The sequence below is a fragment of the Diadema setosum genome, chromosome 14 (assembly GCF_964275005.1).
Source record: "Diadema setosum chromosome 14, eeDiaSeto1, whole genome shotgun sequence".
NCBI classification, from domain to species: domain Eukaryota; kingdom Metazoa; phylum Echinodermata; class Echinoidea; order Diadematoida; family Diadematidae; genus Diadema; species Diadema setosum.
Genome location: NC_092698.1, coordinates 15,448,732 through 15,592,910, shown reverse-complemented (window position 1 = coordinate 15,592,910; position 144,179 = coordinate 15,448,732). Strand labels below are relative to the sequence as shown.

Genomic DNA, 144,179 nt, shown 5'->3' with positions numbered 1-144,179 from the left:
TTATGTTTATGCAAAGTCACGTATAATCAGTGTGAATCGTAAGAGTACTGTCTTTACGTGCATTACACTAATATGAGTAATATTTAGGTGATACGCTATCAGCGTATCACCTATTGTGATTGTCAAAATCTCTCTTTATTTCTTTTTATTCTTCTTTCTTTCTGGACAATTTTGTGTCATCAATATCTCAAGAATGACATTACGGAATAACATAACATTTTCAGGGAACATGTCTCATGACAAAATCTAGCCACAATAAGGTTTTCATGACAGTAACATGTCTATGACGTCATCTAGGCGCCATTTTGTGATTTTCGGACCATGTTACATGATCGATCATAACTTCATAAATAAAGGTAATTTCTGTATCATTTTCGGTGGACATTAAGTTCAGGTCACGCTCTATCTTACATTTTAATGCTAATTACCTAGGACATTATTACGGGCGCGTACGCGCGCGTCAAACTTTTAAAAGGCTCAAAACAACTTACCAATGGGAAATCTCGAAGTTTCAGACAATTTTAAGCGTTTCGCGCGTTCGCGTCCGTCCGCACATTTTCGCGCGTAGTGCGCGTAAGCAACATGAAAATGCACATTTTTTGACAGATTTGGATTCCTGATACATTAAGCAACAATATCCATTGGTTTCCGATCAATTTTGACCTATAACAAAGGAATGCGTTGGCGGCAAAGTTGAAATTTCGTGTGCGCGTCTATGTGCAAATATAGCGAAAAACATGTCTTTGTTTATTTCGCCATAGCTCTTTAAAACGTCTGGTTACCCTATGTTTTTATTGCATATTACAAAAACATATGAATTGGAAATAACGTTTCAAGCATCAATATCTCCATGAATACATTATGACGTCATCATATCATCATCTGAAATAAAAAAAGTGGAATTAAATTTTGTAAGGTACTGTTTCTGACATTCATTTGCTCGTATCTCTGTTGTTTAAGCTCAATATTATCCCAAATTCAGATATGTTGTACTTTGAACATTTGCCTTTCAAGTCCATGTCATAGTTTTGAAATTTGATGACGTCATCATGCTTTAAATTGTGTTTAAAGGTAAAGACGCAAAATCGGACAAGTTTACGTGTTATGTCTATGGGAGGTGATTTTTTTAGAAACCATGCATTGACTTGACAACGTTTAAGCACCTTTATCTCAGCTGATTTTGCTTCATTTCCTCTGAAACTTAAGTATGTTGTAGCTGTGACAATAATCTGCAGTAATCATGCATTTTATTCTTTGAAATATCCTCATGAGGTTGACAATTTTGCAATTTAAAACTGAAAATGAGAATGGAATGCGGACGAAACGATTCCTGATTCATCTTTCACGTACATAAGTTTACGTTCCTCTAATTTTCTCGTCGAGACGAATGGCCGAGCGGTTAGAGGCGTCGTCTCAGAAACCATGAGGTTGCACACGTACGGGTTCGATCCTTACCAGAGCACGAAAGAAAATAATTATTTTTTTTTTACTTTTTTTTTTTCTTCATTCGAGTACTACACCTTCGTCCACGTAGAAAACACGTTTGCATGTAAACACACCTATACGCACACACTCACACAGTATACCTTTGTTTTGCGTTGGAGACTGCATTACTTCGACTGCTGCAAAATTTTGCAGGCTGGGCTTTTTAAACTGATATAGTATATTGTAACAAAATGAAATTTGTTCATATCAATTCAGTAACACAATGTAGTCGTGGTTACTTTGTGCTGATTTACACATGTAACAAGCTATACTTTGTAAAAAAGGTATTTGCATTGTTCCTTTAAGTCAGTCTTCTGTATTGATGATTATTTGTCAATTAGTGGTTTTTGTGGAGTTTCAGATGGTGATAAAAAGTATGAATGATAAGTGCAGCGATAATTCCTACAGTAAGTTCAAAGTTGTGTTACAGATGTTTGATACATACATTTAGCATTGTGTGTGTGTGTGTATACGTGTGTATACAGGTTGGCCATATGACACATTCTAGACAATTAATCCTAATTAATTAGCAAACGTGATCAGCTATGGAACTGAATATGGTACTAATGTATGATGTTAATGATTCTAATTAAACTGTGACGAGTTTAAAGGGATAGCATAACTGTGTGTAAAAATAAGGCAATTATAAGGAAATTTTAGGGGAATTTGATAACCATGCCTATAATAATTTCATACAGGTTATAATACCTGCCTCATATTCATGTGACATATCGTCATGTCAATAGCAAACTGACAACGTGCGTTGAATGTGTTATATATTGAACAACTGTCTTTCAAGTCCATAATGTTCCCCATATTTTCTTGTCGAGACGTATGGCCGAGTGGTTAAAGGCGACGTCTCAGAGACGTGAGGTTGCGGGTTCGAACCCCCACAAGATCACGAAACAAAATACTTAGCTATTTACTGTTTTTTTCCTCAACTTTGTATTACATATTCGTCCATGTAGAAATCACGTTCGTATATAAACGCACCTATACACACACACAGACACACACACACGCCATATCCCTCTTCTTTGTGTGTTGGAGACCACATTGCTTCGACTGCAGCAAACTTTTGCAGGTTGACTTTGTCAAACCGATCATAGTATGTAATGACGACGACTGAGGTGTTGTACTTTGAACAATTGTCTTTCAAGACGATGTCATTGTTTATTAATTTGATGACGTCATTACACTGAAAATTATGATTAAAGGCAAGGTATCAAAACCAGCCGATTATAGGTTTTATGTCTGCGGGACGTATTTTTTCCAAGTTGCCAGAAATGGCATAGCGACCTCAGTCGTTACAAGGCCGCTTTTCCGTCTAGCAATGCAATAGATGTTCACACGGCCACGTTAGTTGAGTGGGCATTGACTTTCCCCCTGTTATATCTATACATTGGTTTTGTTTTGTTTTTTTGTCTTACCATTTCCGTGGATGACCCGTGGCCGAGTGGTTACAAAAACGGTTTCGCAAGCACGCTCAATATAACTTTAAGGTGCCTATATCACATTCTTTTCTTTGTCGATCACAGATGACTGTCATCTGATGACCACAAGCGTATCACCTAACTCGTCCTCAATGTGACGAGTTTTCATGTCTCGTTTTATTTTGGATTTACTTTTCTTTTCTTTCTTTCTTTTTTGACTGGGTAATTAGGTGATACGCTATCAGCGTATCACCTATTGTGATTGTCAAAATTTCTCTTTTTAGGTGATACGCTATCAGCGTATCACCTATTGTGATTGTCAAAATCTCTCTTTATTTTTTTTAGGTGATACGCTATCAGCGTATCACCTATTGTGATTGTCAAAATCTCTCTTTATTTTTAGGTGATACGCTTTTAGCGTATCACCTATTGTGATTGTCAAAATCTGTCTTTTTAGGTGATACGCTATCAGCGTATCACCTATTGTGATTGTCAAAATCTCTCTTTATTTCTTTTTATTCTTCTTTCTTTCTGGACAATTTTGTGTCATCAATATCTCAAGAATGACATTACGGAATAACATGACATTTTCAGGGAACATGTCTCATGACAATATCTAGCCACAATAAGGTTTTCATGACAGTAACATATCTATGACGTCATCTAGGCGCCATTTTGTGATTTTCGGACCATGTTACATGATCGATCATAACTTCATAACTAAAGGTTATTTCTGTATCATTTTCGGTGGACATTAAGTTCAGGTCACGCTCTATCTTACATTTTAATGCTAATTACCTAGGACATTATTACGCGCGCGTACGCGCGCGTCAAACTTTTAAAAGGCTCAAAACAACTTACCAATGGGAAATCTCGAAGTTTCAGACAATTTTAAGCGTTTCGCGCGTTCGCGTCCGTCCGCACATTTTCGCGCGTAGTGCGCGTAAGCAACATGAAAATGCACATTTTTTGACATATTTGGATTCCTGATACATTAAGCAACAATATCCATTGATTTTCGATCAATTTTGACCTATAACAAAGGAATGCGTTGGCGTCAAAGTTGAAATTTCGTGTGCGCGTCTATGTGCAAATATAGCGAAAAACATGTCTTTGTTTATTTCGCCATAGCTCTTTAAAACGTCTGGTTACCCTATGTTTTTATTGCATAGTAAAAAAACATATGAATTGGAAATAACGTTTCAAGTATCAATATCTCCATGAATACATTATGACGTCATCATATCATCATCTGAAATCAAAAAAGTGGAATTAAATTTTTTAAGGTACTGTTTCTGACATTCCTTTGCTCGTATCTCTGTTGTTTAAGCTCAATATTATCCCAAATTCAGATATGTTGTACTTTGAACATTTGCCTTTTAAGTCCATGTCATAGTTTTGAAATTTGATGACGTCATCATGATTTAAATTGTGTTTAAAGGTAAAGATGCAAAATCGGACAAGTTTACGTGTTATGTCTATGGGAGGTGATTTTTTTAGAAACCATGCATTGACTTGACAACGTTTAAGCACCTTTATCTCAGCTGATTTTGCTTCATTTCCTCTAAAACTTAAGTATGTTGTAGCTGTGACAATAAGCTGCAGTAATCATGCATTTTATTCTTTGAAATCTCCTCATGAGGTTGACAATTTTGCAATTTAAAACTGAAAATGAGAATGGAATGCGGACGAAACGATTCCTGATTCATCTTTCACGTACATAAATTTACGTTCCTCCAATTTTCTCGTCGAGACGTATGGCCGAGTGGTTAGAGGCGTCGTCTCAGAAACGTGAGGTTGCACACGTACGGGTTCGATCCTCACAAGAGCACGAAAGAAACAATTATTTTTTTCTTTTTTTTCTTCAATGGAGTACTAAACCTTCGTCAATGTAGAAATTACGTTTCCATGTAAACACACCTATACGCACATACTCCCACAGCATACCTTTGTTTTGCGTTGGAGACTGCATTACTTCGACTGCTGCAAAATTTTGCAGGCTGTGCTTTTCAAACTGATATAGTATATTGTTACAAAATGAAATTTGTTCATATCAATTCAGTAACACAATGTAGTCGTGGTTACTTTGTGCTGATTTATACATGTAACAAGCTATACATTGTAAAAAAAGGTATTTTCATTGTTCCTTTAAGTCAGTCTTCTGTATTGATGATTATTTGTCAATTAGTGGTTTTTGTGGAGTTTCAGATAGTGATAAAAAGTATGGATGATAAGTGCAGCGATAATTCCTACAGTTAGTTCAAAGTTGTGTTACAGATGTTTGATACATACATTTAGCATTGTGTGTGTGTATATACGTATGTATACAGGTTGGTCATATGACACATTCTAGACAATTAATCTTAATTAATTAGCAAACATGATCAGCTATGGAACTGAATATGGTACTAATGTATGATGTTAATGATTCTAATTAAACTGTGACGAGTTTAAAGGGATAGCATAACTGTGTGTAAAAATAAGGCAATTATAAGGAAATTTTAGGGGAATTTGATAACCATGCCTATAATAATTTCATACAGGTACTAATACCTGCCTCATATTCATGTGATATATCGTCATGTCAATAGCAAACTGACAACGTACGATGAATGTGTTATATATGGAACAACTGTCTTTCAAGTCCATAACGTTTCCCATATTTTCTCGTCGAGACGTATGGCCGAGTGGTTAAAGGCGACGTCTCAGAGACGTGAGGTTGCGGGTTCGAACCCCACAAGATCACGAAACAAAATACTTAGCTATTTTACTTTTTTTCTGCAATTTTGTATTACATACTCGTCCATGTAGAAATCGCGTTCGTATATAAACGCACCTATACACACACAGACACACAGACACACACCATATCCCTCTTTTTTGTGTTGGAGACCACATTGCTTCGACTGCTGCAAAATTTTGCAGGCTGACTTTGTCAAACTGATCATAGTATGTAATGACGACGACGGAGGTGTTGTACTTTGAACAATTGTCTTTCAAGACCATGTCATTGTTTTGTACTTTGATGAGAGACGTCATCACACTGAAAATTGTGATTAAAGGCAAGGTATCAAAACCAGCCGATTATAGGCTTTATGTCTACGGCGCGTATTTTTCCCAAGTTGCCAGAAATGGCATAGCGACATCAGTCGTTACAAGCCCGCATTTCCGTCTAGCAATGCAATACATGTTCACGCGGCCACGATTGTTGAGTGCATGGGCATTGACTTTTTCCCCCTGTAATATCCATACATTTCTTTTTGGCCTTACCATTTCCGGGGATGTCCCGTGGCCGAGTGGTTAGAGAAACGGTTTTGCATGCACGCTCAATATAACTTCAAGGTGCCTATATCACATTCTTTTCTTTGTCGATCACAGATGACCGACACCTGATGACCCCAAGCGTATCACCTAACTCGTCAGCGTGACGAGTTTCATATCTCGTTCTTATTCTTCTTTCTTTCTGGCCTATTTTGTGTCGTCAATATCTCAAGAATGACATTACGGAGTAACATGACATTTTCAGTCAACATGTCTCATGACAATATCTAGCCACAATAAGGTTTTCATGACAGTAACGTATCTATGACGTCATCTAGGCGCCATTTTGTGATTTTCGGACCATGTATCAGTTTTTGTGGACATAAAGTTCAGATCACGCTCTATCTTTCTTTCTCTGATGCTAATTACCTAGGACATCATCTAGGACGCGTAAGCGCGCGTCAAACATTTAAAAGGCTCAAAACAACTTTCCAATGGGAAATCTCGAAGTTTCAGACAATTTTAAGCGTTTCAAACAATTTTGCGCGTGCGCGTCCGTCCGCGCATTTTCGCGCGCACAGCGCGTCAGTAACATGAAAATGCACATTTTTTGACTGATCTGGATTCCTGATATTTTGAGTAACAATATCCATTGATTTCCGATCAATTTCGACCTATAACAAAGGAATGCGCTGGCGTCAAAGTTGAAATTTCGTGTGCGCGTCTATGTGCAAATATAGTGAAAAAACATGTCTTTGTTTATTTCGCCATAGCTCTTTAAAACGTCAGGTGACCCTATGTTTTTATTGCATATTACTAAAGCATATGAATTGAAAATAACGTTTCAAGTATCATTATTTCCATAATTACAATATGACGTCATCATATCGTCATCTGAAATCAAAAAAGTGGAATTAATTTTTTTAAGGTACTGTTTCTGACATTCATTTGCTCGTATTTCTGTTGTTTAAGCTCAATATTATCCCAAATTCAGATATGTTGTACTTTGAACATTTGCCTTTTAAGTCCATGTCATCCTTCTGATATTTGATGACGTCATCATACCTTAAATTGTGATTAAAGGTAAAGACGCAAAATCGGACAAGTTTACGTGTATTGTCTATGGGAGGTGATTTTTTTTAAAAGCATCAATTGACTTAACAACGTTTAAGCACCTTTATCTCAGCTGATTTTGCTTCATTTCCTCTGAAACTTTAGTATGTTGTAGCTGAGACAATAAGCTGCAGTAATCATGCATTTTATTCTCTGAAATCTCCTCATCAGATTGACAATTTTGCAGTTTAAAACTGAAAATGAAAATGGAATGTGGACTAAACGATTCCCCATGTATCTTTCACATACATAAGTTTACGTTCCCCATATTTTCTCGTCGAGACGTATGGCCGAGTGGTTAAAGGCGCCGTCTCAGAGACGTGAGATTGCGGGTTCGAACCCCACAAGAACACGAAACATTTTTTTTTATTTTACTTTTTTTTTCTTCAATTTTGTATTACATATTCGTCCATGTAGAAATCACGTTCGTATATAAACGCACCTATACACACACACAGACACACACACACGCCATATCCCTCTTTTTTGTGTGTTGGAGACCACATTGCTTCGACTGCGGCAACATTTTGCAGGTTGACTTTGTCAAACCGATCATAGTATGTAATGACGACGACTGAGGTGTTGTACTTTGAACAATTGTCTTTCAAGACGATGTCATTGTTTTGTAATTTGATGACGTCATTACACTGAAAATTGTGATTAAAGGCAAGGTATCAAAACCAGCCGATTATAGGTTTTATATCTGCGGGACGTATTTTTCCCAAGTTGCCAGAAATGGCATAGCGACCTCAGTCGTTACAAGGCCGCTTTTCCGTCTAGCAATGCAATAGATGTTCACATGGCCACGTTAGTTGAGTGGGCATTGACTTTCCCCCTGTTATATCTATACATTGTTTTTTTTTTTTGTCTTACCATTTCCGTGGATGACCCGTGGCCGAGTGGTTACAGAAACGGTTTCGCATGCACGCTCAATATAACTTCAAGGTGCCTATATCACATTCTTTTCTTTGTCGATCACAGATGACTGTCATCTGATGTCCACAAGCGTATCACCGAACTCGTCCTCAATGTGACGAGTTTTCATGTCTCGTTTCTTATTCTTCTTTCTTTCTGGCCTATTTTGTGTCGTCAATATCTCAAGAATGACATTACGGAGTAACATGACATTTTCAGTCAACATGTCTCATGACAATATCTAGCCACAATAAGGTTTTCATGACAGTAGCGTATCTATGACGTCATCTAGGCGCCATTTTGTGATTTTCGGACCATGTTACATGATCGATCATAACTTCATAACTAAAGGTCCTTTCTGTATCAGTTTTTGTGGACATAAAGTTCAGGTCACGCTCTATCTTTCTTTCTCTGATGCTAATTACCTAGGACGTCATCTAGGACGCGTAAGCGCGCGTCAAACATTTAAAAGGCTCAAAACAACTTTCCAATGGGAAATCTCGAAGTTTCAGACAATTTTAAGCGTTTCAAACAATTTTGCGCGTGCGCGTCCGTCCGCGCATTTTCGCGCGCACAGCGCGTCAGTAACATGAAAATGCACATTTTTTGACTGATTTGGATTCCTGATACTTTGAGTAACAATATCCATTGATTTCTGATCGATTTTGACAAATAACAAAGCAATGCACTGGCGTCAAAGTTGAAATTTCGCGTGCGCATCTATGTGCAAATATAGTGAAAAAACATGTCTTTGTTTATTTCGCCATAGCTCTTTAAAACGTCAGGTGACCCTATGTTTTTATTGCATATTACAAAAGCATATGAATTGAAAATAACGTTTCAAGTATCATTATTTCCATAATTACAATATGACGTCATCATATCGTCATCTGAAATCAAAAAAGTGGAATTAATTTTTTTAAGGTACTGTTTCTGACATTCATTTGCTCGTATCTCTGTTGTTTAAGCTCAATATTATCCCAAATTCAGATATGTTGTACTTTGAACATTTGCCTTTTAAGTCCATGTCATGCTTTTGATATTTGATGACGTCATCATACCTTAAATTGTGATTAAAGGTAAAGACGCAAAATCGGACAAGTTTACGTGTATTGTCTATGGGAGGTGATTTTTTTTAAAAGCATCAATTGACTTAACAACGTTTAAGCACCTTTATCTCAGCTGATTTTGCTTCATTTCCTCTGAAACTTTAATATGTTGTAGCTGAGACAATAAGCTGCAGTAATCATGCATTTTATTCTTTGAAATCTCCTCATCAGATTGACAATTTTGCAGTTTAAAACTGAAAATGAAAATGGAATGTGGACAAAACGATTCCCCATGTATCTTTCACATACATAAGTTTACGTTCCCCATATTTTCTCGTCGAGACGTATGGCCGAGTGGTTAAAGGCGCCGTCTCAGAGACGTGAGATTGCGGGTTCGAACCCCACAAGATCACGAAACATTTCTTTTTTATTTTACTTTTTTTTCTTCAATTTTGTATTACATATTCGTCCATGTAGAAATCACGTTCGTATATAAACGCACCTATACACACACAGAGACACACACACACGCCATATCCCTCTTTTTTTGTGTGTTGGAGACCACATTGCTTCGACTGCAGCAACATTTTGCAGGTTGACTTTGTCAAACCGATCATAGTATGTAATGACGACGACTGAAGTGTTGTACTTTGAACAATTGTCTTTCAAGACGATGTCATTGTTTTGTAATTTGATGACGTCATTACACTGAAAATTGTGATTAAAGGCAAGGTATCAAAACCAGCCGATTATAGGTTTTATGTCTGCGGGACGTATTTTTCCCAAGTTGCCAGAAATGGCATAGTGACCTCAGTCGTTACAGGGCCGCTTCTCCGTCTAGCAATGCAATAGATGTTCACCAGGCCACGTTAGTTGAGTGGGCATTGACTTTCCCCCTGTTATATCTATACATTGTTTTTTTTTTTTGTCTTACCATTTCCGTGGATGACCCGTGGCCGAGTGGTTACAGAAACGGTTTCGCATGCACGTTCAATATAACTTCAAGGTGCCTTTATCACATTCTTTTCTTTGTCGATCACAGATGACCGTCATCTGATGACCACAAGCGTATCACCTAACTCGTCCTCAATGTGACGAGTTTTCATGTCTCGTTTTTTATTCTTCTTTCTTTCTGGACAATTTTGTGTCGTCAATATCTCAAGAATGACATTACGAAATAACATGACACTTTCAGTCAACATGTCTCATGACAAAATCTAGCCACAATAAGGTTTTCATGACAGTAACATATCTATGACGTCATCTAGGCGCCATTTTGTGATTTTCGGACCTTGTCACATGATCGATCATAACTTCATAACTAGATGTCATTTCTGTATCATTTTCGGTGGACATGAAGTTCAGGTCACGCTCTATCTTACTTTTTAACGCTAGTTACACAGGTCATCATTACGCGCGCGTAAGCGCGCGTCAAAATTTTAAAAGGCTCAAAACGACTTCCCAATGGGAAATCTCGAAGTTTCAGACAATTTTAAGCGTTTCAAACATTTTCTCGCGTGCGCGTCCGTCCGCGCAATTTCGCGCGCAGAGCCCGTAAGCAACATGAAAATGCACTTTTTTTGACTGATTTGGATTCCTGATACTTTGAGTAACAATATCCATTGATTTCCGATCGATTTCGACCTATAACAAAGGAATGCACTGGCGTCAAAGTTGAAATTCCGCGTGCGCGTCTTTCTGCAAATATAGTGAAAAAACATGTCTTTGTTTATTTCGCCATAGCTCTTTAAATCGTCCGTCGACCCTATATTTCTATTGCATATTACAAAAGTATATGAATTGTAAATAACATTCCAAGTATCAATATTGCCAGGAAAACGCGATGACGTCATCATATCGTCATTTTAAATAAAAAAAGTGGAATTGATTTTTTTGAGGTACTGTTTCTGACATTCATTTGCTCGTATCTCTGTTGTTTAAGCTCAATATTATCCCAAATTCAGATATGTTGTACTTTGAACATTTGCCTCTCAAGTCCATGTGATGGTTTTGAAAGATGATGACGTCATCATACTAGAAATTGTGATTAAAGGTAAAGACTCAAAATTGGACAGGTTTACGTGTTATGTCTATGGGAGGTGATTTTTTTTAGAACCATGCATTCACTTGACAACGTTTAAGCACCTTTACCTCAGCTGATTTTGCTTCATTTCCTCTGAAACTTAAGTATGTTGTAGCTCAGACAATAAGCTGCAGTCATCATGCATTTTATATTTATCAAATCTCCTCATCTGGTCGACAATTTTGTAGTTAAAGACTGAAAATGAGAACGCAATCTGTACGGAACGATTCCCGATTGTTCTTTGCAACTGTATATTGGTCGAATCCACGCGGCCACTTGTGGGAAGTTGAATAGCGCCATCTCAATCAGCAGTGTCACAATAGTATTATCATATATTTAAGTTTATCATGGGCTCTTCAGGATAGCCGTGTGGCGTAATCGCTTAGCGCGCTGGGTGTTAATAACTCCATACCCGGACGGCGAGAAGTTCGATTCCCGCAGGAGTTTTCTCTTTTTTTCTTTTTCTTTTTTTTTCGGCAGTTCAGCTTTACTCCGATGTCATTTATCGTATTATTTTATCAAGTATACGTAACCCGTGAACACGGCTGCTCTATTTCCCTTGTTTTGTATTGGAGATTTGGAGATTGGGTTTCATTAATTTCATTAATTCATTAATTTTGTCACACTTAATGTTGTAAATTGCTCCTTGTTACAGTGTCCCGCTTGCCACCTTTCGTTTGCTCGTTCCTTTTCTCTTCATTGGTTCTGATTATATTGTAACAGGATAGGTAGGAACATGTACGTTTAGATAACTGGCAGGAATGGGAGCTGATATGATTAGCTCTAGTCCAGGTGTATGGCGTCTCGCTCATCTCTTTGAAATTCCAGGTTGTTATTGTTTGACCCAATATCGGAGTTGTATACAGGTTTTATGTTGCTATAGAGGTATCTTGTGCCACATGAATGGAAGGCATCACTGTTTAGTAGTAGTAATGAACTTTTTCATGTTGTAAATGATATAAAGATATGAATTTCACATCCAATCTTCGGGACAGCCGTGTGGCTTTATAGTTGCTTAGCGCGCTGCATGGTCATTATGCACTACCTTAGGACGAGATGTTCGGGACCCGCAGGACGCTATTTTTTTTTTCTCTCTCTTTCTTTGTTTTTCTTTTGGCAGTTCAGCTTCATTCCGATGTCATTACCCCACGACACACAGTCACTCAAGTTCCTTTTTTTTTTGTCGGAGGCTGGAGGTTGGATTTGCTTCATTTATCATACGTAATGTTGTAAATTGCCCTTGGTATACAGTGCCCCGCTTGCCACCTTTCGTTTTCTCTTTCCTTTTCTCTACGTTTGTTCCTGTTATACACTGCACAAGACAGGTCGGAAAATAATTTACATAACTCAACTGGAGCAGGAATGGCGACTGAATAAATTAACTCTAGGCCAGGTGTATGGCGTCTCGCTCTTCTCTTTGAAATTCCAGGTTGTTATTGTTTGACCCAATAACGGAATTGTAGACAGGTTTTATGTTGCTATAGAGGTATCTTGTGCCACATGAGTAGAAGGCATTACTGTTTAGTAGTAGTAATAAACTTTTTCACGTCCCTCCATGTCAATTATAGTGTGTTCAAAGGGGTTGTGTGTCTATCTGCCAAAGAATGGAAAACCTTATTTTCGTCATGGCTATTTCTCTATACGTAACCGTAGGTGATGAGTGTTGTTGGTATCTGAGCAGTGAATAACACAGCATCAGGCTAAAATCCCCCTTAGTTATACGCGCTAAGCGTTCAATTTGATATATCTTTATTTATGTAGTCAATCACTGCTAATGGAGTTACAGAATTATGTTATGACACCTTTCACTGAAAGTTTGTAAAGCAAAGTTTATGGACAAGGCAAGCAATTGTACATGAATAATACCAATGATTTCAGAGGGAAATTATGGTATACCTAAATGTAAGGGTATCATTGCTTTGGAATTGCTGAGACAATATCTTGGCACGAGGGCTTCCACTTCTGATAACTGATCCCTTTGAAGATGTGTCGGTCACGGGTGATCATCGTGATTCATCTTTCACGTAGAAGCTTCCGTTCCACACTCGAGAAGACTTACCATCATACTTCAAATTATGATTAAAGGTAAAGACTCAAAATCAGACCAGTTGACGTGTTATGTCTATGGGAGGTGATTTTTTTTTTAAACCATGCATTGACTTGACAACGTTTAAGCACCTTTATTTCAGCTGATTATGCTCCATTTCCTCTGAAACTTAAGTATGTGGTAGCTCAGACAATAAGCTGCAGTAATCATGCATTTTATTTTTTTCAAATCTCCTCATCAGGTTGATAATTTTGCAGCTAAAAACTGGAAATGAGAATGGAATGTGGACCAAACGATTCCTGAATCATCTTTCACAAATAAGCTTACGTTCCTCATATTTTCTCGTCAAGACGTACATGGCCGAGAGGATAAAGGCGACGTCACAAGAGACGTGAGGTTGCATACGTACGGGTTCGAACCCCATAAGAGCACGAAACAAAATGCTTACATCTTTTGCTTTTTTTCTTTTATGGAGTATTCACCTTCGTCCATGTAGAAATCACGTTTTCATGTAAACGTACACACACACACAGGTACACACACACACACACACACACACACACACACATACAATATCCCTTTGTTTTGTGTTGGAGACCACATTGCTTTGACTGTCAACTTGGACTTGAAATTACAAATGTTAAAGTGAAGATGACTCTTAAAAGACCGCATGGCCATGTTTGATTTTCTTTTACAATTAAAGACCTATTGGTAAATACTCATTCACATATCCTTTCCAATCAACTTACTTGGACACGCCGACACCACACGAAATTTTCAATTGGTTGCATGACAGAAACAATTTCATCTGAATTATGTAGGACTGTATAAAGAATTGGACTTCACGAATATTTCTCAATATTACTTCAAGTCGCTACTTAACATTATTTTCGTTGTCGATCACTGAAAATGAGAATGGAATCTGGTCGAAACGATTCCCGGTTTATCTTTGCAACTGTATATTGATCGAATCTACGCGGCCACTCGTGGGAAGTTGAATAGCGCTATCAGTCACTTGACGTATATCGCCAAAAAACTGAATATCAATGTAAATTTGTGTTGTGTATAGCATACATAGATAGAAAGTTTCGCAGAAGATCTTCGGATCTTCCGTGAGGCAGAATCGCTTAGCACGCTGCGTGTTTATAATGCCCGACCGGAAGGAGAGAAGTTAATCGAGTCCCGCAGGACTTTTTCCTTTTATTTCTTTTTTCTCTTTTTTTTTTTTCTGCAGTTCAGCTTCACTCTGATGTCATGAACACAGCTACTCTATTTCCCTTGTTTTGTATTGGAGTTTGGAGGTTGGGTTTGCTTCTTTAATTTTGTCACACGTTATGCTGTAAATTGCCCCTTGAAACAGTACCCCGCTTGCCACCATTCGTTTTCTCTTTCCTTTTCTCTTCATTTGTTCTTGTTATACTGTAGCAGGATATTTAGGAACGTGTATGTTTACAAAGCTAACAGGAATGGGAACTGAATAAATTAACTCTAGTCCAGGTGCATGGCGTCTCGCTTATCTCTTTGGAATTCCAGGTTGTTATTGTTTGACCAAATAACGGAGTTAAAGACAGGCAGGGAAGGAAGTGACTTGATATTGCTTCATAATGAGGAATTTCGGGCAACACCTTTCCAAGTGTAGTGATTATGACGGGGTTCTCTGTCGTTTATTTTCGTCATGGCTGTTTCACTAGTTTAGCCATAGGTGATATTATGCTGTTGGCATCTGGGAGAATAGAACAGATCAGTACCAAACTGGAATAGCCCTATAAGCAATGTGGTAAGCGTTCAATTTTTTGCATTATCTTCTTCTTTAAAGTCAATCACTACTGATCGAAATACACAATATAATATGACACGTTCCATTGGTAGTTTAGGAAAAGGGAGTTAATGCACGATGCAATGATAAATGTGCTACCATTGATTTTAGAGACGTCATTTTGGTGTGGTACTGGTGATGGTAAGGGAACCATAGATTGCTTTTAAAGTAATGAGACAATCATTGGACCTTTGCATCAAGACCGTATTCCCATCTAGAACATAATGCATGTTCGTGCGGCGTTTTTTTTTTTAAATCCTGACGTGGACATTTTCTTTTTCTTGTTTTTAATTTAAGAATGTTATATCTAAATTTGTTTCTTTCCCCTAACATGTTTTTTGGTTGAATATAAAGTTGGACGTTCCGTGACCGAGCAGCGATTTAGTTACAGTTTCAATGCATCTTGTTTACCATCTTCTCTGACATTAAATTGATGGTTTTTATATTTGACATTATCTGTCTATTTGCCTGTTTATGCTCATAAAACACTGCTATAACAACTAATACATTTGCTTCACTTGTCACACGCAATGATATGGATTGCAGTTGTGCATGCAGCTTTACTTCCGCCACCTTTGGTTTTTCTCTCCCCTTTTCCCTCACTTTGGTTTTGTTATACTGCAGATGGGAATGATTACAATAACATAACCCAACTTGAAGTAGGAATGAGAACTGAATAGATTAACTCTAGGCCAGGTGTACATGGCGTCTCGCTCATCTCTTTGAAATTTCAGGTTGTCATTGTTCGATCAACGGAGTTGAAGACAGGCTTTATGTTGCTATAGAGGTATCTCGCGCCACATAAATGGAATGCATACGCTGTTTAGTATTAGTAATGAATTTTTTCATGTCCATCCCTGCCAATAAAAGTGAAGTGTGTTTGACGGGGTTCTGTGTCATTTTGCCTATGAGAAAGCAAAGTTTTATTTTCGCCATGGCTGTTTCTCTATGCGTGGCCGTGGGTGATGGGTGTAGTTGGCATCTGGGCAGAAAAGAAACGAGTATCATGCTATAATACCCCCCCCCCCCCGTTAGGTTCTAAGCGTTCAATACGGTGATATATCTCTCTTCTTTATTATGTCAATCACTGCTGATGGAATTACAGAATTATGTTATGACACGTTTCACTCAAAGCTTAAAAAACAAAGTTTATGCACGATACAAGTAATGGTGCATGAGTCCTATAGGCCATTGATTTTAGATGAGAAATTATGATATGCCTATAGTAGGGGTGTCATTGATTAGGAATTAATGACATGATTAAGCACTCCTTCCACTTCTAACTGTCCCCTTTGAATGTGTGTCGATCACGTGAGATCGTCATAAATTATCATTCACGTATAAGCTTACGTTCAAAGTGTACTCTTAGTTGGAGGAGACCTATAGTTACATGGTTAAAGGCGATGTCTCTTTCGCTGGAGCCGTACGTTTGGCCCGTTTTTCTTTTGCCCTTTTCTCTTTAATATTGAGGCACCACTTTCGTCCAGGATAAATCACATTCTCATGTAAACAGACTCACTTGCTCGATATCCCTTGTTTTGTATCGGAGGCTTCATTGGTTTTACTGCTGGTAAATCTCACAGGCTTGTATATAGCTGTAAGAGCTCTCTGAACTGATCATTATGATAGCAAGATTAGAGGGAGTCATATTGGTTATGTAAATAATGGTCAAAGGTCATGTTTTAAAAGGCCACTGTTAAAGCCAAGATGGTTATAAACAGTTAATTGTCATGTTTTATTTGTATGTGTCGAGGATCACTTGGACCCCGTTTACAGTGCGAGGCTCGACCGCGGCTCGGCCGCGCCGAGCCCACCTTCATTTCGGTGTAAACGCGCAAAAGGCCCAATGCGGGGCCAAAATTGGCCTCGCATTAGGCCACGCTCTGGAGGTGGTCTCGGCCGCGGCCGAGCCGCGGTCGCGCCCGGCCTTTTTCTCAGTGTAAACGCAAACTGGGCTAAATGCGCGGCCAATTTTAGTCTGGTTTCCAAACCCTAGCCTGTACTATTTCGCTATTCAGGATATTAACCACTTCAACGTCGAAAACTAGTATAGTTTAAGGTGGTTTTGTCCTGCAAAGGATTTTCTCCTTCGGCAAAGGCCTTTGCCCGAACGGCGACTTTGTCGCCACGGAATTCAGTTGGCAAAGGATCTGAAAACCAGACAATACCAAATTGCGTTTGTTTACAAGTAGAGCGCCACTACGACAAAATATTGAAAGGTTTGAATCAAAAGCGCGGCCGAGCCCGGCAGTGTAAACGGACTAACTTGCGGGGCTCGGCCTCGCAATTGAGGTTGGCCTTGGCCGCGGCAAATGTGATCTGAATAATGTAGGCCCAAAAAAGTTCAACTAAGTATCTCACTATAACTTCAAGGTGCTATATTACATTCTTTTCTTTGTCGATCACGGATGACCGACATCTGATGACCCCCAGCGTATCACCTAACTCGTCTTCAGTGTGACGAGTTTCATATCTCGTTTTTTATTCTTCTTTCTTTCTGCCACATTTTGTGTCGTCAATATCTCAACAATGACATTCCGGAATGACATGACATTTTCAGTCAACATGTCTCATAACAAAATCTAGCCACAATAAGGTTTTCATGACAGTAACATAACTATGACGTCATCTAGGCGCCATTTTGTGATTTTCGGACCTTGTCACATGATCGATCATAACTTCATAACTAAAGGTCATTTCTGTATCATTTTCGGTGGACATAAAGTTCAGGTCACGCTCTATCTTACATTTTGACGCCAGTTACCAAGGTCATCATTAAGCGCGCGAAAAAGCGCGTCAAAATTTTAAAAGGCTCAAAATGACTTCCCAATGGGAAATCTCGAAGTTTCAGACAATTTTAAGCGTTTCAAACATTTTCTCGCGTGCGCGTCCGTCCGCGCAATTTCGCGCGCAGAGCGCGTCAGCAACATGGAAATGCAATTTTTCTGACTGATTTGGATTCCTGATACTTTGAGTAACAGTATCCATTGATTTCCGATCGATTTCGACCTATAACAAAGGAATGCACAGGTGTCAAAGTTGAAATTCCGCACGCGCGTCTTTCTGCAAATATTGTGAAAAAACATGTCTTTGTTTATTTCGCCATAGCTCTTTAAATCGTCCGGTTACCCTATATTTCTATTGCATATTACAAAAGCATATGAATTGGAAATAACGTTTCAAGTACTAATATTGCCAGCAAAACTCATGACGTCATCATATCATCATCTGAAATCAAAAAAGTGGAATTAATTTTTTTGAGGTACTGTTTCTGACATTCATTTACTCGTATCTCTATTGTTTAAGCTTGATATCACCCCAAATTCAGATATGTTTTACTTTGAACATTTGTCTTTCAAGTCCATGTCATGATTTTGAAATTTGATGACGTCATCATACTTCAAATTGTGATTAAAAGTAAAGGCACAAAATCGGACAAGTTTACGTGTTATGTCTATGGGAGGTGATTTTTTTAGAAACCATGCATTGACTTGACAACGTTTAAGCACCTTTATCTCAGCTGATTTTGCTCCATTTCCTCTGAAACTTAAGTATGTGGTAGCTCAGACAATAAGCTGCAGTCATCATGTATTTTATATTTTCAAATCTCATTAGGTCGACAATTTTGTAGTTAAAAACTGAAAATGAGAATGGAATCTGTACGGAACGATTCCTGATTGTTCTTTGCAACTGGATATTAGTCGAATCCACGCGGCAACTTATGGGAAGTTGAATAGCGCCATCACAAGTCAACGTTCTCACAACAGCATAATTATACATTTAAGTTTCTCATTCGATCTTCAGGACAGCCGTATGGCGTAATCGCTTAGCGCGCTGGGTGTTCATAACGCCATACCGGAAGGAGAGAAGTTCGACTCCCGCAGGACTTTTCCCGTTCTTTCTTTTTCTTTTTTTTTTCGGCAGTTCAGCTTTACTCCGATGTCATTTATCATATTATTTTATCAAATGTACGTAACCCGTGAACACGGTTGCTCTATTTCCCTTGTTTTGTATTGGAGTTTGGAGATTGGGTTTGCTTCATTAATTTTGTCACATTTAATGTTGTAATTTGCCCCTTGTTACAGTGTCCCGCTTGCCACCTTTCGTTTGCTCTTTCCTTTTCTCTTCATTGGTTATTGTTATACTGTAACAGGATAGGTAGGAACATGTACGTTTAAATAACTTGCAGGAATGGGAGCTGAATTGATTAACTCTAGTCCAGGTGTATGGCGTCTCGCTCATCTCTTTGAAATTCCAGGCTGTTATTGTTTGACCTAATAACGGAGTTGTAGACAGGTTTTATGTTGCTATAGAGGTATCTTGTGCCACATGAGTGGAAGGCATCACTGTTTAGTGGTAGTAATGAACTTTTTCATGTTGTATATGGTATAAAGATATAAATTTCACATCCAATCTTCGGGACAGCCGTGTGGCTTTAGAGTCACTTGACGCGCTGTATGGTCATTACGCACCACCTTAGGACGAGATGTTTGAGACCCGCAGCGGCAGGACGCTATTATTTTTTTCTCTCTCTCTTTCTTTGTTTTTCTTTTGGCAGTTCAGCTTCATTCCGATGTCATTACCCCACAACACACAGTCACTCAAGTTCCCCCCCCCCCCTTTTTTTTTGTCGGAGGCTGGAGGTTGGATTTGCTTCATTTATCATACGTAATGTTGTAAATTGCCCTTGGTATACAATGCCCCGCTTGCCACCTTTCGTTTTCTCTTTCCTTTTCTCTACGTTTGTTCCTGTTACACTGCACAAGACAGGTCGGAAAATAATTTACATAACACAACTGGAGCAGGAATGGCAACTGAATAAATTAACTCTAGGCCAGGTGTATGGCGTCTCGCTCGTCTCTTTGAAATTCCAGGTTGTTATTGTTTGACCCAATAACGGAATTGTAGACAGGTTTTATGTTGCTACAGAGGTATCTTGTGCCACATGAGTAGAAGGCATCACTGTTTAGTAGTAGTAATGAACTTTTTCATGTCCCTCCTTGTCAATTATAGTGTGTTGAAAGGGGTTGTGTGTCTATCTGCCAACGAAAAGGAAAACCTCATTTTCGTCATGGCTATTTCTCTATACGTAACCGTAGGTGATAAGTATTGTTGGTATCTGAGTAGTGAATAACACAGCATCAGGCTAAAATCCCCCTTAGTTATACGCGCTAAGCGTTCAATTTGATATACATTGTATCTTTATTTATGTAGTCAATCAATTATGTTATGACACCTTTCAGTGAAAGTTTGTGAAGCAAAGTTTATGGACAGGGCAAGCAATTGTACATGAATAATACCAATGATTTCAGAGGGAAAATATGGTATACCTAAATGTAAGGGTATCATTGCTTTGGAATTGCTGAGACAATATCTTGGCATGAGGGCTTCCACCTCTAATAACTGATCCCTTTGAAGATGTGTCGGTCACGGGTGATTGTCATGATTCATCTTTCACGTAGAAGCTTCCGTTACACACTCTTAGACCGAGCATCATACTTCACATTGTGATTAAAGGTAAAGACTCAAAATCAGACAAGTTGACGTGTTATGTCTATGGGAGCTGATTTTTTTTTTTGAAACCCTGCATTGACTTGACAACGTTTAAGCACCTTTATTTCAGCTGATTTTGCTCCATTTCCTCTCAAACTTAAGTATGTGTTAGCTCAGACAATAAGCTGCAGTAATCATGCATTTTATTTTTTCAAATATCCTCATCAGGTTGATAATTTTGCAGCTAAAGACTGAAAACGAGAATGGAATGTGGACCAAACGATTCCTGAATCATCTTTCACATTATAAGCTTACGTTCCTCATATTTTCTCGTCAAGACGTACATGGCCGAGAGGATAAAGGCGACGTCACAAGAGACGTGAGGTTGCAAACGTACGGGTTCGAACCCCATAAGAGCACGAAACAAAATGCTTATATCTTTTGCTTTTTTTCTTTTATGGAGTATTCACCTTCGTCCATGTGGAAATCACGTTTTCATGTAAACGTACACACACAGGCACACACACACACACACACACACACAATATCCCTTTGTTTTGTGTTGGAGACCACATTGCTTTGAAAGGCAACTTGGACTTGAAATTACAAATGTTAAAGTGAAGATGACTCTTAAATGACCGCATGGCCATGTTTGATTTTTTTTTACAATATAAAGACCTATTGGTAAATATTCATTCACATATTCTTTCCAATCAACTTACTTGGACACGCCGACACCACACGAAATTTCAATTAGTTGCATGACAGAAACAATTTCACCTGAATTATGTAGGACTGTATAAAGAATTGGACTTCACGAATATTTCTCAATATTACTTCAAGTCGCCACTTAACATTATTTTCGTTGTCGATCACTGAAAATGAGAGTGGAATCTGGTTGAAACGATTCCCGATTTATCTTTGTAACTGTATATTGATCGAATCCACGCGGCCACTCGTGGGAAGTTGAATAGCGCTATCAGTCACTTGACGTATATAGCCAAAAAACTGAATAGGTGATATATGTTGCTGGCATCTGGGAGAATAGAACAGATCAGTACTAAACTTGAATAGCCCTGTAAGCAATGTGGTAAGCGTTCAATTTTTTGCATTATCTTTCTTCTTTAAAGTCAATCACTACTGATCGAAATACACAATATGATATGACACGTTCCACTGGTAGTTTAGGAAAAGGGAGTTAATGCACGATGCAATGATAAATGTGCTACCATTGATTTTAGAGACGTCATTGTGGTGTGGTACTGGTGATGGTAAGGGAACCATAGATTGCTTGTAAAGTAATGAGACAATCATTGGACCTTTGCATCAAGACCGTATTCCCATCTAGAATGTAATGCATGTTCGTGCGGTGTTTTTTTTTTAATCCTGACGTGGACATTTTCTTTTTCTTGTTTTTAATTTAAGAATGTTATCTAAATTTGTTTCTTTCCCCTAACATTTTTTGTTGTTGAATATAAAGTTGGACGTTCCTTGACCGACTAGAAGAGCAGCGATTTAGTTACAGTTTCAATGCATCTTGTTTACCATCTTTTCTGACATTAAATTGATGGTTTTTATATTTGACATTGTCTGTCTATTTGCCTGTTTATGCTCATAAAACACTGCTATAACAACTAATACATTTGCTTCACTTGTCACACGCAATGATATGGATTGCAGTATGTTGTGCATGCAGTTTTCCTTTTGCCACCTCTCGTTTTTCTCTCCCCTTTTCCCTCACTTTGGTTTTGTTATACTGCAGATGGGAATGATTACAATAACATAACCCAACTTGAAGTAGGAATGAGAACTGAATAAATTAACTCTAGGCCAGGTGTATATAGCGTCTCGCTCATCTCTTTGAAATTTCAGGTTGTCATTGTTCGACCAACGGAGTTGAAGACAGGCTTTATGTTGCTATAGAGGTATCTCGCGCCACATGAATGGAATGCATACGCTGTTTAGTATTAGTAGTAAACTTTTTCATGCCCATCCCTGCCAATAAAAGTGTGTTTGACGGGGTTCTGTGTCATTCTGCCTACGAGAAAGCAAAGTTTTATTTTCCCCATGGCTGTTTCTCTATGCGTAGCTGTGGGTGATGGGTGTTGTTGGCATCTGGGCAGTAAAGAACCGAGTATCATGCTATAATACCCCCCCCCCCCCTTTAGGTTCTAGGCGTTCAATACGGTGATATATCTTTCTTCTTTATTATATCAATCACTGCTGATGGAATTACAGAATTATGTTATGACACGTTTCACTCAAAGCTTAATAAACAAAGTTTATGCACGATACAAGTAATGGTGCATGAGTCCTATAGGCCATTGATTTTAGATGAGAAATTATCTATCGTGGCATATTACAAAAGCATATGAATTGGAAATAATGTTTCAAGTACCAATATTGCCAGGAAAACTCATGACGTCATCATATCATCATCTGAAATCAAAAAAGTGGAATTAATTTTTTTTTGAGGTACTGTTTCTGACATTCATTTACTCGTATCTCTGTTGTTTAACCTCAATATTATCCCAAATTCAGATATGTTGTACTTTGAACATTTGCCTTTAAGTCCATGTCATGCTTTTGATATTTGATGACGTCATCATACCTTAAATTGTGATTAAAGGTAAAGACGCAAAATCGGACAAGTTTACGTGTATTGTCTATGGGTGGTGATTTTTTTAAAACCATGCATTGACTTAACAATGTTTAAGCACCTTTATCTCAGCTGATTTTGCTTCATTTCCTCTGAAACTTTAGTATGTTGTAGCTGAGACAATAAGCTGCAGTAATCATGCATTTTATTCTTTGAAATCTTCTGATCAGATTGACAATTTTGCAGTTTAAAACAGAAAATGAAAATGGAATGTGGAGAAAACAATTCCTCATGTATCTTTCACATACATAAGTGTACGTTCCCCATATTTTCTCGTCGAGACGTATGGTCGAGTGGATAAAGGCGACGTCTCAGAGACTTGAGGTTGCGGGTTCGAACCCCACAAGATCACGACACAAAATACTTAGCTATTTTACTTTTTTTTTCTTCAATTTTATATTACATATTCGTCCATGTAGAAATCACGTTCGTATATAAACGCACCTATACACACACACAGACACACACACACGCCATATCCCTCTTTTTTGTGTGTTGGAGACCACATTGCTTCGACTGCAGCAAAATTTTGCAGGTTGACTTTGTCAAACCGATCATAGTATATAATGACGGCGACTGAGGTGTTGTACTTTGAACAAATGTCTTTCAAGACGATGTCATTGTTTTGTAATTTGGTGACGTCATTACACTGAAAATTGTGATTAAAGGCAAGGTATCAAAACCAGCCGATTATAGGTTTTATGTCTGCGGGACGTATTTTTCCCAAGTTGCCAGAAATGGCATAGCGACCTCAGTCGTTACAAGGCCGCTTTTCCGTCTAGCAATGCAATAGATGTTCACACGGCCACGTTAGTTGAGTTGGCATTGACTTTCCCCCTGTTATATCTATACATTGGTGTTTTTTTTTGTCTTACCATTTCCGTGGATGACCCGTGGCCGAGTGGTTACAGAAACAGTTTCGCATGCACGCTCAATATAACTTCATGGTGCCTATATCACATTCTTTTCTTTGTCGATCACAGATGACTGTCATCTGATGACCACAAGCGTATCACCTAACTCGTCCTCAATGTGACGAGTTTTCATGTCTCGTTTGGCTTAGATCTTGACACCATTGGAAACTCACAGCAATATCATTGAATAACATTCTAGGCTCATAGCCATTCAAACCTACTGTGTAGTAAAACAGTTAAAAGATCTATATGTATCTTTTTATATTTAGGAAGGATGTGTCTTTATCTTTTTATTTCTATTTTGTTTATTCTTTTTTTTGGGGGGGCAGATATCTTGGCCGTGCGGACAGCCCCAAAACGTCATTTATTGTTCAAGCACTATTCTGGGAGAACGTATAAACGTCTCAAGGGCACGCCATGGACCTTGGGATATATTTATCGATACATGTATTGCTGGCAATGGCGCAATCAGTGCAGTAATACTATATCCGTGGGAAAACCCACTCCGTGTACCTAAGCTACCGACTGGTGGTAGGCGAGGCTGTAATATGAATATGCACATCAATAAGCCAGTTCGGAGTTAGCTCACGTGCACATGGACCTTTCTTTTTTTCTCATCAGTTGGTGAAGCACTTACTTGTTTTCAAAGCGAAAAGAATGCAGCTACTTGTAGCTTGTCCGACATATTAATACAGTCCATGGAATTCATCAGTCATATTCAGACATAGGATGAACTTGCGTAGACCAGGTGACCAGAAAGATCCATGATAAATCCTTGGGAAAGCATCAATTGAATTATTTTGCATTTAATGTATTCACAATCTCTTTGTATTCATATGCCAAATACCACATTAGTCAGGTCACTCCGGTGGATGTGCTGGCAAGTACCATTTAGAAGCATTACTCAACTATCATTACATCACAGATGCTATCTCAGTGAATTTCAAAACCAACTTGCCCTGTTGGTACAAAATAATCACATTTTTCTGCTCATGCGCAAAGTGGAACTCAGAACTGGCTTATTAAAGCCCAAGAATACGCAGCGAGCGCCGTGTAGTCACTTATGTTCATGGACTATAAACGATAGCATTTCTTCTCCTCATGGTGTCATATTGAGCTTCGTCGAAGTTATCCAGCATGATTATGAGTTACGAGACCGGGTTGCGAGTTTAAAAGCAGTCAGCGTGAAACGTTTCACAGCACGTCGCTACCAAAACAGCCAAAAAAAAAAAAAAAAAAAAACCCACCCACAAAAGAAACAAATTAACAAACTGGGGTTCTCTATAGTAGCGAAATCTCTTGTCAATCGTGTAGTCCTGCTGCCCGAGCAAGTTTCGACCAACCTTTGATAATTTCCAATTGTTGCACTGGAAAACCTTACTTCACAGGATTTTCAGTGGATCTGGAAACAATTAAGCGGACAGTCACGGAAGGACAGGAGTGAAGAAGATTTTACTCTTATAAAAAGATAACGTAACACGTGTTGTAAAGGGCTTCTGTGCCACACGTGGGTACGGCTTTGTCTACCGTCATTCTGTCGATCAGGTATTTGTCTACGGAGATGTCTTTTTCCGCTACTCTGCAATCGTCGACAACCATCCAAGCAGGCATAACCATATCATAGATAGAGAAGACGGGTCATCTTTGACCTGGGTATCGGACCAAAGGGGTACGCTGCCCACGGAGTGAGACTGCTGTCCAAGATGGATGATGAGGTATGGGCGACGGCCTCAGAGTTTTCCGAATGGAGCTGCAATTATGAGGAGACCTCGGAGTTAAACTCGGTAGAGACCTCTGACGTCGACGACGGCGACGACGACTACGACGAGGAAGAATATGAAACTGAAAGCAACTTTCATTCACCAACGGGAAGAAAGGACAGCAGTCATCGGTTGCACCCAAAAGGTAAGTGAGTGAATATGTTATTATTTGGAAATTTGTTTTCATAATCATTAACTCATTCGGCTTTTGGATTTCTCATCAGCTATACCACAATCAACTCGCACCATCATGTCTGGACGCGGTAAAGGAGGCAAAGGACTAGGAAAGGGAGGAGCAAAGCGGCACCGCAAAGTTCTTCGTGATAGGAGACAGCTTTTTAGCATTCCTCCCCATTTCCAACCATTTCCTATACCTACAAGTTTTCTGTAAATTTATCCTTTACTTTGTAAGATGAAATTTATGCACTGTATTCAATTTTTGTAATATATTTATATGTTTCTGTTGGAAGTGAAAAATAAATGAATGAATGAATGAATGAACTCAAGCTTCGGTACGCAGGCATGAGGTAGAGTATTTTGTGATCAAAAGAAACAATGATGATGTGGACAATGCTATCAGTGAAATATGACTAAAGAAATAAAGTTACCTCTACGCTTGTGCGTATTTGTGTGTGTGTGTGTGTGTGTGTGTGTGTGTGTATCTGTTATTTTCATTGTTATGAGATATCAATCATGAAAGCAGTTGGGCGAAATCTTTTTTTGCAAGCGAGGATATTCATTACAGCTGTAATCAGTATATCTTGTACACCTTTAACTTCCAATCTAACTTGAGACATGGTTATCATCTGATATTAATTTAACGTATGCATTAAATGGTTATAATTTAATTGTTAATAATAGATTGAACAGGACGGGTGTTGGGGTAGCGTTTAATTTGTCTCATGAATTCAACTACAAAGTTTGTGATGATTAAATTCAAAGAATGATTTCTTAGTGTCTCTGTGTGAATATCCGTTCCACAAAGTAGAACATAGTAATTGGTATTGTTCACAGAATATAGACCCCCTTGTTCTAATCCTAATGATTTCTTGAATTGTATTAAAAATTTGTTAAAAGTCCCCTTTTTCATAGAAATATTTTTGTGAAGGATGACTTTGATATTGATTTGATAAAAAAATGATAATAACATGTCACAAGAGTTTCTCGAAATATTCTTTTCAGCCTCAGTTTTGTCATTAATCTCGAAACCCACACGTTTTATTCAATCATTCCTCCACCCTCCTTGATGATATTTTTGATAATTCATTTAAATTTTTAGATTCTTCTATAATTTTATCTGATATGACTGATCATTTCCCAATTATCGCTTGTTTTAATCTTAAGCATGCGGTTAAATAAGTTTCATGTTCCTTTAACCAGACGAAGAGCCACACCAGAAAATTTAGCTAGCCTTGGTGCAAGCTTGTATAGAAAGGGTTGATTGGTCTGGTGTTTGTGACAACGATGATGTAAATGTATCATTTGATATAATCAGTACATATTTAGATGGATATATTCCCAAATTAAAAGATAAGTCAGTTATCTATAAAACATCCCCTAAGCTTCCACGGATTTCAAAATCCCTTCTTGGTTTCGCGAATATAAAAAACGGGTTATATTATAAATTCAAAATGGAAAAAAAAAAGGAGAGTCAAAAAGGACTATACATCGTATACAAATGTTTCAACCAAAATTATACGATTTGAAAAGAGGAAATATTGTGCAATTCAGTTAGAAAAATATAGATACGACATGAAGAATGCATGGAAGGCATTGAGGGAGGTCATCAAGTATTACAAAAATGCGATTTGATGATAAAATGTTTGAAGATTATAGTGACCTCATACGGCCAATATTTCTAATTCTTATTTGTCAATGATTTGAAAAAATCTGGTGAAAGAAGTACCACCGCCAAAAAAAAAAGAAAAAAAAAATTTGGGCACTTTTTTTTTTTTAGGCCAATGTAATTCTATTTTTTTTCTCCCAACCACGAAATATGAAATAATGTATATTGTTACTGGAATTAATAATAAACGCATTACAGGTTATGATGATATAAGTATTTTATTTTAAAGGGTATTATATTTTCAATTGCGGATCCACTTCTGCATATTTCCAATAAGTCAACGTTATATGGTGTTTTTCATGATCTAATGAAAATTGCCAAAGTTGTTCCTTTATTTAAAAAAGGATATGATCTTGATACAAGTACTTATAGACCCATTTCTTTACTTTCATCTTCATCTAGAATTTAAGAAAAAAACATAATATTCATACGAACAATTAATTTCCTTAATTTTTATAACGTTTTCACAAACAGAATAGTCCGGGTTACGTCAGAAACACAGCACCATTCACGCTCTTTTGAAGTTTATTCAAATTCAAATTCAAATTCAAAGGTTTTATTTTCACTTCTTCCAACAGAATGTACAAAAAGTATAAATTCGACATGCGTTTGAAGGAATGATACATAGATAACAAAAATAACATTTGTCAGTAGTCATTACAAAATAAGGCATTTTCATACAAACATGTTTATACATTCTGCGAAAAAAAGTGGAGGTACCCACTCAAAAGACTATGCTTGTACAATGTAGGCACCTAACAGGAGAAAAAAAAATAGGTAAAAACTTAACTACATGTGTGCGGGATGAAAAAAAAAAAAATTGATAATGCCGCGCATACTATAGATAATCATTCACACCTTGTTGGTATCTTCCTGGACTTCTCAAAGGCCTTCGATACAATTCAATTAATCATGAAATGTTATTTCATAATTTGTCTCATTATGGCATACGGGGGAAGGCTTTGGAGTGGTTCAGGAGTATCTGCAAAACCTAAAATAAAGTATCCCTGAACGAGAATAACTCAAATCTCAAAATTATTATATGTGGCGTCCCTCATATAGGTCCTTTACTTTTTGTTGTTTATACCAATGAATTTTGCAGATCATCTGACATACTCTCATTTATACTTTTGCTGATGATTCAAATGTTTTTTTTCCCCATCAAAACCCAGTTACTCTAGTAAGCACCGTCAACTCTGAATTGAAGAAAGTGACTCAGTGGATAAGAGTAATAAATTACCACTCAATCTTCAGAAAACTAAGTATGCTTTTTAGTAAATCCATAGCTAGAAACATTAAGCATAGATCTTATTTTTGATGACACTCAATAAGAACGTGTATCCCACATACAATTCCTTGGTATAATATCACAGTGGATGGTAAACTTTCGTGGAGGCCTGATATCATTAACATAAGTAAAATAGTTTCACGTAATATTGGTGTTATTAACAGACTTAAGTTTCACATTCCATCGTCTTCCTTGCTATCGTTGTATTCTTCTTTACTACGACCTTATCTTAATTACGAAATTTTAGCATGGGATAGCGCCCATCAAACTTTTTAGATAAATTATTGTTACTGCAAAAATACTTCGAATAATTTGTGGGGCTTTGCCACGCTCCCATTCAGATTCATTATTCACCAAGATTTCAAAAATTAAAGATTTGTTTCTTTCTCAACTGGGTCAGTTCATGTTCAACTACAACACAAATGCTCTTCCCGATATCTTTAATTCACTGTTTTCACGAAATCAATCTTTTCATGATTATCCTACTAGCCGGTCTAATGAATTTCATTTACCTCTTTTAAGTACCTTATCAGCTCAGAATACATTTATACACACCGGCCCTAAATTTTGGAATTCATTAAGTTCTGAAAAAAAAAAAAAATCTTCATTGTTATACCCTTCTAAGCGTAATTTGATATTTTTTTTTAACATTCTGGCTGAGATATTTCATTATCTATATAGGTTACGGCAAACATAAGGTTCATCATCATTGAATTCATCATTACGCAGTGAAAAACGACATCATTAGGCAATGAAATACGGCATTTTATTTGCATCATTTTTGCACAGCTGTCCAAAGTACCTCCTCAATTCCCTCTTCCGTTTTTCTTGTTCAGCGTGTAGGCAATATATCTCTCTCTCTCTTTATCTTTCCTTTCTTCCTTTAATTTTGTTTTTGCCCTATTCCTTTCAATCGTATCCTCCTCAGTTGTTGTCATGTCAAGTTGTTGTATCTCTGTTGTTTGTTCCATTTTGTCTCAATTATTTTTGCGTTATGTACTTGTAATTACAGTAAATGGGTTTGAAGAGATTCTTGAGTGGTCTACAATCTACAAGCATTGCTATTTAGTGGACCTCTGTTCTCTTTTTCCCCCTCTAAACATAATTGTGTATTTTCCGGTATGTATACATATTTCACCCCTATTAGTTTGTTCACTATCGTTTATTTTTCGTACCTTTGTAATGTATATATGCTTATGATAGAATTCCTGAATTACATTGTGTTATGTTTTGTTGGAAGAAAAATGAGAATGAAAAATAAATGAATTGAATCCACTGAACTCTTAGGTGAGTGTAATCAGTTTATCATAATCAATGTTAATGTATATCATACATATGCATCTGTTCATAGTGGTAAGGTTACAATACAAACCTGGTAATATTTCATAAGTAGCAAGACTAGGTATTGGTTCACGTTAAGCTGACAATAACATCAGAACAGATCAAGAAACAAAGTGATAAGTTTTATTTGTTATTGTTTTGTAAAGTGGACTTGAAGAGCTAATTTTTGCACTTCATGGAGGGTGTTTTGATTGCCAAAAAAAGTGACATCAATAATTGAAACTGGAAGACGTGTTATCATGCAGATATCAAGGGATGGAGGACAAACACATTGGCTGATTCTATGTTCGGTGCTAGGACTGCACGGAATTAGTGCTATCTCAACACTGGCAATAATCCCGAACTTGTAATCAGGCTGTGCTGGCAGGTTGACGTCATCGGTCATAATATTATGACGTAGTTCTGGTTGCTACTTTTGGACTCGTTGTTGAATAAAATACTCAAATATAACAGAATCAAAGCGTAGGCCTGCTATGTAATCGATGACGAAGATGGATAAAAATAATGTATTACACAGTAATGCAACTTGCGATTTGATTAACCATTACAAATTATATTTTGGAGTAACATTTTGTGGACAAACATCTGGGGCATGATTAAAAAGAAAGTGCCCTTGCTTCTGCCCATCTGAAATGTTTTCTAGAATAAGGAAGAGAAAAATATGAGACCATAAACTGTACCCTCTTCCTAGAATGGATAAGACTCTGAATTTGAAAACAGAAGGACTTGGGTTCGAATGTTGCTTAGTGTGTCCATTTTTGGACTGGATATCTTGCCCACAATGTCCTTCTTAATCACAGTGTATACAAATAGGTAGCCCTACCTGGCGCAATGCTGGGCAATAATAATAACAATCTTGATGATAACTTTCTCTGGCAAATTGTCTGGGAGAGTATAGTGCTAATACTCAAGAGACTATACCTTTGTTAAATGTCATATTGTGTGATAAATATATAATACAACCCCTTGTAAATGTATTGCTTTCATATTCTTTTCTTTCTTTCTTTTTTGTACTTAGATAAAAGCGCGGAAGCATCTGCCAGAGCAACTGCCCCTTCTGTCTTGGCATCGGTCATGTTGGCGGAGGAGAGAACTTTGAGGGACAGGCTTTTCTGGGCAGCTGATAACCAAGAGGCTGCTTCGGAAGAAAGGATGCGCTGCCTCAAGGAAGCCCTGAAACTGTACAAGGGGGCTTACCGGTTGGCTCGCACTGATGAGGACAATGTTTCGGCTGCCAAAAACGTCGCCGTGACCTCCATGAAATTGGCCACCTTTTATCGAGAACATCGCAGTCATCTAACAGGGGATGAGGTGGGATGATTGCACATGACTTTCCTTCAATTCGTCTTCATGCCACTTAAATAACATTTCCTATAACATAGCCTAACGTCTAATGTTTCCATCATTTTTATTCGACAGGATTAGGAATCAGTCATGCTGTCAAAAAAAAATTACTCGAATTAGGGACCATTTTCTTTAACATGCGAATTTCTGTCCCAAACATATTATATCACTGCAAGATTAATTAAACATTCCGTGACACCTGCTCAGATTTTTGTACAAATGGCGTTTAATGGCGTCGGCCTTACATTACTTCTTTGCCTATTTTGTATCTTGATACTCTCTCCAGGTTATTGAAGATCATTTCATGGAGGCTGCTGAATACTTCGCAAAGGCATATTCCAAGAAAAACTGCAAAATCCCGGCATGGGGCAACCATCTAGTCGAATGCTTAGAAAGCTGCGTTAGTGAATATTTGGATCTGAATCATACTCAGGTTAAAGGTACAGGAATGAGTTGAAACAAAAAGATTTAGTGAATCGTCTAAACTTTGATTGAAGATACGGTATAACCTTTCGATTGTTTTGTTAATTAACAAGCAATGTATTCTTTTACATCATTCGTGAACAAATTTGATTCCACTGATCACTGAAATTTTGGTAAGGATTGGGTAAAGATTTTTTCTTTTACGAGACCTTCGACAACCTCCAATACGCTATAAAATGTACAAATTTTCATTTTAACGTCCTGTACTACTAGTTAAAAATCCGACATCCCCTACTTGATAAATTGACCATGCAAACAACTTACTTGATAAGCCACCTCACAGTTTCACTTTGTGCATGAGAAGAAAAAGGCCATTTGCATAATCAGGCATATTGATATTGGTTTGTAAATTCACTGAGAAAAACACCTGTGATGGATTATTCATGTTATTCTTAAAATGATGCGTGTTAGCACATGTAGCCGACAGCAAGGTAGTTATTGGGCAATATCAAATAGAAAAGGGTTTATGCATTCATTGAAAAAAAAAATGAAATTAACGGGCCATTGTGGTCTACGGTATGTATAACAACGGCGTAAATCCGTACTGAGGAGTGGGGGGGGGATGATTGGCGATAGTCACCATCACCACGATTACAAGCCCATAACCGGACCTGGAGGGGGGGGGTGGAGGGGAGCTTGCCCGCCCCCCCCCCCCCACACACACACACACTTTACAGGGATCAAATGTCCCACTCTTTTCCATGCAAAGTGGGAGGGAAGTGGCAGCAAAAATATGACGAATTTTTGTTCTTGTTTTTGCTTGTTTGTTTTTTTCTTGTCAGCCGACTTTCGGCAGAAAATCAGACCTTAAAAGTATGAAGACTTTTTTGTTGTTGTTTCTCTTGTCTTTTGATGTTCTTTTTTCTTGACTGACAGGCGATTTTGCCCCCCCCCCCTTTCAAAAACGTAGCGCAGCCCTGAATAATGCCCAAATAAATTCAATAAAATGCTAATAAGGATATCCATTTCTTGAATAACGTAGTAGATATTTTCCTGTAGCTATTAATTGTATTCTTCAATTTTCTTGATTGAAGTCAGTGAAGCAATCATCACAGGGACATCGTTCCATTTTAATGATGGGGAATAGGGGAGGGGCTTTGAGTTTGAATATCTGCGAGGGAGCGGAGCGGCCTGGGGGAGGGTGTGGGAGGGGGGTATCCCCCCGAGGAAAATTTGGCATTTTCAGACCTCAAATTCAGCGATCTGGTGCACACTTTTGGTGAAATTTGGGATTTTTTTCCTATAAAAAAACAAGTAAGAAAAAGAACTATAGATAATTGAATGACTACGTCGTGGTATTTCAGCTCTTGCTCCGCCTGTGCACGTCACCTCCCTGGCCTGTGCGACATCACTGTGAAGGCCTACTAAATAGTGGGGCCTATCACCGGTGTAACCAGGATTTGATCTTAGGGGGAGCGGTTAGATGCGAGGGAGAGATGCGAGCGAGGGGGGGGGGGGTGGGAGGGGGGTTTCCCCCTCCCACAGTGAGAACTTTTTGCACATTGATGTTGTAAATGGTGCAATTTGATTCATTTTTTTTGCGTGTTCTATCGACTTGAAACAGTCCAACATGTTTAAGGTAGCAGGACATTTTATGTAGATTATTATTGAACAATATTATTTTACCTATAAAATGGTATCATTTAGGGAAACTTCTTGTCTTAATTCTTACACTGAAGATCATGAACGCGATCATGAATTTTGACATTGTACAGTCCAAAAGCGGCCATTTGTAGCTATATCTTTTTCGCTTTGAAAATTAAGGGGGGCACCGGGCGCAACTGCTGGCAATTACCCGGCAGCAACATCAGGAGAATAGCATAGCGATTAAATGCGAGCGAGCGAAGCGAGCGAGCTTGAAAATTTTGACATTTTACAGTCAAAAAACTGCCGTTTGTAGCTGTACTTTTTTCGCTTAGGAAATTAAGGGGGTGGGGGCGCAACGGGCGCAACTGCTGACAATTACTGGCAGCAACATCAGGAGAATGACATGATTAAATGCGAGCAGAGAGGTGTTTCTCTTCCCACCTCCCTGATGCGAGCGAGCTTGAAAATTTTTGACATTTTACAGTCCAAAAACTGCCGTTTGTAGCTATATTTTTTTCGCTTTGAAAAATAAAGGGGGGCGCACCGGGCGCAACTGCTGGCAATTACTGGCAGCAACAAATATCTCGTAAACACATTTATGATGTAATCCGTTGAAATTTCAATCCCAGAAGTGTATACTATTTTTTTAGGGGGGGGGGAGATCCTCTGTTAATTGAAAGTATCTAGATATCTCCTCCCACCCAAGGAACATTTGCATTTCTTTAAAATGAAGTAACAGACCTGGTGCACACTTTGGATGAAACATTTTGAAATCTGTCAATCTAATTATAAGTGTATTAAGTAGAAATGATTGAACGGGGAGGGTATGGGAGGGGTTAGGCCTATCCCCCTCTTACGCGAGGGAGATTTTGTATTTTCAGAATTGAAATTCAGTCATCTTTGGGTGAAATATTTAGACAGTCTTCTATCAAAAAAAGTAAGAACATGTCCACATCTCGGGAGTTACGAGGAGGAGCAAAATGATCTGTTTGTCCCCAATACTTTTATGGGGGAACCATCCCCCTCCCCCTCCATCGACGCCTCTGCATATGAGGGAGCTTTTGTACGTGAAAGATCTGCTGCACACTCTTTGATGAATATAAGGAAATAAAACGTCAATCTCAAAAGTGTACAAAGTCTATCGAAAGGGACCCAGTAGCTTTTGCATATTTATGATTGCAATTCAGCGATCCGGTGCATAATTCTGGCGGTAGTTGTCCAATTTTCCATAAAGAAAGTTCGAGATTTGTCCTCATCTCGGGAATTGCTTGGGGGACAAAATGATTTGTCTCCCCCAACTTCATCCACTGCACACGATTGAACTTTTAAAGCGCTCGGTTTCGAGCGCTTGCGCTTTTTTTTTTTTTTTCGGGGGGGGGGGGGATATAATGGTACTTGGCAGAATAACGAAGAACGGTTTCCACAGAAGTCGAGTTGTAGTGGCAAGGTATAGTGACAGCTCTTCATGTAACCCGGGATAACTTGTGACATGCGACAACTAACACTAGTTTTCCTCTGATCAAAACATTGAGAACAAATTGCTGGATAAAGGTGAATATATATATAGTTTTATTCACTTGAATAAATTTATTCCGCGAGATCAGTTTTGTACATTATGTGTTCAAAATCTTAACATAAAACAATAACAAAGCAAACAAGGTTAAACAAACAAGCACAATTTTTTCTCCGTATGTGTCTCTATGGCAATCTTTGTGGACTCTAATAACATAATTATGTTCCGTAATTCCAATCGTCCATATAGAATATTACCTTTTATGTCTAACCCCATTCCTTTGGAGAGTAAACAATAAGCATTATCAGAAACGCAAGGTTATATAAGGACCGTATAGGCGGAGATTGAAAACTTGAAAGTTCATCTCGTATTGAAGGAAATTTTACCTTTTAACTTCAGTTACCTCACAGGAATAGATTAAGCAAACCGTACTTTAATTGAAGACAACCCAGCGTTTACATGCATTGGCGTGCGAGAGAAGTACGCGAGCGCTGCTAGCAATGGAAGCAGGAGTATGGAAGCAGGAGCCCGCCAAAAACACGGATATACGTCGCGTAGTAATTCGAATTGCTACGCGACGTAAATAATTACGTCGTGTCGTTATTCGAATTACTACGCGTCGTAATTCGAATTACTACGCGACGTAATTATTTACGTCGCGTAGTAAATCGAATTGCTACGCGACGTAATTCCGAATTACTGCTCAACGACCTAACGTCACGACATTAAATGAATTAGTGTCGTGTTGCAATTCTTAATGCTACACAACGTAAATAATTACGTCGCGTAGTAATTCCAATTACGACGCGACGCAAATAATTACGTTGTGTTGTAAATAATTACAACGCGACGTAATTCCGAATTACTACTCAACGACTAACGCAGCGAATTAACGTAGCGACGTTAAATCAACCATTGGGATCGTTCGTTATTTGCTCAGTGATGCGTCACGGTGCACGTGCCAAAGGGCTAGACACTCATTTCCTACAGCATGTTTGTCAGTATTTGGTTAGCGGATATGGCTTGAATACATATTTTCTGATACAATGTAGGCCCTATAATTTAGGTTTTAAACATTTCATAGGATTGTACTGTAAACGAAATGCGTATGGCTCGCCGTAGGCTATAGCAGGGAGGTGGAAAGGAACTTCCACCTCCCTGCTGTATAGCCAGCTTCGGTTTTCACCGGATTGCATGCGCTTCGTACTCCTCCTGAGTTTTTCACCCGCTATTACGAACGATCGCATTGGTTGAATTAACGTCGCTACCTTAATTCGCTGCGTGAGTCGTTGAGCAGTAATTCGGAATTACGTCGTGTTGTAATTATTTACAACACAACGTAATTATTTGCGTCGCGTCGTAATTGGAATTATTACGCAACGTAATTATTTACGTTGTGTAGCATTGGGAATTGCAACACGACACTAATTCATTTAATGTCGTGACGTTAATTCGTTGAGCAGTAATTCGGAATTACGTCGTGTTGTAATTATTTACAACACAACGTAATTATTTGCGTCGCGTCGTAATTGGAATTATTACGCAACGTAATTATTTACGTTGTGTAGCATTGGGAATTGCAACACGACACTAATTCATTTAATGTCGTGACGTTAATTCGTTGAGCAGTAATTCGGAATTACGTCGTGTAGTAATTCGAATTGTTACGCGACGCAAATAATTACGTCGCGTAGTAATTCGAATTGCGACACGACGTAATTATTTACGTCGCGTAGCAATTCGAATTACTACACGACGTATATCCGTGTTTTTGACGGGCTCCTGCTTCCATACGAGGCGGGCGGGCGAACGTCATGGCTCATGCATACAGTATGTAGCCTATAACCTAGGTAGGGATGCAGCTGGTCTGATGCGACGAGACTACGAACAGTGGATGCGCGCGAATACACCGCCTATGATCCAGTTGTTTGTCGTTGTTTTCTTTCTTTTTTTTCTGAATGGGTGGCAGTCTTCTTACACGGAAAAAAAAAAAACTGCCACCGATCGTGGCGCCTAGCGGACGCGGTAGATGCGTCCACTGTTGCTAGTCTCGCCGCATCAGATGTATCGTTTGGCAAAGACAATTATCTCGCTGCATCATACGTTTAGCTTAACAGCAAATTACAAAGACAATAACTGCATTCTCCGCCTAGATTATAGGCTATGCAATAATCCATCATGCTGAAATCAATATAACCACATTTCTTTTTGTTTGTTTTTTGTTCCTACATCTTTTTCTTGGGAGAATTTCAGGGGGGGATATTTGTACAGGCCATCCCCCCCCCCTCCCTCAAAAGTGGGGGGATATAATATTATCCCCCCATCCCCCGGGATTTACGCCCATGATGTATAATCCCCAAGTTTATTCTTTGTTTGAACATGATTTCCATAAACTGCTACGGCGGACAAGCTAATGCATCTTGCCGCTTTCAAAACGAGTGAGGTGCCTAACCAACTGAGAAAAAAGAAAGGTTATCTGTACCAATGTGGAATTATTAGTTGTTATGGCTTATTGCATCAACACGTACTGAACGCTTGACAAGTTAACCCATTTGACCTCACCCTGGCATTTGACAAGGGTCATAAATGTTTGGCTGACACTATACGAGATGCGTAAGCGTGTTTAAATTTCAATGTATAAAGGCGCTCTCACGCCTTTCCGGGTAAGCTATACGGACTTGTTGCGAGTAGGGATTTTCCAGCACGCAGGAGAATTTTCTGCGGGCGGCAGCACCTCGCAGGCAACTCCCACGCAAGTATTTCGCAGCTGTAACGCAGGTACTTCACAGTCCCCATATGCGGCTAAGATCATGACATTCTGTGGGACTTCTGCCATTCCTTCAGAGGGATTCCTTCACCGAGTTGTCAGCCCTCACTCGCCACCCATGCGCCTGACACGCAGGTCACATGGAAGTAGAACGTAAGTAGCACGGGTCCAGCAGGTAAGACACATGCGAAACTTGCCCAAATCCTTGTCCGCGCGCAAAAAATTGTCCTGCGTGCTGGAAAATCCCCACACGCAACAATCCCGCGTAGCTCCGGAAAGGTGTGACAGGGCCTAAACTTGGCTGCGGGTGAATAGGGCTCGGGTAACTACGGGTGAGATACGTGCTAGGTACTGTCATGTGCGGGTCATCTGTTGAGACCTCCGGGTAGTAAAAATTGTTCTTCGCAAGTCGCACGCAAGGCTTGCCCGGAAAGGTGTGACACGGCCTTACACTTTCAATGCTGCTAAATACAGCGATCGATTTGCGGCCTGAATCCAAGTTGCCGGTTATCAGACAGCACATTAGGTCATTCCATCCCTGTTAAATTGTCGGCAGTACAGTATCTCGGATAACATTAGGCCCTACTCACACGGAATTGAGAAGGTTCACTTAACCACAACTTTGAGAATATTTAGTTCAAGTGAATTCTGACACAGCGTGAGGTTTTAAGGGAGATAATAATAATGATGAGATCGTACTCTTTCCCTGCATGTTATTTTACTTCCAGACATTACGTATCCTCATAGACTGGATGCTTTTCAAGAACGCCTGCCGAAATGTAGAGCCAAAGCAAGAGCTAAACATTTTTTGGCTTTGGGTCTCTACGAAATTGGCTTTGAAAAAGCCAAAGCCGATGGCGAGGGATGCCTACGGTATGTGGTCCTACGCTTACCTTTCATGATCATTTCCAGAGTTCGAACATTTTTGTAATACCCAGTGCATGTGACCGTATTGGTCAGCACTATTGATCATCAACTTACATTTTTTTTTTTTGGGGGGGGGGGGGGAATGGGTGCTAAAAACATCATCTCCGTTATAACTGAAATAAGTGCTCATTCTTTTACCCCTCACTGTATAGGACTGAAAAAGTTCTTTAGGGAAAATGTAGGAAATATCAAACTTCAACGACTTTAGTTTTCTTCGCGGTATTACTACTTTCTCGGTTGTCCTTTGATGGCAGTGGGAATCCATATAGAAGATAAATCCACACTAAAAATGATCATAATTATCTTTTTTTTTTCATTTTGTCATTGTTTGATCCAAATAATTTTGATATGTTCTTTCTTTCCATGTCCCTATAATTTCCCAAAGTGCTGACTCTTATAAACAAATTGGACGACAAGCTAAATTGGAGCACATATTTATCATCATATTGCCTTGAGAATCGTGATCGTTATTGGAAAAAAAATAGATATCGGAAGGTGTAGTAATTGCCAAGATTTCAGTTTTAAAGGCGTCTACCAATTTTCGTTGATGATAAATGTTAAATGTAAAAATGTAAAAAGTCCCCCTGAATAGTGGTTTTCTTGTAGTTTCTTTTTTATACTTTCAACTTAAATCTGTGATAATTTTCACAATGCATTTTAGGTACTTGGCTAAATGCTTACGTGAGCTGGACGATGCGGAGAGCTTGTACGATGGATTTGCGGAGAAAACATCTTTACCGCGCCTTCGGAAGGCCGTGATTGTCTGTAAAGAAATAGTCACGAAGCGAATGACCAAGTCAGCAGGTAATTCATGTGATACGACGCTAACCCTAACAGTGAAATGGAACCCAGACACTATTTGATCGGAGGGGTCGTTGGTAAAGCCCAAATTCAACATTATGTTATTTTCAAACAATCTTGCGGCAAGTTCAATGAATCAATATGGACGGGTCATTACATTTAGTCGTCGTGCATTGGACACTGCTTACTTTAAAGGGACTGTACAGTACTGGTTGAGGTAGGGATTCATGTTTTGAACATTCCTAAGTGAGATAATGAAAAGCCTCTTATGAAATATGAAAGAGCATGTAATTTTAAGAAGGATTCAACATTTATTTGATGAAAATTGGTTTTCAAATGGCTGAGATATCCAAAAAAGTGCTAACAATAAAAGGCGACATGCCCCAACTTTATTAGTATCTCTTTGTTTCACCTTGTTTTTGGATATCTCAGCCATTTCAAAACCGATTTTCATCGAATAAACTTTTGATACCCCTTAGAACTGCATGCTCTTTGACATCTCATAGAGTGGTTTCTGAATATCTCACAAAATGTTAAAAGCTAAATCTTCACCTCGACCAGAACTGTACACACCCTTTAAATAGGTCGGAAATACGTTAACCCTTGAATGTTTCATTTTATTTCATTTCCAACAATGGAAAACATTTACATACATAAAATAACACGATATGAATACAATGGAGTGAGAAAAATACGTGAAATTAAGAATACATGTACTACGCATCATTTTCAGCTGATACTGAATTAAAATCAAAGTTGTAGGAAATGGAGGAGACATCCTGAAAAGCCAAGCTTGTATTTTGCAGTCTCCAAATACTTAACAAGGCTAATAACACAAAGGAAGCAAGTTACTCAGATAAAAAAAAAAAAAAAACCGGAGTGAATTAAAAGAAAGGTTTATCTTTGAGGGAGAAACAGAAATAGACATGAGAACAAGAAAAGAGGAAAAAAGCTACAAGGAAGAGGAGGTGAAAGGTCTATACCAACACACGCGATGCACAAGATGGGACAGATCACTGAGATAGATTACACATTGTACAAATATCGATTAAAAATGAGTATGACGAATAAGAAAAAGAACTTTAAGTTAAGGCTAACTAAAATGTAACTCATACTGATATAATAATAATTTATAAACAACTTCTTCAATTTGAATGTGAATTTGTTTAAACTTGAAGCTTCCTTTTAGGAGAATTCCAAAATCTGTGGCCAGTACAGGAAAATATAGATTTAGCAAAAGTGTCCCAGTTAATGACAAATGAAATGAGTTGGATTGGCGGGTAGGGTATGAACAGATCTATATATATATATATATATATATATATATATATATATATATATCTATATATATATATATATATATATATATATATATATATATATTTTTTTTTTTTTTATGGACATGGACTCAAACAAAGATGGGAGAGGATTGTTGGTAAGTGTATACATAAATCGTTGTCCTAGGTGTAAAAAAAAAATACAAATCATTTCCCTTTAGAATTTCATTTTCATGAAATTCTTCTTCTTACCGTGTTAAGAAGAAAATAAAAACACGAAGAGAAAAGAAACAAGCTGATATGGCATTATTCCAACGTTACGGCTTTTAGGCGAAACCAGGAGAACATCTGCCAGAGCATCTTCCCCTCCCGTCTCAGCATCAGTGGAGAAGAGGATGTTTGGCAACGACCTTTTCAAATCAGCTGACCATCAGGTTGGTTCGCAAAAAAGGGTGCGCTGCCTCAAAGAAGCCCTGGAACTTTACAAGAAGGCCTGCCAGTTGGCTTGCACCGACGAGGAAACTGTTTTGGCAGCCAAGAACGTCGCCGTGACTTCCCTGAAACTGGCCACCCTTTACCGAGAACACGGCAACCATCCAAGCGGAGATAAGGTAGGCTAACACGGAGCTGTCTTTCCAAACACTCCACTATAATATAGGTTTTCCCGGCCAATTTCGCACTTTTTTCATTCCAATTCCTAATTGCTGCATTCAATTTAGCACAATTTAGACTAGGCGGCATGTTCGGTATTTCAATTTTATAATCTTTTCATTCAAATTCATTTTGGAGCATTCAAATTACCTTTTACATCATTCGAATCAGCACTTTTTCGGTTCAAATTCGTAAGACAAGCACCATTTCGCAAATCGTTCATTCAATTTAGCACGATATAGTCACGTGATCACGTAAACGCTGCGCTCGTTCATTCGAATTCATTCTTGGGCATCCAATTTCGCATTTGCTGCAGTCAATTTAGCAGACACGGTTATGCTTTTATTCTGATATCACCTTTGCAACAGTACTTTCAAAATAAGTGTATGTGTTTATAATGTTCGATAGCATTATTTTATTCACAGATACATTGATCTTAAGTTTGTTTTGTCAATAATTGGGAGAAGGAGGTTTCAATTTACATGATTATTTCTTTCATCTGCATGTTTCATTATTTTCATTTGGTGGGTGCTAGATTGCGTTAATTATCATTAGGAATAAATAAAAGTTCTTGGATCAGCTCTAGCCATCAATTTGTCAAGGTTATTACCCTCAAATGCTTCTATGATTCTTTCCCTGTTTTCTTGAGAGATGCGACTGTATCTATAACTCGTGCTGCCATGACTGGACATAAGAAAGTGTAGTGAACCTATGGTACTGGTGCAAGCATGGCATGTATAGTTCTGATAACATGTATGGAAGAAGAGGGGCGTTACAGAACAACAAACTTGAGTTATTTAGGGTCAAAGATACCTTTACTATATACTTAACAGTGTGTGGATGAAACAAAAATTCACATTTAAATACGTATAAATCACGGTTCTCACCTTTTCAAAATAGAAATAACATTACGCCAATTTGAATGAACATGTTTGGAATTTGACTGCCCATACGCGAAATTGAATGACTGAAATACCATTTTCCGCCAGTGCTGGCGAATTTGAATGACTGAAGAGCACGTGCCAATTTGAATGCCCGTTTTACGAATTCGAAAGGCACATGTGCGAATTTCATTGACCGAAATGCTAAATTGAACGAACAAGTTGCAATTTTGAATGACAGAATGTGCAGTGACGACGATTTTCGCTAAATTGAATGAACGTTTTATCAAATGGACTGACAAAAGTGCGAAATTGGCCGGGAAAACCTACATTATGTTCTTTCTTCGTTTCATCGTCTTGGATGAACAGAATTAAACCAGCGTAAGTGTTTTTGCATAGTTACAATATATATATATATATATATATATAATATATATATATATATATATATATATATATATATATAATGTTATATCTTTATGATATCTATGTTTTGATATTTTCATTATTCCCTTTATGCTTTTTAATGCCACGGGACAGTTGTAAGAAAATTAGTCTTCAAGTTTAGATGAATACGGGCGAGCAGATATTTGCCATTTTAAAAACAAAACAAGTAAGCCTCGGAAAACCCATCATCTAGAACCATGAAATCTGGAAAATTTTAGATAAGGAAAAGAATCTCAAAATATCCCTGGAGTTAGGCAGAATTAAACTTGAAAAGTTTTCAAATTTTGATATCTGAAAAAAAAAATCGTATTTTATTCTCCCCAATTATCATATTTGGTATTCTGTCTTTTTGTCTTTAATGGGTAACGTAGTAGAGTGCTATGTTTTACATTCATATTTTTACAAAAATGGAAGTATTGATATCTACTTACTGATATTCATTTCTTGTTTAATTGTTCCCATCTGAACACTTTCTGCAGGGTATTGAAAATCACTTCATGGATGCTGCAAAGTATTTTGCTCTGACGTTCTGGAAGCAAAAATGTCAATGTTCGGCATGGAGAAACCGCCTTGGCAAATGCATCGAGAATTGTCTTCAAGAATTTCAAACCTGGATATCTCACATGACGGTCAAGGGTGAGGGAATACTTTCAAACATCCTTACTGAATTAATCAAGTGATAATAAAGGACCCATTTTCAATATGAACATAATATTCTTAGATCATTCTACGCCTAAGAATTTGAGTTTGACACTTCGGACACATTACTGGGTTCTGTCACATAATAGGAGAATAGAAAATAAGCAATTTATCTATTCTGTTGTTTTAATTTCGAATGAGAGGCCATTATTTATCTCCATCACGTTAAAAGTACTATAAACAATGCCTTAATTGGCTCCGAAGTATGATAACTCTTTAATTTCCGTATATTTCACACCAAACAATATTCCTTTTTTGTAGGCGATGGTTGACAAGTAACACCGCCACTGTCCCCTTTGTCATCTCTGAAAACATAACGACGATTACTTAAATCAAAATCTGTTCAGTGTATACCTATAAGGCAACAATTCACCTAAAGCTACTTTAAAATCTGCGCTACATTTAACATGTCTCATCCTTCTTATCGAATATTCCAGTGAGGTGAGACCTCCCTGCTTAATCCCACTCGATATATAAATCTGATTCACGCATTTGAATAAGTCAAACAGATCACTGCTACATATTTATTGTGAATGCGTCAGTATATTATGTCTTTGTCATCGTATTTATACAGCAAAATGATCATATCTCTGTTTTCACGATGGGTAAGCGACGACAAGACATGAAACACTTGGAATACATGTGCTTATGCTTATTAGAAAAAGAACTTCTCTCGAAGCTTTTAGTTTGAACGACTTGAAGTATAGGCAGCTAGTTGCCGGTTATCAGACCGATATACTTTTTTAATGTTATACTGATGTTAAACCGGAGAGCCTATCCCTGCAGAAGCTAACATAAACGGTATACAGAGTATTGAAATGAATAATAGAAGTGTAGAGCTTGCATTAAGATTTTTTTTTTAAAAAAAAGGTAAGACGGTCATAAGACAGCTTTTCAAATGCTGGTATGCAAGCAACTGTTTAATTTATTCCCTCTTGTTAAATGAAATTGAAGAAATTACAAAGAATAAGTTGTATACATTTAACAACGATATCTTTCGACGATGGTGATATTGTTGCTTCATAAATTTTGCTTTATAAAACAACATTTTCATATGAAAACTAATTCCTGTGCTTGTTCAATCGTGACGATTAATCTGCTACATGAAAGACATGATACAAACAAATTCATTTTCACTTTCTCTGAGTATATCAGATAGTGATGAAACCTTCATTGTTTGTATTTTTCTCAGCGGAGAGACATTTGTGTTCAATCAAGTGCTGGGGCACTTCAGAATATCATCATCCTGTCATTAATTGGAACTTCTGAATTTTACTTTGAATATCTTACATTATGTTCGTCAAATCTACACGAAATCAAAGCAAAATTTACAAAATCCGTCATTTTGTGAGAGAGACATATTCTATAAGCTTCTAATAATGTCTGAGTTTATGTTGAAATTTGAAAAATCCTGAGACTATAATCTGGCAACTAAACTAAGTGTATGAAGAAACAAGGAGTGTAATTTGATACAAAATACTTCTTTTTGCTCTACCTCACCAACGAACATTAAAAAAAAAAAATCATGAAATAAGATCATGAAGAAATCATAAAAATCAAAGGAATATGTTTCCTGAGACTAAATTGGTTAAAACTTAAGCAGTATGATGTCACTTGTCATCCTAAAATTTGGGGGAGAAGATAACGATGTATCTCGGTCCCTAATACTACAATGCTGAAAAAACTTTTGATGCCAGATTAAACACAAAAAGTACGGGTTTGCTCTTGTGGTTTATGTTGATAACTGAAACCCGTTCACTCGTTGCTTTACTTTCTCTCATGTACAGTCAAGGCTGCTAAACTGGAAGAATTTCTGGAATGCCTACCAAATTGTCACTCTAAAGCGGTTGGTAAAGTGATGCTCGCCCAATATGCGTACAACATTGGCCTGGAAGCATCCCAAACCGACGACTACAAAGAGTGTCTAAGGTATGCCATGCTATACGTTTCATAATTTGTAAAACATTATTCATTAGAATTTGATTTAATCTAGTACGGTAAATGATAATTTGAAATTTTCAAATCCCCTATACTAAATATAATCCCTATTATCATATAAGTTATTTCCAATGAAAAGGGGAAAAAGAGATGTGTGGTTGAAAGTGCATGTATCACTTTATGTTTATGTATCGGCCGTATCGTTACGCAGTGTCGGTCTCGTGGCCTTTTTTTTTTTTTTTTTTTTTTTTGCCTAGTGCAGTGTCGGACTCATGGGCCACTTACTATCATACCTCATACAAGATTGCCTTAACTCAGCAGGGTTCAATTTCACCCCCTCGGGACATCATTCTGCTACATTACAAATTCATCATTCCGGGGAAACTCCCAGCAATGTTCAAGTTTATATCAAATGAAAAAGTTACGTGATTGTAATGAAAACGGAATAAATGGAGTTATGGAATTTGTCAATGTAGAATGATTTTTCGTCAAAGCGGCATCGATGACAATCAAAACGCAGTACGACGGATGATATCATCGCGATTCCATTCTTGCATTGCTATTTTGCTCTGTGAAGATACGATTCCTCTTAGAACGAAATACTTTTGGTCTATGAAACAGCATGTAGTCTCCCTTTAAAAGAGTCATTGCTTAAGTGCAAATCAAGAAAACTGTATGTATTTCCGCTTTTGGACATAATTATTATATGGACATATTTAAAAATGTGTACATTAAACGACTTATTCACAGGCAATTAGGAAATTTGAAACCTAATGACATCGTCGCTTCCTTAAGAAGAGTTTTCAGAGCTGCTTGTGAATTAAGCACAAGCCGGTCTGTTTCTCACACATTATCAAACAATGACGAACTTTGTCAGAAAAAAAAAAATGAAATGCATTTTTCTTGTAATATCTATTCAAAGATTTGATTCCTGTCACAATGTGTTTCAGGTACATGAACAGATGCTCTCTTTTGTTGGATGATGCCGAGGGAACGTGTGGCGGAGAAGCACATGTAATGACAAACGTGCGTACCCTTCGGAAGAATGTGGAATGTGTGCAGAAGCTCGTGGCTGCTGCAGCAGGTTCGTATTAAAATAGGACGCATAGACATGGGACCTGCTGTGGATGTACTGATCTTCCCCGAAATGACGTGTATTGTTAGTTTTCGACCCATCTTTTTCTATATAGTCTGTGCTTTGTACTGGGCCATCTTGTCGCGCCATGTATTGTACTGTGGTATAGAAAATAATTACCTGGTAGTATCCACTTTACACACACCCATCTCCCCCCCCCCCCCCCCCACACACACACACACACACACAACTGTATATCAAGTGTGTATATATATATATATATATATATATCATCAAAAACAAAACTGAAACAAAGTTCATTCTGTTTTCGAGCGATTCGCTCTTTCTGAAGTGTTGATACTGAGAAATCAACACTTGAGAAAGAGCGAATCGTTCGAAAATGTGTGTGACGAAATAAACTGGTCGTGAATCCAACATAAACTTTATTTCAGTTTCGTTTTTGATGATATTATCACGCCAACACTTGGAGAACTTACTCAATAATTCTTATAATGATAAATATGTATATATGAATAAGGCAACAAATGTTTGGTTCTCAGTATATTAACCCTTTAAAGCCCAAGCTATTTTGACCCCTTCCAGCCCCAAGGGGGGGGGGGGGGGGGGGGAAGGCACATTGTGCCCCCTATATAACGTCTTTATCATATGACGTATTACCGTCATATTTGGCACATGGGTAGCGCAACTCATACTCTACATGACTGAACATTTGAAATTTCTCAAGGTCACCCATTGAGGGCGCTAATTACCAAAATATAAAGAAATACATAGGAAATATATGCTAAAATCATGTTTTTTCTTTAGATATCTTTCTCCCCAGTATATATGTTTTTATTTTATATTAATCATTTTCATATTTGACAGAAAGGAAAAGCAATTCAAACGTCGCTATTTGTTATGGTTGAAATTTCTCAAGGTCAACACATGGGGCGCTATTTATTACAATGCAATATAAAGAAATATATGAGACCTATTATATATTTCTTGGGATAGGTACATTACATTGGTGTCACATTTCATATTTCCATAATATTGCAATTTTGAGTTTGCAGATTGAAAAACAAATGATATTACAGGCAAAGCTTGTATAAAAATGACACAAAATAAAACGGTAGTCTTTGGAAAATGCATTTCGATTATTTCTATTATATCTGTTGTTTGATGCCTGTGTCATTTGAAAATAAAGGAAATAATAACAAGACCATTTCAGGGTAATTCACAACCATTATTACTTCACATTTTGGTCCTTCAGCAAATTACAGCCTAGAAAACGCCATTTCATCCATTATTTGAAATTGAAAGAGAAAAACATGCAAAATCTGAGTGACATTGTTGTCAGTTTACGGTTACCATGGCAACCAGCAATATCAGACATAGCCAAATCATATATCAAAATGTTTGCAATAATATTTTATGAAAAAGGTATAAAGTCACTAAATTTGCTTGAAAAAAAATCGGGTAAAGGGCGTAGGAGTGGCAAATGAAAATATGGTGGGGCTCAATGTACCCCCGCCCCCTTGGGCTTTATAGGGTTAAAGCTGATATTTTTTGTGTACGCTTGCTCAGTGTATGTCCTCATCCCATAATCATGTATCAAAATTATTGTAGAAACAGCACGTCTTGTGCTTATCAACACCATTCAAGTGCGTTACGTGCAAGTTTTTCCTCCAGATTTGAATTAAAGAATGATAATGTGGCATGAACTGTTTAGCTCTTAGACTGTTTCAAGTTTCAAACATCAATGCCTATCCTGTTGTAGAACTTCAAAGACGGGAAAAGCAAGCGACTGAGGAGAAGAATAGAATATTGGAGTCACTGAAACCCAAGCTGAAGAAACTCAATTCACTGATGGCATCTTCCCGGTCCGCTGAAAGGTGTGTACAGCAGCTCTTTCACATTTGGCCCCCTAAATCCAGCACGGTTGACGTGAACATGATGAATGAGCACTCAAAGCCATCGGGATCAGCGATAAATTGCCTTCTCCTAGCAATCGTCTGCTACCATCCCGACAAGGTGGACAAAGCGGCCCATGGGATGGAGTGGTACTACTTCTGCTGCGAAGTCACGAAGTGCCTCAACAAAAGGTTGGCAAAATACATGTAGTAGTGCAAGAATGTGTTCCAATCGCCTTCACGCAGAAAAATTGAATTATACCTGTCTTGGATTGCGATTCAAAACAAACTACCTGATCTAGTGATCTGCTCGCATGGGAAAAGATTATCTCAGCTATGAAGAAGATTTTAGTCATCCATCCCTTAAAGAAGGAAAGTGATTAAGATTGGAACGTTGAGAGGCTAAATCAATATAAAAATTGATATTCTTCTCTATACGTGTACAACATTCCTTGAGGATTCATGGCAATACTATAGTACCACGATTCAATTCAGATCAAATTCAATTCAAATCTATTTCCGTTATTCGACAGTAACATAATATGGACCTCACTTCCTTAGTGGCAGAAATCATGTAAACAAAATAATTTGGATTGAATAGAGTAAACCACGATAATTGTAAACTTACAGTAATTTTACGGTAAGGATACATTGTAATGAGACTGAAGTAATCAAAGTGAAATATCAATATATGCATTGTGCGGAAAAACAGAGGGACCCAAAAAGACAATGCTTGTATAGAGTGTGGGTCCCTCGTGAAAAAAAAAAAGAAATAAATCCATGAAAATATTGATAAAAACCGGCATCAAAGCAACAACGAAAAATTTGGAACGAAAAAAAAAAATTGGGACAGCACAAAATTAATGTCGACACGTTGGAAAGGATCAGACTAACACAAGAGAGGCAACGATCCTCGGAGGTTCGACAATAAAAAGAGCAATACGATACCTATCTACGATATATATGATACTTATCTACGTTATCATTATGTAGCAAACTATTATCACACTATACTTTGAACCGAAGCATTTCACCTGAGGACAGGCTGAGAACAATGTCCTAAACTTTTTGTGACATTCTACTCCCCTTTCACAGTTTTTTGACGTCCTTATGTTGAAATGTTCTATTTCTCCCTCTTCCCCCCCCCCTTCTCTCTCTGCCTGCCTCTCTCCCTCTCTCTCTATCTCTCTCTCTCTCTCTCTCTCCACCTCATTCACTCATTTAGGTTACTTGTAGCAAATTTTAAGGAGCAGGATATCCAACTTTTCAGTGATAATCTATTTCCAACCAAAAGAAGTTCACAACATGATACAAAGTAAACGTTTCAAAAGTCATATTTTTAGCACTGTTTTGTATATAAGAAATATGTTTCGCACACGGTGACTCATAAAGTACGATTCAGAATGTACAAGTACAACAGGAGTTTACGGCTTCTACCAACCTTTATAACAGTTTTGTGGGCTATATAGCTTTCATCCACTCTTGTGGGCTTCCTCAAGCCAAGTGATCACACATAGTATCTCTTTGCTCTCTACTTGTCTTCTGATCGTTGAACCGAAGATCGAAAAAAAAAAATGTAGCCTGAATCCTTGTTGAATGTTTTCTCTATAACAAGGACATATTTTATTGAATAATAAAGAGAAGCAATGCACATAGACCCTGAATGGTTGACCCCCCCCCCCAAAAAAAAAAAAAACAACAACAACAACAACAAAAAACGATGTGACGATGAAAAAGACTGATCCACAGAAAAGCAGAGCTTGTAAAACGTTGATCACTTAACAATGTGAAGGTAACATATCATCAAAAATTGCTATGTATAGCTACAGTAATGTGAATTTGATCTATATAGGTTTTGTAATATAAAAACAGATTGTGAACAGTAATCATCTTAAGCTAAACAGGAGATACACAAATTAGGGATATAATACCAGTGGCGGAGCCAGGTGGGGGCTCACCGGGTGCGCGCCTCCCTTTTACTTCTATTTTTGAAATAAAAGAAAAAAAGAAAGAAGGGCGTGCGCCCACCCCTTTTTTACGGAATTCCTGGATCCGTCCCTAAACATTATAGTTTTTATTCACAGTACAACATGATCATTTTCTCAAAATTTGAACACGAGATATCACATCAAAACAACCGACGTTCTCTGCACGAGAAACGTGATCATACCTGAACATCGTGTGAAGAAGTTATGTAAAAAAAAAAAAAAAAACAAAAAAAAAAACACGTTTTTTGTGTAAATATTCAAATATTCGATATTGTTTATTTCATCAAAACCATTAATCTCCAGTTACTAAGTAATCGTCGGTATGTGGGTGAAAAAAGTGTGTTTTGGGTGTCTTTTGGTATTGTATCACCGTACGGCGTTTCCACGCTAGTTAAGTTAATGAAGTGCGTGACGGGGTCAAGTTGTTACATTGTCACAGTAAGTTGCCCTATCTGTTAAATGTTATGGAGACGTATATAACAACTTTACCTCGATAAATTTCCAATGAATAATGTTTTGTGTTTCTTTTTTATATTTGATACATGTAATCTGATTTATAATGTCATGTGGTTTTTCGTATACCTCAAACTTATGTCAGACATTATTCGATCGATCATATTCCAATGTAAAGAGCTACTCTCTTCAATCAACTCTAAGTGCCTTGCATGTGAGCATTGCTGGAGGACACATTCTCCCACAGTATATTCTCAATGTGTTCTCATTATAGTCGGCTATCTTTAGTGAAAACGCTCGAACTTGACAGCGTGAAGATGATTCACACTGTAGCGTGGTTTTCACACAATGGTCACGTAGTCGTGTTGTCATCATGAATTGATATAATTCACATTGTGTTCACAATGTTAAAATGTTCGAATTTAACAGTGAAGTTATTTCACTTTGTGTTCACAATTTGTTCACACTACAACTGTTCTTTGCAGCAGGGGTATAGCTACGTGGAAAAAATACTTATGTTGCATGATTTACCTATGTATCACTGTTCGGTACTTATTTCAGTTACTTTGATGAGAAGAAAACTTGCTTTGTAATCACGTGGTAGCGAAGAGTAAACTTAATTTATCCCGTTCATTCACGACCAATGTCGTTAATGTGAATTTACATGTATCGCGTCATATCCATCTTATTTTTAACTTCTCATGTAACTGTAGCATCCCATCTGAGTCACGCACACTCGCAAACAGACAGACATGCACACACATACACATGCACACATAAGCGCGCGCATATGCACATGCATGCATACAATCACCTTATGCATCCAGTTCCGGTTCATCTGCTTGCACATGAAAAGAGAAAATGATACTTTCGGAATTTACTATTAACAATTAAATTTTCAATCTTGCGAAAGTTTATCTCAATTCCCCATTCCGATATCACACTGACATCACCAAGTGGTCACTATAACGGTGTCTGTCTGCGGTAATGTGTAGCAAATGGACAAATTTGAACAATTTCACTGTGCCGCTGGACTACGTGCAAAAATTTGTTTTGAACTCTCATTGTGCTATACATAACAGGCACTGCATTTTCAATCTTGCGAATGTTTCTTTCAATTCTTCCATTCTGAGATCATTATTGACGTAATTTGACCATTTCTGTCTGTAATAGGTACTGTGTAACAAAATAACATACACATTTAAACATTATTATTTCGCTATGCCGTTGGACTATTTGGAAAAATATGTATTGAAACTCTCTTTGTCTACATAACACTGCATTTTGTCAATCTGGCTCATAGAATGTTAAACGATTAGTGTTTGTATGGTTTAGGTTATCATTGTTTTATAGTAATATTGTTATCATGCTTTGTCATCAGCATTATACCATTTGCATGGTAGCAGTAAAACGCTAAATATTATTCTATTTTCATGGTTTATTATAAAAATCGGTGATAATCTCAGTAATAATCGTCTCGATAAAAACGAAAATATAATCTTATCTCATCTACAGATTATGTGGGAGTGACCACTAGTCCTATATGCACTTACATCTTGAAGAAAAAAAAAAAAAACATATCAAACTCGGGTGACAAGGAATCTTGCAAGCGCAATACAGGTGGCTATTTCGTTATGCTCTGATGTATTTCATTTGTTTCTCTTGCCTTTTTTGCTATACGTCCCTTTCCTTCTTTTCATTGTTTTCGTTATCCTTAAGAAGATAACATTTTCATCTATATAGGGACCTATACATTACAAGCTCTGCTTTTTAGTGGGTCCCTCTCATTTTATGTTTGTAAAATTGCCTTCTCTTGTATTCTTTGTAATTACGACGCTATGTCCAGTATTATGTTCAATCATTTGTATCATGTTATTTGTGTTTAAGATGTGGAACAATAAATCAAATCAAATCAAATCAAACTAAATATTTCATCGAATCTGCGTAAGTTGTTTCTTTCTTGTCTGATTCCAGTGAAACTTTCATACCTCTACTTGTTCGTTTGATTAAGTGTATTTATCAAAGTCAATTACCTGATAGTGGAGAGATTTTGTTTTCTCTTTATGTGGCTATACAAATCGAAATTGTCCATACATGTGTATTTCCAAACATGGAATTAATCAATGATACTGAATACATTGAAAATTCATCTTCACACATAATTATATGCAACGTATATACATGATATTAATACCTCAAAGTGTTAATTGAGATATAGATAAAAAGAAAAATCGTGTAAAGCAGAAAAAAAAATGATATTTTATAGTAAAATCGGCATTTATTGTACGTGTGTCATATTTTGAACATTTCAAATAATGGCTGCTATACAGTTTTCGCTCCTGATGTCACATCAGTATTGAATTAATATACATTTCGATACATTATGCTAAATCACTAAAATCCAATTAATCAAGGACGTTATCTTCAAGGTCATAATAATGTCCAACATCCTCGCAAACACATAGCTAGAATATTTACCGCGGTTACTATAAAAGGAGGGTTAAACCCTTTGCACCGCATATAGACCTAAAATCGCCAGGGTCACAAGACCTGAATGGCTACTTTGAGCAAACATAATTTGACACCATGCTGTCATTATTGACATTATATACAAGCATTCCTTTCCTTTGCCAATCTTCAAATTTTTGATGGTCTGGTTTCTTCCTTAACACGACTTTCCCCTCCAAACCTCTTTTCATTGTATCAAGTCCAGATGAACAAGAAGAAAGGAAGACTATCACCTATAGTCTATAGATACCAGAGACCGTATTCTTTGAATCTCTGGATTTTCACGTCGTAACCCTCTATCCAGTTATTGTGCAAGACCACTGGATCAATGTCAGGGTGAGCATTTCGCCACGCTTGGTTAAAGAACTCGTTCCCATTTGGAAAGTATACCGGGTCAAGGATGCTGATGTTAAGAGACTCATTGGAAACCGAATCGCTTAGTACGTCGTTAAGAAGGATTTGGTCCGGAACTTTGGGTTGCAGCTTAACACGCTCAATCCATCGCCGGACCAATCCCCGGGTCGCTTCGGATGCCCGGTAGTAGACGAACCCGGCGCAGCGAATGTCTTTGTAGTCTTTCCCGTCGTCGTGTTGGTCCATTTCTAATTGTAGGTCGAAGTTGTTCCTCAAGAACGACATGGGATTCTTCAGCCATACCGTATCGACATCCGTAAAGAGCACATCCATTTTCCGGTCTAAAAAGTACAAGATGTAAGTCGGTCTTCGGTTGACGAGCCGGATGTATTTGTCGGAACCAAAGTGCAGGAATTCCGTGTCGTTCGACAGTTCGGCTCTGTCTCCGAATGGGAGCCAGACTTGTAGGTTCGGATCCGATTGATTCCGAAGGAGACGAAAGGTGGGCTCGTCTTCGGCGACGATGATCACTCGGTCGTTGAGTCCACAGCGTTTCAAACTTTCCAGCCAGTTACAGGTCATGTCTATGTACGCGTAGTTGGTTGTTGTTAAAATGACAACATGTTCGTTTTCAGGATTCCTTACCTCTGAGGCAACAGATGTTTCGCGTTTTGAGGTATTTCGGAGCAACGAAAGTTGTGAATCTTTCTCAGATATCAAGGATTTAGCGTTTGACGATCTAACAGAGTGAGATACTGGTCGTCTCACCATCGTAAAACCGTTATTCCATTTTAATCCTGCAGAAAGAACGAAATTGATGCGAAACGACGGTGACAATGAAATCAACTTAGATCAGTTATATTGCTATTCACCTGTTTTCAGAGGGAAAACATAACCCACCCCCTTATCAACTGATTTTTATTCTTGTCTCTGACAGCCATGAAAATCAAAAGGATAATCGAAATGGACTTGCTTGACCAAAACTGCACCGAATATTGATTTATCCACTCTAAACTTGACGTAACCTGCTCCCGGAATGAATGAACAGAATAGGCTCCACCCTCTTTGTCGAAAAAAAGAATAGAAAAGAAAAGAATATTACCCAATTTCTACATAATAATTTATAGACACTCAAAATAACGCAAGTAGGGGTATGATAATAATGATTATAGCAGAAGCAATGCATCTGAGTATAAGCTTTTATAAGATAGAAATAACATGAATACTCTGATAACAATGCGAAAGAATCGAAAGAGGTTTATTCCATAAAATCATCATCATTTGCAATTGTTTAAGCTTTGAAAAGTATTTTGTGTATAAACATATCAATATACGCAATCATACACTAAGACACACCACGTGCGTGCAAATAGAGGTTCATATATACTTTATACATATTTGATATAACATGCATGCATGCACTTAGATGTGTCTCTGTGTAGGTGTGTGCGTATACAACTGAAAACATTATTTTGCATAGGCCTATTGTTTCAAGAATAGGTCCTATATCCAACAACGTTTTGACATTATGTGACAGACATAAACATTGTCCCATAACACACCTGCTTCGGAGAGCTGGAATGAAAGAAAGTAGTAAGCAACACAAAGCACCGTCATGCCGACAACCACCTGAAAAAAAAGCAAAGAAGAGAAATCTAATACACAGACAACAACAATAACAAATGTGGTAACTTACAGGTGTCATGAGATTTTCTAATGTTTCAAAATGCATCAGTGCATAAAATGGGCAAAATATACCCCGTCATTCATAAGGAAACATGAAAATGAAATGGTTCAGCTACCGTCTTTACATAATCATAAGCCAGTGCACCCAGTCATTTTGTTCCTAATACTAACTAGGTTGCAGGTTATGATCCTTTAAAGATTAGTGAAAGTTTAGTGAAAGTTTATCATAATTACATCTGTATACTTTATAAAACATGTATATAATAATAATTAATCAAATAATTATGTACATATAACAATTCTTCTGTGAATGTAAATACTTTATATTATGATCTATCATTGAAAGGACTGGCTTCGACTAGCCTGCACGCTATTACCAGTTCTTTTTTGCCAAACTATATCTTATCTATTAATTGTTGTGACTTTGCTGACGATGTTTGTTTGTTTGTTTGTTTGGCATATAAATCTCATTTCATTTCATTTCATTTCTTCCTTTCATTTCATTTCATTTCATTTCATCCTTTCATTTCATTTCATTTCATTTCATATCATTTCATTTCATTTCATATACATGTATACATATAGGACCTAGACAAATACATAATCTCAATATACTACCGTGCACTCTAAAAAAAATCAGTACAACATGTATGATGTCAATTATTTACATTATGATTATATCAAATCAACTAAAGACGGATGAATATAAGGTTTACGTTATGTATATGGAACATGAGAATATGCTAACTTTGATTCAGCAAACTAATTGCGTAAATCATCGCCGCTGCCATTTTTCATCTTATAAGTTCATCTTTTCATCGTAACTCGTAAAAATGATAATTATGGAGGCGGTCGTATGTTGTGTCACCTGCTTCCCCAGACGTCTTCCGATCCAGAAACGCATGGTCACCCTCGAGCACTACTCCTTGCTCCTTGTTTCTTGTGTGGCTACTTCTATACCAGTGGTAAACTTCTGCTAAGATAATAGCAGGAAACAACAGAACAAGGAACTATCTATAATAATGGGGGAAACTACTGGGAATTTCATTACAAATTGTCCCACCTATGTATATATGTCTACATCTATGTAATTGTATCATAATATATCTCTATATTTCTCTCTATTATATATATCTTATATACATTTATATTCAATCAGATCTACCATGTTTCTAGATACATTATATTCTATCTACATTCACACACGAACACGTACACGAACACGTACACACACACACACACACACACACACACACACACACACATATATATATATATATATATATATATATATATATATATTATTAAATAGCGAAAACTTTTGAGCAAAGAAAATGGGTTTTCATCGGGATTCGAACCCGAGACCTCCGGATTACTAGACCGGTGCTCTACCGACTGAGCTATTGAAAGCCCTAGATCGGTGTTCGTCCCAAACCCTTAACTCTCTTTGCTCGTGTGGTCAGAAGCTATAGTGTGTGTATGTGTGCCACACACACACACACACACATTAACCTGACATAAACCCAAATGATGTAAATCAACTTTGGAATAAATGTGAGGGATCGCGGAAGCGATGCAGCTTTTTGTAATATATTTTGAAACAAGGAAGGAAAAACTGACCAGAAACAATTGTAATAATAAATAGCGAAAACTTTTGAGCAAAGAAAATGGGTTTTCATCGGGATTCGAACCCGAGACCTCCGGATTACTAGACCGGTGCTCTGACCACACGAGCAAAGAGAGTTAAGGGTTTGGGACGAACACCGATCTAGGGTTTTCAATAGCTCAGTCGGTAGAGCACCGGTCTAGTAATCCGGAGGTTCTTCCTTGTTTCAAAAAATATTATATATTATTTTATATATATATATATATATATATATATATATATATATATATATATATATATACAGATAGATAGATATATATACATATATATAGATAGATAGATAGTTATCGCTATCAATACCTATACCTTTACTTCTTCCAATTCAATTCAAATGAAATTTTATTTCCAATAACACATGTTTCTTATCGATACAGATTCAAAAAATACAAAAGGTACAATGTATTACAACAATGACTGTGCATGTATACTTATGGAACTAATTGTTCAAAGTAATTGTGCACTGAGTAATTGGGAAAGAGGGACCCACGTAAAAAACAAGCTTGTAGGAATGTGGGCCAATCAATACATCGAACTTACAACTTCTTGTAATGAATCTGTTATCAATACACGTATCTACTAAATTCGAGATCAAAACGTTCCATATTTCCAGTCATTATGTATGGATTTTTTTCTTCTTCTGGTGAAAATTACAGGACGAGTCATCTCCACATTGGTCTTGCAATGACCCAAAGTTCGCTATGATGCTCTGTGTGAAGGATAAAACAGACAATCATCTTGAATCAAAGAAGAGAAACAAATTAGAAAATACTTACCGTCAAAAATCAATGTTAAATGATAAATCGTTCTGTGTGACGATGTCAAGAATATACGGCCATCGTTATCCTGTTTCTCAACGCGTATCGGTCATTATGGAGTCACTCTGCTGTAGCTCTTTCTCCGAAATGATTTTGCCAGGTATATAGTCCACTCCCCACTTATTCTCAAAGGACACAAGAATGAAATCAACTAATAACCAATCCATCTTCCTGCAGACCTCAAATATTTGCGCTTGGCTAACATGTACATAGGCCTATCACACAAACAGTTCACTCCCACTCCTTTCTCTCGGCTATACTAATCCCCAAGTCCGAGGGACACGAGAGGTCCTTTTTCTTATTTCTTTGAAGATAAGTATATTACACATGTAGTGAAGGCGTATTAAGCACTTTTGTTATGTGGGTAAAAAGTGTGTGACTATTCCGTTACTTTGTACAGCGATATCAGCTTATGATATTATATTTGTATTGTTTGCATGTTAATACATAAAGATTATTTTTTAAAAAAGTGTGCATGTTGTGTGTGTGTGTGTGTGTGTGTGTGTGTGTGTGTATCTATCTGTCTGTCTGTCTGTATGATCGACCATGATATTAAAAAGTATCTGTTCATACGAAATCGTGCTTATTGACCTATATCCGTCATGCAATACTGAATGACAAATCACTCATGAAAACTGAATTCCTTAAACGCTTGCGTCTTTAAAATAAATAGTTCTCCCTTAAAGTGCTCGCAAGGTTTACATCTACTCATTTTAAAAGAATATGGACGTAGGGCGAAAATCAACCGAATAGTAAATGCGTGGTATTTGCAAAGATCTTGAAGCTGCTGCTCGCAAATATTTGAGGCTGCGTGGGCTCACGTTAGATTTGGAACCCAACCTCGTTATAATATGGGCTGGTTTGATCTTACATTGTGGTCATCTTTAAGGACTATAATATCACACTACTATACACGGATATAGTAGACTTTTTGTGCTTCATGAAATTCTTGTTACTCCGACACACATAAAAATGTGCACTTTCAAATCTGGAGTAGCAGCAACATCAGGAATTCACATTGTTTACTGATTTGCCTCCACATACCTCGGATTTATTTTCTCTAAAAGTGTAACTTCCTCCACACAGAATCAAGTGTGGATTCAGTAACCTAATTCAGAAAGAGCAGTGAAACATTTAATCAAAGGTTTCAGGAAAATCGGACGATTCCATTCAAAAGATTGGAATTCGTAAAGTTTGGTTGAATTTCATGTGCTACTCTCTATCTCTAGCTCTAGAATATACTTTCAGTATATTTGGGTACATGACTTTGTATACACCCAACCCAATCAAAAATACTTGGGGGTATTTTTCATGTACTGTATTTTGGATATGACAATGTGCATTGTTTGTAAAAAAAAATAAAAAAAATAAATAATAATAATAATAATAATAAAATAGAAAAAAAAAAGAAAGGAAAGGAAAGAAAATGCATTTTAAAGTGTAATTCTCATTACTAGTAATGTGGATTGTAATCTGCAGTATCATGCAAACATTTTTGTATTCATGATACATGTTCATACAAACTGAACATGATTATGAACTCAAGAGTATTGTGCAATATCCTGACCAGACTGTTTGTTTGTATGTTTGTTAATGTCATCAGTAAACAGGGATTTGCAAAACTTACACTGTGACATTTTGCTACTAACACCTTGAAATATCCTGCAATAGGGACAATCAAATTTTTTACAAAGAGGGAAAAGAAAGCATACATGTTCAGTCTGTTACACAGTAGATATAATACAATGATGACCATAATTCCGTACTGGGATATTGAATTTTATTCTCACAATGCATACAAGCGCATTGCACCAGGATGATAACACATGGGTGACATAAAATCATTTGTACAATACAAACCAATGCTGCCAAGTCCCTGCCTGGGCATACAAGATTTATATTTACAATTTCTGTACAATAATAATTAATAATATAAAGGCCAGGAAGGGACTTGAGAGTATCACAGACATTTTGACTTATTATTTCTTTCAGTACTATAAAGACATGCATAAGAAACATAATATCTCCATTTTTTTTTTATTACTTTAAAGTTCATACACTTACTTAAATGGTAAGGGTTTCATTGTCAAACAGCATGGAACGGAAAGCATTGAGAACCATTTAAATTAATTTCATGCAGTCTTTGAACTAGCATGAGTGGTAGCGGGAAACGACACAACCGGCACTTCTCACCTCGGAACATTACTAAAATGGCAATTTTCAATGTGTCTCAAGGCATGCTCAATTCTTCTCTATCAACTATGAGATACATTATACTTATAAACCCTGCACCCCACTGCCCAATTTCAATCACCAATTGATGATACTGTATCAAGTAAAAAACCACCTTTGTATTGAAAAAGAAAAGAAAATAAAGTTAAATCCCAACCGGAGAAATTAATGACAACTACACGAGACGTGAATAAAGGTATTTCCTTCTTCTTCTTTTTTTCATTTAGTGACCCCACTGCTTGAAATACCCTTTAAATATTAACAAAATGAAAACAAGAAGAAGCTGCTGGAACCCGCTCCCTTCACAAAAACAGCACAGCAAACTACATGGCATAAGAAACTGAGTTTTGAAACTTAGAAAAAAAAATACCAACAAATATATTGGTGCCGCATCTATCATAACTCTAGTGTTTTATGCAATTCTTTCTTTCTCTGTGAACAATATAATATTTGATCAAATCAAAAACAACATGAGATATGGTCCTGCCCCTCTCCCCCCCCCCCAAAAAAAAAAAAAAAAAATGAAAACGAAAAAAGAAAGAAAAATGAAACTGCATATATTCCCATATTTCCTTAAACTAAGGAAACAGAACCCAACCGAGAAGTATAATCATGTCTTAGGAGGAAACAACAATTCATCCCCATTGGCTACTCCTTGCGCACCGCAATCTAAAAATTTCACAGACAACTTTGGCAGACAGAACATAAAAATGCAAATTACTTTTGGAGCTAAATGATGATTCTTGGTAGGTCTGAGAAGGGAATTCACCAAATTTCAGGCTTCTTCTAAAACAAGTGTTGGCTATTACACCCTTTACTCCTCTAGCAAACAATCCCACTAAATACAAACACACAACTTAACCACATTCCTTCCCCAAATTCCAGTCTCAACTAATCTGCCTATTAAGCAGTTCTGTCTACCTTTAATATCTGTTCGGGCAATCAACTCAAACTTTATTTCATTATAATGTCAAAGTGGCATAATTACATACTCAGTGTCAACAACCAAAGAGAATTCAAAATCAAAGAAAATCTTTTAAAAAAAGACCCGAAGCAAGACATTGTCTGATGTTGCAAACTACTTGTGACAATTACACAAATTATTTTGAAGACAGGCACACATTTATAATTTTTCTTAAATACACTTCTAAGAAACCCAAGCAGCAAATTTGCAGTCAGGAAAACTAAGGCATAAATCATGTAATTCCAAATGACAAAAGTTAGTGGAAGCCAGAAGGTACATGTAACTCATCTTCAGTGTCTAACAGTGAGGTCAGAAAGCACCAGCCTTAAGTTCGCAGAAAGGGAATTTGTGGGAAACCTTTTCTGCTTTCTTTCTCTCCTTCTTTCTTTCTTTCTTTTGTATTGATCAGCATTTCGCCCTGAATCGTACAGTAGGTAAATGTAATGTCTGTATTCATGAAACTAGCAAATGCCCTCACATCAAGGTTACTGCAGGGCAAACTGCCATGCCAAATTGTTTAAAATGAGATAATCACAAAAAAGAACACATCTGACACAGCTGCATTCGTGTAATACTGAGAAGCATTCGTCCACATCTTCTACAAGTGCATGTTAAGGATGGTAAACTAAAATAGATTCGTAAGAAGAACAAAAAAATGGTTCAAAGCCATGCAAGAAGGTGCTTCTTTCAGCTTTTGAGGTATGATGAGGAACAAGATACCACACAGCTTTCATAAAATTACACCATACAACTGAACTGGTATTGGAGACAGATCATACAAAACATACCCATCATCCAATATATCTCTTTTTTTTTTTTCTTATCTAGCAGAAATTTTGCCAGAAACTTGCACGATTTTGGCTCTTATAGATATAGGTGAAATAATACACAACACATGATTTCAACTTCACCTTGTATTTTTTCCCTTTACCTGAAGATTAAAACCCTGGTAGCCAAATCTGATACAAAAATCACTGGTATCATTTTCTTTTGTTCCTCTCCACATATACACACAGATCAGCAAACTCTGCATTATGCCTTGTATTGGAAGCATTTCACTGATGTCTGAGGAAGTGAAAGTGTAATTGAACGGCCGACAAGAAAAGAAAAATGGAACTTGATCTCAACCGGCACAGTGCTTGTGGCCATTTTTAGTCTGAACTTGGAGGAACACATTGCACATCTTACACCTTGCTTGTCTGCAAGTACCCCTGGGTATTCATGCCAATCATAAACACTATTCAAACAAGGCACAGACTACTTTTTTTTAAAGTCATTTTCATCTTATTATCTGAAGTATTAAAAAACATGCTCTCAATGACTACAGTAAGCTGAAATATGCTCTCAATGAATATGCTCCTTTGAGTTTGAAAGAGAAGGTACCGGTATATTAAGTAAAAAGAGTCAAATGTCTACAAAGGAATATCTAAGGATATTAGGTTGCTAAAGAAAACATAATGTCTCTTCCACATTTCATGGGTCAGGGCAAAGGGAGTGTTGGCATAAAACATACTGCCCAAAAACAAATGAGGGTTATAGAGGCAAAAATTTCTACTGATAGTTATCCTGATTCCACCGTCATCATCGATGAGTTCGGTGCTTTGAAGTTCTGCCTCTGTATAAACTGATATTTCTCTGCAGCTATCGGAGGTGGCTTCGTCATCCTTAATGTGCTTGAGGTGGGCGACGGCTGTGTGAGAAAAAGCTGAATGACATTCTTGGTTGAGACTATCTACTGTAACCGTGGAAGAAGGCCTTTCCCATCTCGTATGAGCCAATCATGAGGGCACATGCTGGGGTGATCTTGGCCAGCCTTGGTAAGGTACCTGGGTGCAGGATGCAGCAAAAAGTGGAAAAATCAACAAGACATCTATGTTAGCAATCTGGAAAAATAGGTATGGGGTTTCTTTTATGGTTCTAATACCACATATCCCTAATTTAAAAGTGTCGTGATGGATGTTGCGGTGATTGGGACACATCACAAGATCTGTCCTGCAAAGGCACAGAGCAAAGGAAGGAGGAGAGACAGACCGAGAGAGAAAGAAGGATGACTTTCGGGAGTAAACATGTTTGATACTGAATGATGCCATGTGGAAATCAGAAAAGCGAGAAGAATGGAGAAAGCTGGTTGACATGTTTCCTGTGGTTCAGGGGTGGGGTGGGGGTGGGGGGTGAGTTATATAATTCAGTGATTTATTTAAGTTGGCAAAAACACAAGGAATTTCGTTTAGCTTCAGAAAATTATATGCTTTCAGAGAATTTGCTTAATGTCAGGACTGCTCCTTTCTTTTTCCTATTTCTTTTCAAAGAGATATGTTGTAACTTCATTATTAATGATAACATCCCTCATTTCTTTTGTTTCCTAAATATAGCATCTGTTTTGATTTTGCACATGTGTTTAAATATCTAATTTTCAATTTACAAGCAAAAGTATTAACTATACAGCTTTTCATACACTGCATTTCATACACTGATACTGTGAGAAGTCACTGTGTTACCTGCATAAAGGCCATTGATTCCCCTGTCAGCATACAGCTTCTTTGCAATGTCTACAGTGCTACTGGAGGCACCTTGGGGGAAAATTTAAGAGAAAAGACATTACGGTATCAATATGGATACAACATAACATACACCCTGACGTGAATAACGCTTCCAGGACCCTTTGAAGCAGAGGCATTAAAACGAAAAACAAGGCATGATACTGCACTGTGATGCTCCTTCTTAGCGTCTGTGTTCCATCTGAAATCAGTGTGGTTCATTGCAACTGAACTGTTAATCGTTTGCAACTGTACCTTGTGAGTTTCATTCACAGATAACCTTCCACACATGAGATTAGACAATCAAATTCCATTTTATAAATATTTCTTTCATCTGACACACCTCAGTGCAATGGCATCAAACAAACCAAAAACTTGATCAGTCTTGGCTCTACCACTGAAACTTCAACATTCTGTTTTTGTTTTTTTGTTTTTTTTGTTTTTTCTAAACCATAAGCATCACCACATTCAAAATCACAATTATGACCGATTGACTCTTATGCCACAGTTTGGTCTGTCCATGATACATACATTCCCCACTAAGTGCGGAAATGGCATGTAACATGATATTCAATAGAATTTTAGGGGCTGTCATTATCTTTTCTAATCAATATCAGTGTTACATATGTTCAAAAAAAAAAATTCAGCTAGGCAAAAATTCTAAGAGATTACTGTTTGAAGCAATTTGGGGCAAAGTTATCTCTCATTAAAAGTGTTTAAATGATTGTATTGTGTGGGGAGGGAGTTAATGCACACTCAAAACATAAAATCACTTGACATCCCTGAAAAGTATGCTTTTACTGTGGAGGTACCCATCCACAAACTTCTGAAGTATAAAAAATCTATGTGATCTTTGCTCACTTTTTCTCATCTCCCCAAGCTCTCCCAGCTCAATCTGTCTGTGTGTCTTTATCACATCAAAGGGTTGCGTCAAGACAGCTGCTATCTGTGAAGACAAAGTTTGAGGAACATGGTCACAGAAAACAATCCAGAGAACTGGATATTAAATAACGCATAACAACATTCGACACCATTGCATTTACAAACCTGTTGACCTGTTGAGGACAAGTCCTGAGTATACTCAGGTAGGTAACAACGGGAAATGCATGTTGTAGCAAAATCAGCCCGTCCTCAACGGGTTGATAATGCTTCCTCAGATTCTTTTTGTTTCATTTCTTTATTTGATACTTTTGTAAGACTTGCTCACTAACACATAACACCAGATCAGATTTTTGGCATATTGGCACTGCCCTGTTCAAAAGAAGCACAATGTTTGTCAGTCTGTTTGTTCTATAACTTTGCGGTTCCTCTGAAGATACTGTACGAGCTGAAATTTTCGCGGAGGTTTTATTTTCGTGATTTCGCGAATCGCCTTTGAACCGCGAAAATAACAACGCGCAAATAACTAAGTTCAGTTAGACCCTCAAAACCGCGAAATTAACAACACGCGAAAATGTCCTCCAAGTAGCAATTCGCGAAAATATCTGTACGCGAAAATTTCAGCTCGTACAGTATTAAAATTCAGTGTTTTTTGAGAAGTGGATCCTACAGCTTGTCCAGTCACTCTTAAACCGTTTTTCATCAATCAAAAATAAACAGAAGAAATAACAATCCATGTGACTAAGAATGATTGAGATTTGATTATAAACACATCTTCTCCTCTTTTTTTTCGTCAATATTTCAATGGAGTACCATCTTCTTTTTTAGCATGTTATTCATAAGCACAAAAGTTGCCAAATTCACACTATATTGGGTGCAAAAATTTTTGCAAAACTGGAGATTGAGAAAACATCAGAACTAAAAAGATCAGGCACAAGCTCACAAGTGACAACATCACAGTCTATATTTCAAAATTTGTTTTCTTCTCATCTTGCTGTTGGTGCATCTTTGAACAGACAAGAAATGATCAACTCACTGTTCCTGACATTGCTGCCGCTGTAAATGCCATTGTGAATGTGGGTGTCTTCACTCCATACTCCTGACAGAGCTTGGCCTTCATCAGCTCATAGCTCAACCATAGCACCACTGGAAAAAAACAAAACATGGAAAACATGATAACATTATATTGCCTTGTTGTGTGAACACAGCTGTGACGATATTTGAGCATGCAACGCATCTTCACAAAAACCTGTGTATTTTCTAACCTAACAATTTTGCTGAAAATGACATGAGTATTTACAACGCATATTTGTACATGTGTGAGTGTATGTATATATATAATATTATAAATGCGTGTATTTTCATATGTACGTGTTATGCATATATGTTGTTTCTTGATACAAACAGCAATGATCAGTTGCATACAAATCTGCTACAAGTATTTCTACAAAGCAATCTCCTTGACAAGCTTTAGGCATTCATTATTAATATGAACTGTTTTTGAGGAAATTGTCAAGTTGATGACAGCATACCAGTTTAAAACCAGAACATAACTCTCAGAATGGCTCAAAATTAATCTTCCACCATTTGGACTTTGCTTGCAATATATCGAAAGACTCTATCCAGAAACTTGTCTCGTTGATGTGATTTGCCAGGATGATGAAATGTTTTGGAGCATTTTGAGATCAAAAGTTAAAAATAGTTTCGATCATATGCATATGGTTTTTATTCCTGGGGAGCATTTCATGAAGTGTTTTGTCAGGCATTTCGTCTGACAAACTGTTAAAAGCTACTGAAATCCTTGCATCCGATTGGCTGAGAGAAAATAATTTGTCCGACAAAGTTGTCAGACAAAATGCTTCATGATATGTCCTCCAGGAGCACCCTCCTCATTCAGTAGTTGGTAGGTAGAATGTTGCCTGATGGTCTATCATGCCCTTGCAATTATATTTTCCCACAAGTTGCATGCAATTCACTCTATCGCAGAAGACCGGTGGATTCTGCTGTGGCCTGATTTGTCCAATATTGATAATTGATTATAAAACTAGAAATGTCGCTATGGCGACTGATGCCTCCGCCATAACGCATGATTCTCCCAATAGGCGTATAGTACAATATCTTCACAATGTGTAATCCATGACAGTTTCACATAACTGGCAAAATATTGAAATGACAGGTTTGTCAGAAATGTCTTGAACTGGGTTTGCTATAATTTTCTAAGAGTGCAGGTACACATATTTGGGGAATTTTGGGGAAGTTTATGCATAGAGTAATTTCCAAGGTATGAAAAGAAAGAGTGTGATGACGGTACTAGGTATGAAAAGAAAGAGTGTGATGACGGTACAAAATAGATTTTTTTTTTTTTTTTTTTTTTTTTGGGGGGGGGGTATTGAAACCTGGCCTTTGACCCTTAACCTTTGACCTTTGACCTTCTGGCTGGAAATTTCCCGGAGAATCTCCATTAGGTAATGCATGTATTAAGTTTTGAAACTAATAATGCAAGCATTGCATATACTAGTATATGAGGGAAATAGTAAAATTTTGAGGGGTTGACCTTGACCTTTGACCCCTGACTATTGACCCATGACCCCTAAATTCCCTAGATAATCCCTGCCAGACAGTACATGCGTATGTATCAAGTTCCACGAAGATACATTGAACCATTTGTGAGAAAAGTGATATTGCAACATTTTCACCTAACCTTTGACCTTTTGACCTTTGACCTTATGACATGAAACTCTCTCTGGAGAATCTTTACGCAGTAGTACATTTCCACACCAAGTTTCAAGAAAATACCTTCGGGCATTGCATAGATATGGGGGAAATTGCAACATTTGTAGCATTTGACCTTGACCTTTTGACCTTTGACCTCTTGCCAATGTCACTAAAATCTACTCAACTAATTGTTCCATCATACATCATCCTTGGACCAAGTTTGGTGAAAGCTGCTTCATCCAGTTTTGAGTATCACATAAACAGATAAATTTTAGGATTTGACCTTGATCTTTGACTTTTGACCTCTGTCCGATTTCACTGAAAAACTAATCAAGTAATTATCCCATCATACATCATCCTCCAACAAAGTTTGGTAAGAAATTTGCTCCACCCAGTCTTGAGTTAACGCTTAAACAGATACAATTTCATGATTTGACCTTGACCTTTGACCTTTGACCTTTAACCGAATTCAACCAAAATCTAATCAAATAATTGCCCCATCATACTTCATACTTGGACCAAGTTTGGTAAAATTTCAGTGAATATTACTCAAGTTATCGCGTAAACGAAAGCGGACGGACGGACGGACGTACGGACGTACAGACGTACGGACGTACAGACGTACAGACGTACAGACGTACGGATGGAAGGACAACCCGAAAACATAATGCCTCCGGCACCACTTCGTGGCGGAGGCATAAAAATTCAATGTAGCAACCATAATCAGGTATATTCAGAGACTGTAGCATTTCCTGCATATCATTTTGGCCAATATTTCAAATTTTTGTCAACACCAACTTGAAATCATGTTATCACAGCTTTAATTCACACATTTCTTATGCATTTATGTATGATTATAATAAGAGCAAAAATCAACAGTTCTGCAGGCATATGAGGACTGAAGTTTTCCCTTTAAAGTACTATCTTCATACTATGGTGGAAGTTGACAGCAAACCAAAGCTCACCTGAGAAAGGAACATCTCTCCAGACCATCGGACTCCAGCCCCGCCAGAGGGACATGATGCCGTCCTCTCCGACCGCTCGCTGGATGCAGTCAACGATCTCTCGGTAGGTCAGGGGTCGCGACTGCATCTTGGTTCGGATGAGCTCCAGAGGGGCGATCACAGTGCAGGCAAACACTGGGAGGGGCAGCGATGATGGGACAATGAGAAATTTTTCCACACAGGCAACATTGTGTCATGTGACCAATCAACCAAATTCAAATGAGTCGGCACCTAAGACTCCTGACTAATATGATAGTGCAACTTACACTTCACAGGCTTTTATGATGAAACATGTGTCTAACCTCTGACAGTGATAAAAATGAAAGTCATTCTTTTGTAAAACATGTCATAAATGCTCTCTTCAGTGAACTAAATTTCACATTTTATACTGACAAAAGTTACATAAATGTGAATCCTGGCCATAACACACTTTCAAGGAATCACTTCCATCCGACTGGAACTCATAAACAAACAAATATAAAACAAAACAAAAAACAAAATCTTCAAGGCCATTTACAGACATATGAATATCCATTCTTACAAAGCCACAAATCATGATAATTCAAGTAATGCAAACGATCATGCTGACACAAAGTCAATAAAAAGGTGAAACGACAGTAGACCATTTGGGTGCTACTTGGGTAAAAGCATCAATGTACTCACATCTTGCCGTGCCCCCTGCCACCATGGGCTTCCAATACTGTCCATTGATACCCTGCTCAAATCCCAGGTGGTACCTGAGCTGGTCGTAGCTGGTGTAATACAGGACAGTGGCTGGTACCGCCATTACCCTGCATGCACACACAAAATAAAGCAAAACAAACATTATCTAAAACTATCAATAACATACTAAACACACACTTTGAGCTGGGGAAGGAGAAAGGGTACCTATCAAAAAATTGTAATTGTGCATCAGGTTCACAGGGGAAAAAGGGACAAAATGAGTTTGATAATGTCTATTTTCTAATTTTTTTTATCTTGTACTCCACATACCTCTATTTACCTCTAACCTCTATTCTATTTTTTTTTTTAAATCTTGTACACCATTTTTATCTGAACTTTCTACATGGACCCCATTGAAAATCAGTCTTTTACTGAAAGGGTGTCCATCCTGTGAATGGAAATGAAAAAAATAAAGTAATTAAATTTAAAAAATACACTAATTACATGATTCAAGACATTGCAGCATCATAAAGAATGTTTTCCTTCAGTTGTGCAATGGATATACATTGTTTGAGGTAAAGCTATACCAAGGGTATAAAACTGGCACAGGCATGTGTTCTGAAACATAGTCAGGATTCAATAAAAGTATATAGAAACAACAACTGTCAAAGCATTATTGCCACTTGCATGCCATTGAGAATTGGAAGGATTTGTTGAAATTTTGTGACATTTTGTTGTCTATGAACAACATGAGGAGTAGAAAATTGATATACAGAGGTTTTTTCTATACAAAAAAAAAACAAAAACAAAACTTACAGTGTTGGAGAGAGCCCACTCCATAGCTTGAAGATGCCCTCATTTCTTGTGATCTTTACGAATGCATCCTGCAGAAACACATCATCAAGTGAGAATGGTCAAGTTCAAGATTACGTCTATTACATTCAATGTTGAGACGAGACCTAATGCTTAAAGCCCAAAGAAAGTTCTGGTACGCCTGCAAAAGTTGTCAAATTTTGCTCCAAAATGTGAACGTATGCCTAGGAAATGTGCGGAATAACGCTGCAATAACAAGATATTCGATGGGTAATGACGAAAATGGGAAATAGTAACCAAAAACGTTCAGTCTCAGAACTTATCTGAACGGGGTCAGGCTAGACTCGGACTCGGGGATAACTCGGCCTCGCTTTGCTTGACGGCGGGATGAGTTGTATTGGTTGTCCCTCTGGATTGTACAGCGTTGTACTATGCATATGGGAGCGGCCTGTATAAACTACATTGTAGCGTTCTGGCTACTCGCAGTAATGGTCCGAGTTGTTACAACGCGCGCATCAAAAACCTCTTTGGCGCGCACGCAAAATTAGTGTGCGCCTCTCAAGCACCTCTAAAAACAATCAAAGACGCTTGATAAATAACAACAAAAACTTCAAAGACCGCGCGTCTCAGCAACTGAGGTGATGTGCGTATACTATACAGGCTTGAGGACCGCGCGCTGTCCATTTGTTTTGTACAGGATTAGCACACACTTTCCTGTCTGCTCATCAAGGCCTCGTTTGGTACCCGTAGTATAGAGTACTGATGAACATGGCGATCACAAACTGTGTGTAAATTGTCTGAAATAGGGTCGAGTTTTCCCTGAGACCGAGTTAGTCTGGAGCCTTCTGGAATAAAAGTCGGTCTACCGACTTTAATTATTTTTCTCAAAATACTCTAAAACGACTCATCATTCCAGCAAACCGCGTCAGCCAGGTAAGTTTCTTTGTAGACTCTTTCGATATATTGCAAGCAAATATGAAATGGTGCCAGACGGGTTCTCAGGCCCTTACCAGAACTTTGTTTTCACTTTAACCTTTTATATGCCAACGAGTCAAATGTGCACAAATGTCACACACAAACCTATGAACAGGTAATTAGTGTAGCATGCAGAGGGTCACACAAAAAACATGATCATAATGACTTTTTTTCTTTTTTTTTTGAGAAAGGTAATACTTGAGTAGCTGTGTCAGATATGTACTTTAGGGTTTGGTAACAACCATTCATGTACTTAATGTAGAAAACAATTTAACTGCATGGCTGCAGAGTAAATGAGGATTCAGAATCATTTCTCATATCTACAAGGTATTTCAAAGAGAAAACAATGCACTTGAAAAAGTTCTCATAGCCTTTTATGATGTATTCAACAAGAAATGATAAGTTTGCAGTAGCAACATGCAGTTGAGTTCCAAATATTACCATTGAAACGTTCTGAAATGAAGAAAAAGAATTTATGAACGAAATAAAAGCCTTGTGGAGGATATCATGAGGACATTGAGTATAAAAGTGTGAACCAGCAGAGAAAGATACTTTTATCTCTCGACACAAAGGGTATGAGTGGATCAAAAGAAAGAAAGCCCACTCACCAGCGTTCCAGTGAAGTGGCTGGGGGCCTTGTACCATGGTTTGAGGGTACCTGGCTGTGCCCCATTCAAACATGTGCAGACATGGTCCATGAGTCCATTGCAGTAGATGAAGCACTGACCTGGGTTGCAAGATTCATAAAAACATGGGGGGGGGGGTGGGGGAGGAAAATAGAAGAATCAGTTGGAACACACCTTCCTGCCAATTTATCATCTACATCAGCAACATATTGGGAGAATTAGATACTATTTCTGAACACTGAAGCAGTGTTGAAACCATATGGAAAGATGGTCAGAAGAAGACTCAACAAAGTCTCCAAATGAGATCAGGTAATTTATAGTCTGCATCTATGCAGGCCCATGACATAGATATTTAATCCAAATCGACAGTATAGCCAGGGCTCCACTCTAACTTTTATTTTTGGTGGCCCAAAGGCAAACATCCGACCTTTTTTGGTGGCCCGATCAGGCCACCAAATTCTTCATTTCTGAAATGTTGATGGCCCGACGTGCGTTTTTGGTGGCCCCGGGCCACCGGACTACCGTTAGTGTCGAGCCCTGGTATAGTACATTGTTTATAAATGCCAATCAAACAGTGCCAATAGTCAAACCAAGATGTTTTGCAGAAGATATATTGACTCGCTCCAGATGAAAGAAGTCAGCAAGATGGAAGAATCCCTAACGACATGTAAAGAAGAGAATGGTTAATTTCTCTTCTGTCTAAACCCATTTTTTCCTAATCGGTATTTCATTCTCATCATATTCTACTTTAAAAGGTTACATGGTAAGCACAGGGAAACCCAACTGTAGCAACGCTGATGAGAGGACTGACATTTCTTGGTTCTGAGTAGTATTAATCACTCAGCATTGACACACATTTCATAAGATATCCAAGCACTACCACATGGACTATAGAGCTCATTATACAACACCTATTTAGAATGTAGCTATCCGATTGGTCGATTGCCTATCACATGACATTCAGTGAAAAGTTCCATTGCACGCTCTGGCTGTCACCTGTGCAAGTTTGTTTGAGCAAAAATGGATAGCGCATGGCTGACTCAACGTTTTTGTTCCATTGCACAGCTCTGATGTCACAATAAACAAACATTTGCTGCCTGCACTCAACTATTACAAGCGCGCATACTTTTGTCACTCATTTTTGTAAACAACTTTGTTTCGCGGACGTACGTACACGGTGACTGCGACTGTACGGCTACTCATTCATCTTTCACGGAAAATGGTTGCCATTTCTGTGCTAAATTCAAGAATCTGTGTGGACCAAATCTCAGTGCCCTGTTGCATAAAACCCTTACCGCTGGACTTACCGCTCCTTTCTAGCGGTAAGTCTTCAAATTAGCGGTAAAGCTTATAATCCTTGATACTGATTGGCTGTGACGCCTAATTTTGACGGTAGTTACCATTGAAATTCAACGGTAATTTTTATGCAACGGGCCACTGTTGACGTTTGAGGTGTTGTATAAAACAAATAGTGTATAGTCTTTTAAATACTCGTGCAATGGAACAAGATTTCGTACTCGGTGAAAGATGAGGCGCACTTTTCAACTCGGCTTCGCCTCGTCTAATAGAGCGCCTCTATCTTTCACCTCGTGCGCAATCTTGTACCATCGCACTCGAGACCATTCACTATTTGTATACTAGTGTGCTTGTCTCATGGTGTCTGCTCTCATCTCACTGACCTCATCTCTAGAAAAGCACATGCACGTGAGAACTTACCACTCTTCATCGGCTTGGCTTGAGCCTGAAGACGAATTTTGACAACATCCAGTGGAGTCACTGCAATGAAGAACCCATTTACATCACACAAATTAGCCTGATAGCCTGATAGTGATTGATCACTACAAAAGTGGTAACAGCAAAAGCGGCAACAGCAAAAGTGGCACTAATTCATTACATACTCAAATGATATCTAAATTTTGCATTTTTCATACGCTGCCATTTAACAAGATTGATCAAAACAAACAACTTTGGAAGCTGTATAATAAAGGCTTACACTATAAAATTGTTTGTCCTTCATATATTAAAAGACATGCTTCATGTTTCTTTTGCCCCCCTCTTTGCCACCCTAAATTCTATTACTTTGAATATGTATCACTTCACTATTTAAAAAGCGTATGAAATCCTATTCACTTTGATGCACAGTCTTCACAGATTCCAAAAAGTAGAAAAAATGTTCACTTTGTTACTGTAGCTACATGACATCAGTCAGTCCGCAGCACCCGATAATTCGCTCGTATTTATTCAACTCGTATGCAAGCCCGCTTTAGGCTTGCATACGTAATGAGCTGCGTAAGGGGATTTTGTCCTTGGGCTTTCGGCTACAAAAATACACCTTATGTTCACAAATTTGGTATCAAATTCAAGGAAAATATGTAAACTATCGTCACATGTTACTCAAATTATTGTAAATGAAAAATATCATAGCGTAATTTGAGCTTGAAAAATGATGAAAAAAGTAATTCGTGCAGTACACTTTCAAGACGTCAAAAAATTACCAAATTCACCTTGCGTCTCAATGAAAATGCTTTATTTGGTAGTCCATCTCCTAATCTTTGTATCCATGTAAATATCTTGACAATTTGTTGCTTAATCCGGTCAGGAACCAGTAAAATATACATCGATGTCAGTGCTGATCAGCTTGAAACCGTGCAATCTCAAGAGTAAGCTCTCTCATTGGACAGCGCCTGCACTCAGCGCTTGCATTACGTCATTACGCTGCTACATAACGGTTTCATGCCACTTGCGGTTTCTTGGCACGCGTGTAGTTCAAGCGCTGAACGCACGCACTGTCCAATGAGAGAGCTCTTTCGCACCACTGTACACTTTGTGCGGAGCATACTTCTGGCTTAGGAGTGAATTTTACAGACATTTCAAAACGGAAAAACTAGTATAAATCATGCTTGCGTCTCCTTGACTCCAATATATGATGAGTATCTAAGTTTCCTCTCTACGAAAAAGCCAAAATCAGAAACAACAGTTTCTTAATCCGGTCAGGAACCAAAAAAGAACTTTAGATGACAAAATCTTCCGTGAAAAGCAGATAAAATTTACGCAAATTCAACTGATTATATAGTCATGATAAGATCCGATGTTATAGGCAAATTTAGTATCAAAATAAAGATCAAAGTCTGGAAAACAATTTACCGTGACTTGTAGCCATGACGAATGTATGTACAAGTCGCTACACTGTGAAAACCATAGCCCTGTCAAAGTCTCGCAAAATCTCGCACGAAGAGACACCTTTCGAACGCAAAGATTGTCAACGAGAGTGCTGAATAAATCTTGCCGGATCGGCTCATTAGCATACGTGCTGCGGACTGACTGACATGGCTGAAAATACGAAACTCTGTTTGCTTTCAGAATGATGGTCAAAGAATGGTTTGAGATATCTTTTCTACAATATGTAGCTAGCACAAAACTCATTCAAGAAAAGTTGAAAGAAAAAAAAGGTCTGGCATATACATGTATTGAAAAAAAAAAAAATGATTGTTCGCTAATTCATGATTGTTCTGCCATATCCAACATGGGAAGACACACTTACTCGTTAGTGCAGTGACAACGGCCCCTGTTCCAGAGGCGATCATCTGTTGCCACGGTTTCAGTGCATCTGATTTTCGGACTGCCCCCTCGGTCCGGCTGACCGGAGTGCGTGTAGCCATACCGTTCACCTTCTCGTCCACCATTGTCCACACGGCTGCACAATCACCATGAGGGAGTGTGTACAGTGTAGCTCATATACTCACAGCTGAAGACGCATCCATGAAGCTACAGAGAGATACATTAATAGAAAGGGGGAGGAGGTTTAAAGAAGCTTACTGCTTGTTGACTGCACTATTCATTTCAGAGTTTCTCTTCATGGCTGTCACCTCAGTACCACTGTACTACCTATTTCTCAAAATGTTCAATGAGAAAACAGCACAATGCTTCAGACACACACCTTCTTAAGGATCAAAAAGTAAAGCATAGAATGAGTGCACCTTTAGATAGCTATTGATATGAAGCTGTACTTAGCAACAAAGTGTGTCACTGTATACAATTCTATTGACTTGATAACCAGATGAAGTATCTGTCCTCTCAATCCAGTCACAGTTGGCTTGAAAACTTCTGTTCTTTGATTTTGGAACAAGTTCACAACATGCACTGCAAAAGACATTGCAGATATTAGATAACCCACAGTCACTGGATCAAAAACCATTTGAATGATGGTTGGTGACGATCAAAGTCGACTACCACTCACATCATCCCTCTGCCATTCCCTAGACCAGTAGAAAGCCATGGCAAATTTCACAAAATCCCATTGTGAAAGTACTGTAATAATAAATGCTTCAGTGGTCCCACACTCAAGCCACTACAAAAGGAAGAAAACCAGCCAGGCATGTGAGCAACAATACCAGGCACCTACTGACTGCCTTCACATGATGCTGGGGTGGGTCACATGGGGTGAGCAGGACCTCACCTGACAAATGTGCTACAAAAGAGAATGTCAAGATTCATTGAATACAGATAAAAACCTGGTAACGGTTTCATTAAATTATTTCTTCCGCTTGACTGAATGGCCCTGGGCCTTTTGGTAAGGGACAAAGGGCCTTTACTCTGAACAAGTACAGTATGTAAAATCCTACTTATTTTTACTGGTGCAACAGTGAGCTTTGGTAATGTATGAAATATGCAGTCCCCCCCCCCCCCAGCATAACACACTGCCTCTCCCCCTTTTTTTTTCCAACAGTGAATGCACAGAACAAACACCAGCTTGTACAAGGCAGCATCAAACACTGAACACAATTTGCATTACAGTTTACGATGATAGCAAATTTTACTAATCAGTTCACATTTGACCCTAGCTATGCTATGCCGACAAAGCAAGAGACAAGGTTCCAAGGCAGCCCACCACGTACACTCCCACCACTTATATCGCATCAAGTACAAACAATACCACACCATGCTCAATGTGACTTTGATAAACAGTAAAATCAAACAAATATGATGATAGACGTTTCATAAACCTGTAAATGAACAAAAAATTCACAGAATCTTAAAGTTCCATACTTTCACTAGAAATAGTGAGGAGGGAAATCACCAACTGCTTATTTGCCTACAAGGTAAATCAATGTATGGCATCTACTCACAATTCTCCCACTGATTTTTGCACAAAGGTACAATTGTACCATAAAATCATGTTTCAGGTGAACGATTTGGCCTCTGTGCATACAAACCTTTTCTCATAAAGCCTCAATTGCTGCATTACGGCAATACAACCTACGTAGTACTATGATGCAAGAGATACATGTTTCTCTTGTTTCTAATTTCATATCAGGAAAGAAAGGAGTTAAATGAAGCTTTGAAATCTATTGAGCCTACAAATGAATTTTATTCTTCTTACTGTATTGCAGTCGAAATTGAGCATGTGGAATTAAAAACTACATGTTGTATATTTGTAGGAACTCCTGCAGGGAGAGACTACAACTGGGTATTGTAGATTGCACACTCCATGTGAATATACTGCTTGTGCAGAGTCATAATTGTTTTAAAGCTGTTATCCTTCCCTCTCCGGGCACAATGACTTTGATCCTTGATACACTTAGATGGTAAAACATAATACCACACATTGAGCACGACTGCTAGTCTAATCTGATCATGTCCCGCTTGATGTGACAGATTTTCAAAGTAACCTACAGGTACATTATATAGCTATCAAATTTAGCATATGCAGTAGACCATAACAAACTGCACTTGTATGTAGATACAATACACAATGTCACAGCCACACAAGATGGACCTGTAACAAGCAAAATACAGGAAATCCAAATACAGTACCGGTACCTTGCAAGAGGATTTCCTGTGGGCACACTGTAGACTCCAATATTTGCAATATCTCTTTATTTCCTCTAATTCACTAAAACTGACATAGAGAATAATGCTGCCAATCATCAGGAGTCACTACCTGGCAAGAGGTGAACAGGTTGTACTATCAGTATTGCATCACTCTCATGGAAATAATCTGTGTGTGTGTGTGTGTGTGTGTGTGTGTGTGTGTGTGTGTGTGTGTGTGAGTGTGTGTGCTTGTTTGTATGGGGGGGATTTAATATCGCCTTGATGAAGGTTATGGTCTGATGGGTATCTATCAGACAGGTAAATATATATATATGCAGAGTTTAGAGTCCAATGGCACTTTGCCCCAGGAATGGCATCAAGAGGGGTGTCACTTTTGGACAATTTGACAAGGGGCTCCATGAGTACCCATAACTGATTAAGACCAGCATGACTATCCAATTACACAGGGTAACAGAGATTCAGAACTCTTTTGTGTGTGTGTGTAAGCAGGTATTTTTCAGCTCCATAACTCTACCACAATCCCAGTATCCCACCATGACAAAATCCTTGCCACACTGCGATCTGGTAGCAAAATCAGAAAATCAATCCGACACTGTAAATATTTACACATGAAACCTGCTTACACAACTACCACGGCATACACCAACACCACTTTGTAATGTGAACATCCCAGCTGGTTTTTAGCATAATAATTAGCACATACCTTGCACATATCACTGTAGTATGAACCTCCTTCAAAATTTGGGAAGGAATGATACTACCCTTAGCATAAGTAAAATGTCGACAGAATACATTTCTTACAGCAATATGACATTTTGCAGAACTCTCTTCAAATTTTCTACACATCATTCCAGTACTGTGACATCAGAAATTGTTGTAGCCACTTTTTCCACTGATCATTTCACCTATTTGTAATTTTAGAATGTATTGTTCAATTTCCTCAGTATTCACTATTGTGTTCTTCTGTGTTTCGCTTTGCTTCACTGAATTCACACACAATGCATACTTGCCAACTCTACCGCATTTGGCGGTAGACTACCGCTTTTGAAAGATTTCATCAGCATTCAAGCTAGCGCTGCTAGCATAGGCATCCTGGATTCTACCACTTTTTCAAATGAAAATGTTGGCAAGTATGACAATGTACAATGTATGTCTGGAGTATATTTCCCTTTTCAATGAAAAATGGAAGCCATTTGAGAATGAGATTAAAAAGGCAAAGCTTGAGCTCCTTGCAGCGTACCTGGATGGGTGGAATAGTTATAACCCCTTGTCAGCTCTCAGAGATCACTATATGGGATGGTTCAAAGTCAAATCATTAAGTGTCATGAAGGAGCGTATCATAACCATCATCATCCATCTTTGATACAGATTTGACCCTGATAACTAAGGGGGTGACAGGATTTACCTTACTCTCACAGCAACTGCTCTCATACCTTCTTGCTACTAGTACCTTGCCCAATTTGGGGGCATCCTCCTTCCTTTTAATCCCACCTTCCCAAGCTCCACTTACTGCATGGAGAGTGGAATAATATCAGCTCAGCACCACTGGATGTTTACTGTAGATCTACACATAACAATATACGTAGTCATTGATAGCATGCAAGTGTCTAGAGAATTGTACAAAGTTGGTTAAGATGTGTATGCTCTGATGCTATTGCACGGCAGTTAATACAGACTACAGTGTATTTGAACATCAGTATGAAGAAAAGGAGAGCTGTTCCTGGAAGACTGGATATCAATCTCCATCAATAAAGAAAAAACACAATCAGCTTCCTTGCTTTGACACACACACACACACAAAAAAAAAGAGGGCTAATAAAAACACAAATCCTGAAATCCTGAAATAGTCCACCGGGGGGACGGTATCATGGGTGTATGCAAGGGGGGGTCGGGAGGGTCGTACGACCCCCCCCCCCCCCCCAAATTTTCAAAAGGTCCACTTATGGCCCCATTTTAAGATATAAAATTCAAAAACTCCCTACTGGGGGAGGGGGGACACCCCCCTCCCACACCCTCCCCCCGCTCGGTCGCTCCGCTCCCTCGGGCTCGGTCGCTTCGCTCCCTCGCAAAGGTAAAGGTCCAAAAATTTTGATTACGACCCCCCCAGAAAAGATCCTGGATACACCCCTGGGTATCCTCCGGTGCGTGCACAAGCTCGCTATGAAAATCTCACAGCTTGCACGCTGTCTGTATGTGCTGGATGCGTGATGTGATGTGACGTCGCGTCGCGGGATTCCAGAAAAAGCGCCCAAAGGTTAGCGGACGGCCGAATTGACGAAGAAAGTGAACCCATCATACCTACAAAGTGATTAGTTTGCTAACAAACTGGAGTACCCACCTACTCTATCAGCGTGGAATAGTAATTTGGAACGATATGCACATGATCAGGTTTGTACTGATTTTATTTTTCTCGTTAAAAAAAAAAAAAAAAAAGATGTCAGACTTCAGTTTCAGGAGGCTGATTTGTGCGCGGAGAGGTGAGAGCCGAAGAAAAAAAGCACCGAAAATATATAGTTGGATCAGGCAGCTAGGTGCGGCAGCCTTGCATTGAGCGAAACCGCTGGCGCCCATGTTTCGATGGGTCGCTGTGCATCGGTTGATTAAAACTCGATTGTTGTAAAAAAAAAAAAATAAAATAAAATTTTTTTCTTCTTTTCATCATGGATAGTGGACATGTGTGTGTAATAAAAAATCACTGTGCAAAGTTGCGACAATTTATATGTCAGATGTGAGATGAATAAAAACTGAACAGGGAGCTACATGAGTCTCTCTCCCCGGGAGCGTGAGGCTAGCTCTCCGGAGGCCTCGTGAGGCGGAGGAGTGCTCGTACGGGAGAGCAGGCCTCGTGAGCCGGTTTCCCGGACTGATCTGGAGTGTAGACGTGAAGACACGCAGCACACCACAGCAGCAAACGATACCGCGTTCACAATCAATCACAGTCATTTATCTGTAAATCAGAGAGAGACTAGTCTACATGAACATCGCTATTTTTATCAGTCATATTAAAAACACTAACGTTACAAACCCACTAGCACTAACGTACGTGAAGCCACTACTGTGAGCCCAGGCCCAGTCGCTGTCTGGTCGGGCTATGTCATTGACCATGCTGACACTAACACTAACAGTAACAAAACACTAACAACATCGTCATACCGATACACTCTAATAACGTTGCATTTCATTTCTTGTTTGTAATAAGCAACAATTGTGGCTGTAAAAACTCACCTCAGATATCTTGAATTGACTGAGTCAAGCAGCACAATTTTGGCACATTCACAAGAGCGTATCGACGCTCCTAATTTAACCATTCACAGCGTAGATTTAACCAGTGATTTAACACATGAATCACATCCCACACTACGGCACACGCACGTACGTACGTCCACATAACATGGACATGAGACGAATCACACACGTACCGTCCTGGCAAAATGAGCACCAAGACACCTCGGCCACCAATAATTCAACATCAAAGTGTGGCTTCTCTTTCGCGGAACATGATGGTGTGACGTGTGGCGTCCTGTGTGTCCTGTCTAGATCTTTTTAATGTACAATTATTGTTATAATTTTACTTTCATTTTTTGTAAACAAACCAAATTCCAACATCAGAGAGTTTAAGTCGGATTTGATCAAAAGTAAAACTCGCATCTATGTGAATAGATAGAAAAGTCTTTCTGTCTGGAAGAATTTTAAAACATTTTTAAACTCTTTTCCGTAGGTCCCCCGTGAAGCTATCGGAACCACTATGTGGAGCTACGTTTGTAGCTCCCCATGGAGGATCCCCGACTGATCTTTCGGTCAACTTTATGAATAGTAGATCACTGGGGATCCATTCTTATGAAAATGTCAACCCGTTAATTATTGGCGATCATCATCACCTAAAAATGAAAGTGTGCCATTTCTTGTATGTCAAATCATATTTGTGGAGCGTTTGCACAAGATAAACGGTAGCGGTATGTAAATTCAGAATTACTTATAAAGAAGCATGAAGAAATATGAGCAAGTAAGAAGAGCAGATTGTATTACCCTAAGCTATTTTTTACATCTTTATCAGCTGACCAGCTGTCCATCGCAATGGCACGCGTTATTATTGGGCGAATAAGTTTAGGACGATTGTTAATCGCACCCACCAAACTACAGTATACACATCCCTGTACGCTTATTCGTGTGTTGCGCAACGTGAGCCCTCGTCGCGCGATCACAATTCGGAATAGTTCGGAACGTCAACAACTTCGGAAACTTATCGGACTTGTTAAAATCCAATCAAAAGCTGCTGAGACGTACACACCTTCTCCGATTAGCCAATCAGATTAGCTGATCCTTGCTTGCCTCTATCTCGCGCTCTAACGTTCTTCTTCGGGCGGGGCTGAGAGAGAGAGAGAAAAAAAGATAATGTCTCCAGTCACATAGACATCCCGGACGCGGACGCGTGTTTTTTTTAGACGGCGCAGATTGGGGACCCTAAAAATCTATTGGGGACCCTATCCCTAAACCTAACCCTAATCCTAATCCTAACCCTAACCATCAAACCCTAACCCCGTATCCGGGCAATTACCCCCAGAGGGCAATTACCCCCCGGCCAAATACTGGTTAGTGGTAAGGTTAGAGTAAAGATTAGGGTTAGGGTTAGGTTTAGGGTTAGGAGCTTGGAATAGGGTTAGGGTTAGGTTCAAGATTAGGATTAGGATTAGAGCCAGGGAAAGGGTGCGGGGTAATTGCCCAGGGGGTAATTGCCCTAGACCCCCTAATCCTAACCCTAACCCTAACCTCAACCCTAACCCTAACCCTAACCCTAACCTTAACCCTAACCAAAAACCCTAACTCAACGTTTTTCCCATAGGTTTAACACGCGCCATGCCCCAATCTGTGCCGTCTTAAAAAAAAAAAAAAAAAAAAAAAAAAACGCATCCCGGACCACTCCGGATCTGATCCGGGGAGAGATCCGTGTTGACGCCGGGAGGCCAACACGGCAACTTTTGGAGGTCAAAAACATCCGGCGTCATCCGGGGAGCGACTGCCTTGTTGGCAGAGCAATCCGGGATGGTCCGTGTGGCTGCCGTGTTGCTGCCGTGTTGATCCGTGTAGATACCGTGTTGGTCCGTGTAGACGCCGCGCTCTTCCGGCCTTATCCGCGTTGCTGCCGTGTTGATGCCGTGTGTACAGTCATATCAACGCTCGTCGACGCTCCATCGAGGTCGAAACTATCCCGGAACTCCCCGGATCATCATGTAGATCCTTGAGGATCCGTGTTTATATGTGACTGGGGCATTAGTGATGCATGTACAAACTTCCATTTTACAATAGATATTAGAGATCGACTCATTAATGATCCTTGTTGAACATAATGAAACTGTTCTTTTTTTTCTTAATGCTAGTCCTATTCGGTAAGAACTTTCCCAAGTTCAAGTTCCAGTTCAGTTACTTATCTCATCTCCATCAAAATGTAATTACAATAGAACGTTTGAATACACATAGTGTAAATGACACGAAATAAATACAACAACGTAGAGTACCTACATATAAATGTCGCCAGCATGCACTACCCACAGCTGTACAGATTCCTATTAGTTTTTCCGCATACTGTACACCATCTTAATCAAAAGCTATTATATTTTCGGATTTGTAATCGATATCTATAGCTGTTTGTTCATAGCACCAGTTCAAGTAATGATGGTGCGTCCACAACTATCACCATTGCACCGGGCTTGTTCATGTACTGTACATGGGACAACTCACATCACTGGTTTTGTTCTATTCATTAATTAATTATTAATTCATTCATTCATTCATTCATTCCTTCATTCATTCATTCATTCATTCATTCATTCATTTATGTCATCTATTTTATCCATCTCCAACAAAACTTGTCTATACATTTTTTTTTTCACATAATATAAGTTCATATAGATGTCAACATTGCAAAATATGATAGGCCTAAATGAAATTTATGGATAGGCCCTATGCCATTGATAAGGTGAAAAAAAAAAGAGAAAAACAATAAAAAGCATTCTGAAGTTCAGCAATGCAGGAAACGGGGAGGAATGCTGAAAAGCAATGCTAGCTTGTAGGGTGCACCCCCCCCCCCCAATTTGTTCTAATGCTTTCTATAAGCCCAGTGTTTAAAAATATATGAACAAATAAGTAATTTGAATTCTCATGAATTCTATAGGATGCACTATAACTCTATCAGGACTATAACTCTTATCAAGATTCTTTAAGTAATTTTATGTTTCTTTTCAAGTAGACAAAAATGTGCAGCACAGGGTCTAGTTCAGAAAAAATATGTTCATTACTGAACATTAGGAATTTTTTAATACATAAATGCCACCTTATGTGGCCCTGTTGGTCATGTTATTTTACATAACTTTTCATTTTTACTCCCCTTTAAATTTGTGAAACAAAAAAAAAGATAAGTGCATGTACAACTTATATATAGAAAAAGTTAACCACGGTTATTAAGAGAAACAGACATGTCATAGTAATATCTATATTTGCACGGATTTTATCTTCGGGGATGTTACAAAGTCACATTAGTCATTACATTCACAGACTATCACTATACAGGAGAAAGAAACTCTACCCCCCTTGTCTTGTTTCTCGAGGATACAATTCCCCCTGAAAGAGGCCTCATGCTATAGACATTAGCATAGTATTTTGTGACAAGAAAATGATTAGGCCTACGTTTAGGTTTTTGTTACTCGTCTTGCAGGTAGTTTTATAATATTTACATTTCAGGATTGTGTTATTTATCATCATTTTATAAATATGACTGACTGAAATAAATTCAGTGGACATAAGCTATATTCAGTGATTCTGTGAATTTGTATTATCTCCCTCTGCTTAGATCATTGTCGGGTAGCTGACGCATATACTCTCCCGTGTACCCATATACTTTCGATACATGGTAAATTTTCATCGTGCTGATTTGACACTGAAGCCGGAAGGAAATAAATGTTACTTTGAATGTTTCTGTTCAATTAGGGAGGTGGAAATATCTTCCACCTCCCTGGTTCAATCATTTTCACGCCGCGAAATGTTAGCTGTTCCCTTCACTCGTATGTAGTTTGTGAGAGTTTGCTTAGTCTGTGAAAAATTATTTTCAGACTTAACATGAATTTAAAAAAAAGGAAATGCAATTTTTCAATGTAATCGACTTCTATAGAGCACGTCAAATATTTGGCACTGTTTAATATTTCATTTTATGATTTGGCTATTACTTTGGTGCTACTTGAATAAAAAATTTGTGCTTGACTAGTCTCAATATCCTTGAAGGATACATGATTCTCAGACTAAGCAATCACCTAGGGTCACAGCGCATGCGTGAACTGTGAAACAACAGCCATTTTGCCATACTCGTGTGTGCAATGCCATGGAAAGCCGTGCTGATAATTCGATACTTGGACTGTTCTTTATCTAAATTTTCCCCGTGAGAAGACGCCGTTCAAAGCGATTGAGTTAGTAGACTGATAGAATTCTAATAGCTGAAACAACTTTTCCAAAAGAAATGGCGGCCACAGAAGCGGTTAAAGATGTGGAAATGAAAGATGATTCAGAAACGGCGAAAACTGACGATGGTGCGAATGCTGCTGCCGGGAAAAAGGAGAGCGATTTAGTCACTTTAGAAGGTGAAGTATTAGCTTCTAATCGTAAATATTTATGTTTTGCAAAAATCCATCTAAATTTTGAATTCACCAGGTGCTTACCAAGTATGTACGTTTAACGTTTCTACAGAGTGGAAATTTACTTAGCCTGAAACGTGAACACGAAAACAGTCGAACCTGTATCTTATCATAATGCTGATTCATTCTCGTCATTATGGTAGCCGCACTTCATTTATACTGCACGAGCAGTACGAGTACACTCACTCATGCAGCAGCCAGTGGTATCCGCACGTCCCTTGCCCTTCGCTCCGGTAGGTGCGCGGTGTGCGCGGCCACGGTACGGTTGTCTAGCTGTGCTGCATGCTGTGTGATGGGTAAAAGCTTTGAAGGACGCAACGTAAACGATGCTGCAAAGATTCACAGTAGCAGAAATTGCACTTGCACCAATTTGCAGTATGATGAGTACATTCCTAGGTTGAAATTTCACAGATTCCTTTAAATATTCAACACATTCCAGTGTATGTTATAATTTCCAATTCATGCTTTAAATATTTTTTTTTTTTTTTTGTAGAATCTAATTACTAGAGAATAGATCTATTGTGTGCGGGTGTTTAGACAATTCTCGCTCAGTCCTGTTTAGACCGATTATGGTGGGATCTGTCTCTTCACGGTGGGCTTCTTTAGTCCGCAAGTAATAAAAGTACATTGTATTTAAAAAGAAATATGTTTAGAGACAGGGTGTCGTGTCTGAAGCATTTTTGTAACTTTTGAAATTCTCTGAAAAACGAATTGTGATCTATTTCATATGAAAGAGGATTACATCATTAAGACACATTTTAAATTTCATGGCAAAACGATGTTTCTATCGAGAGAAATTTAACTTTCAAATCACAGCAATATTACCCCACTTTTCTCCGAGAACGCTCCAAAGTGAGTGTGTCCAAATCATTACGCCGGAAAGTTGCATTCGCGTGTGGATCTCAAGCAATCGGATAATGAGTGTACAGCGGTTAGAAAATATGCGTAACAAGCGCTGAAGCCACTCCCCCACAATATCGTCACACGGCATGTGGTGTTTGTGTATGTGTACACATTTGTTTGTGCTCACTACCCTTACCGTGCCACACAGCGCAGTTGTTTACATTACAGACCCACACAACCCCCCAATCATCGCGATAAAGCTAGCGCGAAAGCATGCTCTTGTCGGCGTGCGAGAATATATGCGCCAGCTAGCCGACCGTGCCCATGCCTTTTTCACAGCGCGCGCAGTGCTACCTCGGGCAGCTAGCCTCGCCATCGCGCGGCAGTATCAGTACATATGTACATTAGCAGCTCGCGGATCGCCACTCGCGCACCGTGACCATGCATGTGATGCCAGGGCTGCACAGGAAGCATGTCGTCCAGCAGCTTCTTGCGTGAAAATGATGCCTACAGGCTATAGTAATCTTTTGAAAAAAAACCTCGATTTGAAGTTCAGTAGCAAATAGAAATCTATCAGTATTCGTAATAGGTCTACTCGATCGTACTTACAGTTTCCTGTTCAATCGTGTCTTCCATGCTTAGGCCTGGGAAGGAATTGACTGCTCATATACGATCGAGCTGTGGCTCTACGTATGCATACAACTTATTTGTTTGCGATAACTGCCACATCGGCTGTCTGAGAAAAGCGCGAGTCAATGTTGTCAATAGTGTTTTGTTTGTGACTGTGGTTGTATGTATTGAGTCTACACGAAGGCACGTGGCATTTAGCATTGTCCATTTGTAAACTGTGGAATCAGTGTGTATCAAACATCGTGCGTTGCACAATCATGCTGTCGACCGGGATAGCGCTGTAGCAACACAAGCTAGCTGTTGACAGCGCGTGCCCTGCCATGGATGCATGTCTGCGTAGCTGGCATGTTCCTGCCTGGCTGTGCAGCGATAGCGAGGAGTAGCACTGCAACAGACGCGGTCGTATGTATACATATGGTACACACACACACACAGGCGTCCTACATACACACATCATGCACACGCAATCCAGCTTCGCGCCGCGAACGCCATGTGGCTGCGTTGCGTGTTGAATTTAAATATGCATGACCCCAAATACGCGAAAGTTACCATGGATCCTTGCATACGAAGCCACGCCTTGAATGTTCTGGTTAGTTTTTCGCTAGCTCCACGTCTTCGGCCGGGGATGTAACATGTAGTGGCATGGGAATGACTATGTACAAGCACACACAGTGCATGCATTTTTCTCTGGCTGTCCTTGAGTGGACGTGAGGTGGCGCTACACAACGCGGTTACCCGGGGTACTACGGTACTCCGGGATAATGCGTGATGCATCAAATACCCAATTTTTTTGTGGCTGAACTTCTGCTTCACAATCAAAAGAGGGGCGTGCGGAAGATTTCTGATGGGTCTTATTTGGTCATTTATATACTGTACATCCTGTATGAAAAGTGGTAATGTGGCATCAAATCCAAGCCTGTAGAGGTTGTAGTCTGTACATTTTACGCTACATTTGTAGATGCGAGCACCTGCTCTCGACGCATTTTCTTCGAACCTCATACCTAACAGTGCTCGCCACGCCGCCGGCCGCCCATGCCGGCCGTCTACCCTGGCTGACAATCACAATGCATGCTTTCCGCACACGTGCTCTGATCACTCCCCACTGTTCATTATACCCCCGCCACATGTAGTGTGAAGGGGGTGTATAGGAATCACCGTGATGTTGGTCGGGCGGGTGGGTTGGTCGGTCGGTCTGTTGCAAAATCTTGTGTCGCGAACTCCTCCTACAGTTTTGAAGCAATTTAAATGAAACTTAAATGATGATATCGAGGTATAGATGTGCAAGACATGTTTTTTGTGTTGGTCGGACTATGCGTTGCCATGGTAACCATAATTTTACCAAAACCTTGTGGATTGAATAACTTCCATAGTATTTAAGCAATCAATTTCAAAATTGGTATCTATGATGATCTATAGGTGTAGTTATGCAAGGCACTCGTTGTGTTTGTACTTGACAAAGCGTTGCCATGGTAACTGCATGTTTTCTTCGAAATCTTGTGGAGTGAACAACTTCCACAGTTTTGAAGCAATTGAAATCAAATTGGGTAGGCATTATGGCCTTGAAGCATAGATGTGCAACACATAATTTTGTGTTTATCGGACAAAGCGTTGCCATGGTAACCATAATTTTACCAAAACCTTGTGGATTGAATAACTTTCATATCAGTCAAGCAATTAAGGTCATATTTAGTATGTATGATGGTTGGGAGGTGTAGTTATGCAAGACACCAATGTGTTAATATAAGAAAAATGTGTTGCCATGGTAACCACTCATTTTTGTATCAAATTGAACCATTTAATCTATGAAGGTGAAATTTGGTGTGTATGATGCTCTTTAAGTGTAGTTTTGCAAAATGTCCTGGGTCAATCCACGTCAAATCATCCAATTTTCAGAAAAGTTGTCACCCGACCCCCTCCGATTTTCTTTAAAATCGCACCAAATGTTCCCCAAAGTGTCTGACGGAATATCCCAAAATATTTTGCCCCAAGGTCAATTGGTTGCTAAGATACAGCCTCACATAGCAACCGGTGCGCATTCCAAAATATTAGTTAAAAGAAAATTAGGCATTTTTGATTGACTGTTTTAGCATGGATATTAATGCAAAAATGTTCATTATCTGGAAATTGAGAGAACTTTATAGTCTTTGCAAGAAAAACTTACTGTGACACGAAATTGACTTTTCGTCAACGTGCACAAGGTCACCGAAAATGGTGTTAAATGTTAAGTTTGACAATTTTAATGCATATTTAGAGGCTAATATCTTCCACATTTCATCACCTTAGGTTCTAAAATATTATGCTGTTGAAGGCTTTGACTTACTCTGTAATTTTGAAAAAAATCAGCGCATTCATGCGCACCGTTTTTACGGAGAGCGCCCTCAAAGTTGACAAAAATGAAAAATGTGCCAAATTCAAGGTCACGGATCACCCTTCGTCCCACCTAGGAATGGCATCAATTTTTGTGTATTGATAGACATTTACCTATATTATCTTGGGTTACCAAAGAAATTTTGCTACCGAAATGTTCAATGGCAAATTTACCCCACCGGAAATGGTCGTAAACGGCCAAATTTCCATGTAATATCACATATTGGGTTTAGAGGACATTTCAAATGTCCACACTTTCAAGATGAAAAGCACTAGCCCTGTGATATTTGCAGTAGGTATAGTCTGTTATACATATTTCAGTAATATATACCACAAAACACTTTTATTACTTAATAATGACCTTGAAATTTAATCCAAAATTTGATAAAAACAATATAATTGCTCCATTTTCCTCATTGCACTGCATATAAATACGTGTTTTGAAAGACATTTCACGGAGCAATATTTCAAGAATTATGAAAGCTGAAAGCCTACCTTATTAAGGTTCTAAAGTATTTGTGCTCTTCTTTCAGATTTAGTGTCAATTTGATCATGAATGTTTTACCGTTGACCTTGAAGCCCTTCTAAAAATAGCTGTAAATTTGTTAACTACAAATTACACACACGACAGGTGTATTATGGCATGATATACTTGTGATTCTTTCACAAACACAAAAGCTTTTTATGGTGTTAATGTATATACTGGAATTAATCTACACTCATGCTGCAAGATATGTTACAATTAATAACTTTGTTCTGACAATGACCCTCAATTTATGACCTTCAAAATCATGAGAAATGCCTATTCCTCTCCATAAAGACCTGTATTATGTACTGAATAATAGTTGATAATAATTGGACGTTGCGCCCAACATTATAGATTCTTATTCTAGCCTGTGAAACGCACATTAAAAGGACTGAGAGTCTTCTTTTTCGGGGGATTTGTTCTGTACCTTATGAAAACTTCCAAAATCATTTCAATTCTTATGTATTTTCTTGTTTTTGGAATTTCTTATGTATTTCTTTGTTTTTCATTTTCTAAAGCATAACTGTGTTTTCTTTTATTGGAAATTGTCACGGGCCACTTTTCTACCATAACCAGAATAAAATTAATCAATCAAAGTGATAGATAGTAAAAATGGTAAAGTTTTTATGAGTTTCCAAACAAAGCACTGTTTTCCATAGGAAATGCACACAAAATCACAAAATATTACTGTCCCCTTTTTTGATTGAAATTGAGGGTCATTGTCAGAACAAAGTTATTAATTGTAACATATCTTGCAAGCATGAGTGTAGATTAATTCCAGTATATACATTTACACCATAAAAAGCTTTTGTGTTTGTGAAAGAATCACAAGTATATCATGCCATAATACACCTGTCGTGTGTGTAATTTGTAGTTAACAAATTTACAGCTATTTTTAGAAGGGCTTCAAGGTCAAGGGTAAACATTCATGATCAAATTGACACTAAATCTGAAAGAAGAGCACAAATACTTTAGAACCTTAATAAGGTAGGCTTTCAGCTTTCATAATTCTTGAAATATTGCTCTGTGAAATGTCTTTCAAAACACGTATTTATATGCAGTGCAATGAGGAAAATGGAGCAATTATATTGTTTTTATCAAATTTTGGATTAAATTTCAAGGTCATTATTAAGTAATAAAAGTGTTTTGTGGTATATATTACTGAAATATGTATAACAGACTATGCCTACTGCAAATATCACAGGGCTAGTGCTTTTCATCTTGAAAGTGTGGACATTTGAAATGTCCTCTAAACCCAATATGTGATATTACATGGAAATTTGGCCGTTTACGACCATTTTCAGTGGGGTAAATTTGCCATTGAACATTTCGGTAGCAAAATTTCTTTGGTAACCCAAGATAATATAGGTAAATGTCTATCAATACACACAAATTGATGCCATTCCTAGGTGGGACGAAGGGTGATCCGTGACCTTGAATTTGGCACATTTTTCATTTTTGTCAACTTTGAGGGCGCTCGCCGTAAAAACGGTGCGCATGAATGCGCTGATTTTTTTCAAAATTACAGAGTAAGTCAAAGCCTTCAACAGCATAATATTTTAGAACCTAAGGTGATGAAATGTGGAAGATATTAGCCTCTAAATATGCATTAAAATTTTCAAACTTAACATTTAACACCATTTTCGGTGACTTCGTGCACGTTGACGAAAAGTCAATTTCGCGTCACAGTAAGTTTTTCTTGCAAAGACTATAAAGTTCTCTCAATTTCCAGATAATGAACATTTTTGCATTAATATCCATGCTAAAACAGTCAATCAAAAATGCCTAATTTTCTTTTAACCAATATTTTGGAATGCGCACCGGTTGCTATGTGAGGCTGTATCTTAGCAACCAATTGACCTTGGGGCAAAATATTTTGGGATTTTCCGTCAGACACTTTGGGGAACATTTGGTGCGATTTTTAAGAAAATCGGAGGGGGTCGGGTGACAAGCACTGGATGATTTGACATGGATTGACCCTCCTTTGTATTTGTATCGGACAATGCATTGCCATGGTATCCGCATGTTTTTTTTTTTAAATCCTGTGGAGTGAACTTCTTCCACTGTTTTCAAGCAATTGAAACCAAATTTGGTGGGCATTATGGCCCTGAGGTTTAGATGCGGAACACATAATTTTTGTGTTTGTCACACAAACTGTTGCCATGGTAACCACAATTTTACCAAAACCTTGCAGATCGAATAACTTTTCCATCATTCAAGCAATTAAAGTCAAATTTAGTATGTATCATGATCTAGAAGTGTAGTTTTGCAAGACACCAATGTGTTAATTTAAGGAAAATGTGTTGCCATGGTAACCACTCATTTTTTTTTTTAATCAAAATAAACCATTCAAGCTATGAAGGTCAAATTTGGTGTGTATGATGGTGTAGTGATGCTGGGGGAAAGCATGTTTCCATTTGCTGTAAGTTTTATACTCAGTGTCAACTCTGTAATTGTACAGTAAACTAAAATTATTGTTTCCAATTCGACAAGTGCACAAACTTGGTATTAACGTCATTGCCCTCATGACATCACATACTATAAAGCAACACTAGGGGCGGGGTTATTAATCACCTTCAGTGATACAATGTAATTCTAGTTTTTTATGGGCTACCAGTATTTACGGGAGATACTGTAATACATGTTTTCCATGCGCGAGCACTCATTCTGCGAATCGACCGTAAACACTCTAGCGGGCATGTACGTTCACACACTTCAAGACACAAGGGGGAGTGGCTTCTGTGCTGGTTACGCGTTGTAGCTAACCGCTGTACACTCATTAACCAGTCGCTGGAGATCCGCACGCCCATGCAGCTTCTCAGCGCTTTATGCGAATATGATATGGACCGTTTTTCGTTCGTTTTCATCAAGAAAAAGTTGTGATATTGGCATGATTTGAAAGCTTTAATTTCTCGAGATAGAAACATCATTTCACCATAAAATTTGAAATATCTTAATGACAAAATTCTCTTTCACATGAAATGCTTCATAATCGGCTTTTCAAGGAATTTCAAAAGTTAGAAAAATCCTCCAGACACCTAACATTATATTCACCAGACTACAGGAGAAAGAAACTGTGCCCCCCCCCCCCCCCAAGTCTTGTTTCTCGATGTGTTATTTATCAACGTTTTATGAATAGTCTTTTTTATAGTGGTTAACGTTTGTTCAGTATATTTCTGGTACATGATTTTCCATACACAGATTTCAAGGAACATGTCAAGCATATTGAGAAGGCTGTCTCTTCCAAGGAGAAGAATTACATGGCCAGAGTGATCAGGGCTCTGACATCATCACGCCGCAAACTCAACCACACAGTTCTGCGCAAGCTCATCACAGGCTACATTCCCAATGGAAACACGAGCAAAGAAGCGCTTCTCACATACCTGGATGAGGTGAGAGCTAAAGTCTATGTAACAGAGTGTAGATGATTGTTATGAAGGGAATAGTAAAAGTGAAATACCAATCATATTTTTTCTTCCGTACAAAGAGAAAAAAGTTCTTGCATTTGTTAATGATAATGATATTAGCTGACCCTTTCAGGGGGAGCAACAGAATTGTGTTGCTCTCACTATGACTTTATTGCACCCGCCTTTGACTACTGTTGTATTGTCATACAATATATTTGTAGCTCTGGCAATAAAAATCATTCCCCTCAAAGCCAAGTAGTATCATTTTACTGTACATTTGTATTTTTGTTCTTCTAGCTTAAATGCGATATTAAATGCAAATTTGTTTGTTTGGTTTGGTTTTTTTGCATAATTGAAGGTACATGTACCAGAAAGCAGCACAACATTAAAAAATTTTACTGTACATAATGCAGTATATTTTGCAGTTTTATTATTATTGCAAATATTGTGAGTCAACTGACACTTGTAAAATTACTGTAACAGCTTGCGAAAATCTTGCTTCCTGCAATACAAATGCACTGTTTTTCATATCTAAGGCGGGAAATTGCTGTATTTTGTACTGAAAAGGAATTATATAATATATTCCATCAATGTGGTTCTAGAGTGCGATTTAAACCACTCATGAATTTATGGCATATACAGTAATATTTTTATCAGCAATTTTTTTTTCTTTTTCTTTTTTTTTTTCTGGACAGGAAGAATTGGTATATAAGCAATAGTTAATTTCAATTTTCGCAATGATATGTTGGCTATTTACGGCAGCCCATGGACACAGAAAGCAGCATCCTGTTCAGACCCAGGACTGGCAAAGCAGCACATGCTCCTCTTCTTCCAGAGCTCGACGTCTATCTGCATCTCCTTGTCGTCGTCCACTTGATAGACTCGGAAAGATATCGCGAGGTATGACGCCATCACATTTGTCGTACAACATACATTGTAGATTGACATGCAAAGATTTCATGTTCAGAGTGCCTGTTTTAGTCCCAGCTACATACAGTGTACTAGTAACGAAAAATATGTACTACTGGTACCTAGTGTGTGTGGTCTTGAGACAGGCATCGTGAAAAGCCTTCAAAAATGATCTGTGTAGGTCTCAGAATGACATTAGGTAGCCTGTGTGTGCAGTTTTCATACAACCAGTCAATATTTGCTAACCTTGGCATATTTCTGCAGCTTAACAAAATAGTGTGTTTTATATCAATAATGTCACAAGTTATGTTTTTGCGGATTTGATGAAATGTCCAAATTTTCTTTCTTTTCAGAATTATGGCAGAGGTTGGGATGGGTTGATAGGATATAGTTCAGGTTTGTGTTCCTGGTGTTTTACCCTTTTTGGGGAGATTTTTACCAGCAAGTGTAATACTATCCATATCCGTGAATTTTAGAGGAAATGTTTATCAGGTGCCACTTCCTGTTTTCATCTTGTTTTTCTCTACGTTTTATATGCTGTCAGGCTGTGAAGTGTTCGAATGTGCTAATGACCAAGCTTGATGCCCAGAATAGACGTTCCTTGGATCAGCTCTCGGCCAAGGCCTACTTCTACCACTCAAGAGCATATGAATTAACAAATCAACTGGATCAAATTAGAAGGTTAGGCAGACAGGCTGTCTAAAATTTTGTATGAGTATGGTAACAGGAGTGATCTGTGAGTGTGTGTGTTGTTTTTGTGTGTGTATTGTATTTGTTTGTGTGTGTAGAATCATGCGTGATTAACATTGTTGGCTTGATCTATGTTACATTTTATTTTGGACATGCTTATTTTATTGTGAACTGGATAAAGATATGCACGAAGTGAGGATTTTTTACAAATTTAAGATAAACAGTTTTAACATTGTTCCAGTCAGGCTGTTTTCATACTTTTTGATATGGAAGGGAGGATGTCAGTGTTACAACCCCCAAGAGTTATAATACAGTTACGTCCCTTTGATTAGAAATTTCTAAGGAGAAATTTTAACTTCGTTGCATCCATACGTGGGACTCGAATGTTTTGTATTTGGATTGTTTGCGTATTTAGGTGATGGCTGTGATCATCATATTCACTCCTGAGATTATGCAGCAAAGGAGACAAAAAAGTGACCACAAAGTGACAGGAATATGTAGACTAGAAATTGAGCAATGGCTTGTGAGGTTGCCAGGTAAAAGAAAGGGAGAAATGGAAGCAAGGATAAAAATTCTGTTGGTCTTTGTATGGGAAATATTTGAAAGAGATTCCATGGCACACATCTTACACTAAATTATTTTTTGTTAGTTATTTAGCGGTCATATTTAAGTGTATTATGATGTTATTGGCATTTAAATAGTACTGGATGTGACTGGCCTGACAGGGCGAGCATACTAATGAATCCAGACCATGGAATACTTGTGTGGGAATATTTACATTCTCTTGTTTATTGCAGGGCTGTTATGCATTGTGACATGTTGCGCCTTTGTGAGAGTGGACTCTATTCAACAGTGCATTAATCTTCTTTTCTTCTGTTTTCTGTGCCCCCAGTTTCTTGCACGCAAAGCTTAGGACAGCAACATTACGGCACAACATCGAGGCACAAGCAACCCTTCTGAACCTATTGTTGCGCAACTACCTCCACTATAACTTGTACGACCAGGCCGACAAGCTCGTTGCAAAGTCGACGTTCCCCGAACAGGCTTCGAACCACGAGTGGGCCAGATTTCTCTACTACTTAGGTATGGATGGTGGAAATTTGAATTATAGTGAAATTGGGCTCCAAAAGGAAAACTTGAGTAGAGGCTCTGATCCAGAGAAATAAATCACTTGAATTTTGATCAGTATAAGGCTAGTGATAAAAGAAATTAATGTCAGCAAATTATTAGGCACAAGCACCCAATGGAAAAAGATTAGTGTTGGTCATGTGACATGTGTTTTCTTGTTTGTTTTCTACTGAAAGTGCCAAAAAAAAAGTAAAATTACGTGAAGCAAAATCAGAGTAGGTAATGCAGTCAAAGCATGAGTATTTTGAGTTTGCTGTTGAGTATAACTGTAATTTGCACAAGGTTGTAACTGACCAGCATTGGGAATTCTGCTATCCTTTACTGTTACCTTTGTTAAATTGTCTTGAATCTCAAAGTGAATGCATATTCCTCATTAGTGTACATCAAAATACTGTATATGCCGAATATTTTACGAGGTTTTTATTTTCGCGAATTTCGCGAGTCAGGTGCTATTCACGAAATTAAAGACATGCGAAAATATTGACACTGATCCCGATGTGAATATGACGTACGCGTGTATACTTCTTCGTTCAGTACAGGACTCCATGATCGCGAATTTAACCACTTGCGAAATCGTCGGGAATTCCCGATTCACGAAAATTTAGACTCGCGAAATATATGGCATATACAGTAGTTATGTCTCTTTTATTTTGTGCTTCTTTGTGGAATAATAGTGATGATGATGATGATGATGATGATGATGATGATGACTATAAGGATGATGATGATAATGGCAGTGATGGTTACCGTAAAGAAAAATTGTGATGATTAAGATGTCCTCATTTAACTGCACAGCAAGAAAAGAAATAGTGAAGTTTTGCTCTATGAGTGTGAAGTGAAGTACCACATCCACATGTAATGAAATGAAGAGGTTACCTCTGTTCCACCTTTCAGGAAGAATCAAGGCGATCCAGCTGGAATACTCAGAAGCACACAAGAACCTCATTCAGGCATTACGGAAGGCCCCCCAGTACACTGCTGTAGGATTCAAGCAAACGGTGAGTTAACCCTAACTAGGCCGGGCTATTTAGGTAGATCATAGAGCCGGGGGGGGGCCTCCCAGGCCCCCCCTCCAGATCTCGGCCGTCGACCGCGCGATCGCGACGAAAATTGGCACACACGTTGCCTATGATGTAATCTAAAGTACCATGAAGTTGAATTTTAAAGAAATTATCATTTATGCTAAATTATGCTAATTTATGCGTAATGATGCATGAAATCAGACAATTCGGTATAAATCACTAAATAAAGCTCAAAATGGGCACATTTTTTGTGGAAATATTCTTTTCAGTGTCCTGAGCAAATATAAGAGAAAAAATTACGCCATAAGAAAAAAATTTCCTAAGTATTTTATTGTTTTTTGAATTTCTTATGTATTTCATTGTTTTTTCGACTTTATGTTTTTCATTGTTTTTTCGATGAAACTTGTCCGTGACATTGTTCCGAACAAGAAAATATGTTATTAATTGATTTTCATCCATAAAACCTCAAAATAATCATGCTTTTATGAAATTTGCCTGTAAGCACACTTTGCATTGAAATTGTACACAAATTCACGTTTTTGAGCAATTTTTGGTCAGACATGCACGTACATATTTATGCGTAACTTCGGAACCGCGCGCCCGGGTATCGCAAATTTGGTGTCAAAAGATGCGGGAGACTCGAAAGAAAAAAGTCACGAAACGTCGCGGCGATAGCTTTTCGCGTTAGCGATACATCGCGCGGAACGTCAAGGGGGGGGGCCTCAGAGGCCCCCCCCCCCCCCCCCCCCCCCCGGCCTAGTTAGGGTTAATAAGTTAGCAGAAAGCTGACTTTTCTCTTTCTTGCTCTGCTCTGTACATACAGTCAACCTCGCGTAAGTCGACATAATCGGGACTGAGCAAAACACGTCGACTTACGCGAATGTCGACTTACATGTAAGTCGACATTTTGTCGACTTATAAATGAAATCTAATTTCCCCTGTACAGAGTAAGATTCGGATCACGATGCGGTTCTCTACCCAAATATTACTCCTTTTGCCGCCAAAACATGCCTACTGAGATCAGCAACAAAAATGTGTTAGTTCGTGCATAAATTTCGCGCGAGTTAGTAACGACAACGCATAATCCCAAATCTCTAGAGAGATTTTGAGAGAGTGGGATCGGAAACCTAGGCCCGTTTCTAGACACTTTACGTTTTAAACTTAATATGAAATATCAAACGCAAATTCCCCAAAATTGCATTAAATTAACTTTGCGATTTAAATTCAGGTGCGTTGCTGCGAAGATATGCGTGTGATTTCGCATGATTCTGTCGAGATAATTTTTCAGTGCCGACTGAGTTGAAATATTTGTGATTTTCCTTCCGTAAGTCGCCATATTTGTTTTGCTTAAATTTCTATTGCCATACTCTGAAAACGAATTGTTCTCGCGCTTCGTAACGCAACATTACCGCTCTGTACGGCGCGGGCCCCGTCTGAAATAAAAAGAAGAAGAAAAGTTTGTTCATCCGAAAATGACATCTTTCGGACAACTAGCCTTCGTAAAAACAAACCTCTTTCCATTGTCGGACTACTTTTAACTTTAGAGATTTAAACCTTCGGCATAGCAAACTTTAACAATAATTCGTTATCATTTTTTCATTGACATTTCGTGAAGCAGCATGCGTTTCGGTAGTTTGAAACGTGTAAATGTTGCGATGTTTTTCCCCTGCAATTGCAGACTAAGTTCGGTCACGGCGAAAGTTCCGTTATGAGATAATATTTTCAACAATAACGCACTCCCGTAAATTTTTATGCGTTTAAACGCAGTTTCTAGTTTCGGACAAAAAGCGCAAGTCTTTTCTGCAACGCTCTTGCGTTTTAAATACAGCGTTGCTTGTGACTTGATGGATTTGCATTTGATTTTTAGAGTTGCGTTTAAACGCAATGGAGTTTAAATTTCATACAATTTTCTAGTTTCGTATGATTATCAAACGCAAGTCTTTTCAGCGTTCCGTGTGATTTGATGGACTTGCATTTGATTTTCAGAGCTGCGTTTAATTTTTAATTTTGCTTACGAAATAAAAAATAACGCAAGTCTTTTCAACAATAACACACTTCCGTAGATGTTTAGAGATGCGTTTAAACGTAGTTTCATATAGTTTCGTACAAAAACCGCAAGTGTTCTCTGCAACGCTCTTGCGTTTGAATACAGCGTTACGTGTGATTTGATGGATTTGCATTTGATTTTTAGAGTTGCGTTTAAATGCAATTGAGTTTTAAAAAATGTTCACTACAATTTTCTAGTTTCGTATGATTATCAAACGCAAGTCTTTTCACCGTTCCATGTGATTTGATGGACTTGCATTTGATTTCTAGAGTTGCGTTTAAACGCAATTGAGATTAAGTTTCCTACAATTTTCTAGTTTCGTATGATTATCAAACACAAGTCTTTTCAGCGTTCCGTGTGATTTGATGGATTTGCATTTGATTTTCAGAGTTGCGTTTAATTTCTAATTTTGCTTACAAAATAAAAAGAGTAATGCAAGTCTTTTCGACAATAACGTACTTCCGTAGATGTATAGAGATGTTTTTAAACGCAGTTTATAGTTTCGTACGAAAACCGCAAGTCCTCTCTGCAACACTCTTGCGTTTGAATACATCGTTGCGTGTGATTTTATGGACCTGCATTTGATTTTTAGAGTTGCGTTTAAACGCAATTGAGTTTCAATTATTATTATTTTCTAGCTTCATATGATTATCCAACGCAAGTCTTTTCAGCAACGCACTTGCGTTTAAATGCAAACGTTGCGTGTGATTTGATACACCTGCATTTGATTTTTTGAGTTGGATTATTAGTTGCATTTTAATAAATTTTCTAGAAAGGGCCCGGGTTTCTAATACCGCTTCGGAATAGTTAACGTCAGAATATTCGGATTTACAAAAACACCTATTTCATGTTCGGATAGTGAATATTTACTGGGAAAAATAGGTGTACAAAATTTGTGCATTTTGAGAATAACGAGAGGGAGAAAAAGGGGTAAAGTGAACTGCCGTGGGTAATGTACATGGAAATACTCCAGTGTAAATGAGTGCATGCCCTTTCTATATTCTGGCATACAAGACAATGGACGCATGGCGCGAACGCTACCGCGCCGTCACTAGCGAATTACCGAGTAGAAATGCAGCGAATCGGAGCGGAAAAACAATTCTTTTTCAGAGAATGGCGATAAGATTTTGAGCGAAAAATTATGTCGACTTAGACGAGGGAATTAACACGTATTTCAGCTCAGTTGCCACTGAAAAATCAGGTCGACTTATGCGAGTTGTCGACTTAAAAATGTCGACTAAGACGAGGAAATTTTCAAGGAATAACAAAGGCAAAAATCGGGACTTTTTTATTGTGTCGACTTAAGCGAGTTGTCGACTTATGCGATGTCGACTTAATCGAGGTCTACTGTATTCCAAATGGATGATTCAGTAGTGAATGAAGTGTACGACTGTAGGCTTCAGATTGTATATCTATGAGTCAAGAGCATTAGGATCAAGGGATAACATCTTTGAAAAGAGTAAACAAAACCCATGTTGTCATTCCAGAAATCACTGTTTCAGTAAAAAGAGAGACAAAAATTGAATTGAATTGAATTGAAAAATTGCACTTGTCGCCACATATGTATGCTTACAAAAGCTCCTTTGGATTAGAAGAAATGACAGAGCAGACCCTTTTCACAGCTCAACTTCTGATCTGTTCCACACACTTTGTGCTTGTATGTCTCCAGGGTAATCCTAAACATGTATCACACAGTGCTTTGAGTACCAGCGTTGGTGCTGTCATCAACAGGTCAATGACTTCAAAGTGTATCAACGTGAAATTGGTGTCAGATTAAACCTTTGCTGCCTTACAAGATGAAAACCTTAATGCCCTCGCACTTTACCAATGACTCGTTCCTCTTGCAGGTTCACAAGCTAGCCATAGTCGTCCAGCTCCTTCTGGGGGAGATCCCGGACAGGAGCATCTTCAGGCAGAGTATCTACAAGAAGACCCTGGTGCCCTACTTCCAACTCACCCAAGGTCAGTACAGCTGTGACAGTGGAACATTTATGTTGCATCTTTTCTCTTTTTCTTTTTCTTTGTTTGGTTGGTGCACTACATGCGAGATGAGTTGTACAAAAGTGTTGCTCAATTAGTGCAACATTCACGGCTGTTGTAAGCTGTTGCATTGGTAGAAGCAATTACATGCCACCATAACATACTTGCCAACTAGTAAGATTTTATCAGATTCAGTAAGATTTTTTATGTTAAAAATAGCAAAATCAGATTTTCTGTCAGAGAAATCAGATTTTTAAAAAATATTTAGATATACCTTTCATGTGTATTTTCTGAAGATTTGACCGAAAGTAAGATTTTTAACTTCAGTTTGCATATAAAATAAGATTTTTGCAATCCACGAGTAAGATATTTCGTCTTGAAATGTTGGCAGGTATGCCATAATGTTATGCCCAGACCCCTTTGTGGATTCCTGTCTAGGAGCTCTTATGATCATATATATGGGTCGTGACACGAGAAAAGGGCCCTTGGCGCATAAGATACTGAAAATGAGTATTCACCGCCACATTGTAGAATGATCTTTGACGTATTTTGATGTGCAAAAAGTTTTCTGAAATTCCACTCCTAAATGCTCGTTGTGACATTAAAAAAAATGTTTTGTCCAAATCCTGCCACTTTTTGATGGGTCTATGCATGTGCACGCAGCTAGCTGATCTGATCTGGTTTTGTTTTGTTTTTTTGCGCATAAGGCTTTGTCAAACTTCAGTGCCGTTCACGACCCATATGGTTTTTCCTTCCAAAATTGAATGTGCACTCAATTATATGTGGGTCATTTTTGCATAATTTTGTTGTGGAAATCTGTCTTGTATGTAACATTATGAACATTTGTGGTTCTTCCATCTCACAGCTGTGAGGACTGGTGACCTTGGGCTCTTCAACCAGACGCTGAAGGACTTTGCGTCCAAGTTTCAGACTGAGTTCACCTACACGTTAATCATCCGACTCCATCACAACGTCATCAAGACGGGTGTCCGCATGATCAGCCTCTCCTACTCGCGAATCTCGCTGTCAGACGTCGCCAAGAAGTTGCAGCTGGACAGTCCGGAGGACGCAGAGTTCATCGTAGCCAAGGTACGTCATGGACTCACAGAACAAAATTCACCTCTTGCAAGGATGTAAAATGTCAGTTGGATTATGGTACTCAAGACGGATAGGATCTGTCGCATATGAACTTTTAGCATCACATACCATGCAGTAATGGAATGAGAACAATATGTAGTCAATGTTTCTGAAAAAGTATGTAAGGGAGTGATACCTGAGGGGAGTTTAACAATGGCATATAAATTCACTCTGGTTCAAATCTTAAAATGGTCACTGTGTAAACGATGGCTAACCAGTCAAAGAAGCATTTTCTTGACCATTGAGTGTGCTCACTTGACATAATTTGTTCATGTTTCACCTCAGGCCATCAGGGACGGAGTTATTGAGGCTAGTATAGACCACGAGAAGGGCTACGTCCAGTCAAAGGAGACAGTGGATGTGTACACGACCAGGGAACCAATGACAGCCTTCCACCAACGAATAAACTTCTGCCTCGACATCCACAACCAATCAGTCAAGGTGGGTCCAGTTCTCGAGCCAGCAAGTTTATTTCAATCAGTCAATCATTTACTGGACACATTTGCACCAAGATCCTGTTTTGCCATACCCTTTTGTTTCTTTATCTGATATTTTCTCTATATCATTATGAGGTATACTTCCGACTTAATTGGTATTTTTCTTGGCTATGAAAGTGTTCATAGATTTTTACATGTGTGTGCAAGATGTTCATGAAGACATTTTTTTGAAAGAGGACCTAAATTTCTACAGGCTGTGTATGCAACCTTGGTGTGTAAACTAACATGTGATAAACAGGTAATCTAACAAGTTAGTTGGTGTCTGTATCAATAGAAGTAGGTTTTAAAAACATTGTTTGTGTCAGTGTGTATTTTGTAGTAACAGAGCATGTGTCTTGAGGGTTCCAGTGGATTTGACTTAAATCTGTACGTGATAAGTTTGTTGTCTCATGTGATCTCAGAAAGGGTACGAAAAGACAAGGAGTACTAATTTGTGATGAATATCAATTACTGTATACGCCGTTATTTTCGCGAATGACGAGGTCATAGACATTTTCGCGAGATGTTGTTTTTGCGAATCGACGCTGACGCTTCCGTCAATGCTCTATTAAGAAAGCGCATGGAGACAATTTCGCATGAAGTTAAATGCGCGATCCAACTGCAATTTGCGAAATTACTGAAAATTAAACCCTCATGAAAATAACAGCTTATACAGTACATAGAACAACTGAAGTATGTTTAAATACCTTTTAGTGCTGAGTTCATCCTGCCAAAGAGACGTAAGTTTATCACTGTTAATGGAAAATTTATAATTATTGTAATATCACTTACTGTATTACAGTTAAGCCAGAAGTTCGTGAGATTTATATGTGACATGCATTTATCTGAATCATGTGGCAACCAAGCTTTCACTAGCCAGGGAATAGTAGTAATGGGGTGGGTGGGGGGAGAGCCATGTGCTGTGGTGTCCATTGATATTATGATGTAAAACGCAGTCTATGAATTGATGGGATAGCCATAATTCTGGATGAGTTTCTTGAGTGATAGTGGCAATGTGAATAATGCATTCTGTTCTTTTTTCTCTCTCTCCAGGCAATGCGATTCCCGCCCAAGTCATATAACAAGGATTTGGAATCAGCTGAGGTATGTATCAGAAATGAATATACAACACAGAATTTGCACTTGTGAAGTCAGTAGGTCGTGTTATGTAGTACTATAAATAATGAATTTCTCCTGAATTTGAAGCTAATACTTAACATTCTTCTTTTTCTACTTCACACCCATTAACACTTTGCTTGTTTGCTCAACAAACATTCAAAAATTATGTTCAGCTACCAAAACTGAGAAGCTGTGCTAGTCTTGGGTTTGGTATTTTGTCTTCTTTTTTTTTTTTGCCTTTTTTTTTGTGTGTATGTGTTTAGGTCTAAACATTGACAATTATCAGTAATTTCGAAGTGTTGTATTTGACGTGGTAGAATCACAGACATAAGACAAGCAAAATGGAAAGGGTCCATTCATGTATATCTCAATTTTGTACCACCCGTGCTCTGCAGGATCGGAGAGAGCGGGAGCAGCAAGACCTGGAGCTGGCCAAGGAGATGGCGGAAGATGACGAAGAGGGATTCTAAAACCTCACAGTTCTCTGGACAGCGGACATCAAGAGACACTTTTTATTTGTACTAGTTATGAAAGAAAAACGCAGAGGATTTGTAGCTCTGCCACCCTCCTTGGTTGAAGGAAGGGGGGAAAGTCACTCCCCTTTCTAAACCGATAATATCGACAGCAAAAATAGCGGAAGCAAGTAGATAAACAGTTCTGAATGGCAGCGGACGAGAGCGAAAGGGCGAGTGGTGTCTGGTCTCCGTGGTCGCGTGGACGCAGCTTGGCTGCAACCAGCTTGGCTGCAACCAGCTTGGCTGCAACCAGCTTGGCTGCCACAAATCGACCGAAGCCTGCTGGAGACGTGATGGGAGGAGGAGTAGCTGTTCGGCACTGGGAGAGCACCTCATGTGGAAAGGTTCAGCCAACGAGAAAGCTTACTCCCCTGCAAACGAACACCTTCTTACAACTAATGTGCATATTCTCCTGCTTACCCACTTCGAATATGTGCATTGGAAGAAAGGCGGTTACTGTTTTAGGCAGAAAGAAAAAGCAAACCAAATTGGCTTAGTCATTTGCTGGTAGTGATATTTTGATCCCTGTACCTTACCATTTCTGTTCCCTGTGGTACTACACATACTAATCTGTTACTGCTGTACATGCTTTTTTACTTGCTAAATCATATAAGCAGTAATATCCATCTTTCTGGTTGGAACATTGAATGTAGGTCTAACATCAAATTGTCTATGCTGTACTTAACATTTTTGACTGCTGTAAAATTGCAGGCAGTTGGCACTAAATCATAAAGGCTTACAATGGCTTGAACAGGAAATACAATTCACATGGTGCTCACTGGGGTTTAAAAGTGTGGTAAATGAAAAGTTGTTTTATTCTTGAATTGGCTTTTTTGAATTTGCTCTGAAAGGCCAAGTAAATTTTGCAATGAAAAGTGAATTAAATGTGACAGATGGGAAATACATTTGTTTTTTCCGCAAAGAATTCCTCCTAGACCAGCAACCATCATTAACAAGAAGTTATTCGTCAAATTTAACCATAGAGTTACACCCCTCTAGGCTCGCCGGCGATTGATACTATATTTAAACCAACCCACTGTAATGGATTTTTGATGCAATGCAAGTATCAAAGTCAGTGGTACGCAGATTCAGTAAGAGCACAAACTTCTGTCCACTGTCAATGTGGAAGTTGTAGACCACGTGTGTGTGTACACAGGGTTTCCAGCGGATGTTATAGGTGAAGTTTTTGTATTCGATAGCCAACAGGAACTGCAATTCGAGGTAAAGGATTTTGACATCAGTGTTGTCATTTGACAAGGCCATTGGAAGAAGAATAGTTTAAGATACTGGGTTTTTTGTTTTTTTTACATTATTCTCATTTTTATACACCATATGAAGCAAAATTATAATATTATGATTTCAATAACAGCTGCCATGTAGCCAGAACTACAAGCAGATTGTATTGCCCCGTCCAGCAAGGCCACCACAACGTGGAGTGATGTGTTTCTGTACCAGGGGTATATGAGGCGAGGGACCAGCAAGCAGTGCATGAAAGCCACCAGCATAGTATCAGATAGTTCAACAAGAAGAGAGTGCGTGTTTCCTGTTCTACCGTTAAGTGAGAAAGCACCCTGTTTCATTACATCCGTTTTATTCTCAACTTGTTTTTTTGTCTCTCTGTAGGAGATATGTACAGGAAGATGTACAAAATGTTTTTGTAGATGTGCATTTATTATAACAGAAATTTAACGCTCGATATTGGTACGGTTGCAATTCCCATTGACGAGGGGTATTTGAGGCACTGTGCCTTGTCAAATGTAGGTGTGTGAAAGTACCCGGTCCCTCGTTTAGTTTCTCACCTAATCAAGACAACAAACGGCAGTTTCTTGCTCACTCTGTTTGATGCGAGAGCCACTCGTTTCCATGTACAGCTTCAGGGGATTCAAGCCTCCTTCCTGCAATAACGCAGATTTAATAGTGCAATCTGGTGGTCCTCGTAGAACCGTTCATATAATACTCCAGATAAGCAAGTGTGCCCTAATTGGTTGCGTTCATCGGTGCACATTCAATTTGCTTCATGGAGGGAGCCCTTGGCGTATTGTCAGACTTTACCCATCGAATACATTGACACATTCAGGGCTAGATATTGGGTCTAAAGGCTTTGATGCTTTGTGTTTTCTTCTGTGACACTCTCAGCTTGTTTCTGTTGCTAAAGCTCTTTGTCCACCTTCATTTCCTCACTGCCTCATTCACTCGTCAAGATTTTACTATGATCCCCATGCGACTGTACGAGAGCCACTACTCATTTTTATTATCTGACTCTAGGAACCATATCACCTCTACATTGACTTCCGACATAAAGTGCTGTTTTTTGAAACTCAAGCTGTTCTGGTCTTGGCATTGGCTCTCCCATCAAACAGAAATGTGGAGTCGCAATTCGGGCGTTGGCGACTTTAAACCGTATCTGTCAGACTGGGATTTTGTGCATAGGGCCTGTATCAAGATGTTGTTCACTCCTTGGAAAATATTCAATGAATAAATAATGTATTGACATAAGCAATTGGGTGAGTGGTCTGCAATTTCCTTGTTTAGTGACTGTGTCCTGCATGTTTTTCTAGAGTGTCATGTGAGTGTTGTGAGTGCGCAGGGAAAATGCGAGGTATGGAACAGGCAGACTCCAGGAGATCTCTGGATGATTTTCAGAATTTTTCATATAAACAATGATAACTTAGTTATACCGAGTACAGAGTTTCAGAATTTATAGTGATTGGGTTGAGGAATAAGAATGTTTTCAAAATTTACAACAAATTGCAATGAACAAGGATGATGACATGGCAGCCTCACCATAAGAATGCAGGAGTTGGGGCTCAAGGAAGCAGAACAAAAGAAGATGGCATGCATACATTCTACACAGGTGAACTTGTTAAAGGGATGGTACAATATTGGTGGAGATGAGAATTGAGCTTTTAACTTTTTGCGAGATACCAAGAAAACACTTATGAAATAGTACAGAGCATACCATTTTAAGAGGAATTCAAAGTTTATGTGATGAAAATCGGGTTTGGAGTGACTGAAACATCCAAAAAGTAAAACAAAGCGATCGTAATAAAGTGTGGGTCCCACACTTTATTAGAATCGCTCTGTTTTGGATATCTCGGCCATTTCAAAACCAATTTTCATCAAATAAACGTTGAATTCCTCATGGAGTTACATGCTCTTTCATATTTCATAAGAGGTTTCTCATTATCTCACAAAAAAAAAGTTAGAAACCTGAAATTAGGTCTCGACCAAAACTATACGATCCCTTTAAGCAAGTGGTATTGTAATGGAATTACACTGCTACATTTCTGAAATATGTGAGGCTCCTATGTCATCAACACTGTTCAGTGTAATTTGTTTAAGATTTTTCAGAGTACCAATGGTATTGTTTCTCTGCTCAAGGACCACAAATTCCACAAATCTATGCATGGAGCTGTTGATTTATGTACTACATGATGTGAAATTATGAAAATCGTCTGGAATGCCCCTGTAAATAACAAGATCCTTAGGACTTTGTACGTAGTAAGAACTTTGTAATAATGAAATTGGTTAAACTGGCGTTCATAGGTTACTACATAGATACACACATATAGGACTACAGACGCTCATTTCTACACATTAGACCCCACTTGGTTGTGAGATAATTTGTCTTTTTTGTGTATCTTTATTTTTGTACAGCTGTGAAGGTTGTTTGAAAAGTAAATTTATGAACAAAAGTGTTTGAAAACTCACATTGATAATGCCCTGGTGAGTCTGTGAGTGTAAACACACTGTGAAGCGAGTGACAGAGAACAAAAAAAAACAAAAAAAAAACAAAAAAAAATGGGGGAGGGGGCAATGTTCTATTCTTTTTCAATAGCAAGCTTTCTATAGATGCCTGCCCTCCATGGTACGCTGTACACTACAGGGGTGAATCCAGGAATTCCATAAAGGGGGGAGGGCACAAACGGTATTTCGGTGCTACTTCTGGGTTTCATCTCATTTTTTTTTAGGTGATACGCTAACGGCGTATCACCTTCTGTGTTTGCTCGAAATTCCCATTTCTCTCTCATGAATTTTGTGAACAAAATATCTCAATGATGACCAATTCACATGAAATTTTCAGTCATCATATCTCATGACAATATCTCAGTACAGTAACATTTTCATAACGATAACTTATCTGTGACGTCATCTAGGCGCCATTTTGATTTTCAATGATCGATCATAACTTCATAACTAAATGCCATTTCTTGACCATTTTCGGTAGACATAAAGTTCAAGTTACGTCTGACCTTCCTGTACTATGCTAATTACCTAGGTCACCATGACGTGCGCGTATGCGTGCGTCAAAAATTTAAAATGCTCATAACAACATCCCGACTGGTTTTCTAAAAGTTTCAGACAATTTTAAGCATTTCAAAAAATTCTGCACATGCGCGTCCGTCCGCACGTTTTCGTGGGCACAGCATGAAAATGCACTTTTTTTGACTGATTTAGATTCCTGATACATTAAGTAACAGGAACAGGATCGATTTTGACTTATAACAAAACAATGCACTTGCGTCAAAGTTCAAATTCCGCTCGCGCGTCTATGTGCAAATATAGTGAAAAAACATGTCTTTGTTTATTTCGTCATAGCTCCTGAAAATGTCCAGCAGCCCTATGTTTTTATTGCATATTACAAAAGCATATGACTTGTAAATAACATTTCAAGTATCAATATTTTGAGAAAAACTTGATGACGTCCTCATATCGTCATCTGAAATTAAAAAAAAGGTGGAATTTATTTTTTGAGGAACTGTTTCTGACATTCATTTGCTGGTATCTCTGTTGTTTTAGCTCAATATTATCCCAAATTTGGATATGTTGTACTTTGAACATTTCTCTTTCAAGTCCATGTCATTGTTTTGCAATTTGATAATGTCATCATACTGGAAATTGTAATTAAAGGCAAAGACTCGAAATGAGCTAAGTTTACGTGTCATGTCTATGGGAGGTGATTTTTTTTTTTTAACCATGCATTGACTTGATAACGTTCAAGCACCTTTACCTCAGCTGATTTTGCTCCATTTCCTCTGAAACTTAAGTATGATGTAGCTGAGACAATAAGCTGCAGTAATCATGCATTTTATTTTTTCAAATCTCATCAGGTTGACAATTTTGCAGCTTAAAACTGAAAATGAGAATGGAATGTGGACGAAACGATTCTTGATTTATCTTATACGTTCCTCATATTTTCTCGTCGAGACGTATGGCTGAGAGGTTAAAGGCGACGTCTGTGGTGCCAGAAACGTGAGGTTGCACATGTGCGGGTTCGAACCCCACAAGAACACGAAACAAAATACAATGTACTTCTATCCTTTACTTTTTTTTCTTCAATAGAGTAATTACACCTTCGTCCATGTAGAAATCACGTTCTCATGTAAACGCACCCATGCGCGCGCGCACACACACACACACACACACACAATATCCCTTTGTTTTGTGTTGGAGACCACATTGCTTCGACTGCTGCAAAATTTTGCAGGCTTATAGTTTGTCAAACTGATCTGTTAAAGTGAAAGTGACTCTTAAAAGACTTTATTGCCATGTTCGATTTCTGTCATTGTTTTTTTTAACATTTTGAAGACCTGTTGGTAAATACATGTATTCAGTTACATAGCCTGTCTAATCGACTTACTTGCACATGCTGACACACGCATGAAATTTTCACTTGGTTGCATGACAGAAACAATTTGATCTGAATTATGTAGGACTGGATAAAGAACTTGACTTCACGAATGTTTCTCAATATTACTTCAAGTCGCTATTTAACATCATTTTCGTTGTTGATCACCCGTGACCGATATCTGATGATCCCCAGCGTATCACCTAACTCGTCTTCAATGTGACGAGTTTCATATCTCGTTTTCTCGTTTTAACAACATAAAAAGAGGGGGGAATCCTTGAGCATGTGTGCTATCTAATAGGAAGTAGACCATTTTCACCCTTTCTTTTCACTTTTAATTGTAATGAACAAAGCAAGGTAGTGAAATGATGCCCATTTTACATGCAAAATCCTTGTATTGTTACAGATCTTACATCAATTGTTACAATGGGGTTCCCCTATCAGTGGTATTTGGTAATTTCCAGTACATCATATGGGATAGTCAGATAATAATTAGTATCGTTTCATTGAAATTGCCAGTCTGTCAGTACATGTACAAGTGCATGAGTTTCTTGGAAGAGAGATGTCTAAAGCAACATTTAATTGTAGGTATGGGCTTAACAAGCTATTTGTAAGGTCCTCTCTTAATACCCTGCCAAGCGTTAATTTCCCTTGCACTTTCTTGAAAAAAAAAAGTAATAATAATAAAAATGGAGAAATGTGACAAAAACTGTCAGGCAGGATATTTTTCACATCATGAAAATTTTTGCAAATTGTTACTGGCATTCAACGCATATAGTGTAGACAACTTGTGTGCACATTTTAATTCAAATTCTTAAGTCTGTTTGAGTGTGTGTGTGTGTGTGTGAGTGCGTGCTCCATATACAGCGTATATCGTTAACTTTCACCAACTTCTATATAAATTTATGAGAATTTATCAAACAACTGTATGACAAATGACACATTATTAACGATATGTACTGCTGCAGTGTAAAATACTTCACCTCTTTAATATAACAAAACGTAACAAGTACAGAAGTACCTTGTAAGGCTCTGAAATCAACTATATACGGTTACAAAACAAGAAGAAAGAGAAGAGAAATGAATTAACAAACACAAACGAGTTTTTAGATAAGCGACAGTGTGAGAGAGAATTCCAAGAATTCCAGATTTCACCAAAGGTAGAACCTGTCTTGTCAACGGTTCATTAATATGACATCACACAAAAAGTACAATTATCTGACAAAGATACAAATTGTCTCTCTGGTATGACTAGATTCAGTTTTGTTACACATAGTACATACAACTGACAAACAGTCCTGAGCACAAGCTCAACGAACAGAACGTTTCTCGGATCTATCACTATCTATCATACATGTCCACATGAATAATGAGAGCAGAACAGAAACTTTGGCACAAAGAATGAACAAACAAACCAATGATACAAACTCATATAACCACATCTTGAAATACTGTACTACACATTTTCACAGAACAGCCTATAATTCCATCATATTTTCTTCTTTTTTTCTTTACATTTTTCCCTCTCCTTTTTGTAAGGCCCAGGGGGTAATCAATCTAGATAGACTGGTTTCATATGGCACTTTAGTTACTGAAGATTCATGCCGAGAGAAGTGAAAGAACAAGGTACATGGAAGCACCATTTTGCCGTATTGACACCATTTTACAATAATTACTTTTCATCAGGCACAAAGCGCATCGAGGCAATACACAAGCTGTGTCCTAAGCCACCTACAGACTGAGCAGCCTATGGTGTTGCAAATAATGTTCTTACACCAAGTCAACACCGCTTCGGGGTCAACACCACAGAGTCAACACCACTTCGCTCTGTCAGTCCCATATTTGTATGTGCACAGCTTTCTGGCTCACTCTTCACATGAAGGCAACTTTGTGGATAAATCTATTTACAATTTGATCACATCCTTTCGACTTTACGATAAAATCAGTTATAAATAGTGAATAAAGACTAGATAGGAGTAAGTACTAGGTGTTCAATACAATACAAAAAGGCTTTAAAAATTATGTACATATATTTACAGTACACAACTGGTCAACATGCATAGAATAGTGATGCTTCTGTTATGAGCACTGTTTGCATACATTACATGTGTTGCCTTGAAAATTGACTGTAATGCAATGTTTTGCATTCATGTCAATAACACAAACCCGAATCAGAATTGCATCTTACAACTTACAATAAGATGGCACATTGGTTCAAAAAGACAAAAAGAAAAAAAAAATCTCACCATAATCGCCCTGATTTTTCAATATCTTCCCTCTCTGTGAACAGAGGAAATGTACTCTCTCAAAAAAAAAAAAAAAAAAAAAATAACATGAAAACTGTTACCTAAATACATGTTAATTAATCTGAATCTGAAAGTCGACTCCTCACATACTATGGGGTGTAGAAGACCAGTGAAATCTATTTGGTCCTACATCGATCTATGGACTTAATATTATGTGATATGCTGTACAATGAGCTTTTGCTTTTCTTTTTAGCTGTTTATACTCTGGGTATGCAAGTTGACACAAACTGTCATATAACCATGTATGCTGAGCTTTACATTGAACAACTGTTGTCTCACGCCCACCTTCACAAAGACAATACATAATGGTCACCACTTCAAGTTTAACTTGACAAACTTTTTCTGCTAAATCCCATCATGAGTCCATCACATGAATTAGTGATTTTAGACTCCAGAAGGCTCACTTTGTGCTCAGAACACGCGCATGCACCCCCTCCCCATATTTCTAAAAGAGCATCAACATTGTATAACAAATTGTTAATTATGCAATTGATTGACAAATTACCCTACATCGACATAAATAAGCACTGAATTGATCAGTGTTTTAGTAGTAGCCATGATAAAAGAAATCATAGACGTACATACTCGAGCAAGATTCGAACCTACGACCTCCTGATCTCTGGACAGGCATCGTCTCCACTACTTACTAGACCACCGAGCTCCCACCAGACAGCAAGTGTTAGTTCTAATCCTTATAGCATGCAGCAGGTACTGCATAATTCTTCAAATTCATGAAATGCATTCACGAAGCACTGATCAATTCGGTGCTTATTCACGTTGATGTAGGGAAATTTGCCAATCAGTTGCATAAAAACCTCTCGACGGAAGAATTTCATGAATGTGAACAATTGTAAATTACTGTTCACCTAATGTTAACCCGTTGAGGATGGACTGATTTTGCTACAAGCATTTCTTATAGACACTTGCCTGAATATTCGTACTCAGGACTTGTCCTAAACGGGTTAAATGTGGCAGTGCATCATAAAACGAACAAAAAGTCGCACCCCTTGATTTTACGTAAGGACTCAAAAAAGGTGAAATTGGTCAACCGAGTCAATCTTGAGTTATTCATATTTTCTGAAAGAGTTATCCTTCTACATTATTCTGTAATTTGGGACCATAACATGAATGGGAAAGTGTGTATTCTTTCTACAACCCTTTTGTTTTTTTGTTTTTTAGGAGAGTAGAATGATCAGATAATGTCTTAGGGGCCCCTTTTCATTTCTTGAAATCCTTTGCACACTCTTCACTTTCAAGTCTAATAACTTTTGAAAGGATAATGCTACTGCTTTGAAAGTTGGCATTAATCATGGACAGAATGTGTTAATAGATAATGATGAATTTCAGCTTAATCTGATAATCTCTTCATTGTTGTTGCTCCGGTGGTTTACATCCTGTGTTTTGTCCCTTTCATCGCATAGCTAGCACATGGCTTGGTAAAGATTAACCGCTTGAATAGACCCTGCACTTCAGAGCCTCTTTTCTCAGTCCACACTTTTCCAGAATGTGTAATTTCTTTCCAGTATTTAGGCAGGTTATGGGAGGCCATTTGAATTGAGTTATACATCATTTTAAAGCTTAGAGTCTGCTCTTTCAGAATCTGCTCTTACCTCAAAATCCATGTCTCGCAACTTTTTGTTTGTTTTGTGATGCAGGGTCACAAATAACAAAGTAATATGCCCTTGCTCATTTAAGCTGTCATGGTTTTTTGCCATGGAATCATTCCTCTTAGTCTATATTTCCTATTATAATTTGTTCACGAATACACACACATATTGCTCAGGCAATGCTCACAAATTGTAGTAGATACACATAAAAACACTACACTAAACAAAAGATAATAACCTTACACACATCACGGTGGGCGACATAAAGCTATATACAGCAATACAAAGGAACACTACGCCTACTCATAAATTCTTTACACAAAACACATCAATACGATGGTTCTGCGCCACACATAGTACTGTAAGTAATACTTGCTGAGTAACTGCTGTTGTCCGTTTGCTTGTTATCTAGTTTGTTTTTGTGGCAGTGTTTACATTCAAGTCATATACAACTCATTTAGCACTCATTCAGTTCACACAGTCCAGCATAAAGGATAAATACCATCAACCATACAATGTAAGCAGCATACTTGTCATGTTTTAACTTTGAAGGGGGCAAAACATACAAACATTTTTCAATGGAATGTATGAATTAGTTCCTTGGGTACTGGATGAATATCCTGAAACCTGTCTGCAGCAATACGTGGGGCAGTCTTCCACACGTTCAAACATTTGAAGAGCTGCGCATTACAAGGAAAACTGCCAAGTTTGTAGAAATCCCCCCCCCCCCAACCAATACCTTTGAAACACAAAACTTCTGAAGTTTTTTTCAGGCCTAGTATCTCTTGCATGACGACATAATCAGATAGCTCTTACACTCCGTTTTCCATCCCCACAGAAATGAGCTATTTTCATCAGTGTGTGTCACCGTCATCTGAGAGACATATTGCCAGGGTGTTGTCAAAAGGAGAATATTGCCATGAATTTGTGGGGAGCATGCACATAAATTATATCAGTTCTGTATGAAAATTTCTTGCCGGAATTGTACTCTCTCTTCCTGCCTCCAAACGACAAGACAATCTCCGTCTCATCTCCTTTGTGTGATAACCCTTCTTCCTGGACATGCCTAGTGTGACATATGAAGCCTTTGGGAAGACATCACTTCTCCTCCTCTAGGAAGACATCACTTCTCCTCCTCTAGGAAGACATTATTTCTCCTCCTCTGGGAAGACACCCCTTTTCCATCATAGTACTACAAAATGTAATATTAACATTTGGAATGTATTTCTGCTGAAATGATGGGTTCATGACCCCCGTGGTAATATCCAGCTTCCAGCTGTTTATCTCAATCATTGCTCCTTCACTCCTTGCATCTGGACAATTTTCATCACTCTGCCACCGTCAGGTATCCCTCCGTTTCCCCCTCCTCCTTTCTCACAGTTCTCATATCCAGAGTGCAGACCGCACTCACGCAGAGATGGTCAGCTCCTGCGCCCCCTTGGTAACAGACGACTCCCCACTCTCCATCCCAATCTTAGTCTCTGGGCACTCCTCCTGCTCATCTTCCTCTACCTCCTCTCCAGCGACCTTGAACAATCCCGGCACCTCCTTCACTCCAGAGGCCCGCTTCCTCCTCTGCCCCTCTTGCTCCTCCAGGAGGTCGGACCGGTCCAGGAGGAGCTCCAAGTCCTTGTTGCTGATCCCCTTCTCCCGGCAGTTCTTCACCTCCCCACTGTGGTCTGAAGAGCGGAGCAGGGCCAGGAGCTCCTTGGGATTGATGAGGGCCTTGGTGTCCTTCTCCAGGTTGGTTTTGCCTCCTTTGAATTTTCCTACAAGCAACAATGTAACAAAAATAAATAAACAAACCATCAACACTCCAATCACTCAACATAATATTTTCACTAAATCGACTCTACATCTATACACAATTCTTTAAAATATTCAGTAGTTACACTAAATGTCCATGATGTTGGAAGAGCTAAGTAGTCATTTCTAAAATCCATGTCCTGTAAATGCACTGGATTCCTCATTATTTGCAACTTTGGAAACCTTAGAATTACTTCAACAGAACAGTACCAGCTATTTACTAAATCAAAATAAAAAGAGAGAAGGGATTGAAAGTGAAAGTTGGGAATGTCACGATCAATATTGTAACAATTCTTGTCAAACAGCATTCATCATCTTTTAGTGGCACAAACCACCTACAAAAATTGGCTACAAGCAACAATTAAACTCATACAAACACTACCTTGCTCGATTTGAGTTTGAAGGGGGAACAGGCTACAGACCCTATATGTTGCCCATGATTTCTTCAAGATCTTTAATAAAGCAATAGCTATAACATCAACCTCAAGTGCTATACAATGGGATTTATTTCAACAATTTTGTTGTGAGCATTATTGATCAAACAAAAAGAAATACACAGCTAGTACTTGGGAAAACATCAGGAGATTCCCAATTACCTTGGTGTATAACCATCTTTTCCAGCTTGCGCTTGGCTGCTGCTCGCTCTACCACCTTCTGGTCAATGGTGTTGGAGGTGACCAGTCGATAGATGACCACCGGCTTGCTCTGGCCAATGCGATGGCACCTGTCCTGGGCCTGCAGGTCACATTGGGGGTTCTGGTAATGGAAGGGATACAACATGGCATTAATTTCACAAATTATCATTAGAACAAGAATTCAGAAATCCCTCTTTCATAACCTCATACCTGCCTAATTGTTATGCCAAACTACAACCTTCATATGTATACTATATTCCATTTCATCCACAACTTTGTAGACATAATGTCAACATTACAGAATAACATGGACATTGAATAGGTCCAAGCCAATGAAGATTGTTCAAATATCAGGAAAAACTTATATTCTTGTTAATATGCTTAGAAATGAACCCACCAAAACTGTGTTCAGAATAAGCTTCAAAGGCCCTTGCTAACATTCACAGATGAAAAAAAAAAATGAAAAAAAAAACAGCTTTATGCTTCAAAATAGTTTTAAAACGTGAGTTAGAGATAGAATTAATCAACATGAAAATATTGACCAGTATAATCAATGCTATGTACTGTTAAATATACAAAATGTGAATAGTTATATCAAAAACCGTTTCTAGAACAAGCCGTCAGCATGACAGTTTATTGAAAAAAAAAAAAATTGGTGATAACTCTTGATATTTGTGGCTTTATTGAGAAATCTTTGTATGGTGGGGTGTTTTTTGAGACAACTGAACTATACATATGCAGCAAATGTGATAATTCGAACATTTTCTTTCAATCACTGCTCACAATAGATTGTTCACATATTAGGAAAAACTTCAGTTGTGTTTTTGTTAATATGTCTAGAAATGAACCCATCAAAAATGCGTTCAGAATAAGCATTAAGAATTCGGGTAGAATGCTCCCGCCCACCCTCTCTCCATTCTCTTCGTAACTTACCCAGTCACTGTCGTAGATGATGACAGTGTCCGCGGCGGTGAGATTGATCCCGAGACCACCAGCTCGGGTGCTCAGAAGGAAGAGGAACATCTCTGGGTTGGAGTTAAACTCCTTCATCTAGGATGAGAGATTGTGATTTACAGTCAATGATAAATAATGACCATTTACATGATTTACACGGGACAAGATTTACATTCTTTCAAAATTTTACTCATGAATGCACACTTCATGCCTAATTCAAAATGAAAGCTGGGGTGACACAGAATCCAATTTCTCATGTGGTGGATTTAAACATGAAAGGGGTCATAGCGATGAAATCATGCGCTTCATTCCACCAAATGATCATCATCACTCTACTGAAGTTAATCAAACTAACAACAAAGGAAAACATTGAGAGACGCAACACAATAGAAATAACAAAATCATAACATCACTGAATTCAGCACAGTACTGTGAATCACGCCACAAATTTCTTTAAATAAGCTACACAAATGAGTAACCAAGTACTGGGGATGGACCATGAAGTGTCAACAATAGTACTTTGATGCTATCTATCATGAACACACACACACAAATGAACGTGGTGTTCATTTGAAAAGATCTGCGAGGCCTGGAATAAGAAAGAAGTTGAGGGGAAAACCGTCTTTACATCTATCCAGAGCCTTTCTTTCTTTCATCTGGGACCGGATAGTTGCTATTATCTCTACAGATACGTGTAACTGTCTGTACAGCAATGAAACTCATTAGCATGAATTCAAGAAGGTGGTACAAATGAAACCATGGTTTAAACCATGGAGCACCAAGTGTCTCAAGGAATATTTCGTTACGAAATCAGTCATTTCGTCGATGAAATGATTATTTTGTAACAAAATGACAACATTTTGCAACTAAATGAACATTTCGTCCACGAAATGATAATTTTGTTAACGAAATGGTCATTTTGTCAACGAAATGACCAATTTCGTAACGAAATATTCCGTGCGACACTTGGCGCTCCATGGTTTTTGTCCATGGTTTAAACCATGGTTTCATTTGTACCACCTTCGTGAATTCGGGCCATGTAGACCAACTCACTCTTTCCTGTCTGTCCTCAATGGCCGTGCTGCCATCCAGTCTGCAGTACTTGAACTTCCTGAGGTGGCAATAGTCCTCAATGATGTCCAGCATCTTGGTCATCTGGGAGAATATCAGTACCTGGACAGGGTGGAGGGGATCATAAATTGTTTCAATCTTTTACTGGACAGGCATCTAAATCATGCATTTGCTATGAATCATTTTGTACAGCCAAGACATTCAGATGTTTCTGAGTATTCACAGCTTCGATGCAATTGGTGGCCCAAATGGTAATGCTTACTGGTATTTTTTCTTTGTAGTTCTTCTAACAATCTGTACATAGTTGTACATAGTGGAGTTTTGTTGCTAGAAATAAGCATTTGGGCTGATAATTGCAATGCTTACAACACCAACAACAAAAATACTGATTCTCATACAATTGGTCTACATAGATTGATCATGCTTTTTTTTTTTTTTTTAATCCTTGCCAATTTTGGGTATCTTCAAGCAGAACACTGGTATTTTCCAAGACCCACTGAAATTTTTACACAATAGAGAATTATGCAACAGACTCAAACCAAAACCATTTTAATGGCCAAGCTTCTTACAGAAATAAAATTACCGCAAGGTACGTAGCTTCTATCCTACCTTGTGTCCCCTCTTGCGCAGTGCGGGCAGGAGTCGGTCCACCACCAGCATCTTCCCGCTGCTAGTGACCAGCTCCTCATCCATCCGATAGTCGCCCGTGGCCGGGTCCAGCGGGTACTCCAGCAGGTAGGGGTGGCTGCAGCACTTGCGCAGCTGCATCATCACATTCTGCAGCTTGATGTTCACCTCGGACTCTGTGGACACGCCCGTCTTCTTCTTATTCTTCTTCATCTTGGCAGCCTCTTCCTCTCTAGGGGAGTAGGAAAAGATTTTAAAAGTACTCATTCAAATTCAAATTTATTCAGAGTTTTCTGCATTGAAAATATCACAAATGATATAAAGTCTTTTTTTTTTTTCATTTTTCAAGAACAATAAGACTTACAAAATGTAACATTCAGACATGACTAAAATTACATGTACAATAGTATAATAACAGAATGGAGAGATTTGTTGATTTTGAGCCATTCCTGAAAGGGGAATAAACAGTGATCTGACTAAATTACGGTAGAATGCAGAAGGTTATTGGTATATAAGCGATGAAACATGAAGAGACTCCATTCAACAATGAGAAGTCAGCTTCTAAATTTTCTGAATCTCAAGTTTTCAACGACAGAAATACATACATATATATGTATTCTTGTTGGTATCATATCAGCCACAATATTTATGAGCTAGCCTCCAAACACACAGGACAATTGAAAGAAGTAGTTCATAATCAAGATTAGAATGGCAAAAATGTTCAGTATAACTTGTGCACCCCAAAAAACATCCAAGGCAGAGCAAAGCAGAAAGTAATGCCTCTTGTGGGCTTCAAGTTGGAGGCATGCTTGCAACACAACACAAATGAGCACACAAACAACACATACCCACAAATAAGCAAACAAACTAACAAGGCTAACAAGCAAACAAACAAACAAACAGACAAACAAACAAGATAAAAATGATGTTCCTCACCTCTCCAGCTGTCTCTCCATCTCCTCAGCCCACTTGATGATGTCTTCCTCGCTGTCCTTGTCCTTCTTGGAGTCCATCATCATGGCGTAGTTGACAGCCTTGGTCCTGGATGACCTCTTGGGGCGCCCGGACGGGGTCAGCTCGACTGGCTGGACCACTTCCTTCTCCTGCACCAATCACAAAATAAAATAAAGTGTGAAGATTAGACAAGCCACAGATGTCTAGCAGGTCAGAAGTTGTGTCACCTACATAAGAACAGCCCCTTTCTATTTTTAACTCTTTATGTGCCATGGTAAAAAAAAAAAACCCTGTGTGCCACATTATTCTGAGACAGCAACGTAGCCATGCTTTGGGAAAACATTCTATAACAAATCTATGTAACTTTTTAAATATTTTTGGTACCCTGTGCATGTAATAAGTAATGTATTAAGTAAACTTGAAAAGCTTTGCTTTGATGTAAATTGTAAGACAAACCCATGACTGCTTATCTATCAAATGACCAGTAGCTATACATTATTGTAGAGGTGTGACTTTTGCACACAAAACTAAGACAGAAACTTCGAATTTACTTGCAAATCCAGTCAGGAACACAACTTGATATCCAATCACCACATAGAATTCAAACTACATGTGACTGGAAGGAACTGCGAGAAATATTTTCATTGTACTGTGGCATTTGGCAATTTATCGGTCAGTTTAGGCGAGTTTTGGGGGGTCTGAGTAGAACATGCAAAGTTAGCACGCCGTCGACTGAGTCAGGCATGCGAACGTGGCACTTTACGAGATAAGCAGGCAGATCAACAAGAGACCACTACAGTTGTCGGTACCACTCACCTCCTTGGCCTGTATTCTATCCAGGATGGTCTTGTCCAGGGTGTGTTTGTAGAAGTGCTCCTGTTTCTTGGTGAGAGGGGCATGGACCAGGAGCTCCTTCTTTGGAGGGATGAGGAGGTCCACGTCGGCCTTCAGACGGCGCAGGAGGAATGGAGTCAGGATCTGGGTGCAAGGAGGGGGACAAGAATTATTCTCCAGTCTTGATGGCATTGGAATACTTCTGCTATCTCGCATTGTGAAGCGAATAACCCAATTTACAGTTTTGACCAGAGCATACAGATACAGGTCACTGCAGACCTTTTCTTATAGTTGACTTGTAACTGAAGTATTCAGAAACTGCATAGGTATTCATGCAAACTATACAATGTATGAACTCAGTACATATCAAAAATCAAACAAAAGCCATTCAATCATTACATGGAAACTATCACATTCTCCATGGTTGTCAACTGCTCTTCTAATTAAAAGATTTTCCAATGTTGTGAAAAGTCTGTGGTGCTCAAAGTCACCGCAGACCACTGCTTCAGTTATGAAGTGGCTAATAGGCTAGGAGTGTGTGTAAGGGGGGGGGGGGGGGGGGGGTATCAGTGAGCCTCTGTCAACATTGGCATTTAGTGGCTTGTTAATCTCAATTGGATTCATGCTATATGTGTGACCCAATATTCAGCACAGACAAGTGAGGGACATCATCTATATCATTGTCCACTCATTGCTTTAAGTTGGGTTTTGTAGCTAGAGAGTGCAGTTTATTACAAAAAGTTGACAGCCATCATACATTAACAAGAGACCCGCGGGTCTAGCGCTCACCTGAGTATCGCAAGTTCACCTTTCACGCAGTCACTAATCTAAATTATTCACAGCTTTGCTAAAATTTGACCAGGCATTCTCAAGTAGAACATGAAAATGTACAATAGCCTAAATTTTCAAAGATTCCTTAATTTGGGGGCATTGGGGCCCCCTGGGGCCCACTGGGTGGGGCATGGTGCCCACTTTGATAAATTGAGATCCTGACCCCCTAGGGATGCTACCTGCCAAGTTTGACGAAAATCCATCATGAGGTTTTCAGGAAGAAGATGAAAATGTACAATTCAGGCCCCCATTTGGACCTTCCCAACCCCCCCCCCCCCCTGCCCCCAAGAGGGGCACCCCTGGATCTGCTATGAACAAACTTGAAACTACAGTCATTAATGTACTCACTCATGGTATTATCTTAGCTTATCTTAGAGAAGATTTTTAAAGATTCCTTCATTTGGGGGGGGGGGGGGGTTGGGCCCCCTGGGGCCCACTGGGTGGGGCATGGTGCCCACTTTGATAAATTGAGATCCTGACCCCCTAGGGATGCTACCTGCCAAGTTTGACGAAAATCCATCATGAGGTTTTCAGGAAGAAGATGAAAATGTACAATTCAGGCCCCCATTTGGACCTTCCCAACCCCCCCACCCCCAAGAGGGGCACCCCTGGATCTGCCATGAACAAACTTGAAACTACAGTCATTAATGTGCTCACTCATAGTATTATCTTAGCTTATCTTAGAGAAGATTTTAAAGATTCCTTCATTTTTTTTTTTTTTTTTTTTGGGGGGGGGGGGGGGTTTGGGCCCCCCTGGGGGCCCCCTGGGTGGGACATGGTGCCCATTTTAACAAAATGAGATCCTAACCCCCTAGGGATGCTACCTGCCAAGTTTGGTGAAAATGGGTCATGGGGTTCTCAAGGAGAAGATGAAAATGTACAATTTAGGCCCCATTAGGACCCCTCCCCACCCCCCTCCCCTGGGTCCCAAGGTGGGCACCCCTGATTCTGCCATGAACAAACTTGAAACTATAGTCATCAATGTACTAACTCATAGTATTAACTTAGCTCTATCACTTCTGGTTCTAGAGAAGAAGATTTTTACAGATTCCTTAATTTTGGGGGGTTTGGGCCCCCTTGGGGGCCCCCTGGGTGGGGCATGGTGCCCATTTTAACAAATTGAGTTCCTAACCCCCTAGGGATGCTACCTGCCAAGTTTGATGAAAATCGGTCTTGGGGTTTTCAAGAAGAAGATGAAAATGTAAAAAGTTTACGCACGGCGGACGACGGACGACGCACGACGGACGACGCATGACGGACGCCGGACGAAGGGCGATCGCAATAGCTCACTTGAGCCTTTGGCTCAGGTGAGCTAAAAACCAGAGCTGCAATTCATATCAGATTTTCAGCACACAGCTCAATGGCAAGTTATGTCCTAAATCTTGTACCACATCCTGTGCAAAATCTTCCATCCCTCTGTGAGTAATATTTCCTTTCTTATTAACAGAAATCAATTTCAAAGAGCTGTCATTTACAGAAAGTTCGGTTTCATTCCAACAAACCAAGAATAAGCCTATAGATGGAGCTGCAGATGTTGCAATTACATCTATTTTTTGACAGAAATGCTAGATCAAAGCAACACCTCGGAAGTTTTACCTGATGCAGCATGGATACCACATGCTGTTCTCTCTCTTGGGCAATGATCGCCTCATCGCCCCCTTCCTTGGAGAGTGTGGAGAAATCGAACCAGGACTGGAATCTGTGAAGGAGGTAAGATTTTCATTGGCAACTATTAGGAGGGATATCTCTTGACACAAACACAGCTCTATCTCATGACGAAATAAACACATAAATCATTCATGTACATACAAATATAATATGTTTCCCCCTCTCTCTCCCTCAATCTTATCCAAAGAGGAAAAAATGTAACCATTTTTTTTCCACTCTTGGCAGATTGAAAAGAAACAACAACAACAATGAAAGGTGTTTCTGCACGAATGAATATCCTCTGAATATGCAACAAACACACCAAGAAACTAAAGAATCAGAAAAGGAAACTGTCTGATAGTTTCATTCTGTCTGGACGAAATGTATTAAAAGAATGTTTGTCAGAGCTTGTTGATAAATGGCAGAGAATTCACTGGAAAAGGAATGAATGCTGTGGTGGTGGAGAGAAATGTTTTTTCCAATTGCACCTTATAGCCCCGAAAGTTTATGTATACATTTTTGAAATACCCGATGTCTTTTTGTCTTCACAGAGGCCTCACCTTCAATTACACGCCACAATTAATCTCCATTCAAGTGACTTTAACAAGTTTATAGAAGTGGCACTCAAAACAGTGGAGTCTTTACTCACGTGTTCAGGTCATCAAAAACTTCGGGCAAGAGAAAGTTGAGCATAGACCATAGCTCGGCAAGGTTGTTCTGCAGCGGGGTGCCTGTTAGTAGGAGGCGATTTGCAGTCTGGTACATCTTCAGCTCTCTGAAAAAATTTAGTTTTATTTTGAACGGAACGGTGAGTCAACCAAATTTATCAGACTCATCTGCATTGACATCCAAAATTATTCATGGCGCTATGTCTTCCATTTTCACACTTCATACAACCAGAGTAAGGTTACACACAGAGACAAGAGCAAAGGGAAGTTTTTAATTTTCCCCATGTTAGCAACAATCACGTGAAAAGAGAAAAGAATAAAAGGAGAAATTAAAATTGTCCAATAAATAGCACAGGACTCCTTTAAATGGAATACTGTACGTGCTGAAAGTTCAGCAAAGTGCTATTAGTCTGACATTTTTGAGTGCCGTAAATTTTGTGGTTGCGAGGGTTCATATTTCACCTTTCACAAAATAAATAAGAATGAGTAACAAGCAACGATACAAGTGCTGAATGTTTTCCAGTGCTGGCATGGCTTGATTTTTGTTTATGAAATGATATTTTGTGTGTTGTTTCTGCATTTTTTATTCACATGCACTGGGTGGTTGTTTGTTTGTTTGTTTTTTGTTTGTTTTGTTTGTTTTTGTGTGTGTGGTTCAAAGGCAATTTGCAATGCAATAAAATAAAACCACAGCAAAAATTTCAGCTTGTACAGCACACAAATTCACAATCTAAGTCAACAAACTAAGACAATGGGGCACAAACCTGATCAGGCGGCAGTTGAGGTTCTTGATGCGGTGGCCTTCGTCGACGATGACGTACTTCCACAGCATGGTCTGGAGGTGGACCCTGTCGTTCATGACGATCTCGTACGACGTGATGACAATGGGGTGGGAGTTGTACTCCCCAACCTTGCGGCGGATCAGCCGGCGCTTCTTCATGCGCTCTTCCTTGGAGCCGTGGTAGAGAATGACTGGAATCTATGGTGCGGTGTCAAGATAGCAAAGGTCACAAAGGACGAATTCATGCTGGTTTTTCGTCGGGTCATTGATGTGAATAATTCCACATCAAACCTCATATATTTTATAAAATACATTCAGGACAACAACAGCCATTAAAATATGTAAGCTATAGCACAGAAAGTAACTCTGAAGCTCAGTTATATAAACAACTTTGCTGAGTATTTTTTTCAAGCAACGAATATCCCGTATGTACGCTACAAACCCTCTTTTCAAGTTCTACATATATTTGTAAAGAAGACATTATTAACTTTTGATGGGGTCCATTGAGTGTCAAACAGAATCCCTTTTCATCATAGGTCTTTCTCTTTCGATTCCTGCACCTGCAAAATACCTTGAACTTTCGATTCAATCTTCTGTTTGCATTTTTGACCCGATTCTAAGAGGCTGCGACTGTTTGCAAAGAAAATAAAACTGTATGCATTTCTGCTTGCTTCTCTCTACTTCTCTTCATAATTCTCACCTTTGGAGTGAACCTCTGGAACTCGGAGACCCAGTTGGGGAGGGTGGAGAGGGGAGCGCAGACCAGAAAGGGACCTGGTACCCCCATCTCGATGATGTAGGCAAAGAGGGCAATGCATTGTATGGTCTTACCCAGTCCCATCTCATCTCCCAAGATACCATTCACACCATTCTCATATAGGACCTGCAAAGAACAAGTGAGGTGCCTCGTAAATGATTGTGTGTGACCCCTAGCTAAAGCTGAATGTACAGCAGTTACATCACTGCTGCTTAGAGCAAACAGCTTAACCCTATTCTAACTGGGCTATTTGAGACCAAGTTTTTACTGGGAAGGGGTCAATTTGACCCCCCCTTCAGATCTCGGCTGCCGATCGCGCAATCGCCGCAAAATTTTGCCTGAACATAAAGCCGGATGTCACCTACAAGATTACGTAGTCACACAATAGAAAAATGTTGATTTTATATTTTTTAATAAATTAATTATGCAAATTTATGCATGAAATCATATTTTCACCCATAACTCCATCAAAAAGAGTGAAGGATTGCTAAATTTTTGTGTCAGAGTTCCTCAAGACACATCAAACAATTTTCTTGTAAAAGAATAGCGCAATCAAAATCAGTTTCTTTTAGTTTTTTATTGTTTTTTTAATTTCTTATGTATTTCATTGTTCTTTCAACCATTTGTTTTCTATTTTTTTTTTGCCAAAATTTGTTGCAGGCACTTTTCCAAGCTTATCTACATTAGAATTGATTAATTTCAATGGTTAAAAGTTGAAATAATCTAATTTATATCAATTAAACTGAAAACACAATTTGCATTGGATTTGCACACGAAATCATGAATTTGAGCTGGTTTCGGGTTGACATGCATATATGCAAAACATTGTGTAACTTCAGAACGGTGTACCCGGACGTCGCAAATTTGGTCTCAAAATATGCAGGAGACTTCAATGAAAAAAGTCATGTAACAACGCAGCAAAATCTTGGCTCGTTGCGGAATCGTGGCGCGAAATGTCGAGGGGGGGTCAAATTGACCCCCCCAGATAGAATAGGGTTAACCTGCTGAGGACGGACAAATTTTGCTAAAACATGCATTTCCCATAGACACCTGCCCGAGTATACTCGGGACTTGTCCTCAACGGGTTAAGAATGTAAATGGTGGGAAATGGATCTGTCATTAACACAACCATTCTTAATGTACTGTCAGAGCTCTCAGTGATCATGACAATTTTCACCTCTTTCATGGTTCAAATGTGAAAGAAATCCAAATACACAAATGAGGCAATTTTTGTAGCATAAATGTAACACAAGCAGGAACAAAATTCCTACATAATGAACAGTTAGCCTTTCATTCCCTTGAATTGTTACAAAAGTAGAAGCCACAAAGAGGGTTAGCAGTCTTCATAATTTTCTTTGTGGTGTAACCACAGTTCAATCCATTACATTATTCAGCATTTAACCTGTACTGCCACCTCTGTAGCAATCTTAGTCAGTTTGCCCATTTGAAATGCTTTGTCCTCGATGGGTTAAGATTCATAAGTTGGCTGAAACGCTCATTTCACTGGGCAGCTTTTCGCCTCGCCCCATCCCTGAAAAGGATCCTAATAGCCGAACCTAATTACCAGCACAAAGCAACCTTTAATCCTGCAAGTAATCCCTTCCATTGTATAAGGCTTCTATTAGACAATGAGAAACCAGTGGTGACAACTACCAGTCACTCTGTCCCATCTCTCTCCACACTGTGCCCAAACTTCATTTGTTCACATCTCGCTTTGTCGGTCTTTTTCCCGCCCTTTTTTTGGTACAAAAGCGCAAAGAACAGCTCATAAAGTCTCTGGGGACAATCATACAGTTGCAAGGATAAATGAGGGCTTCTCTTCCCTTGGCCAAAGTTCATCCCAGCACAGTATACCTTTATTTACAGTCGAAACAGATATCAATCCCGCTTTGATGTTTATATGTTTATTTAGAATCAAAATTTTTAAGTTCATCTTTGGCTTCGTATTCAACATGGCACTGTGTGAATGGGCTCTTTATGTCAGTGGAGGAAAATGCAACGTTTGTATTTAAAGCATTTCTAGGGGCGCCTGACCTTGCAAAAAATTATTTACCACTGCACTGTCAGAAAGAAAAAGGGCGCATATTGAAGCTCACTCCATAAAATGAAACCTTCGGCTGCATTGATGGTAGATACTATACAGAGGAGGTATTTTGCAGTCTTATATCCTGGTGTTTGATCTTTGAATAATATCAAATATCAATGCTGCACAAATACATTTGTAAAGAAACTTGGGACAGAAAAGGATATTGTTTCTTTTTCTCAATTTCCAATGGGGGAAAAAAAGACACAACCATTCAGCAGATGCCATAAAAAGCAGGATAGTACATTGACTGACTCGCTAAGGGCACAGACCCACCTTCAGCCACTCCATGCCCTCTAGCTGGTAGCTGCGGAGCACCCCTCCAGTGAACAGTGTAGGCTGCCTGTCGGATACCTTCTCTCCATTGATGATTCTGCTGTATGTGTCCACAAAGTCTTCCTTAGACGCATCACTACTCTTCTGTACCTGCCACACACAAAAACAAATCACATATTTGTTTCACTCTACACTCTTTCTATTAACTGTATGACATTAAAAGGACATTGAAGTTATAACTGAATACAGTGCTCTAGTGTTTCCAGACTAATTAGCACTGATTAAACCATCAGAAGAGGTTTTTGCCATCTTTAATAATAACAATTTTGCATACCACATGGAGTTACTTTTCAGTCTACTTGAACCTACATCACAAAGCGCATCAAACGTAGAAAGACACAGACACCGACAATTTGGAAAATGTAACAAGGCACAAGGACTATGCATGAGCAAGAATAAAATACAACAAAAATACAAATAGCCATCACATAAAGTTAAGGTTACAGAAATGGATGCAAAAACAAAAATGGTCCCCACCATACTTAACTAGCAGAGAGATAATTAGAGTGAATTCTTGACTTAAAAAACAAAACAAAACAAAAAACTGGTTGAACACATCTAGGAGCTTGCTAAGATGCATAATACACATTGTACAGATGGCACCTTCTCTGTTCACACTTTTTCAATTTTCCTTTTGAGGGGGAAAACAAGGGAATACAAGAAACTTCATCTCACTTGTTCTGATGACTCTGTGTCCATTGGTTGAGTTGTCTCTTTGTCCTTTCCAGTCTCATCCTTCTGCTTCTTTGTCTGGTGGGATAAAGTCTGAAATGAGGCAGAAACAGTAATAATTTCTATCTATACTTTTTTTTTTCTGGTCAACAAATTTGAGTGTGACACAAAAGGAGTAAGAGTTGATATTTCAAGTAATCTCATTTCTTTATATTGGAAAACAGGCTAGTAGATTCATTTCTCACAAGTGGAAATAAAGTTAACTTGGTTTTTCTACACAAATCTGACTTCTCAATTGAGATTATACTTAGGTGCTTGCTGTTTCTGTAAAAAGTGAAAATGTGCAATTAACGTCATAATTGACCATTATGACTGAGAAGACAAAACAAAATATGCAAATATGAATGTTGGGCAGTCCATGAGGGGTTCTAGCATATCGCAGCATCATGCTACAAACTGTATACAGCATCCAAAAAATGTGCGACATTGTAAGCGTCATGCAAGTAACTGACAACATGAACAAGAGATATATGCAAATGACTCCAAAGTGTGCTCAATCCTACAAATCTGGCCAGACAATTTTCATCCATGGATTTCAGTTCATTAATTGTGATACAGCATTTAACAGTAGTAAGGCCAAGATAGCAACAGAGATAATCTTCCCTGTAATGTTCTTGCATTGGGCCTAGAAAATCACATAAACAGCTGGCACTCACATCTTTGTCGAGATAATCTGCGATGGAGTAGGTCTCCGCCTTCCTCTTCTGGCCTCTCTGAGACTTGTCTGCTTTGCTGGACTTTTTCTTGGTTTCTTCTTGACTGCTCTTGCTCTCTACTCCACACAAAGGAGATGAAGTTCACAAATGATGATTTACCTCTTTCAATGCCAGGAATTGTGCACAGTGTGTATAACGCTTTGTGGTTTTCTATGCCAATCAGCATTTAAAGCACATAAAGGGTTAATGGGTTGGTGCTATTTTTTCTAATTTTTTGTGCACTTTGTTGTTGTTGTTGTTGTTGTTTTTCTGGGTACTGCTAACCATTTTACACTGACTACAATCCATGTAAATCATTTTTCCAGTATGGAATTCATAAGTACGGTATTTACACATGAAGTTAATTTTCTAGTCTTGATGGGTGAAAGTGAACAGACTGATTAATCAATTAAGTGGCAATATCTTGATACATAGCCAGTACATTTAAACCACAACATATGCATGTTCATCTGTTACAGCATAAATCACAAACTTTCTTCAATGTAATGGAAAGTATACCTTGGCTGTCTTGTTCATCCTGTCCTTTCTTGCCCCTCCTAGATCGCTTTGGCGTGGACGTCTCCTGAAAGATTTGGGACAGATTCTCTTTAGCAAACACACCATTTGCAACCTTGAATTGACTGAAAGTTGTCACAACACTACATGACAGCATTCTCTCTACTTGTTCATCACATTCTCAGAGCACTTGGCAACAGACAAACTTTTATAAAGTCTTATCATGCAAATTTGAGAAAGTTATACCATGCAACTTCAGCACTTGATAACTTCTCTTTACGAGTAATTTCACAATAACTTCAAATTGACACACCTTGACGACATAACACTCAAATTCTTTGTCATAAATCTCAAGTGAGGCTTGAATGCTCAAACCATTGTCTCCCCATCTCAGTGAACTCATCGTACCTTGGAAGACTTGCTGGCCTCTGCCTCCTTCTGCTTCTTCTCCTCCTCCCTCTTCTTAGCCATCTGCCTCTCCTGACGCTTGCGCTCCTTCTGCTGCTGGTCCTCCATCTTGGCCAGGAGGAAGTTGGTGTAGATGCTGCTCTTCTGCAGGAGATGCTGCAGCCGCTTGTAGCGCTGCTCCTCCAGCTCCTTCTTCCAGCTGTCCCCGACCTGCCACAAAAGGTCAAGGGTCAAGGATCACACTGTGATAACAGCCTACGATACAAATCCAGTGAAGCTATACCCTGTTTGCTGATCTCATTTGAGGGTCAAAAACCCCACAATGTCAGCTTCTATATGAACAATAAAGCAGAACATCTGAACACTTAAAAAAATTGTTAAGTGTCTGATTCTTTCCATGCTTCAGAACTGACTTTCCATGCTTCAGAACTGACTTTCCAGAGTGGTGATTGAAAATTTAGCAGAGAACAATTCTAAAATGAAAATGCATGAGTGCATGGTGCTGCTTACATCAGAATGAAGGTCACATGAAATGTTAGTTTGTTTGTTTTTTTGCTTAGTGAAAGTGGGCAAGCCACGCTGGGCACTGTGCACGTACATACAGCTACTGTAAATGCAGAATTTTTTTCGGTACATTAATTTTTGCATATTTTGTGCTACTTCTGGCTAGCACAAATTCTAAAACCTGCAAAAATATCTTCACAATTTTCTCTGCACATTTTGAATGGGTTAACAATTGCGCAGTGCGAATTCAAGAACCCACAAGTTATGTTTTTGAGTTGCTCAGCATGAAAAATTAATCGCACAAAAATATTGACGTTTACAGTACCTCTGTCTTCTGCGAGTCGTCCTCCTCCTGAGTGGTCTTCTTCAGCTTCTCCTCCTCAGCCAGCATGGACTCCGTGATGACCGCCGCATCATCCTCAGCGGGGAGGCTGACGTCACTGCTCTGACCGGTGCTGCTGGCCGGGGACGTGCGTCCCGAGGTGCCGCCGGGCATCTGGCTGTCACAGGTGTCCTCTCCAGTCGATGCCATCTCCGCTTCCAGGGGCTTCTCTGCTCGGGTCACATGATAAATTCGGGTTCAGTCATAAATTGTAACAACTTATCCGATGCTCAAGCAAGCAAACAGAATCCTAAAGACTTGCAAACTTGGGAGGGAAAAAGCATAAGGCATAAGCACAATAAAAACACTTCAGTAGTTCGGGACCACCTTGTCACAAACAAGATCATCTGACAAATAAAAATTATGGTAGACAGTTTGACAGCTATTACTCATATTTTTGTCAGCTTTTATTATATCACAGTGCACTCCTGTTGTAAGGAACACAGTTATAATGACATTCCGGTTACAATGAAATAAAGGTTCAGGCGGCAACATTATCTGCTCTCTGTCTTTTTATTGTTTATTTGTTTGGTTATAAAGAACGAAAATTGCCAGTCCAAAGGACCATTAAAAACAAACAAACAAACAAACAAGCAAACACACTATGCATGCTCCACACTGTAGATAATAAAGTACTGGCTTTGTATGGGTTAGGTGAATAATTAAGCAATTTCTTCTTCTTCTTCTTCTTTTTTTACCTGGTGTTAGATCCATAGGTTGCTTTCCCACCACATTCTCTGTCTGGTCAGAACTCTGAGCCTTGCTTGACATTTTTCTGTTCAGGTTTGCGAGAGAAAGAAGAGAAACAATATAATGCTTTAAGGGATACCTCACAAATTTGGCAGAACATATTTAAAAACAAAAGGAAGAGAATAATACAGGATGCTTGCATGATCATTTCGTTGAAGCAGGTAGACAAATGGTGTCACTGCATTAGGACTTACTCTAAAGATTTATCAGAACACTTTTAATGGAACACGCACGCACCAGAACGAAAATATAGGGAACTCAGAATGAGAAAAGAGTTGGCAAAGAACCAATGAAATAAGATTCCCTCCAGATGGCTTGATATTTGTCCATGCAATCATTATTATTATCATTATCATTTTTTTTTTTTTTTTTGTACAGGCCAACTGAGAGCAAAAGGTATATTTTAAAGGAAACCAAAACCAAACGAGTTGTTATGTGGATTGAGTGAGAGCAGCAATATTAGAAGAATACATCAATGAAACTTGAGGAAAATTGGACTATCAATGCAAAAGTTATGAACTTTTTAAAGAGGAAATCCAGTCCAAATATAAGTTAGTCTGATAAAAAAGAGAGAAATCTTACAAGTTCAAAGGTAAAAATTTGACTGATATCAGATGAAAAATAAGGGAGTTATGACATTTTGAAGTTTGGCTAATTTCTGTTCTTGTACTGTGGATATGAATTTGCAAATGAGTGAGCCAACCATGTCATACCCTTACAATTTCCCACTGATCGTGTACAAAGAAAAAAATGACAAAAATTCATTATTTCTGTCATTGATGTCTGAAACATTCAGATGTTATTCCTGGTTGAATAACTTCAGAATAGTGATCAGTTAGATATTCACGGATTTGAGCCTCGGGCATAATTGTGTTTTAATGAAAAACTGGAAATTTCCAAATTTTATGTACAAACTATATGGTAAGTTGTGAGGGAATGACATGCTCACTTTGACATTAGCATATTCATATTGACTGTTCAAGCACTGTTTCCCCCAAAATAGCGAAACTTCAAAATGTCATAACTTCGTTACTTTTCATCCGATTTCAATCAAATTAATACTGTTGAACTCGTAATATTTCACTCTTTCTTATCAGATTAACTTATATTTTGACTAGATTTCCCCTTTAAAGTTTTGGTGTTGAAACTACTGAATGAGGAGACTACACTAGAGTTTATGGAGCATCTGACACCAATCTGGTACTGCTTACAGAAGCAGCAGGTACACATTGTTCATTGACATCAAATGAAGAGTCTGATTTAATTTAAGGTAAGTCCATCTAAAGATTCGGCAAAATAAGACCTTTCAATGATACCTTCTTTGTTATACAAGGAATATTCTTGCAGTTATGATGAAAACCATTCTACATTTTCTTATTATTTAATTGTTTTTGCAGCTTCATTTAATCGCAAATAGCTCATATCAACAATGGAGATAACTTCATCTGCAATCAAACTTTTTAATTGTAAATGTCCATTCACAAAGGTCAAATAAAATTTGTCTTTACAAGTACAAAATTTACATGTACCATCTATTGTCAAAGAAAGAGCCAAACTCAACATGACCAAACATAACAATCCTAAACAAACAAAAAAAGAAGGATTGAAATAAAGAAATAACTATAATTTGATTACCCCATGCTCTTCTTGATGGAAAGGAGACACTTCCTAACCAGGAAAATGAAGAAAAAATATTGAAAGTCCTACGGTACTATCGCAGCTTCAATTATGCTGCAGCCTGATTGGGCACAAATTTGATACTAAATAAGGGTCCAAAGAGAAGATATTGAAAGTCCTACGGTACTATTGCAGCATCAATTATGCTGCAATCTGATTGGGTAGAAATTCGTAATTACTACATAAGGGTCCAAAGAGAGAGTAATACTGTGGCTGAACTGGTGACAAACTGCATTGCTGTAAATAACATTTCTATAACAGAAGAATGATAAGCGCTCACAAGATTAAAACAGTTTTAAATCAAGTACATGTAATTCTAATTTCAAGCTCTCGCATGTCTTCAAGTCTTCTAAACCTCTGAGGCTTCTGTGCATGTAGACAGAGCTAGTGTAAGATAGCACATCTGTGTCAAAATGAAGTCGGAATACTGTATACGCCGTTACTTTCGCGTACAGATATTTTCACAAATGAGGAGTTCACAGACATTTTTGCAAGTTGTCGTTTTCGTGATTTTGACACCCTCGCTATCGTAAGTGCACTAATGCCTGTCAGTGTCGAGATATTTTTGTGTGCTGTTAAATTTGCGGTCCACCAGGGATTCACAAAATTCCAAAAACAACAGCTTATACGGTAGCACAATAATCTCTACGGTGGAGAATGAGCACTACTGCACCATGCTGATCCACTCATCGAGTAATAGAGGACTGGAATTCCCTGCTGGAAGATGTCGTGGAAGCTCTATCTATCGATGATATTAAGACTGGGCTTGATAGGCACTGAGAAGACCAACGATTCCTGTCCCCCAGTTCCCAATAGTCAACTCTGACCTGCGATGAGCAGTAATTTCAGACAGCCTGTCTGCCTTTTTTTTTTCTTTTTCTTTTTAAAAACTGGACAAGAAAAGTGGGATGATAACAGAGATTAGTCAGAAGAGGATAGACCTGGAAGCCCGACTGCTGCAACACAGCAATCTTCCAGTATCTTCAGCAAAGTAAAGGTGAAGGTCATGTCCCACACTCACCTGAACTTAATAGAGAGTCTACAATGCCAATGGCCAATATGGTATCGGGGTATTACCTCGGGGGCGCTCCTTGTACACAGTTATAACACTACGCTTTGGGGCTGGTCGCAGTTAGTAATGTAGTAATATCAGGGTAACTGCGACCGAGATCAACAACTGCTCACAATACAGGATTTGAAACCTCTGCGCCTGCGCGAGTCGGTAGCACTGTCGCCTTTTTGACCACGCACTCTTGCTCCGCGACATCATATGGCTCCCGATCACTCACTGGGAGCTGGTGTGGGCGCGTTTCACTCAACTCAAGCCCTTTCGCTCGCCAATACACAGCACGCAGCAAAAGGGCCTGGTTCAAAGGCCAAAATCATCACGACTCTCGTGTGTTTTCGTATCGCCAATGCGTAAAGTGCCATGCAAAGGTTGCATCGAAAGCCAAACAATGAACGGGAAGTAAGCCTAGACGACATGTATAATATGAAGATGATCTCATAGAAAAGCGTCTTTTCAAGACTAACGAGTACATGGGATAAATGCGGAAATTAACAAGTGAACGTATCGTACGAATAAGGTAAGTGTAAGAAATGTACGTACATTATAAAATTAAGTGTTTTGTTCGTAATGTTGCATGAAAATTTGAGTTGCTTTTCCAACTCACAGAGATAGCACTCTTTTGACTCAAGGCGCTCCCACAGTATACTGTGTACAAGGAGCGTTAACCAGGGTTAAGTATCACTAATCAGGGTAGGCCTAGGTAGCCTGTGTTGTTTCTCAGCACCCTAACCTAGAGCCCTACCCAAGAAAGGACAAGTTCCCCAGCTCCAGGTGGTCGTTCATTTATCACAGACAGTTCATCGTGTTCATGAACATTGATCATTGTGCATTTCCAATGGCTTGGCCTTTACAATTAACACCGTTACATGAGAACATACATTCTACTACTGGCTGTATACCGTGGAAATTTCTCTTTGGGTTTGCAACCTGTACATCTCTACCATTACCACTAATTTAATAAAGAGGGATCTAGACCTAGTATTAATTAGTAATATCAGGGCTGCCAACATTGGAAACTAACTGTAGTGTTAGTTGAGAGTGAGACTCCCATCGCCCATTATAGGAAAATGCTACTGCTAGTTCTAGAATTTAGGAGTCAAAATGAGTGAGATCAATAGAAGTGCATGCAAATGAAATAAAGTTTTAGAGTGAGAAAGGACCAAAATGAGTGAGTCTCACTCTTAATGAGTGAAAGTTGGCAGCCCTGTAATATACCATGGACCGACGTTGCGTTGTAGGTCCATGAATATACCTAGCACGAGCACGACCGTACAGACCCCATGGCCATGCCCCATTTCGGAGCCATAGCCTAGGATAGGGGAAAGCTTGATCACACACCTACCACAGCACAGCCGATCGACCGCACACAGCACAGGCCAGTGTAAGACTTCTACGAGCAAAAATACTTGGTTTCAACACTTTGTGCCAGGTCCAAGGCACTGCTAAAAGACACTCCTAAAATGCTTTAAAATCTGTTAAAATGATACAAGGACATCCATATTTACCTTTATCTCAGATCCAAAGGATGACAGCTGTTGTGCAATGAGATATCGCGTCGGTCTAACGTTACTTCTTAGGTGTGGGAGACTGGAACTTCACGTCTACGTCTGTCAATCGAGTGCGAACAGTAACCATAGCTTCGCGCGAAAATTAAAGGGCTTTCGTAACCTTTGATCTTTCATAATAGCGCGCCAAGCCAGACGACTAACCGATCTTATTGCTTACACTACACGATAAGCCGCTGCGTTTTGACTAAAAAGTTTGATACCAGTCTTTGAGTGCCTGCCCTCCGCCACGTGCTTCGTGTTGACTGCAACGCGGTTCTAGGGTCCCGAGGTGGGCGAGACAGAGCCCAAGTAAAAAACACATTATCAAAGAAGTGTCAAAGTGAAAGCAGATTACAGAATTGCTTACGATAGGAATTCTTGTGCTGTAGATTCGATGAATATTCTTTCCCTTTTTTCACATCGATGATGACATTAGTTTTCAATGAGTTGGATAATTAATTATGGTATTTTCGTTTCAAGCTTCAAAGCCGCCAAACTTTAGTTCATGAAAAGTCAGATTTCAATTCTTTTCGCATCATAAACTGTAGATAACTTGTACGTTTTCAATAGTCCGAGGTCAAACGATTTGTAAATATGAGCCCGAAGTAAATATGAGCCCGGAGCCCACAGATTCTAATTGCACACGTGTTGCCTATACATTCACATTCCATATTTGCTTGTTGCGGGCCGGTGTACTATGTTTTCTTTGTTGTTGTTTTTTGTGTCATGTATATTTTATATGTTGTTCTCTTCCACCTAGCGCTCCTATCTCCTACATCACCCGCACTTCACAGTCAGAATTCAATTAAACTGGCAAAAGGTTTGACCACCTCCCTGGTCTGAGTACATAAGCAACACGAAATAATGAGACTTCTCGAAAACTACAGTAAAGACTATATGAGCCAACAACATTAGTGTGTCCATTCGCCTGCACTTGTAAAGAGGAAAAAAGAAAGAAAAGAAAAGTGGGATAATGGACCGGGTTCTCTTTTGTTAACTAGTTAACACCGTTTACATCACCAGTTTTGAATTGCAATCAGACAATGACCAATCCTTATTACCTTGAAAAGGGGGCTTAAAGTACTAATGAATTTTCGAGCTTAGCGTAATTGGGTATTGAAAATAATAATAATGGCGAACTCGCTGAGGGTATAATAGCAGGAGCAGATCGAACTATACTGAGTAGGCTATGCAGCACAGGGCTATTATAGGCCTATACGGTTTCTTTATATAGCGTTGCCGCTTTTCACTCATGATTGGGCCTTCTTTGGTTGTACGTGTCATGTAAATCGGTGAGGGGGGGGGGGTTCGGCAGTCAATGATTTCTTTCGTGAGCATCTTCCTTCAAAAGAAAGTCCATCTTTCTATCTACAAACATCAATCAAAAAAACCAGGCCAAAAACTACAGTTCTATAATATGGTATGTGGGTTGTTTTCTTCTTCTTCTTCTTCTTCTTCTTCTTCTTCTTCTTCTTCTTCTTCTTCTTCTTCTTCTTCTTCTTCTTCTTCTTCTTCTCTTCTTCTTCTTTGTAACAATTTCCTAATCGTGTTTGTCAACGCCCGACTTCCTTTGGCATTATGTTCAGTTCTTGGAAACTGTTTACAACACTTTGATATCACTGTGCGATGAATTAAGATTAGGCCCTAAAGACCGTGAAGTATAGTATAAAGGTTGCGCTACGGATCAATATTCCCAAGGCATGTTATGATGGGCCTAAATCTAACCGGTCATATCTGAACATGGTCTGCACATAAAAAACACAAACACATAATACATAATAAAATGCGAATTAACAAATGCAAAGCAGATCGAAAGAAAACTTAGCTTCATGCATGTTCAAGTTGGCTGTGAAGATAGAGTAGCTATATTTGACCGTATGCAAAGATCAGTCTGTATCTGGTCGTCGGGGATTATGTTCCGCGGAGACTGCGTCTGGCTTCACGGATCCCCTCCTGTCTCCGGAGGAGAGCGATAACGTAAAAAAAAAAATAATAAAAGACTCCTCCGGACAGACGGATCTTTCTGTCTACTAAAAAAAAAATTAATATACTTTTATGATTTTGATCTTTTTTTTCTTTTTGTTAGAACGGACAGAAATGACTCAAATATTATTCACTTAGGAGCGCAGCCCCGATGTGCCGAGGCCCACTATACCTTTAACCAGAAACCCGAAATTTAGAGGCAGGGTTTGTTTCATAGTAAAAATTTGGGAAGGAAGGAGGGGGGGGGGGGAGGTAAGAATTCATGCCATGAATGAAAGAAAGATATTATTCAGAGGGGTGAAGGTTCAGGTGCGAGTTTCTTCACTTTGTCTCCCTCTACAAAGTAGATGACAGGTTCGAGTCCCACTGATTCCCTTTTTCCGACACGTTTGTTAATTTACAGATCAGCAGTTGCGATCTAAACAAATTTAATTTGTATTATAGAGGGAGACAAAGTGAAGAAACTCGCACCTGAATTCAAGCCATGTTGATGTGGACGCGATGCAAGTTACGGTGGAGGGACCATAACAGTGACCGTACAAAGCGCGATGATGCAGGGAGGTTAGACAAAAATGAGTAAACACCTCCCGGGATGATGATGATGTCATGTTGCTTTATAGGTGACATCATGTCACAATAATAGTGTAAAGAGGGCCTACTAATCATTTTGGAAAATGTCGTCTAAAAGTAACGTCATTTCCAAATACCATGTAGTATATCAAGCATGTCAACATTCTGAAACAGATGAAATTGCATAATAGTCACGCGTAGCTCTTTCACTGCATATCAGAGGATAATTTTTTGATCCAAAATAAATAGTAAAATCTCAGTGGCGGATCCAGAGGGGGCGCAACAGGCGCACGCCCCCCCCCCCCTTTATTTTTCGTTAAAACAAAAGAAATAAAAAGAAAAAATGAAATGAAACCCGGAAGTGGCACCAGAAATATTACTTGTGCCCCCCCCCCCCCTTTACAGAATTCCTGGATCCGCCCCTGAATCTTACAAACAGAATAAAATGATATGTGTGTGTGTGTTCATTATCAACAAACGAAATTCTTTCTTTTTTTGATGTCATTCTTGATATGTGTGTGTGTGTTCATTATCAACCAACGAAATTCTTTCTTTTTTTTGATGTCATTCTTGCATACACTTAATATTGTATTTGACGAACTCATCCTTAGTGATGAATGACGGTCAAACTGACAACTTGTACCGCTTTAAATCATGTTTTCTTTTTCTTCTTTGATGAAAATAGATAAACTATTCAGTTTGATTGAAATTGAATGTTCATTATCTAATACTCCTTCAAAAACCATTGACTTTATCAACTTTCAATCACACACAGTCATGCAAACAAATGCTGATGCATTGTATTATACGCATGTGTGTTTGTCTGTTTGTTTTTTTAAAACATGTAAGTACTTCTTTCTGTTTTTGCTTTTGTTTTTGTTTTGTTTTTCCTAACTGGAGTACTCTATTGTAACATGATGTCAACTTGTGTTTGGCAGTGTGCATGTGTGTGCTTGTGCATGCGTGTGTATTCGTGTGTGAGTGGGCATAGCACTTTACTGCTGTTATGTACCAAGGAGGTATCATACCTCCTTGTATGTACACGTCTCTCTCAGGCTGCGCCGTCAGTTACAGTACATCACACCAAAGAGATTGCATAACACCTCTAAGTATGCGTTCTTTCAACAAATGGTGGCGCTGATCTGAAAAATTCGGTCAGCTTGATTGATTAAGGCTGTCCACAGCTTTGTATTCCATTATCATGATTTTACATGATGTGTTTCGATTTCTTTGGTCCCATAGCCAAGAATAATCAGTTGACGGATTATACACTCTAAGAGCAGTAGCCCGAATTCATGAAAAATGAATACGTAATATGCCATTCCACCACAAAGTCAGGTTGGGTTTCAATGTACAGAGTGAAAAAAAAAAATCATAGGGTGAGGACACAGAAAAAAAAGAAATTGATGGCATGCTAAAACTTGTACATTTTCATACTTCATTTTGAATAAACAGTCACAATTTCTGTTGTACATATTTTTACCATTTTCATCAAAGCCAATTTGACTGGAACATGAAATGTGAAATTACATTGCATGCACATTGAAGCAGCTAGCACATTGGGAGCAGGGATTTTAAAAATATAACATTTGATGCATAATTGCATAGTTCAATTAAATCACAAAACACCCTATAGCACCGTTCACGAATTTAGCAATAAAGCCGCAAATATAAAGAGATTTCACTATAATAAACATTTTCTCAATACACCATCACTGTGATGCTTTATTACAGAAACGGCTGACTATTGTTCACACTTTGTATACATTTTAACACGCACTAAAGTTGTTGGGTCTTTTTTTAAATCTGGAAATGTTATAGCAAGTGGCTTTATCGATTCTTATTTCTGCCATGCACTCACAAAGTTATCAGCTCTGTAATGGTCTCGACCAACAGACTCTTAATCAGAATCAAGTGAAGATAGAAATTCAGCAAAAATAAATGAAGAGTTCAATCGCAAAATGACTTAACTCCATTCTCATCAATTTTAGATGAGGCCTATTTGTGATTAAACCTGAAAAAGGAGGGATAAGAATACCAAAGTATGGGACATTTTAAATCATAACTTCAAGAATATTCTTTGTTTTATGCAACAAGTACAAGTGAAGTCTCAATGGAAAGATTTTATTTTGCTCTATCTGATGATGGACTGACATTAAAATGTTCAAATATGTCGCCTGACCCGTTTTGCCATCAAAATCTTCAAACAAAGACAAAAGGAGGGGCAGAAACAAGAATAAGTCATTTTATCATATTATACTATCATAGACGTTTTGAACAAAAATAATTGTAATTGTAATCAGTGACTAAATGCAGTGGCGGATCCAGAGGGGGGAGGGGGCGCACCGGGGCGCATCCCTCTTTATTTTTGGTTAAAACAAAAGAAATAAAAAGAAAAACGGGGGAGCGCGCGCTCCCTTTAATTTTGCAAAGGCGCCTCCCCTTTAGGGAATTCCTGGATCCGCCCCTCTAAACGCATCATTTTATCTATATGGTTAAGAATATACACTTACAATTCATATTGTTGCCTTCGATGTTTTGCCCCACCCCACACACAGTCGTTTTATGAAATCGCCGCATCCAGGAAAGAATTAATAGAAGAAGAAAAAGGAGAAACTTTACCCTTTCGATGACTCTTATAAGTATATGCCAGTCTTGCTTTCAGGTTCTTTGACATGAAGACATCAATGCTGGCGACCGTACTCCATCAAAAAAACAACAACAGCAACAACAACAACAACAAAAAAAAAAACGAAAACAAAACAAACAAACAAACAAAAACAACTAGAGAGCACAGTCGTTTTATGAAATCGCCGCCACAGATCTAGGAAAGAAATAGAAGAAGAAAAAGGAGAAACTTTACACCTTTCGATGACTCTTATGCCGGTCTTGCTTTCAGGTTCTTTGGCATGAAGACATCAATGCTGGCGACCGTACTCCATTAAAAAACAACAACAACAGCAACGACAACAACAACAACAAACCAAAACAAAACAAAACAAACAAACAAACAAAAACAACTAGAGAGCACTTCGAGAGAGCAAACCTCCGCTAAGCAGCCATGGTTAAAGTATCGCCATTTCGTTTATTAAACATAAACATAAATGAGGCACAGGACTTCTATGCAATACATTCTTTGTTAAAGTTTGGTCGTCCATTGTTGAGTGGGAGATTAAGTTCATTCTCTGTCTAATATGACCCCTATGAACTTTGACGTTGACCTCATAATTATATAGACCCCCAAATTATAATATAGTGTTTCTTTCTTACTCCATTATGAATACACCCTGCAAGTTTTGTGAAAACCCCATCATCCATTCTCGAGTTATTATCTTATTTCATTTATGACCTCTTTGACATTATTGACCTTTGAACTTATGACCCCCAAGCTGAATTATTTCTTTTAATTCTTTCTTTTTTCATTATGAACACAGTCTAGTCTGTAAGTTTGGTGAAAATCCGGTCATCTGGGCCCCATTTCATAAAAAGTTGGTATGATTTCTCAACTCTTGCTGGAATTACAATCGTCATAGTAACGACAAGAATCCAGCTTCCTGATTGGCTGTTGCTATTGGAAGTTGTCATTCCACCAAGAGTTGCCATCCTAACATACTAGTATTTTGTGAAATGGGGCCCGGCCGTTCTTCAGTGTGACATACTCACATTTTTCTGTTTTGTTTGTGGTTCATGCAAGCAATAAAATGATGGATTGGAGAAATACATCCAATACAACTAGCTGTATTCCCTAGCAGAGTTAGTATGCGCTTTGGCGGTAGATGGCAGCAGACTGACTGATTGAGTCTACACAGTAGCAGAAGCTGGAAGAGGACGAGTTTCTATCGCTTTGTTGGCAAGTTTCCAGTCAGGTGGAGTGCGTCTGAGTGCACGCTCTATTCCCCGCCCCTTTAATTCACTCTTCGCGCATGTGTACGTGTCTGTGCATAGAAAACGTACAGACCACAGTTGATCGGGCGATAGGGATTGGATGGGTGGTATGGCTATCGGCTACTCTCTGTCAGTACCGGTACGTGAACGGCAGGCACTGGAATCAAACCTCTCTGTTGGATTTCCTTTTATTCATCATATGATTATTTAGTTCTCGGCCACAGCTCCTAGGAAACAAACCAGGTAAGTACTTCAAAGAAAGTGAGAATATTCACCCTTGGGTGTTATTTTGTGCCCAAATCAGGTCTCGACTATTCCATGACACCTGCAGAAGTTTACGGTGTCGCGCGCTCCCTTTTGGCCGCAGGGGTGGAAGGGAGGTGCCGCTGGTTACCGGTAAAGTGGCTTATCGCTGCTTCACGCCCGCGAAAGCTTACTGTAGTTGATAGCGCAGGGCATCTGTGTGGTGGGCAGCTGGGAGGTGGGGTTGTTGTTGCGTGGCCGTGGCGGGCTTGAAGGTACAGCCACAACAAGTTACATTTGTGGTCTGTGTTGATCCTGTTAGCAAGGATCATACAGTATACCACAGTATTTGAACATAACTAATTTTTGCCTCCTGTTAAAAGCCGAGAGAGACTCAGAAAAATAGTCAAATGAAATCCTTTCTCTGGTTTAAATGGCATGAACATTCCTGCAGATATTCCTAATGTTAATATTAATGGTTTATCATCATTTCATTGCAGTGTCAATCCCCCATTTAATATTCTTGATTGAAGGCATCATCATATTTTTATTGCATACTACTAAATCTGTTTAAACCATGTGTACATCATTGAAAAGTGGTATTCTGACACATACATATATCATGATATATAATTTTGATCAATTATTGCCAGTGCGAGCATCCAGACAAAAAGGTCTGTGCCCGGTAGAAATGAAAAGCTCTCTGTTGCCATGACAACTGGTTGGTTGTAGTATTGGCCTTGCTGACATGGTCTTGTGTAGTGAATGCTATTCAAGTGTGCTGATTACTGCCTGTGCTGTGTGTTGGTGTTTTTTACTCTGAGTGATTCAGCAGATAGACTTTAACCTTGACTGATCCAGATTTGTAGGAGGCCAGCTGAGCCTTATAAGTAGGCGTAAACGAGAAATGAAATAAGTCTATTAAATCACAACTTCTGTACAGTGACCGACAGGGTTGTGTCTAGCCAGTGAATGCAGTGGAAGACACACACACACAAAATAATAAAAGAAGTAGAAGAGTTGCTGTAAGCAGTGGCAGATTTTTTTTTTTTTTTTTTTTTTTGGGGGGGGGGGGGCGCAACCGGCGCACACCCCCTTTATTTTTCGTTAAAAACAAAAGAAATAAAAAGAGAAAATGAAACCTGGAAGTGGCACCAGAAATATTAGCTGCGCCCCCCCCCCTTTACTGGATCTGCCCCTGCTAAGGTTTAATAAACCTGCAGCTTGTGTCAAGATGGTAGTGAAACAATAATTTTGAATTTTGAGGTTAAGGAGATTCTGTAAATAAAGTCTACAGTTGTAGATTGTCCAGCACTGTAGGCTTACTTTATCTCGAAAAGCGGTGGACATGATATCAATGATATCAGTGTTGTTGTTGTTGTTGTTGTTGTTGTTTTTTTGCTCACTTGGATGTTTGATATCATTAGAGATTAACAAGCATGTAAAAAGTACATATTGACTGCCACTAGCCATTTCTATAATTGAAGGGGTCGGTGCAATATAGTGCTAACCCGCACAATAGTCATTTTGAGATAATCGCTGTTGAATGTTTGGAAAGTCCATACATTGTACATTAACAAAACATGAATGCATGCATTTTTTACCATCTTATTGGTTGAATTCAAATATGATATTTTCACGGAGGTTAGAGTGAAGGATAAGGATTATGAAAATGCATGTAACTCACTTTTGACAAAAGTG

The 144,179-nt window shown here is 38.6% G+C and overlaps 5 protein-coding genes across 5 annotated transcripts; 2 read left to right on the top strand and 3 right to left on the bottom strand.

Moving 5' to 3' along the window:
• The first annotated feature begins 32,151 nt into the window (after nt 1-32,151).
• LOC140237958 (uncharacterized) lies at nt 32,152-49,017 on the top strand. The gene is made up of 8 exons (XM_072317888.1): nt 32,152-32,287; nt 38,926-39,070; nt 39,786-39,928; nt 41,533-41,813; nt 43,661-43,817; nt 45,668-45,809; nt 46,769-46,902; nt 48,674-49,017. The coding sequence occupies exons 1-8, from the start codon at nt 32,152-32,154 to the stop codon at nt 49,015-49,017; spliced, it is 1,482 nt and encodes a 493-aa protein (XP_072173989.1).
• A 4,978-nt stretch (nt 49,018-53,995) lies between these two features.
• On the bottom strand, nt 53,996-55,726 carry LOC140237490 (uncharacterized). Its single transcript, XM_072317415.1, has 2 exons — nt 55,672-55,726; nt 53,996-54,906 (listed from the first exon to the last, which is right to left on the bottom strand). Exons 1-2 carry the CDS (start codon nt 55,724-55,726, stop codon nt 53,996-53,998), a joined length of 966 nt encoding a protein of 321 aa, XP_072173516.1.
• A 5,310-nt stretch (nt 55,727-61,036) lies between these two features.
• On the bottom strand, nt 61,037-80,874 carry LOC140237511 (mitochondrial glutathione transporter SLC25A40-like). Its single transcript, XM_072317443.1, has 11 exons — nt 80,742-80,874; nt 75,226-75,449; nt 73,401-73,460; nt 71,667-71,785; nt 70,087-70,154; nt 69,271-69,398; nt 68,569-68,742; nt 65,925-66,034; nt 64,871-64,955; nt 63,971-64,042; nt 61,037-63,298 (listed from the first exon to the last, which is right to left on the bottom strand). Exons 2-11 carry the CDS (start codon nt 75,365-75,367, stop codon nt 63,201-63,203), a joined length of 1,056 nt encoding a protein of 351 aa, XP_072173544.1. The 5' UTR covers nt 75,368-75,449; nt 80,742-80,874; the 3' UTR covers nt 61,037-63,200.
• A 3,997-nt stretch (nt 80,875-84,871) lies between these two features.
• LOC140238071 (26S proteasome non-ATPase regulatory subunit 3-like) lies at nt 84,872-106,491 on the top strand. Its single transcript, XM_072317995.1, has 11 exons — nt 84,872-85,141; nt 92,763-92,953; nt 93,731-93,868; nt 94,422-94,558; nt 95,460-95,650; nt 96,590-96,693; nt 100,612-100,726; nt 101,610-101,833; nt 102,167-102,322; nt 103,411-103,461; nt 103,872-106,491. Exons 1-11 carry the CDS (start codon nt 85,021-85,023, stop codon nt 103,944-103,946), a joined length of 1,503 nt encoding a protein of 500 aa, XP_072174096.1. The 5' UTR covers nt 84,872-85,020; the 3' UTR covers nt 103,947-106,491.
• A 7,298-nt stretch (nt 106,492-113,789) lies between these two features.
• On the bottom strand, nt 113,790-133,905 carry LOC140238124 (lymphoid-specific helicase-like). Its single transcript, XM_072318058.1, has 20 exons — nt 133,855-133,905; nt 133,140-133,172; nt 131,453-131,529; nt 130,698-130,924; nt 129,869-130,078; nt 129,464-129,527; nt 128,906-129,021; nt 128,193-128,282; nt 127,458-127,607; nt 125,042-125,224; nt 124,325-124,539; nt 123,542-123,667; nt 122,842-122,944; nt 120,397-120,558; nt 119,563-119,729; nt 118,609-118,858; nt 117,982-118,101; nt 116,908-117,024; nt 115,936-116,095; nt 113,790-115,302 (listed from the first exon to the last, which is right to left on the bottom strand). Exons 1-20 carry the CDS (start codon nt 133,869-133,871, stop codon nt 114,941-114,943), a joined length of 2,949 nt encoding a protein of 982 aa, XP_072174159.1. The 5' UTR covers nt 133,872-133,905; the 3' UTR covers nt 113,790-114,940.
• Nucleotides 133,906-144,179: the final 10,274 nt, after the last annotated feature.

Excerpts from the sequence above, each read along its gene's own strand:
- LOC140238124 (XM_072318058.1), bottom strand. Across the intron at positions 129,528-129,868 it reads AGGCCAGCAAGTCTTCCAAG|GAGACGTCCACGCCAAAGCG; the intron begins GTACGATGAGTT and ends CAAATCTTTCAG. Across the intron at positions 115,303-115,935 it reads AAAGATGGTTATACACCAAG|GAAAATTCAAAGGAGGCAAA; the intron begins GTAATTGGGAAT and ends TGTTGCTTGTAG.
- LOC140237958 (XM_072317888.1), top strand. The coding sequence starts at position 32,152 with ATGGAGGCTGCTGAATACTTCGCAAAGGCATATTCCAAGAAAAACTGC. Across the intron at positions 39,929-41,532 it reads GCGAATGACCAAGTCAGCAG|GCGAAACCAGGAGAACATCT; the intron begins GTAATTCATGTG and ends TACGGCTTTTAG. Across the intron at positions 43,818-45,667 it reads ATCTCACATGACGGTCAAGG|TCAAGGCTGCTAAACTGGAA; the intron begins GTGAGGGAATAC and ends TCTCATGTACAG.
- LOC140237511 (XM_072317443.1), bottom strand. The coding sequence starts at position 75,367 with ATGGTGGACGAGAAGGTGAACGGTATGGCTACACGCACTCCGGTCAGC. Across the intron at positions 71,786-73,400 it reads AGCCAAGCCGATGAAGAGTG|GTCAGTGCTTCATCTACTGC; the intron begins GTAAGTTCTCAC and ends CTTGCAACCCAG. Across the intron at positions 69,399-70,086 it reads AGTGGGCTCTCTCCAACACT|GGTAATGGCGGTACCAGCCA; the intron begins GTAAGTTTTGTT and ends GTGTGCATGCAG.
- LOC140237490 (XM_072317415.1), bottom strand. The coding sequence starts at position 55,726 with ATGACGGTGCTTTGTGTTGCTTACTACTTTCTTTCATTCCAGCTCTCC. Across the intron at positions 54,907-55,671 it reads ATTCCAGCTCTCCGAAGCAG|GATTAAAATGGAATAACGGT; the intron begins GTGTGTTATGGG and ends TTCTTTCTGCAG.
- LOC140238071 (XM_072317995.1), top strand. The coding sequence starts at position 85,021 with ATGGCGGCCACAGAAGCGGTTAAAGATGTGGAAATGAAAGATGATTCA. Across the intron at positions 94,559-95,459 it reads CAACTGGATCAAATTAGAAG|TTTCTTGCACGCAAAGCTTA; the intron begins GTTAGGCAGACA and ends CTGTGCCCCCAG. Across the intron at positions 100,727-101,609 it reads CTACTTCCAACTCACCCAAG|CTGTGAGGACTGGTGACCTT; the intron begins GTCAGTACAGCT and ends TCCATCTCACAG.